This window comes from Podarcis bocagei, assembly GCF_964188305.1.
Source record: "Podarcis bocagei genome assembly, chromosome: 17".
Taxonomy (NCBI): Eukaryota; Metazoa; Chordata; class Lepidosauria; order Squamata; family Lacertidae; genus Podarcis; species Podarcis bocagei.
In genome coordinates, this window is record NC_138143.1 from 36,818,911 (window position 1) to 36,963,089 (window position 144,179).

At 45.8% G+C, this 144,179-nt stretch overlaps 3 long non-coding RNA genes across 5 annotated transcripts; 1 reads left to right on the forward strand and 2 right to left on the reverse strand.

The window, feature by feature from the left end:
• Positions 1 to 2,427: 2,427 nt before the first annotated feature.
• On the reverse strand, positions 2,428 to 10,396 carry LOC308577036. The gene is made up of 2 exons (XR_014003370.1): positions 10,264 to 10,396; positions 2,428 to 2,798 (listed from the first exon to the last, which is right to left on the reverse strand). It is a non-coding gene; the product is annotated as an uncharacterized lncRNA (long non-coding RNA).
• A 176-nt stretch (positions 10,397 to 10,572) lies between these two features.
• On the forward strand, positions 10,573 to 18,911 carry LOC308577069. Its single transcript, XR_014003408.1, has 3 exons — positions 10,573 to 10,667; positions 14,142 to 14,189; positions 18,504 to 18,911. It is a non-coding gene; the product is annotated as an uncharacterized lncRNA (long non-coding RNA).
• Positions 18,912 to 29,062: 10,151 nt separating this feature from the next.
• LOC308577020 lies at positions 29,063 to 60,076 on the reverse strand. Of its 3 annotated transcripts, none has more exons than XR_014003345.1 (5): positions 59,935 to 60,076; positions 56,749 to 56,964; positions 35,855 to 35,938; positions 34,081 to 34,237; positions 29,063 to 29,170 (listed from the first exon to the last, which is right to left on the reverse strand). It is a non-coding gene; the product is annotated as an uncharacterized lncRNA (long non-coding RNA). The 3 variants fall into 3 exon arrangements; XR_014003346.1 differs by having other exon boundaries at positions 56,714 to 56,964; XR_014003347.1 differs by lacking the exons at positions 34,081 to 34,237; positions 35,855 to 35,938 and having other exon boundaries at positions 29,064 to 29,170; positions 56,714 to 56,964.
• Positions 60,077 to 144,179: the final 84,103 nt, after the last annotated feature.

Sequence of the window (144,179 nt, forward strand, 5' to 3'; positions counted from 1 at the left end):
TCCCCTCAAAGTATCTGCTTTATATACATTATTTACACAATGGGCTGCACGTGATTGGCTAATTCTGGAATTCTCCTGTAGGCCAATCAGGTTGTGGATTCACTTCCATCAGGAGCTGGATTGGGTGGCTCCTGCAGACCAATCATACTGCATCATTGTTCTAGGACCAATCAGACTGCTGCATTCTGGATCCTATTGTTCTAGGACCAGTCAGACTGCTGCATTTTGGATCCTATTATTCTAGGACCAATCAGATTGCTGCATTTTGGATCCTATTCAACTCAATACATAACAAGGACTACTATTTGTTGTCATACACAGATTGGAAATTTCTATCCCTGCTTTCTGTCCACTGAGGTATAGAGCAAATCTTGGAAGGAAATTGGAATGGCAGAGGCTGACTCGGTCTGATTGTCAGATGCCATCATAGATATGAGATGCCATCATAGATATGTTTGGGCCATAAAAAAAGAGCTGTTGATGGAAGGAAGGGCCAATTCCATCATTGCCTATGGGCAGCAAACTGCAGAAAGAGAGAGTCTCCGCTTCAGCCATTGCGTTCTCTTCACCTCTCCTCCTGCTCCTTTAACTCATTTAATGAAGCTGTCACTCAATACAAGATCTTTCCTTCAGCAGAACAGCAGCCAAGGTCACTTCTTCATTTCACAGACTCCACAAAAAGATCAGGAGCTTGAAGCAAAGGTCAGATAAATCACCCCTTTCCCTGTGTAAGGAGAATTTAGTTGCCTGGACACTGTTTGCTGCTCTCTGTACTTTTGCGAAGTAAGTTCTATAGTGCAAACGTATTCAAGGGGTTCAGTTAGTGCCAGTTTATATAATACTTTATCAGTGAGAGAAGTTTTGATCCAAATGCTTGCAGATATGCACTCATGTGGGGAAACTTAAGTGTGGGAAGCACACAATCTTTCAGGGACTGGGCAGGGGAGGAGTGGTACCCTTCCAGGGAGGAGGAAGAGGAAAACAGTACAGTGGTACCTTGGGTTACAGACACTTCAGTTACAGATGCTTCAGGTAACAGACTCCGCTAACCTAGAAATAGTACCTTAGGTTAAGAACTTTACTTCAGGATGAGAACAGAAATCACGTGGCGGCAGCAGGAGGCCCCATTAGCTAAAGTGGGGCTTCATGTTATGAACAGTTTCAGGTTAAGAACGGACCTCCAGAACAAATTAAGTTCTTAACCCAAGGTACCACTGTATAAATTTACAACAGGGGTTTGAGGGAGGTAGCAGTTCAGAGGCAGATGAGGGGAAAAGCTCATAACATCACCTCCATTGCAATAGAACAACCCTGAAAGAAGCTGATGAGCAGGGGGCCTGTGTTGTGTTTTCAATTGTCCAACTAAATGCAATGTAGAAAAGATGCGGTTTGATGAGTGCATCTGGGGCAGGGTAGCAGACATTCCTCCATACTCACGATAGCAGTTTCTTTTTTGAAATATTTTTTATTTGGTTTTACAAATCTAAAATTACAGTAATACCGCATCACACATTCACAATTGAAAGATTCCTCTGAATCTCTGGACTTCCCACCTTTCCTTCCATGGGTTCTGTTGTTAAACTTCTTTTACTGCATCTTTTCCAGTAATCTATATTTCTTTATAACTCCATAGTTCTGGTTCCATTACAAGTGTTATCGCAATCCTGCTAGTGTTTTCAACTGCTTACAGTAGTCTCCTACCAAATATGGAGTCAAGCTGTACCAAAATGGAGGACTAATGACTCTACAAAAATCCACATCCCTGTTTAGGTTTGCATGGGCATAGGACGTTTTTAGTGAAAATCAGGACTTCCCAAATGGGTTGTTGAGGCTAATTTTCAAACGTACTGATACCCAGAGCAAGGCCATGAGGTCAACCAGGCATACTAGGGGGTGAGCTAGAATGAAACATGGCAGATTACGAGTGGAAGAGCTTGGCAGACTCTGGAGTTTGCTGGTCACCTGCGATAACTGGTTTTACTGGTCAGTTCAAGAAAACATTTGTTAATTGGCAACCTGCCACCATTCAGCTGATGCCTTTGCCTGAATTTTACTTTTAATGTAGGAGCAGTGGGTAATGGCAAATAAACAAACCCTACATTCTCCTGGTTATCCACGAGGGAATCTGCCTCTGAAAGCTAGGTTTCTGCTCTTGAACTTCCATACCGGCAATTTTTAGCCAGAAGGCATTTAGAGTAGAAAGGGCAGGAAGGTAACCACCCCCTCCCCACACGTCCATTCCTCCTAAAGCTCTTCTTCATAAATAAATGCATCTTAAATAATCCAATAAGTAAACACCACCACTGAAATGTAAGCAGATTTACTGAAAGATCCTGCCGGTTTGTTGGCAGAGTTGGAAGATACGATAGCCCAGAAAGAAATCAATAAGCACTCGGGTCTTAAGGAAGAAAAGAAAAGAAACTTGGCAAAGCTTGAAACTGTTTAATTATTTTGATGAGAGTGAGAAAGAAAGAAAGAGGGAGCAAGGGAGGGAGGGAGCTTTCGGTGGAACCTGCTGCATCAGCGAAATTTCCTTTTTAAGTGTGCGACAGGCACCGCCGTGCAGCGGACAGGACATTTTGCAATGCACAACGCGGGTGGGAGGGGGTGGGGAAAAGCACAGGAGGGGAGGAAGAACGATGCGGCCTCCCTTGGGTGCAGGCGGATCTGAACAGCGGGGTCTGCATCTCAAAGGTATCTCCGGACTGTCGCTATTCTGTAAGAGCGATTTGACTGCAGACCGGAACTCCAAGTCTGAACAATTCAAGTGTTCTTCTTGCCGCAGTGCAACAAATCCACTGTAAAAACAAAAAGAAGACATTTTGCAGTCGGGAAAGTGATGGGATATGCATCAAAAAGTGTGGGATGAATGAATGATTAATGGGGAAATGTGTTTTTTAAAAAACACCTCCTGAATGCAGGATGAATACTCATTGACCTATAAGCATATCAGATCAAATGCTCCATTCTCAGGCTTCGGGGAATTGCCCCCCCCCATGGCAGTCGATAAGAGATCAAACAAAAGGAACGCCTTACCAGTTAGAATCCTTAATAACCACAGCGAGAGAACAAAGAACACATCTCCTAGAAATGGTGGTGCTCCCAATTAAGGGACACCCCCCCTCTGTCCCTATTAATCTACGTCACTCTTGTAATCTGAGCTTGTACCCTCTGTGCTTTCTGTTCTGACACTTTCTGAGCTCTCTGTGACTTTGGAGAAGGGGGTTGGATGCTGTCCAGAGACTGTGAATCTGTTAACCCTCTCTCTCCCAGTGTTTCTTCTCCTAGCTGTTCCCTGTCCAGTATTTCCCAGCTTCTGCCTTCGGAACTATGCCCCTCTGCAAACCACTGTTCCTAATCTATACTGTCCTCCTGCTCCTGGGAAGATTCAGGATCAGGAGCTGGGGGAGGGAGTGGCTCCCACCATTCCTCCTCAGTGTAGCCCTCCTCAGCACGGTCTCGGACATCCATAGAGACCTGACATAGTCTAACCAGCATGTAAGCTTGGCGCAAGCAAATCAGGATGAATGCTGAATATGGGTGTCTGCAGGAGCCTACAAGTTTATTGAGTCTGGTCCTGTTCCTCAACATGTGTGTGTGCACATCTCTCAGTGCTGACACTTCTCCATCCACTCAGCTCCTTCCTTGAAAATGATGTCTTATAAGAACACAAGAATTACTGTGCTGGGTCAGGCCAATGGCATCCAATTCCCACCATCTGATGCCTAGGGGGATCCCACAAGGAGGACCTGAGTGCAACAGCAGCCCTCTCCCCTCTTCTGATTCCTCTGATGGTCCAAGTAGACCATGGCTGTTGTGACCCTGCTCAGTGCCCACTGTGGGGAAACTGATCAAACTCCCCTAAAACCACCTCTGGTCAAACTCCCCTAAAACTCCCCTAAAGGTACAGGTAAAGGGACCCCTGACCATTAGTTCCAGTCGTGACCGACTCTGGGGTTGCGGCACTCATCTCGCTTTATTGGCTGAGGGAGCCAGCGTACAGCTTCCGGGTCATGTGGCCAGCATGACTAAGCCACTTCTGGCAACCAGAGCAGCGCATGGAAACGCCGTTTACCTTCCCGCTGGAGTGGTACCTATTTATCTACTTGCACGTTGATGTGCTTTCGAACTGCTAGGTTGGCAGGATCTGGGACCAAGCAATGGGAGCTCACCCCGTCTCAGGGATTCGAACCGCCGACCTTCTGATCGGCAAGTCCTAGGCTCTGTGGTTTAACCCACAGCACCACCCAGGTCCCAAAACTCCCCTAAACTCCCCTTAAACCACCTCTGCAGTGGCCCTCCTCCCAGTGGGGCAACTTTTTCAACACTTGATCTTAGCCAAAAGGCTGAGAAGCAGCATTTTCAGTTTTTCTTAGAGCAGCAAAACGTCCTGGGCAACAGAGCATCTTCCAAATACAGTGGATGCTCGGGTTGCGAACGTGATCCGTGCGGGATGCACGTTCGCAACCCGGAGTGTTTGCAACCCGCAGCGGCGCGTCTGTGCACACGTGGGTTGCGATTCAGTGCTTCTGCACATGCGCAAAGCATGATTTAGCACTTCTGTGCATGCGTGACCACCAAAACCCAGAAGTAACACATTCCAGTACTTCCAGGTTTCGGTGGGTCCGTAACCTGAAAAAACGCAACCTGAAGCGCCTGTAACCCGAGGTATGACTGTACGGCCACATCAATCATGCCAGACTTCGTACTTCATTCCAGACTGGCATGGCTGGGTATCTATTTCTGCTGCATTCCTGAATGATTTTGGGAGCTTGCTCACGTGAGAAAAGCCATCTGCCTCGGATGCCCATCTGCGGAGGCGAGCCTGGGTTGCATAATGAGATTCAAAATACCAGAAAAGAAGAGAGCATTTTTTAGGCAGAAGTCAAACGGCTACAGAAATTTCCCCGAGTAGCTGCTGTCTCCTGCTTGTTCTTTGCACTGTGTTTTGAGCAATGTGCCAAATGATATGATGGGTGATCTTGGGGCATTTGGGCATGCTACAGTGCATTCCCCCAAGACTAATGGCTGCTGTGTTGCTGGCCTTAATTCTATATATATAAGGTTGTCTATTCATGTTAGACAGGCTTACTCTTAGTGGCTATATTTCTTGGCATCCAAAATCATGGCCCGATTTCCTAGGAAGTAAAGGGATTGGGAGTGCCATTAAAAGGCTGCTGCAGATCGCCAGTTACTATTCTTGTTGTTTGTGTTCTCTGCTTCCCCAAGTAGCAGACATTTCCAGGGCAGGTTTTCAAGGTCAAGTGCCTTGTGGGGACAGATTATCAGAGACCTACAGTATTTTAAAAGTCATATTTGATTACCTACAAATACGCAGGTTGAGCAGCCCAGAGGGTGGGAGGAGGAAGCAGGGACAGGCTTTGCTAGTGCTAAACCACCAAAATCTCACTACCACCTCAAAAGCAATGGCATGATCCCCCAATGCAGCATCTTGCCAGTTGTCTCCAAAACTCGCTGATTCTTTCTACTCGTTGTTCCCTTCTCAGCTCCTCTTAAAATCAAAGAGTCATATAATTGTAGAGTTGGAAGGGACCCTGAGGGTCATCTAGTCCAACCCCCTGAAATGCAGGTGTGCTGGTCCCGAGGGTTAACCGTGAGGCGAAGTCCGAGTCCAGTTGAGGGTGCAGTCTGTCAAAGCTGAAGCTGGGTCCAAGGCAGGGAGTCGGGTGAGGTCAGGAGCTCCGGCAGAGGCAGGACAGGGTGCAGGCAGGAACAGGCTAGCAACAACGTTGCTCCCGCAATCTGGGACTGGGGGGTGGCTGGCTTTTATCTGCCCCAGGTACAGGGAGGCCCTGGTCCACAGGTGACTCACCTCTCCTGGCCTGGAGGCAAGCACTCCTCCTGCGGGAACTTAGTTCCCTCCGCCTCTCTGCCCTGAGCCTCTGCAGCTCAGGAGAGGCTGGAGGGTTACCGGACCCAGAAGCAACCTCAGCTTCCTCTGACGGGGCTGAGAGTGGAGCACCTGCAGACAATGGGTCCTCCATCACCTCAGGAGCCAGAGCAGACTCAGCTGGTGCCTGCAGCTGAGGATCCAGCACAGGTGAGGACCCTTCAGGTTCTGGCTTGAGAGCAGTACATGTGAAAAGGATCTAGGAGTCTTGGTTGACCACAAACTTGACATGAGCCAACAGTGTGACGCGGCAGCTAAAAAAGCCAATGCAATTCTGGGCTGCATCAATAGGAGTATAGCATCTAGATCAAGGGAAGTAATAGTGCCACTGTATTCTGCTCTGGTCAGACCTCACCTGGAGTACTGTGTCCAGTTCTGGGCACCACAGTTCAAGAAGGACACTGACAAAGTGGAACATGTCCAGAGGAGGGCAACCAAAATGGTCAAAGGCCTGGAAATGATGCCTTATGAGGAACGGCTAAGGGAGCTGGGCATGTTTAGCCTGGAGAAGAGGAGGTTAAGGGGTGATATGATAGCCATGTTCAAATATATAAAAGGATGTCACATAGAGGAGGGAGAAAGGTTGTTTTCTGCTGCTCCAGAGAAGCGTACACGGAGCAATGGATCCAAACTACAAGAAAGAAGATTCCACCTAAACATTAGGAAGAACTTCCTGACAGTAAGAGCTGTTCGACAGTGGAATTTGCTGCCAAGGAGTGTGGTGGAGTCTCCTTCTTTGGAGGTCTTTAAGCAGAGGATTGACAACCATATGTCAGGAGTGCTCTGATGGTGTTTCCTGCTTGGCAGGGGGTTGGACTCGATGGCCCTTGTGGTCTATTCCAACTCTATGATTCTATGATTCTAAGCCCCAGCCTCAGCTCAGCAGGAATCTCAGCTAAAGCATCCCTGACAGATGGCCATCCAACCTCTGCTTAAAAACCTCCAAGGAAAGAGAGTCCATCACCTTCCAAGGGAGTCCGTTCCACAGCTCTTAGAGTCAGAAAGTTCTTCCTGGTGTTGAGTTGGAATCTCCTTTATGGTAACTTGAAGCCATTGGTTCGAGTCCTACTCTCCAGAGCAGGAGAAAACAAGCTAGCTCCGCCTTCCATGTGACAGCCCTTGAGATATTTGAAGATGGCTATCATATCTCCTCTTAGTCTTCTCTTTCCCCAGGCTAAACATATCCAGCTCCTTCAACCATTCCTTGGTTTCCAGACCCGTGACCATCTTAGTTGCCCCCCTCTGTATATATCACAGCTCCATGTGAAGTTGCCTTATCCTCGCCAAGGTGACCACTGGTGCTTCTGGGCCAGCCCCCCCATGAGGCAAGGTGAGGCAAGTGCCTCAGGTGGCAGGATCCATGGTGGCAGCAGATCCCAATGTTGATCATCCCTCCTTGTTCCTGATGTAGATCTTCCCTCATCCCTGCTTCCCTAGAGCCATTTTGAGGTCCGCAACAGGTGCCAAAATTTCTTGGGCTGGCCCTGTCTAGAGACCAGGATTGTTTAGACCCATAGCTGAGAGCTGCCAAGAATATAAAAGGCAGAATCTTGCCTTGAAACCATGAACTCCAGCATTGCTGTTGGACCTCCAGGTGAGACCTTTGCTGTGTGTTCTGACAGCTTACCTGGGAAATTAAGATCCCTTGAGTGGTTGGTGTGGTGGCTGAGGGAAGCATTCTGGTCCCTTCTTTAAAGAGTCTGAACCCTTGCCAGCTTGCAGACATAGAATCCTCTTCCCCGGCTGTCCTGCACAGTGATCTTCCTTGAGGTTTGCAGCATCTCTGGACAACCTGAATAAAGGGCGCATCTGTCTTGATGCAACTAATCGTTACACTGGTCTGGATTTATTCACTATCACCTCCTATACTACAGAAATGGGGACGCTGTGGTCTTCTAGAAGTTGGGCTCCAACTCCCATAATCCCTTTGGCCTTGTTGGCATGGGATGATGGGCAGTTGAAGTCCAATCATGTTTGGAGAGCCACACTTTCCCCTCCCTGGTCCTATTTACCTCCCAACTTTCTTCCCAGCTCGAAAGCAAACCAATTTATCTACAAGGAATCGGAAACTCGCCCTTCCTTGGTTGAGATCCTGATGGTGCCAGCTGTCATGATGCCGCTCTAACCATTTTGAGATCCAGGGGATTTTCCTCCCTGGCAGCCTTTCCAGTATACCAATGTGTCCAGACAAAATTACCGGAGTGATTCCACCATACTTAGCATGCGGGGGATTTTTGAAAGTCAGTTGGGAACGAGCTCATCTGAGTTTAAGTCTTTGTCTCAGACTTGGCTGCAGATCTAATTAAACGATGTTGGCTTGTTGTTAGTTGCTCATTTATCTGATCAGATTGCCCAGAGGCTTCATTCCCTTCTTTCTGTAAGATCTCCCAAGCCTTTGATTAAAAGACAGAAGACAAAATGGCGCCCCTCCCCCTTTCCCATTCATTCTTCACTTTGATGGAGCTTTCTCATTTACCTGCCCTGAGCTTTAAAGGAGGGATGGAGGAGACAGTTCAGAGGAGCAAGGAGCTCTGCCTCCCTGGTTATTATCTTTCAAACCAAGCTCATCCTCCCCACCGCCCCACACGTTGCTGCATGGATTGTAACCACGTGGTCCTAGGCTGCAAGCTCAGACCTTGAAATAAGCTCTGTGCGATGGAGCCCTTCATCCAGAACTAAGACTCTGTGATGGGCAGTGGCGAGATGGAGGTAGAGAGGCCTGAGTAGAGCTGGAATGGAGTGAGAAAGAGGGGGTCAGGCCTGAGCGATGCTGCCATACGGAGCCGAAACAAATTTGCTTCCTGAACTCCTGCGACTGTCCCCCACCCCCCAATCTGGATGTGCACATATTCGCCGTTCATCATCAGCATTCGACACGGAAAGATGCTGCAATCCCAGTCATTTGACACTATCTGACAGCTGGCATGCAGCAGCTGTCAGCGCTGAGCATTATCAGATAGGTAGCAGTTAGCATCTGAATGTATATATATATGGACACCACACTGTCTAGCCCTGGGTTAGGCGCATGTGCACTGCTTCTCTCCTTTCGAAAATAGCTTTGGAAGATGCATGTGTGTAAATTAGGTTTGAGTCATGGGGGGGGGGGGAGTTGCAGCTGACAAATGATAGCTGCCAGGATTTGACACCTGACTCTAGCAGCAGTGAACATTTGACAGTATCAGGCTGATGATGTAACCCATGCACTGACTCTCTACTGAGCACATGCAGCGATGTTGTTAAAGGTAAAGGACCCCTGGATGGTTAAGTCAAGACAAAGGTGACTATGGGGTTGTGGTGCTTATCTCGCTTTCAGGCTGAGGGAGCCGGCGTTTGTTCACAGACAGCTTTCCTGGTCATGTGGGCAGCATGGCTAAACCCCTTCTGGTGCAACAGGACACCGTGATGGAAACCAGAGCTCATGGAAGAGCCGTTTACCTTCCCGTCGCAGTGGTACCTATTTATCTACTTGCACTTGTGTGCTTTCAAACTACAAGGTTAGCAGGAGCTGGGACAGAGCAATGGGAACTCATCCCATTGTGGGGATTTGAACCGCTGTCCTTCTGATCAGCTAGGCCAAGAGGCTCAGTGGGACTTTCTTCATCATCATCACTTTTAATTTGGATACCGTCTTCCTATCTTACAACCCCCAGGGCAGTTTACAATTTGAAGAAACAAAGAATGTACATGCTATAACAATCTAATCCAATACAACATGATAATAAAACGTAATTTTAAAATAAGCAACGTACATCAAATAAAGCAACATTCAACAATAGTATAGAATAGTATTAAATATCAGCATATAAAAATTAAACAAAAATCCACTCTTAAGAATTACAATAAATAATTTCTAAACTACAATCAATAAAACAACAGCAAGCCACAGTGCATAAAATAATACAATACAAATTGAGAAGCAGAGACTGGAGGGTGAGGCAAGGCAGGTGGAAAGTTTTCAAAGGGTCGAGCCCTTTCTCTGCCCAGTTTGGAGGACAAATCTGCCTTTCCAAAGCCAGCCCCGGCCGTCTGCGAAGGACAGATTGTATTAACAGCAAGATCCCCATCCCAGGCCCTGCAAGCAGATTGCTGTTTGCCTCTTCATAAATTAGCTTTTATCAAAGGTGTCAGGATTTAAGTGAATTACTGTGCCTTTCAACAAATTACATGAGGTTTTCCCCCCATACTCTTCCTTATCTTGAATTGCTCTTGATAATGGCATCAACTGGACTGTTTCTCTTTGCCCAAATTGATGCGCGCCTCAGACATTCAATTAAATGCTGAGCCATAGATTGCATTATGTAAAGGTTAGATGGGTCCCTGTTTGCAAACGAAAAGACATGAACCCTGCTCACCTTTGAATCAAGGAGGTCAACATGCCATTCATCCTCTACTGAAAGCCGCGCTCAGCCCAACGCCAGTCGCCACTGTTTAAAGGCTTCTTGGAGACAAAGAGTCAATGACCTTTGCAGGGAAAGTTTCCATGAGCTCTTGGAAAAGTTACATTCGATTTACACTGAACCAGCAATTGCCAGTGGGCTTAAACAAACAAAGCTGATTTGAAGCAGGAGGTCACTTGGAGGAGGCTTGGAGGGCAAAGGTTGCAAGTAGCCCAGATTCTTTTGCTCCCGCCCTTCTAGTTCCCTTTCAGCTGCCGGCTTTGTGAATTTGGCATCTTGCAGATCTGTATGTTCCCTCCTGCCCTGCTGGTTGGGATTTTCCAGGCCTCTGCGAAGCTGCATGTTAGATGCTCAAACAGGTAAGGGATTTTGTGGCAGTGATGAAGCCCCAGGCAACAGCTGGATGGGCAGTGATGATGTCACAGAAGCTGGGGGGATGATGTCACAGTAAAGCTGAGCAGCAGAGGAGAGCTTAGGAGTTGCTCCCAGAAATGAAACATACCCCCCAATATTTCTCCATGAAAATAGGGACATCCTATTCAACAACAGCAGCAGCAGCAGCAATAATAATATTTATACCCTGCCCATCTGACTGAGTTGTCCCTGCCACTCTGGGTGGCTTCCAACATATTTAGAAACATGTTGTTGTTGTTTAGTCGTGTCCGACTCTTCGTGACCCCATGGAGCAGAGCACGCCAGGCATTCCTGTCTTCCACTGCCTCCTGCAGTTTGGTCAAACTCATGGTGGTAGCTTCAAGAACACTGTCCAACCATCTCATCCTCTGTTGTCCCCTTCTCCCTGTGCCCTCCATCTTTCTCAGCATCAGGGTCTTTCCCAGGGAGTCATGAGGTGGCCAAAGTCTTGGAGCCTCATCTTCAGGATCTGTCCTTCCAGTGAGCACTCAGGGCTGATTTCCTTCAGAATGGAGAGGTTTGATCTTCTTGCAGTCCCTGGGACTCTCAAGAGTCTCCTTCAGCACTATAATTCAAAAGCATCGATTCTTCAGCGATCAGCCTTCTTATGGTCCAGCTCTCACCTCCATACATCACTACTGGGAAAACCATAGCTTTAACATTTAACATAATAAAGCATTAAACATTTTTTTAAAACTTCCCTATACAGGGCTGCCTTCAGATGTCTTCTAAATGTTATATACTTATCTCCTTGGCACAGGGGTTGCCCCAACATTTCTCCGATGAAAATAGAGACGTCCTAAGGAAAAGCGGGACGTTCTGGGATCAAATCAGAAATTGGGACAGCTTCTGTAAATCCAGGACTGTCTCTGGAAAATAGGGATATTTGGATGGATGGAGTGACTGGGAGCTAATTAAAGAGAAAGTGAAAATGGATAAGGGGACGATGAAAAGCATAGCTGTCAATCTTTCCCTTTTCTTGCGAGGAATCCTATTCGGAATAAGGGAATTTCCCTTAAAAAAGGGAAACGTTGACAGCGATGATGAAAAGTGGGCATTCAAAGAAACTCTTTCAGAGAAGGCTGAGCCAAGGCAGCAGGAGGCAGAGAAGTTGGAGTTGAGGAATCTGTGGCTCTCTAGATTTTGCTGGACCACAGATCCCCTAATCCTTGATCGCTAGCCATGTTGACTGAGGCTGACAGATGCTGCAATCCAGCAACATCTGTCTTGAAGAAAGAGTTCTGCACATGGGCAGGGAAATAAGGAGAGAGACAGAGGAGCTTTGAAGCTGGCAGGAGCTACCAATATTTGGACCTCTAGATGTTGCTGGGTCATCTGATCATTGGCCGAGATGCACAATCCTGCAGTTTGTTAAGGGTGCTGAGCGGGGTAAACTGCAGTTCCAATGATTCTTTTGGTGTTGTTGTTGTTGTTTATTGAATTTATATACCACCCTATATCCATGGGGTCTCAGTGTTAAATGTATAGTCTTTACCTAGTCTGAGCCTCTTGAGAGCCAGTGTGGTGTTGAGAGCCAGTGTGGTGTAGTGGTTAAGAGCGGTGGACTCGTAATCTGGTGAACCGGGTTCGATTCCTCGCTCCTCCACCTGCAGCTGCTGGGTGACCTTGGGCCACTCACACTTCTTTGAAGTCTCTCAGCCTCACTCACCTCACAGAGTGTTTGTTGTGGGGGAGGAAGGGAAAGGAGATTGTTATCCACTTTGAGACTCCTTCAGGTAGTGATAAAGCGGGATATCAAATGCAAACTCTTCTTCTTCTTCTTAAAATATCTCATTCCATAGAGGGAAAAGATGGAGGTGGGGAAAGAGGGAGAAAGTGCATTCCGGTTTCAATCTGCGGACTCTGCATTCTGGTTTTTATGTGGTCCCAGCTCAGTTGCTTCACTCCAAAGCTTCTTATGGGTGACCCATCATTGCCAGATCAGAAGAGTAATTTATTCTGCACACTCTGTCTGCCTCCCTGCTGATGAATTGTTCCCAAATGGAACCTGATTGTCCCAGAGATTTATTCCACCCCGAAAACCCCTTGTGGAAATCTTACAAATAATTCTTGGTGTCTGGTGCCGTGAAAAGTTTGCAGAGAGCATTCAGGTCTGATCGGGTGAGATTTTTGATAGAGCGCTTAAGTCCTACAGGATATTTTCCATCTCTGTTTGGAGGAGACTTAATTACTGTTTTGAAATTTGATGCCAGTGTTTGCGAGGCAATGAGGGACACCGGCCCCTGTTTTATTTTATTTTGAAAAATGTGAATTATTCATGAACCAGCGGGCTGGCTCCTTTCACTCACTGTCAGAGCCGCTCCACACTTTACACAGCAATTCCGTTTGCTGCAGGTACACTGGCATCTCCTGCAAGGAATGAATGACAGACATGTATCCTTAAATTCCCATTAGGCACAATGGAGGTATGGGGTATTAGGGGAGGGGTGGGTGATATATCTGGCAGCCAAAAAGGTAAAGGTAAAGGGACCCCTGACCATTAGGTCCAGTCGTGACCGACTCTGGGGTTGTGGCACTCATCTCACTTTACTGGCTGAGGGAGCCGAAGTACAGCTTCCGGGTCATGTGGCCAGCATGACTAAGCCGCTTCTGGCGAACCAGAGCAGCGCACGGAAACACCATTTACCTTCCTGCCAGAGTGGTACCTATTTATCTACTTGCACTTTGATGTGCTTTCGAACTGCTAGGTTGGCAGGAGCTGGGACCGAGCAACGGGAGCTCACCCCGTCATGGGGATTCAAACCGCCGACCTTCTGATCGGCAAGTCCTAGGCTCTGTGGTTTAACCCACAGCGCCACCCGCATCCCTTATCTGGCAGCCAAGCAGATGCCAAACGTATTGCTCTGCTTTCCTTTGGACCACATCACCGAGACCAAGAGTGGGGAGTCTTGTTGTCTGGGCACCTCCACACACACTGCCCAGGCTTGCACCCAGGAGAGAAGGCACACTCCATTGTCTCTCGAGACAGATGGATGCCAACAAGTGCAGGAGTGCCCCTTCAGATGCCCAAAATGCAGTAATATTGGGGAAGCAATGCAGAACAACTGGAAAAGCAGAATTATATGTGGACAGTCCAGTAAAATTCTTCATGCGCACTGCCCAGGCTTGCACCCCGGGGAGGTTGGCTTCACCCTCAGAGCTACACTCCATTGTCTATTTTTCCCGTGTGGTGGAAATAGGCCCAGTCTACTGCGGCACCGAGGTTATGGGATGTCCTCCTGAACGAGTCTCAGCCAACTCCATTTCTGCTCACCATCTGGCATAATCCTTGAAGGGTGTTTTTGTGCTGCCTTTTAACTGCATTTTTCTTTCTTTCAAAAAATATGTTGAGGTGGTCTTTTAATCTCCACGGACTGATAACATTTTAAATTTCTGTTTTCTCCTTTCTGTTTTATTAGTTCATTTTGCTCTCTGATGGATTGCATTGTGCGGATTTTGTGAGCCGCGTGAGTATTGTTTAAAATGGAAAAGTAGGTTAAGAGTAGCATGTTATCAACTGTAGTCAATTAATGGCGCAGTGCTATCTCGTACCTCGGAGAATTGCATAGAACTTAATAGTACACAAAATGGAAATTGTTGGACTGGGCTTCGTATGCTCTTTTTCCGTGAGAAACCCATGCATTTGTCATTAAAAACGAAAACCCGCACCCAATTATCGTAAAAATCCATCCATTTACTCTTCACCCACTTGCACGGTATTAAAAGAAGATGCACATAAATCTACAAGATGCTATGAGTATCGGTGACAATAGGCAAAGGAGAAATATGGGGCAACCCCCCCCCCAATTCCCCTTAAAGGAACTATCACTGGTTATTGGTGAGTTTCTAATAGTAGGGAAATATTGGAGTATACTATGCATTCAGTGAGCCAACAGACCAGTTGTTGTTTAGTCGTGTCCGACTCTTCGTGACCCATGAAGTAGAGCACGCCAGGAACCCCTGTTTTCCACTGCCTCCTGCAGTTTGGTCAAACTCATGTTTGTAGCTTCGAGAACACTGTTCAACCATCTCATCCTCTGTCATCTCCTTCTCCTTGTGCCCTCCATCTTTCCCAACATCAGGGTCTTTTCCAGGGAGTCTTCTCTTCTCATGAAGTGTCCAAAGTACTGGAGCCTCAGCTTCAGGAGCTGTCCTTCCAGTGAGCACTCAGGGCTGATTTCCTGAAGAATGGATAGGCTTGATCTTTGCAGTCCATGGGACTCTCAAGAGTCTCCTCCAGCACCATAATTCAGACCAGTAATTCAGACCATAACAGACCAGTAGCAGCACACTTACTTTGCATTAGAGGCATAGTGTGTGGGGGGGCGGGGTGGTGGTGGGGTGGTGGCCCCTTTTCAGGCTGCTACCAGCGACTCCCAGCTGGATCCTGAGAGTGCTGAGTTCTCCCAGTGTGGGTGCCTGCCAGCATGCCCCCCACCCTCACGCCTCGCCACCGCCACCTGCATGCTGCCAGGCCTGGCCGAGGGGGAGGGGGAGGGCACTGCCAGTGCCACCCACCAAGGAGGGAGGAAGGCAAGAAAGTGTCCCAGGGTGGAAGCCCCCCACCCCCCAGCACATTCCTCCACCCAGCTGCCTAATCTACCGGGGGCGCAACACTTGCCCCACACCGGCAAACCATGCTACACCACTGCTTTGTATGCAGAAGGTCCTGTGTTCAATCCCTGGCATCTTCTGGCGGCACTGGCCAGTTCCTAATCTACCAGGGGGCACAACATTTGCCCCGCACCGGCAAACCATGCTACACCACTGCTTTGTATGCAGAAGGTCCTGTGTTCAATCCCTGGCATCTTCTGGCGGCACTGGCCAGTTCCTAATCTACCAGGGGGCACAACATTTGCCCCGCACCGGCAAACCATGCTACACCACTGCTTTGTATGCAGAAGGTCCTGTGTTCAATCCCTGGAATCTTCTGGTGGCACTGGATGAGAGCTCTGCCTGAAACCCTGGAGAGCTGCTGCCACTCACCAATTCTTTCTCCCCCCCCCCTTCTTTCTTACATTTAGATCTCACCTCTCCTCCAAGGAGCTGAGCTGGCATCCTCCCCATTTTATCGTCACAACCACCCTGTGAGGTTGGTTAGGCTGAGAGTGAGTGACTGGTCCAAGGTCACCTAGTGAACGTCATGGCTGAGTGGGGATTTGAACCCTGGTCTCCCAGGTCCCAGTCCAGCACTCTAACCACTGCACCACACTGTCTCTCTGTTGACAATACTGAGCGAGACGGACCAATGGTCTGTCTTGGTGTATGGCAACTTCTTTTGCCCTGAAATTCGGGGCTCCATGAACAGTTTTATGCACAAGCAGAAGCTGAGAGACGATATCTCCCCACCGCTCATTTCCTCACACGTGTCCCAGGCTTTTGCCCTGTCTATTCTGCATTCTTTTAATTTTTTTGCTTCCACTAATTATTTTATTACATTGTGGAGCTGTTCCAGGCATTCTGAGCATTCTTGGCAGCAAATTACTGGCGGTGTGAACGTCGTTGCCTCCAGCTCTTAAATTGGCAGGGTGCAAAAATCGGGTTGAGATCTGTGCCTTTAGATGCGTTTTGGCAAAAAAATTAATAAATGAGAAAGGCTTGCGAGAAGTTCTGTTGGGAGTGTTTAGCCAGAGGTCAGTGGAGCTTCTGACCAAAGTCCACTGAGAGAAAATAGAGCCAAATGAAGGAGAATCTTTTTCTTAAGTGCATTTCCTGCCCCAGCTTCACTCAGTGGCCTAGTATAGGAATGAATTATCAGACTATAAAGTGGCTGTGGCCATTGCTACCCCTCCCAATGCCCTCCCCATGTTGTACTGCAAGTTTAATATTCCTGTGAAATTAGCCATCACAGTCAAAAGGCTTTGGGTTATGCCAGCTATTTGCTGGGAGATTTGCATCGCCTCCCTCTTTGGCCCACGCTGAAGAGTAAATAAACTGACAGAGCTCAGCGCGGTGACTCAGACTTTTATCAAGAATTTAAGGAAATGAAGCAGATTCTAGTGTATGATTAACCTGGTACAGCAAATATCTCATGTCCTTGCCTATAACCTCCAGGCACCGAGAGTGCGTTACTGCACCAGGGCGGAAGCAAGGAAGTTAGCAATATTTTGCTGTGACCTCCATGGCAGCTCTCTGCTTCTCCCTTCCGTCCCAGGCTGCTCCTGTCTCTGCTTGGTGTAGCCTCCACCTGTTCATGTTTCCTGCTACACACACACACACACACACACACACACACACACACACACGGGAGCATTATCTTGCAAACGGCTCCTGAAGATCAGTTTTCCCCCTCTCTGTGTATGATTTGCATGTGCTCACCCACACCCTCCTGTTTCCCTCTGGTCGCAGTATTAATTACCGTATTTTTTGCTCTATAAGACTCACCTTTTCCCTCCTAAAAAGTAAGGGGAAATGTGTGTGCCTCTTATGGAGCGAATGCAGGCTGCGCAGCTATCCCAGGAGCCAGAACAGCAAGAGGGATTGCTGCTTACACTGCACAGTGATCCCTCTTGCTGTTCTGGCTTCTGAGATCCGGAATATTTTTTTTCTTGTTTTCCTCCTCCAAAAACTAGGTGCGTCTTGTGGTCTGGTGCGTCTTATAGAGGGGAAAATACGGTATTGTTCTGCCACTGGGCTTCAGCACCAGGAAGCACAGCTTGGTGGAATGTCTCGCCTGAATCACTCGTCCTCCACAACACATTTCTCATTTATGACATGGACACAAATACACAAATATGTATGTACCTGTGCACACACACACACACTTCAAAAATCCTAGGTAGTGTTATTTGAAGAGCAACTGTAATCAACAAATTACGCTAGTAGGACTACAAGACGTTTTGTAAGGAGAAATATACGAAATGTTACAAAGTAGAAAAAGATAGAGATATTGATTATGAGATTGAAATGTACTAGGGAAAATAAGAAATGCATACTAAGAGATTAGACTGGAAAATTTTCAGACAGGACTGATGGAAGTCAAAAAAATGAATAAGATGTAAAAGTATGTTTAATTACTGTTGAAAATGATATGTTAAAAAACTAATATATATATATCCTAGGTAGTGTGCAAGAGCACAAAAGCAAAACTTATTCAACCTTCATCATTATGTCTAACAAATGAGGAAATTGAAGTCTTGTGCTTTGGGGATGGGCGTGGGTCTGCCTATTAATACGTGTGTGTGTGTTTGTGTGTGTGTGTGTGTGTGTGTGTGTGTGTGTGTGTGTGTGTGGTGTTATGTACTGAAGTTCTCACCCTGGGCCAGCAGGGGGATACTGTAGATAGTTATGCAAATAAAGGATTGAAAGTGATGTTCAGTAATTGGATAGTTTTAGAAAGTTGTTACAGTAACGTTGTACTGGAGCTCTATATTAGCAGGCTGGCTGAACCCTTCAGTTCAGTTCTGTCCTGGCCTGTGAGTAAACAAGAGCTGTTTGAAGAATCGCTGTGTCGTCTGATATGTTCACCCACAATTTAACATATGGTAAAGGGGTAAAGGATCCCAGATGTTTACGTCCAGTCAAAGGTGACCCTGAATACATAACATTTGGCATTGACAGCACCACACTCTACCAACTGAGCTACCCAGCTAAAAGAGCTGCTCATAGATGGCTACATTTCCAATGCTGAGCTGAGGCTATGTTAAGATTTGAACCCAAGACTCTCACAGAGATGCTCACTGGGTAGATTTTAGCACTTATTGCTTAGATTCTATGCAAAATGCATAGATTCAGTATCTGGTAGAGTTACAAGAAAAATATTTTCTCTCTTTTTCTTATAGGAATACATCATAACCAACAATTTCTGCCCAAGAACTGATGTCCCTGTGGTGGGACTGCTCATGCTTGCAATTACCGTGCATCAAATTTCTACAGGCTGTTACTCAGTGTCACCTAAAATGGTTTCAACGCAGAGCTACCGCTGGGGACATGTGAACCCTGCCACGGAAAGGGCTCGTCCCTTGGTGGTTTGCTTGTTAAATCTGTTGTAGAAAGCGGACGTGCCGGGGCCTGTTGCGGAATGTGACAGTGTGGATGAGCCAAGCATTGCAGCTTCACGAGCCTGTAGCTGAGCTGTTGATGTTTCTGCCTTGAAATGAGTAGTTAATAACTCATTTGCTTGGTCTAGCTGACTGCATTCATTGTCTCACCTGTCATTTACAAATGCTGGGGGAGATACTGTTTCAGAATCAATAAAAAGCAGTGAAATGCCCAACAAGTCATGGATATCTATGGAAATTTGGTCCTGGAGATACACTGTGTGCCACCCTCAACTTCCTTTCCAAGTTGAATTTCCTCCTACCTTGCTTTTCCCTATGGCTTCCATTTCCTCTTTCTCTTCACCCCAAACTTGTGAACCTGTCCTGTGCCACTGGGATGCGGGTGATGCTGTGGTCTAAACCACTGAGCCTTGGGCTTGCCGATCAGAAGGTCAGCAGTTTGAATCACCACGATGGAGTGAGCTCCCATTACTCTGTCCCAGCTCCTGCCAACCTAGAAGTTTGAAAGCACACCAGTGCAAGTAGATAAATAGGTACCACTGCGGCAGTAAAGGGTGGTTCCATGCCCTCTGGTTTCTGTCACAATGTTCTGTTGCACCAGAAGTGGTTTATTCATGCTAGCCACATGACCCGGAAAGCTGTCTGTGGACAAATGCCAGCTCCCTCGGCCTGAAAGCGAGGTGAGTGCTGCAACCCCATAGACTCCTTTGACTGGACATAACCATGCGGGGGTCCTTTACCTTTACTTCTTTTTTATGCCACTGGGACACCCACCCGTTGTTGTTGTTGTTTAGTCGTGTCCGACTCTTTGTGACCCCATGGACCAGAGCACGCCAGGCACTCCTTCCTTCCACTGCCTCCCACAGTTTGGTCAAACTCATGCTGGTAGCTTCAAGAACACTGTCCCTCCATCTCGTCCTCCATAATCCCCTTCTCCTTGTGCCCTCCATCCTTCCCAACATCAGGGTCTTTTCCAGGGAGTCTTCCAGGTGGCCAAAGTATTGGAGCCTCAGCTTCAGGATCTGTCCTTCCAGTGAGCACTCAGGGCTGATTCCCTTAAGAATGGAGAGGTTTGATCTTCTTGCAGTCCATGGGACTATCAAGAGTCTCCTCCAGCACCATAATTCAAAAGCATCAATTCTTCAGCGATCAGCCTTCTTTATGGTGCAGCTCTCACTTCCATACATCACTACTGGGGACACCCACCCACTCACCCACCCACCCACAAATGGCTTACTTGATGCCAACCAAAATGGCATTCTTCTGATTGGCGATGCCAGGCCACAACATAGTTTCAAAGCTGAACACTGGAGAGGGAGATTAGAAGGGGCCAAGGGTAGGCAGTAGCAGTAGGTCCTTTCAAAGCGCTATGGCCCTAACTACTGCCAGAGGATTCTGTGTACTGATTCTGAGCCTGATCTATTAGAGCAGACTTTCTGAACCTCAGCCCTCCAGATGTTTCGAGACTACAATACCCATCATCCCTGACCACTGGTTCTGCTAGCTAGGGATCATGGGAGTTGTAGGCCAAAAACATCTGGAGGGCCGAGATTGAGGAAGCCTGCATTAGGGGGTAGGGGAGAAATTTGGTTTGCTTTACATCTTAAAGGGAACCAGCTGGATTCACACTTCTCCCCAAAACAGTACCCAAGCTGAAACACAGCTATTCTTCAAAATGTTCACCCTTAATTTGGGGGGGGGGGAATGTAGTCTTCCAACCAAACAATGGGTACAAAACTGACCCCTGGGGAAAGTGTGGATTAAAAATGCATCTATCATTAACTTACAGAAAACTGCTGCATCAGGGAAAATTAATTGATGAAATGTATGTCAAAGAAAGAGCGCAAGGAAATGCTGATGTATTTTTGACTTTAAAAAAAAAAGTGCGGAAATGTGGCAAACCGGGAAATGATTGAAAAATGAGAAACTGGGACAAATCAAAATTGACACATTCATTCATATTCATTGGTTCATTGACATATTCATTCATCCCTACATCACCTCTGCTTACTGACAGTTGCATCCTATCTTCAGCCCCTCACTCTTCCCAAGGTCCCCAGGGTCTGGGTTCAATGGGATCCTGACAGGTTCCTAGAGGGGGAGGGGACTGACTGCACAATGAGCAGAGTTTGTGTCTTTTGTTCACCTCAGACTCTGGAAAAGATGTTCCACTGTTGCCTTTTCAGGACAGGAATTATGCTGGCATTAGAGGACTGTCTTCAGACATCTTCTGAAGGTTGTATAGTTGGTTATCTTCTTGGCTCAGGTGTCGCATAACGCCAAACCCTCCAACATTTCTCCAATGACAATAACAACATCCTAAGGAAAAGGGGACATGGGTGGCGCTGTGGGTTAAACCACAGACCCTAGGACTTGCCAATCAGAAGGTTGGCGGTTCGAATCCCCGCGACGGGGTGAGCTCCCGTTGCTCAGTCCCTGCTCCTGCCAAACTAGCAGTTCAAAAGCACGCCAGTGCAAGTAGATAAATAGGTACTGCTCCGGCGGGAAGGTAAATGGCATTTCCGTGCGCTGCTCTGGTTTGCCAGAAGTGGCTTAGTCATGCTGGCCACATGACCCAGAAGCTGTACGCCGGCTCCCTCAGCCAATAAAGCGAGATGAGCGCCGCAACCCCAGAGTTGGCCACAACTAGACCTAATGGTCAGGGGTCCCTTTACCTTTACTAAGGAAAAGTGGGACATTCTGGGATCAAATAAGAAACTGGAACAGCTTCTGTAAATCCTAGACTGTCCTTGGAAAATAGGGAGACTTGGAGGGTCTACATTTCGAAGCTCCATAATAATAATAATAATAATAATAATAATAATAATAATAATAATAATAATAATATATTTATACCCTGCCCATATGGCAGCTCCCAAAAAACATGATAAAACATCAAACATTAAAAAACTTCCCTAAACAGGGTTGCCTTCAGATGTTGAATACAATATTGTAGTAAAAGCAATCATGAAATTTATGGCAAACATGCTATGTTGTGATAGTATGGAGCATACTGGTTTCTAAGCATGCATATGCGAATGAGATCAAGATGGGAATTGCTGTTATGTCAGCCTGTGCCACAGAAGTAACGGTGGCTCTCTAAAGCAGGAGAATGCAGTCCTGTTCTAAGGGGGAGGAGCCATGATTACTGAGTATTCTCTCCCAGGTGAGGTATTAATATAGAGCGCCATGGCATGCAGAAGAAGCAGCATGTTGGATCAGGTCAGAGGTCACCTCGCAGGTGGGCACCATTGCCATTATAAGTTGGATTGTGGGGAGGGGAGGTGCGGCCATCACCTGCCCCTCCAGGAACTGGGTATTCCGTAAAAGGAATCTGGGGGTCCTGGATCTCGTCCGAAGTCCGCTTGAGGGGCTAGGGCCATGTCAGGACCACAGGAACCCCGGGGTGAGCTTCAGTTGGTCCTCATCGACCTAGCTCCCTCGTTTGGTTTACCCCATTGGACGATCGCCCTGAGAGGTGGAGCCAGTTATAGTGGGGAGTCAATGCCTAAGCCAATACCGCTCACGTGATTGTATTTCAATAAAGTTGTGGCCAAAAATTTTGCCCAAACTAATATAAACTAATATAAGTGTCCGTGTGTATTTATTTTGGGGGTGGGTCTTGGGGCCTCGAGACGCATTTGTAGTTCAACAACATCTGCGGACCCGGAGGTTGAGAAAGGCTGCTCTAGAGTAGTCTTGTAATCTGGGGAACCGGGTTCGCATCCCCGCTCCTCCACATGCAGCTGCTGGGTGACCTTGGGCCAGTCACACTTCCTTGAAGTCTCTCAGCCCCACTCACCTAGAATCATAGAATCATAGAGTTGGAAGAGACCACAAGGGCCATTGAGACCAACCCCCTGCCAAGCAGACACAGAGTGTTTGTTGTGGGGGAGGAAGGGAAAGGAGAATGTTAGCTGCTTTGAGACTCCTTAAAGGGAGTGAAAGGCGGGATATCAAATCCAAACTCTTCTTCTTCTTCTTTTAGAAGAATAGAACTGGTCCTCACATATTCTGCCCAGTGTATGAAGCTGCTCCTTCCTTCTATCTCAAGCTCCATGCTGTTCATTTTTGCTTGGAGTGAGCCCAGAGTTTTAATATTATGAGTGAGAGAGGGAAGAAAGCCCCACTCTCCACTATTATATTCATAATTTGATAAACCCCTCTCCCCACTTTCCTCCCTCTCCATGCTCCCTCTGTTCTGTTATTGAACTGAGGGTAGCCTCAATCAGTCAGCAAACAAGCCATAGATGGAGGCGGCCATCGCAGTGCCTGCTGTGGCAGAGCCTGATCTTAAGGAACTATCAGGATTACAGATCATTGCCTGGCTGAATGATGTCTTTCCCGGAGGAAGCTTATTAACGATGCTGCACTCTGAGGCTTGGCTTCGAGTAATAATTCTTTTAGCCGCACAAGGGAGCTTGTCACTGCAATCATTCTTCTTCACCGCAGGAGCCGAGTAGGACCTTCCATGTGAATCGAAGAGCAAGCCACTTATCTCCTGTAACTAACTCTGTGTTGGCCGTTTCCATAAAGAAAGTTTTCATTTCCTTCCTTGCCTCTGGAAACCATATTTTTAAATGTTGCAACCTGTGACCCTCCAGACATTGTGGGGCTGGAGCTGATGGAAGGTGTAGTTTAATTTCTACTTTAAAAGATCAGTACATATTCCAATGGTCGGGGTTCCCTAGCCCTCCAGATATTTGGACTGAATATGAGGAAATATGAGGAAAGCTGAAGCACTCCTTAACAGCCGGGCCTCTGGTATTATTTACAATACCTCTATATCTGGCTGGGGCGGCAGGGATAGGACAACTTTTCTGAAAATTGACATGGCTTGTTGCAGGATGATGTTTTTATAGCGCCTTAAATTATTTCCATTCTGTTCTGTTGACGAAACAGCTGGCTTGCTAATGCAACGGATAGCTAAAGCTATGAAAGAAGCATTTCAACTTGTTTAGAAAACTTAATTTTAAGCATTTGTGATTTAAAAAATTGGGGGATTTTACTTCCTCAGAGTTAGGAACGGATGAATTTGTCAGTTTTGGTTTCTTTCAGTTCTAATTTTTCCAATCATAAATTCAGTCCTCTAGAGCGGTTTACAAATTTGTTTACATTTTAAAAATAATAATAATAATAAATCATCATGAAAACTCATTAGCATCTTTATTCTAATTTCTTCTAACCCAGACATTTTTGCACGCAGTCCCCCCATTACATTGCATTTTAATGTGCTATTTTCATTCATTTTAAGAGTGTTTTCTGTTTTTATGATGAATTTTAATTGCTCTTGTTCTCTGTGTGGTTCTTAAAAAACATTCTTTGCACACCACTTAGAAATTCTGAATATTATACGGTGCTGTTGTACCTCGGAAGTCGAATGTTTTGCGACTCAAACATTTTGGCTCCCAAATGCCACAAATCCAGAAGTGAATGTTCTGCTTTGTGAACATTTTTTGAAACCTGAATGTCTGACGTGGGTTCCGCCGGTTCTGATTGGCTGCAGGAGCTTCCTGCAGCCAATCAGAAACCACGCCTTGGTTTCCGAACATTTTGGAAGTCAAACAGACTTCCAGAACGGACTCCATTTGACTTCCGAGGTATGACTGTATAACTGTATGAACATCTGAAATGAAAATAAATTATTCACACTTTTCTGTAAAATATACATTTTAGCACACATTGTTTGGTTAGAGAACTATAGTGCAAAATCTGGAGAAATGGGAATTTGAAGGACAGCCGTGCGTTTGTTCATAAAGTGTGAATTTTCTCACCAAAAAGCAAACAAGCTAAAAATTTATCTTCCCCGTCCTCACACAATGTACAAGATAAGAAGCTGGGCTGCAGAGCAGGGAGAGGTAGCGCTCTGGCCCAGGACCAAACTATTTCATGCTGGGAATGGATCGGTCCAGATATGGGCGTGGCCAACCCTGCTGGTCAGATTCCTTTTTCTCATCCATCTTCTTCAGCCTCCTTGACACCCGCTCAGCTACCTTCTTCCAAAGATGTTATCTGTCAGCCACAGTTTGCCTGCTTGACTAAGCATCAGCTCAAACATGCCCCGGACTGACGGATCTTTCTGACTTGCTTCCCTCTGAGGCTTTTGTCGGTGGAGGCTGCCAAGGATGGCAGCCTTGGGAAATCAAAGCAAAGAAAGCTCACATTGAAAGGGGGAAACCCGTTTTTACATCTCCTTGCTTGTATTTTGCTTTCCAGCGAGCCGAGCCTTTGATTCCACCAACAGGTGGCAAAGGCGAGGGGGACAGAGGCTGCAGTCCTTGCGTACTGTTGGGTCATTGTCCTTATGTCATTGGCTGGAAGAGGGATCACAATGAATGTTCCGCACAGCAATTCTTATGGGAGCCAGAGCTGGCTTGCTGGGGGTGGAGAGCCAGTGTGGTGTAGTGGTTAAGAGCAGTAGACTCCTAATCTGGTGAACCGGGTTCGATTCCCCACTCCTCCACCTGCAGCTGCTGGGTGACCTTGGGCCAGTCACACTTCTCTCTGAAGTCTCTCAGCTTCACTCACCTCACAGAGTGTTTGTTGTGGGGGAGGAAGGGAAAAAGGAGAATGTTAGCTGCTTTGAGACTCCTTCGGGTAGCAATAAAGCGGGATATCAAATCCAAACACTTCTTCTTCTCTGCTGGTTGCCTGGCAGGTGGGTTGTGGTTGCTTATTGGGAGGGTGTCAGGGACTGGGCAGAGGAGGAATGGTGGAGACCGCCTCCCCAGCCCGACCTTTCCAGAGAAGAAGGAGACAGTTCAGAATTGCAACTGGGAGGGAGGTCACCAGCTCAGAGGCAAATGAGGGGGGAAACTGGGAAATAATGGGAGAGGAGGAGGAGGAGGAAGCACCAGGGCAGGGACAGCTGACGCAGTGTCTTTAGAAAGCATCCCAGACCGCCCCCCAGAACACAGTGGGCCTTGAAAGTAGGAGAGCAAAGAGCTCAAAGGCAGAAGCCACTTTCCATCACCCATAGTGATGATTCATGAGGAAGTGGGAGAGACAGAGCGGGTAGGGTTTCACTCGTAGCAACACCATTATTCCAAGAGGCCACATTCCCAAGCCTCTCTCTGTGAATATTGAATAAGCGCAGATGGTAAGGGCTTTTCCTTGTCGTGTCTGTTCCTAGCAACCTGCCGTCGGGGTTGGTTCCTCTGCCACCTGACAGAGGGGGACAAGCAAGCAGGCAGGAAGGTTGATGAAGTGCGAATGCGATGGCAGAGCCAATGCGGTGTTCCTGCAGTGTGACTGCACCGTGCTGACCTCACCACCATCTTGCTCCCTCCTGGTAAGTATCAGCAACCCACATGTCTGCTTTGCTGCAGCTCTGTTCCCCATGGCCAATATCTTCTTCTAATGTTTACTCAGAAGTTATTCCCATTCAGCAAGGGGTCTTCTGGGGTTAGGCGTGCCATCTGGGAGGGCGAAGGGCCAAGTCCTCTCCCCCAGTTTTCAAGGAGGGCGCCGGGCCCCCTCAGAATCCCCCAGTGGCCATCCCTCAGAAATTGATTTTAGCAGTCATAACTAGATTACTTTCAAGGCAGTGTTGGGAAAAGCTTGTAACTTTATTATTTGTCTTTCGGGGTCTAACAGTACTCCTTCGTCAGGGAATAAGGTGCCACAAGTCTGCATCCATGTTAGTTGACTGGAGGGCATGTTTTCCTCCCTACAGTTTGATGTGTTCCACTACAGTCATACCTTGGGTTACAGACGTTTCAGGTTGCGTGTTTTCGGGTTACCCCAGAAGTCACCCATTCTGGTACTTCCAGGTTCGGCGCGGGAGAATTTGCAACAGTTTGGCACCATTTTTGAGTGAAATGGAGAACTTCAGATTTTGCTGAAATTGTGATACTGCACGTTGAGGACTGATTTCTTGGCCTGATAAAAAGCCTTCTGTTTCCACTGCCAAACCTTTCAGGGGAGAATTTGCAACAGTTTGGCACCATTTTTGAGTGAATTGGAGAACTTCACCTGCGGAAAAACATTTTTTCTGAAAAAATCCCAAAGCCCTAAGCCACAGGGTCACAATTTCAGCAAAAACCTGAAGTTCTGGACGAAGACAGCGTTCCAGGAGATCCGAACTCACTTGAGGGCGTGTTTTCGGGTTTCGGGTTTTACGGGTTACTTCTGGGTTTCAGCACTGGTGCTTGCACATACGCAGAAACACTAAATCACGCTTTGTGCATACGCAGAAGCTCTGAATCGCGACCCGCTCATGCGCAGACGTGGCACTGCGGGTTGCGAATGTGCCTCCCACACGGATCCCGTTCGCAACCCGAGCATCCACTGTACATTGAAGTCATCCTTTTCTTTGATTTTATTTTTTGCTGAGATTTTAGCCATTTGTTATTTTTTAAAGCCCTAATAGAATGTACCAGGCAAATCCCGCAGTAGCTATATGAAAAGATTCAGAGGTGCCGGGTTGTCCGCAAGATTGTGGGGACCGTCATGCAGGTGCAATTTGCGCAGGGCTACCTGAAATGCGGGCCTTGCCCCCTTAAAACAAATTTCTAGGAGGCCGTGAAACCTTTGGCCCCCTAGAAGCACACCTGAAAAGACACCTCCCATGCCAAAAACCACACTCCTCCAGAACCCCTTTTGTAAAAGATGATGGCTACCTTGCAAGAGAGGATTTTCTGTAAGTTACAGATGTTTGCAGTATCAGTGGATTGAGGCAATCCAATATCTTATGGTATATTGTAGATGTCAACTTACAGATTTGAAAATAAGGGACCAGCAGCCTTGAAAATAAGGGATCAGTAGCTAAAATAAGGGATTTTCCAAGCACAGGTATGTTCAACTTCTGAGCCCCTCCAAGCCAAAGGCAGAAAGCCCAGCCAGCAGCCAAACGAAGCCTCAAGCGGTGGTTCCCACAGCGCAGCAACCCGGCAAAGGGGATGTAGGAAGGAAAACCACCGTCACCTCTCTGCTGGGAAGCGCTGAGCAAAAGAAAGTCCCCAGGCAACGCGGCTGATTTGATCAGCACAAGGCATGCAAGCTCCATCCCCCAGTCATTCTTAGACTCCTTATTGGGTGAGCAACGCAGCCAAGCAACACAGTGGGAGCCTCCCTCCTCCTTGGCCGGCAGGGAGGGAGGGAGAGGAGCTGCTTCCTTTGAAACCCAGGAAATTTAAGGGACATCATCAATAAGGGACAGCAGCAGGACACGGCGCTGGGATAAGAGACTTGCCCGCCAAATAAGGGACGGTTGACAGCTATGGGTATATCAACTGTTTTGCATTCAGAAAGTGTCCATAATAAGCTACGGCCCAGCAATCTGGCAGGATTTCTTCATTACAGCACTCCAAACATCCCATCACTTGAAAAGAAAATAACAAGCAGAGCAAGGAACTCAAGGAGCAGAATGAACCAGAAAAGTGACCTCATACAAATTACGATCATCCTAGTATGTAAATATGTTTCATATTCCTGAGCTCTGTCATACGCCAGAATGTTTTTTTTAAATATTCGCCAAGAAATAAACCATATTGGAGGAAACAAGTCCTTCCTTCCTTTCCCTCCCCTCCCTTTTTGCCATCTTTGCAAAAGTCAAAGCTGATGAGTTTATGTCTCCCTCCGGGCCATTTCTTAGATCCCATTGCATAATGGGAATGGACTCAGTAAGTGACTATACAACCTTCAGAAGACATCTGAAGGCAGTCCTACAAAAGGAAGCTTTTAAAATGTTAAATGTTTTATTAAGTTTTTATATATGTTGGAAGCTGTCCAGAATGGCTGAGGCAACCCAGTCAGATGGGTATTATTATTATTATTATTATTATTATTATTATTATTATTATTATTATTATTATATTTTATTGAATAAGTAAAGGTAAAGGGACCCCTGACCATTAGGTCCAGTCATGACCGACTCTGGGGTTGCGGTGCTCATCTCGATTTATTGGCGAAGGGAGCCGGCGTACAGCTTCCGGGTCATGTGGCCAGCATGACTAAGCCGCTTGTGGCGAACCAGAGCAGTGCACGGAAATGCCGTTTACCTTCCCGCCAGAGCGGTACCTATTTATCTACTTGCACTTTGTCGTGCTTTTGAACTGCTAGGTTGGCAGGAGCAGGGACCGAGCAACGGGAGCTCACGCCGTCGCGGGGATTCAAACCGCCGACCTTCTGATTGGCAAGTCCTAGGCTCTGTGGCTTAACCCACAGCGCTACCCGTGTCCCTATTTTATTCAATAAGATGTCCCAATTTTCATCAGGGAAATGTTGGAGGGTATGTTATGGTACATGCTTTGTTTCCCAGGATCACTTAAATAAGTATATGGTGTTTGTATATCATGAAAAGTTCACCCTCAGACAGAAAAAATCTTGAGCAAGTTTTTGGGGTGCTCTTTCAGATGAGGTTGTTGTTGTGTATTCGCATTGCCTTATTCACTGAATTTTTCACAGAGCCCGGTTCTTAAATTGCTGCTGTTCATAAAACAAGCTGTCTTTAAAAAAGAAAGAAAAAGCGGAGGCTGTAATTCATTGTTGTGTCACAAGTAAAAAATATATAATTTCCCCAAAAGAATCCTGGCAGGGCGAACAAAGAACAACTTGGGAGGGGGCGATGCCTCATTTCCCCCACCCTGGCCACAGTGCTAAATGGACTGCTTTCGTTCAGCCAAGTAACTTGAGATCTCATTTAGTATTTTTCTGTTGTGAACCGCCCTGTGACCTTCTGAGAAAGGGCGGCAAACAAATTGAATACACGAATAATAATAATAATAATAATAATAATAATAATAATAATAATAATAATTTATTTATACCCCGCCCATCTGGCTGAGTTTCCCCAGCCACTCTGGGTGGCTCCCAATCAAGTGTCAAAAACAGTACAACATTAAAAACTTCCCTGAACAGGGCTGCCTTAAGATGTCTTCTGAATGTCAGGTAGTTGTTTATCTCTTTGACATCTGATGGGAGGGCGTTCCACAGGGCGGGTGCCACTACTGAGAAGGCCCTCTGTCTGGTTCCCTGTAGCCTCACTTCTCACAATGAGGGAACCGCCAGAAGGCCCTTGGTGCTGGATCTCAGTGTCCGGGCTGAACGATGGGGTGGAGATGCTCCTTCAGGTATACAGGACCGAGGCCGTTTAGGACTTTAAATAAATACGTCACTCTTTATAATCTCAAATAACCAGAAAGTGAAGGAATATCTGTCAAGCCTTAAAGTGTGCACACGAATGAATTTTTATTTGCATTTCCTCCAGATTTCCATCTGCTCATTTCCATTCTCTCAAAACTAAGAAACACCTCCTGTTTAAGCATGTAGGTCATTGCTTGTGCCAAGCTGTGGCATAACAGAACGATGTGAATTCTGGAGATAAGACCCTTTATGGCAACAGAATGGTTCTCGACCAGACATGTCAGGTGGAATAAAGGGCTTGGAAACTAGATGAGACAAACTTTTGATTCTTCTGCAGAAAGCTGTGGCTCAGAAGTCCTCCAAGTACTGAAAACTATGACTCTTTACATTTCCCCTCAAGTTTGCTAGAACTGCCTTGCTGCTGTTAAATCTGCAAATCCTCTTACTTTTATCTCCTGGCCTCAGTGCTATTGATGACGGTACACGTGGCACCAGCGACTTGGAGTGCCTTTGACCAGCTTAGAATGGTTCTCTAGCTGTAGCCCTTTTTGGAGAAAGCAGACCTAGTCTCCTTTACACAAGCTGTATTCGCATCCAGGCAAGATTACTGAAACGTGTTATACTTTAAAAACCCTTTTCAGAAACTCCAGCTGGTACAGAATGCAGCCAGTTTCCCTTCCCGCCACAGCAGTACCTATTTATCTACTTGCACTGGTGTGTTTTCAAACTGCTAGGTTGGCAGGAGCTGGGACAGAGGAAAGGAAGCTCACCCCGTTGCGGGGATTCGAACTGCCAACCTTCTGATCGGCAAGCCCAAGTGGTTCAGTGGTTTAGACCACAGCGACACCTGCGTCCCGTATTCCCAGTATGAAATATGCACAAGCCAAGAGAGAAAAGGTGAGACCACCTTTACCCAATTTGCAGATCAAACTTTTCCTAGTTATGTTGGGAAGTTGTTTGTCCTATATAGAGCTCACCAACTTGCCATATCATTTCGCTAATTGCTTTAGGGGAACTGCAACCAGCAAACTAAAAAATTGTTTATTTATATATGTAGGGAACCCCGCCCTTCAATAAGTACCCAAGACCAAAAGATAAATTTTGGTGGTCGTTCTTAGTGAACAGTTTTACAATACCAGTTCAAATGACGATTTGACCAAGCAGCTAAATCTTTCTTTACAGTCCCAAAGGATCATAATTCTTCTAGCCTGGTTGGGATTCAGAAGTGATTATGTTAATGCATAGGTAGCTCAATGGCTTTGCCGTCTGTTGAAAAGCAAATTGTAGTTGCAAACATCCCTGTGTCTCAATCCGAGTTGTGACATTCAATATTTTCTGACTTGAAATGATTTATTTTGAGGCCAGAGACTGCACCATATTGATTAAGTCCCAACACAACTGCTGGTAATGATCTTTCAAGATGAGATAAATAGAAAATCATACCATCAGCATAAAGTGCAATTTTGTGGGATGTATTTTCAGTTGGTTGTCAGCTCTCATGGTCAAAACAACGTCTGCTTTTAAGGTGCACAGAACTGCTAAGAAGAGGAAAACCCCAATGGGTACCCCTATTCAGTGCTTTTTTAAAAAAAGAAAAATAGCTGCTGGTACAGTGGTACCTCAGGTTACAGAGCTTCAGGTTACAGACGCCTCAGGTTACAGACTCTGCTAACCCAGAAATAGTATCTCGGGTTAAGAACTTTGCTTCAGGATGAGAACAGAAATCGTGTGGTGGCAGCGGGAAGCCCCATTAGTGGTACCTCAGGTTAAGAACAGTTTCAGGTTAAGAACGGACCTCCAGAATGAATTACTGCATTTTTCGCTCCATAAGACGCACCAGACCATAAGGTGCACCTAGGTTTGGGAGGAGGAAAACAAGAAAAAAATATTCTGAATCCCAGAAGCCAGAACAGCAAGAAGGATCTGGCTTCTGGGATACCGTGTGGCTGTTCTGGCTCCCCCTGCCCGAAGGCTCCCCCTGCCCGAAGAGGCTGCGTGCAGCTAAGGCAGAAGCCAGGACAGGCGTGTTGCTGAAGGGGGGCTGCACAGTTCTCCTTCTCTGCACAGACCTCTCCTTTGCAGTCTCCTTCTGTTCCTCCTTCCGCTTCACTGAATGGGCATTGTGCAGCTCTCCCTCTCTGCACAGCGCCATTCGTGCCATAAGACGCACTCACATTTCCCCTTACCTTTTAGGAGGAAAAAAGTGCGTCTTATGGAGCGAAAAATACGGTAAGGTGGTGCTAGTACTGCGTACCCTTAAGCACTGCCCCATTTGAAAGAAACCTTTGGGATGTCCACCCATTGATAATTGATTGCTTTAAGACTGGTGATAGCAAAACCATACTAAAATCTAAGCATTGTATTCCACATGGAGTGCTGCAACAGCCTCTGCCAATCTGGTTCCCTCCAGATGTTTTGGACAACAACTCAGCATCTTCTGGCTGGGGCTTTCGGGAATTGTTGTCCAAAACATCTGGGAGGCACCAGGTTGGCCAAGGCTGTATGTCCAACTCGGCCGAATGCCTTGTCAGCATCTGTTGACAGGAAGGAATAAGGGAATTGAGTTTTGTTTCACTGAATAAATTATGGAAAGTGTCCTCCTGACAGAGTCCATCTGCTGCTGCTAAGAAGTAAGTCCACCTTGAGTTGTTATGCAACAACAAATGTATTAATTCAATTTGCAAGGATTGCGATAAATGTTTTTGCATCTTGATTCACTGAAGCAATATGTTTCTAGATGAGTCTCTAGACCTAAGATATTATTATTAAGATGAAGTATGATGGAGAGAGAGAGAGAGAGAGAGAGAGAGAGAGAGAGAGAGAGACGAAAGGCCTCTCCAGACTGGAGGGTGGGGTTTTTTTGCAAGTGTGTTCTGCAATGTATCATTGACACAACAAGAGTGCATTAGTGGTAAATTTTACTGGACTGTCCACATATAATTCTACTTTTTTCAGTTGTTCTGCTTTGCTTCCCCAAAATTACCACTGCGCTGGGCCCGGGGGTTAACCTGAGCAATGCGGTCCAGGTCTGGTCCCGAATCCAAGGGGTCTACGAGGAGTCAGTCCGACAGGGCCAAGGCAGGACACGAGGCAGGAAACCAGGCAAGGTCAGGCACAGGGCAGGTACTAGCAAACAGCAACGTTGCTCCTGCAACCTGGGGCAGGGTCTGACAGCCTTTTATCTTTGTCGGGGTAATGGACGGTCCTGATCCTCCGGTGACTCACCTCCCTGTCTCGCCCAAAGGCGAGCACTCCTCCTGCGAGTACTCAGGTCTCCCCTTCTCTCAGACCTTAGTCTCTGCAGTTCGGGAGATGTCGGTGGGTTACTAGACCCAGAGGCCACCTCAGCCTCTCCTGACCCAACTGGTGGTAGAGCAGCTGTAAGTGATTGCCCGGCTGAAGGCAACGAGGTAATCCCCGCATCTGGAGCCAGGGCAGGCTCAGGCCCCTGACTCGGCCCAGCTGGTGCTTGTTGCAGGGGAACCTGTGCAGACTGGGGCTCTTCAGAATCAGGCCCCAGACTCGGTTCAGATGCTGCCTGAGGCAAAGGATCCAGTGCGGACTGGGACTCCTCTGGTTCCGAGTCTGAACCCGAGTCCCAGGCCATCACAACTGCATTTTTGACATCTGAAGGGGCAATGTTGCACTTGCTGGTATCCATCTGTCATGAGAGACAATTAAGTGTGCCTGGCCCTGGGCATGGGGCCAAGCACCACCATTGGAATTATTCTTAACCTTGTTAAGGCTAGCAATTTAATTTGCTGACATTGTAAATGTTTGTATGCATCACTATGTTTTTAAATTTGATTGGTTGGCAACCGAATTCTAGGGACGCGGGTGGCGCTGTGGGTTAAACCACAGAGCTTAGGACTTGCCGATCAGAAGGTCGGTGATTCGAATCCCCACAATGGGGTGAGCTCCCGTTGCTCGGTCCCTGCTCCTGCCAACCTAGCAGTTCGAAAGCACATCAAAGTGCAAGTAGATAAATAGGTACCGCTCTGGTGGGAAGGTAAACAGCATTTCCGTGCGCTGCTCTGGTTCACCATAAGCGGCTTAGTCATGCTGGCCACATTACCTGGAAGCTGTACGCCGGCTCCTTCGGCCAATAAAGCGAGATGAGCGCCGCAACCCCAGAGTCGGTCACGACTGGACCTAGTGGTCAGGGGTCCCTTTACCTTTACCTTTAACTGAATTCTAGAGAGTTCTCTGGCAATTCTCATGTGATTGGTTAATGCTGGTCACATGGGAGGTATCTAGTGAAGGAGAGACTCACCCACTGTGAACACTGCTAAGTTGAATAGAGTGTTGGAGTGCTTCTCCTCTGCTTGAAAAAAAGAGAGCAAAGCTGCAGGAGACGGTAAAAGTGGAAATCTCTCACAGGAGCTGCAAGGCATGGCCTAACTGAGAAACGGAAGGGTGAGTGCTGAGCTCTGGAAAGAAAGGAAAATACAGTTGTTTGGAAGTTAGAAGAAGAGACTAAACCCATGCGTGGTGAAGCATGTGACTGTAAATATTATGGTTTAATTATTCTATAACTACAAGTTTCTGCAAGTAAAGTTTATGAATGTTCAATCTGGACATTGGTATAATTTCCAAAGAAGGATGTCAATCATATATATGATTTCAGCTTCTTAGCTGCATTTTCACTACTATCATTTCAACAAACCTGTGCATATCAGAATTTTGCATTAAAATGCTTATGAAATTTCATGAGGACTTGAAAAAAACATTGCAGACTGATGTCAAAATGTAAACTTGAGATGGGAAAATAAGAAACTGAAATTGTTGGACTTACCCATCCCTCCTCCTTGGTTCACACTCAGTGGCTGCCTAAGGACCCACACTGACAACAACAAATACTAGCATTTCAAAGGAAACCCCTCTATGCCTGACAAGGTGTTATTTTCCAGCTTTTTTACGGTAATTTGACTCTACCTGAGGTGCAATTTTCTTTGACGTTTTGCATGCGTTGTGTGTGGCTCTGTAACAGCAATTCGGAGCCTTGCCAGATCATTCTGTGTCTCTGTGATGGGTCAAGTTCAGGCATAGACAGTTGTGTCGTATTCAGCAAAAGCTTTTGTTAATGTCGTCTGACTCTGTGGCTGCCTGCCTGCCTGTTGTCTAATTTAATAGAAGCCACAAGTCTAGCCTGTTGTTGCTTATGCAGTCTACATGCCAATATTCTCAATTTATTTTAGAGGAACGACTTCACTCAAGTCAGCTGATGGTCAGGTTTTGTTCTAGATCCGTGCACAGTGAACTTTTTAAGTATGAGAAAGGAAGGTTGAGGGATGGGAGCTGGAATTTTCTCCAAAAGTTTCCTCACACTCCCCCCCCCCAACTTGTTCATTTGGTTCCACTTCCCACCACTTCCCATCTCACCACAAGAAAGATATATTTTTGCCGAATACATGAACCTGCCCTCATTCTGAATAGTCAAGCCTATTGACAACTAGTTTGCTATGACAGAAATGAACAGGTGGCCCCAATGAAGCAAAATGCATTGGTGTTGAAAGTCTTAAATGACTTGGGCCCCCAAAATCTGAAAGATCACTACCATCCTTAAAGGTCTTTTTCAGTGTTAAGATCAGCAGAGGGGTTTGTTCCGCCACCCCCAGAAGAAGAAGAAGAGTTTGGATTTGATATCCCACTTTATCACTACCCGAAGGAGTCTCAAAGCGGCTAACATTCTCCTTTCCCTTCTTCCTCCCCCACAACAAACACTCTGTGAGGTGAGTGGGGCTGAGAGACTTCAGAGAAGTGTGACTGGCCCAAGGTCACCCAGCAGCTGCATGTGGAGGAGCGGAGACGCGAACCCGGTTCACCAGATTACGAGTCCAGTGCTCTTAACCACTACACCACACTGGCTCTCAGAAGTAAAGGGAATACTGACTCTGACACACACATGTCTGTACTATGAGCCAAGTTTTCTCTTCCCCTTTGCTAGCCCAAAGACAGCACTCTTCCATACAATGAGACTGCAAAACTGCAGGACAGAGCTATATGAAGGTCCTGGATCATGCCCAATGGGCACAGAAAGCAGTCACCTTGCTGAAAACTCAGTGGGTCTGGATCAGGTCAGTGCCTGGATGAGAGACCAGCTGCGAACTCCATTCACAATCCCTTTTGCTCTATGAAGAAAAAAAAAGGAGGATATAAATCTACACAACAATAAACAAACAAACAAACAAATAAATAACAACTACTGATCATAATACTTAATGATTAAAAACAAATACATTTCCCGTGAAGCTGTGGCCCCAAAGGCTTATGCTTTGATTTCTAATCACCCCAGTAAGAAATTGGAAAGAAAGTCAGTTCAGCACCTTCTGTTATTTTCCTAATAAAGCAGAGATTCGATAGCAAAATCATTTCATGCTCATTCTTTGCACAATGGTCTTTTGTTGGCAGCTCTTTGTTAAATGAAAACAGCGATGCAGAATGCCAGTCTTAATTAAATTTAGAGAGCGAGGGTTCTTTGGTGAAATAACACAGAGAGACCACTGAGCCTCCTATGAAATAACTTGTGAACACAGCTTGTGTTCTGCAAGTGTAATCCTATCCCTGGTTGCCGTCGCAAAACCTCCCTCCAGCAGTCTGAGGCTGGTCCAAGTGCGTGATGGAGAAACTCCCAAGTCCTTCCATTACTATCGCATATGTGATTTGGCCAGATCTCTGTTGGAGCACAGCTGGCTGCTGCTATGAAGTGCTATTATGGGTGGTAAAAGGGAAAGGACCCCTGGACAGTTAAGTCCAGTTAAAGGTGACTATGGGGTTGTGGCGCTCATCTCACTTTCAGGCCAAGGGAGGTGGCGTTTGTCCACAGACATCTTTCCAGGTCATGTGGCCAGCATGACTAAACCGCTTCCGGCTCAATGGGACACGATGACAGAAACCAGAGCGCACGGAAACGCCGTTTACCTTCCCACCACAGCAGTACCTATTTTCTACTTGCACTGGTGTGCTTTCAAACTGGTAGGTTGGCAGGAGCTGGGACGGAGCAACTGGAGCTCACTCCGTCGTGGGGATTCGAACCGCCGACCTTCTGATCAGCAAGCCCAAGAGGCTCAGTGGTTTAGACCACAGTGCCACCCCCATCCCAGATGATGATGATGATACTTAAGCAGTTTGCCTTTGTGTCTAGCTTGATGTGTTTTCATTTTGTGGCTGAGTAGGTATTCAGAGCTGTGTCTCCCTGGCCCTAATCCAGCACTTCAACCATGAAACCACACAAATTCTCTGGCTGCAAACAAACAAATACAAGCTGCAGAACAACTCAGGGCACTCAAAACCAACAACTCAGGGTGGCAGAGTAGGAGATGGGTTGTTCTGTCTCCTTGAGAACAAGCCACCAAGCCAAACCTGTTGTGTCAGGATTTGCCGATCAGAAGGTCGGCAGTTCGAATCCCCACGATGGGGTGAGCTCCCTTTGCTCTCAGCTCCTGCAAACCTAGCAGTTCAAAAGCACACCCGTGCAAGTAGATAAATAGGTACCTCTGCGGCAGGAAGGTAAATGGCGTTTCCATGTGCTCTAGCTTCCATCATGGTGTTTTGTTGCACCAGAAGCGGTTTAGTCATGCTGGCCACATGACCCAGAAAGCTGTCTGTGGACAAATGCCAGCTCCCTCGGCCTGAAAGCGAGATGAGCGCTGCAACCCCATAGTCGCCTTTGTCTGGACTTAACCATCCAGGGGTCCTTTACCTTGTTTTTTTTATTGCCAAGTTTGGAAAACTTGGAACAGAGTTAGCCCATGGAGAGCTATGAAGACGCATGCAGTGGGCAGGGGGAACGGAGCAAGCGAAATTCCAAAGCAAGGAGTTGCCAGGAGGAAAAATAATTGAGGGTCTTGAAACAAATACCCACCACTATACTGCAGGGTCTGTGTATCACAAGGGCTGTCTTAACTGCTAAGTACTCCTATCAATTGGGTAAGTAGTTTGTCTAGACTAGAGTATGGATGAGAGCAAGCCTTCCTTTTGTCTTGGCCACAGATGACTTGCAGGGTTGGCCCAGGTTGAGCAAAAGAGCAGAATCTGCTCCTTTTATATAAATCTCACTAAATAGCATTGTGTTTCTAAATGTTTCTAAAGTCCCCCCCCCCTCGTGGGCCAACAGCAGCAATAACTGTCAAAACATGCCATAAAAATGCTGTTTTCTTCCTGCATTTTGGCATTCCTTGATCTGTAGTGCTTGGTGTTCGCTGAAAGCCCTCAGGGCTAATGTCTCTCTTGTTCTTTGTTTAAAAAGTAACACGAGCTTTCCTTTTCTTTTTTTAAAAAAAACCTCCTATCTGAACAAGAAACAATAAAAGGCTTGAAAACTCTATAATGCTGCCAGCGTCCCAAGGTGTAAAATATGCCAGCTTTCTACATACACGCAGCTCAGCCTCTTTATCCAAACTGGCAGGCAGACTTCAAAAACATTCAGATGGGGATTTTGATGAACAAGAAGGTTATTTATGTGAGACAGTCTTGCAGTTAAGCGCACATCCAAAAGTTAACTGTTTCTATGAAACAGTATAAAATATTAATTTTAAAAAAATACTGGTAAAACCAACAGACTTTTAATCAGGTGATATATGTTGTTGTTGTTTAGTCGTTTAGTCGTGTCCGACTCTTCATGACCCCATAGACCAGAGCACGCCAGGCCCTCCTGTCTTCCACTGCCTCCCACAGTTTGGTCAAACTCATGCTGGTAGCTTCGAGAACACTATCCATCTCGTCCTCTGTCGTCCCTTTCTCCTTGTGCCTTCCATCTTTCCCAGCATCAGGGTCTTTTCCAGGGAGTCTTCTCTTCTCATGTGGTGGCCAAAGTATTGGAGCCTCAGCTTCAGGATCTGTCCTTCCAGTGAGCACTCAGGGCTGATTTCCTTCAGAATGGATAGGTTTGATCTTCTTGCAGTCCATGGGACTCTCAAGAGTCTCCTCCAGCACCATAATTCAAAAGCATCAATTCTTCGGCAATCAGCCTTCTTTATGGTCCAGCTCTCACTTCCATACATCACTACTGGGAAGACCATGGCTTTAACTATACAGACCTTTGTTGGCAAGGTGATGTCTCTGCTTTTTAAGATGCTGAATATGGAATAATATGCAGTTGTAAATGTTGACAATAGGACCCGTGGAGGAGATGGGGGGAAGTTTTGAGATTCGGAGTAATCTCTCTATATGTGGATTTGGGTTGTTATAAACTTTTATTTGTAAAATCAAATAAAAATTATTTTTTAAAAAAGGAAAAAGAAGGTAATTAAGAATCCCCCCCCCCGACCCTTTTACAATTCCAGAATTGCATCCAGCCTCTGGCTCTGCTGTCCAGAGCCTCTCTCCATCCCAACCAGCTTGCTTGCTTGGCTTTTTCCATCCTCTTTCCATCTGCAGCTGCATTGTTCTCTTTGCAGGCTTCTTTCCTCCCTCAGCTCTGCCCTCCTGCACCACCCCTCTGCACCCACTGCATCCAGCCACCCTGCCTACAAAGGGGTCTGTTCTTGGCCAGTTGAGTGAACTGAGTCAACCCTCTATCGGAGGAGCTCCAGGTCACACGGCAGTAAAGCATTTTCTATCGCCGGTTTCTCCTGTGTGCCAGTTGAATTTTTCCCTCCTTCTTCTTTTTTTTTTAAAAAAAGCAGGAAGCAGCTGAATTCTGCGCTAGTGAGCACACACAGAACACCAGTCCTTTCTCGTGTTGATTTTCTTGCCCAATTAGACATGCCATTAAATTGCAAGACCTAAAGGACAGTAAATTCGAAGCGAGGTAAATAAATGCAAAGGCATTGCCACGCTCCTCCGAGTGTATTTAAATTGACACTGCCAAGGATAAACACATCTCACCTGCCAAGTTGCTAATAACTTCTCAGGGTGTCAAAATGAAGTTTTTTCCCCCAGCAGCGTATGATCTGGCCTATTTATGCCGTTTCTTCATTTTGCATTCCCGGTTCCTTCCAGGACCCATGCAAATCAATGTGTCTGTTCAAATGTTATTTCTTTTTCTCTCTCTCTCTCCCCTCCCCCCCCCGAGAGAGTGTTTATTTAATTTTTTTAACAGAAGAATCATAAAAATAAATGAACAATCCCCTTCGTAGAGAACATCGATAGTTGTTCTATAATTATATCGCAGCATGCAAACATTGATAACATTTATTAACTTCCCCCTGAGACCTAGATTTTTTAAAAAAGTCATTGCATGGCTCACAGATCAGAATCTGGCTCCTTGTGTTTGCATCAAATGAAAAGCACCCATGTATCTGTAAAGTAAGGTTACCAGATTTTTTTTCAATGACTCCGGGGACACATTAATTAATTAATTAATCAATTACTACACATTCGGGACGTTGATGCTGCAGCGATGGCAGTGGCAGAGGGGTGGCCACCGCCTTAACCTCAACCGCCACATTTCCACTTCCTCCGAGGCTTCTATCTCCTTTCTCCATGAGCCTGGGCAGTCCCTGAGGTGTTGGTTCTTCGGTGATGGTGGTGGTGGGGAAGCGTTGCCACGCTGCCTTTCGGAGCACCCCCATCCCAACTCCTACTTACGTGCAAGCAGGAGGGGGCAGGGATCTCTCAGGCAGCACGATGCCTCCCTTCCCATTGGAGCAGCCCCAATCCCATTCCTACTTGTGTGCAAGCAAGAGGGGGTGGGGATCCCTCAGTTGGGAAGGGAAGCTTCCCGTTGCGTAGCTGAGAGGTCCCTGCCCCCTCCTGCTTCCACACAAGCTCTGATAGGCAGCATGAAGCCTCCTTTCACAGCTTAGTTGCCGGGGTCAGGGAAGGTGGAGGCAGCCCGGAAGCTGCATCTGAGAGTCTCTGCACCACCATCATATGGGGACTTCTGAGCAGCTCCTGAAGCCAGCCAGAGCCAACTGCTCCGGGCTACTGAGACTGCCGCTGCCGCGTTTCCTGGGGACATTAGATGAAATCCGGGGACATTCCGGGGATGGAATTTGTCCAGGGGCTTCTTCACAAATCCGGGGACTGTCCCCGGGAAACGGGGACATCTGGTAACCCTACTATAAAGTGATCCTGGGCTATTATCCCTTGGCTAATTCTACCACACTGAGCAAGTTTCTCATGCAGTTCTCTTTGCCAAATCCTAGTCACCCAGCCTCTCAGCATAAAACCCTCCTGCAATTTCCAGTGTTGGGCCAGCTCCCTATGAGCCATGGCTAGCAAATAGTTGGCCCAGTCTGTATGCAGAACTCTTCTGAAGGATATGTGTAGACAAGATGGCCCATTCACCACCAGGGATGGATAACTCCAGGTCAGCTTTTGTTTTCCTTTCCATTGTGCCCACGGACAGTTTTAGTTATAGCTGCCACTTTTACATACAGGAGCGGGTGGCGCTGTGATCTAAACCACTGAGCCTCTTGGGCTTGCCAATCGGAAGGTTGGCAGTTCGAATCCCTGTGACCAAGTGAGCTCCTATTGTTCTGTCCCAGCTCCTGCCAACCTAGCAGTTTGAAAGCACGCCAGTGCAAGTAGATAAATAGGTACAGCTGCGATGGGAAGGTAAATGGCGTTTCCGTGCACACTAGTTTCTGTCATGGTGTCTCATTGTGCCAGAAGCGGTTAAGTCATTCTGCAACATGCCTGGAAAGCTGCCTGTGGACAAATGCCAGTTCCCTTGGCCTGAAAGCAAGAGGAGCGCCACAACCCCATAGTCGCCTTTGACTGGACTTAACTGTCCAGGGGTCCTTTAAAGGAAAAGGGACCCCTGACCATTAGGTCAAGTCATTACCAACTCTGGGGTTGTGGCGCTCATCTTGCTTTATTGGCCGAAGGAGCCAACGGCGTACAGCTTCCGAGTCACATGGCCAGCATGACTAAGCCGCTTCTGGTGAACCAGAGCAGCGCACGGAAACGCCGTTTACCTTCCCGCCGGAGTGGTATCTATTTATCTACTTGGACTTTGATGTGCTTTTGAACTGCTAGGTTGGCAGGAGCAGGGACCAAGCAACGGGAGCTCACTGGGATTCAAACCACCAACCTTCTGATCAGCAAGTCCTAGGCTCTGTGGTTTAACTCACAGCGCCACCCGTGTCCCTTTACCTTTGCCTTTACCTTTACTTTTACCACCAGGGGTCCTTTACCTTTACCTTTTTTGCCGGAGCACTTTCAAATTGGGCTGAAATACCAAATATATGATGCTTTCATTGAAGCCTGCTGGAATATTCAGTTTGGCACCTACCCAGTTTTGTTTCCCCAATGCCTTAATCCTGCGGTACTTAAATATGCATAGGCATTGGGCGAATGTGGGAATAGCACATACCAGCTTTTTAAAAAATGAAAAGAACAGAATTGACTTATTGCAGAAACCCCCATTGTGTTAAACCACTGCATGCTTCTCGCCCCCGTTTCTCAACTTCTCCTTTAGATTTATCCCCATCTTAGATTTGTTGCCTCTCAGGCAACTATTGCCCTGGGATAAAATAAATAAATGAAATATCAACTCTGCCAGGGCTTTCCCAAAGTGGATCTCAGAAAGGGGTAATGACAGATAGCGACGAACACTTCCCACAGATAAAAGCAAACAGAAGTAAATATTTTATCAGCCTAGTTGAAGGGATGGCTAGATTGGAGAACCTATAATTTGTAAGAAATCTCTGATTAATTGAATGGTGCATAAGCAATTGATTAATTAGATGAGTAAATACACTTTAAATTTGCATATGAATAAAGCTATTGTTCTTTAATTGTTCTTAGGTGCTTTTTGGATGTCGCAAACACTGGTACCATCCCAGAAGAGACATTCCAAGTTTTGTGACAGAGGAGGAATGCCACTTCTAAGGTGCCATCTTTCACCCATGGTTTTTGGAAGTGCCTGTTATCTCAAACTCTGTATGCCTACTTAAGCCAAAGTCTTATGTTTAGCACATGCACTAAAAATCCCTGTTGCCCAACTAATAGAAGGTTCGTATTCTCTGTTAGTTGACTAAATACGTTTCTGAGCACAATTCAAAGTGTTGGTGCTGACCTTTAAAGCCCTAAATGGCCTCGGTCCAGTATATCTGAAAGAGCGTGTCCACCCCCATCATCCACCCTGGACACTGAGGTCCAGCACCGAGGGCCTTCTGGTGGTTCCCTCACTGCGAGAAGCCAAGTTACAGGGAACCAGGCAGAGGGCCTTCTCGGTAGTGGCACCTTCCCTGTGGAATGCCCTCCCACCAGATGTCAAAGAGAACAACAACTACCAGACTTTTAGACGACATCTGAAGGCAGCCCTGTTTAGGGAAGCTTTTAATGTTTGATGCATTACTGTATTTTAATATTGTGTTGGAAGCTACCTAGAGTGGCTGGGGCAGCCAGATGGGCGGGATATAAATATATTATTATTATTATTATTATTATTATTATTATTATTATTATTATTAACGTACCCTCCAACATTTCTCCAATGAAAATAGGCCATCCCATTCCATATGGATAATTTTACTATTGATACACCACACATTTTACTGGGTTGCCACAGCCACTCTGAGCAGCTTCCAACATCTATAAAAACACCGTAGAATATTAAACATGAATTTTAACAGGGAGAAATGTAAAGTATTGCACTTGGGCAAAAAAATGAGAGGCACAAATACAAGATGGGTGACACCTGGCTTGAGAGCAGTACATGTGAAAAGGATCTAGGAGTCTTGGTTGACCACAAACTTGACATGAGCCAACAGAGTGACGCGGCAGCTAAAAAAGCCAATGCAATTCTGGGCTGCATCAATAGGAGTATAGCATCTAGATCAAGGGAAGTAATAGTGCCACTGTATTCTGCTCTGGTCAGACCTCACCTGGAGTACTGTGTCCAGTTCTGGGCACCACAGTTCAAGAAGGACACTGACAAACTGGAACGTGTCCAGAGGAGGGCAACCAAAATGGTCAAAGGCCTGGAAACGATGCCTTATGAGGAACGGCTAAGGGAGCTGGGCATGTTTAGCCTGGAGAAGAGGAGGTTAAGGGGTGATATGATAGCCATGTTCAAATATATAAAAGGATGTCACATAGAGAAGGGAGAAAGGTTGTTTTCTGCTGCTCCAGAGAAGCGGACACGGAGCAATGGATCCAAACTACAAGAAAGAAGATTCCACCTAAACATTAGGAAGAACTTCCTGACAGTAAGAGCTGTTTGACAGTGGAATTTGCTGCCAAGGAGTGTGGTGGAGTCTCCTACTTTGGAGGTCTTTAAGCAGAGGCTTGACAACCATACGTCAGGAGTGCTCTGATGGTGTTTCCTGCTTGGCAGGGGGTTGGACTCGATGGCCCTTGTGGTCTCTTCCAACTATGATTCTATGATTCTATGATTCTATGATTCTATGATTCTATGATTCTATGAAACATTTTTAAAACTTCCCTATACAGGATTGCCTTCTGACAGCTTTGGGGGGTTGGATAACTCCATACCCTGCAACATTACTCTGAAGGAAAAGTGGGACATTCCAGGATCAAATCAGAAACCGGGACGGCTTCTCTAAATCAGGTACATCCCTGGAAAATAGGGACAGTTGGATGGTCTGTAAATATTGCAGCCTTGAAAACTTGCATCCTGGAATAGCAGCCATTGAATCTGAGGAGCAAGAAATTGTAAACTTGTACTCTGAGAATATAGATGGAAAGCAAAAATGTAACGTTGTGCCTTGGCTTGCCTCATTACATAGCTGGTAGGCAGAATTTAGTTTCCAGGGCCGTAAATTGTGCAGGCCTAAATGGTTGGAAAAGCTTCTCCATATATATATATATATATGTGTGTGTGTGTGTGTGTGTGTGTGTGTGTGTGTTTTAAACATACCATTTTCAACAGTAATTAAACATCTTTTTACATCTTTTTCAATATTTTGACTTCCATCAGTCCAGTCTGAAAATTTCCCCATCTAATCTCTTAGTATACATTTCTTATTTTCCCTGTTCCATTTAAAACTCATAACCCATATCTCTATTCTTTATCTACTTTGTAGCACTTCATATATTTCTCCCTACAAAACTTCTTGTAGTCCTAATGGCGCAATTTGTTGATTACAATTGCTCTTCAAATAGTTCGTATACTTCTTCCAATCTTCTGTAAATCTCTGGTCCCGCAGGTTTCGAATCCTTCCTGCCATTTTGTCCAATTCTGCAGAGTCCATTATTTCCGTCTGCCATTCTTCTTTCGTCGGAATTTATTCTCGCTTCCATTTCTGGGCTATGGAAAAGCTTCTCCTGTTCCATTTCTCTTAAAGGCACAGGAACAGATCCAGTTAAAAAGAAGGAGTGGCACCTCTGTACTACCATGAGAGAGCTGGTTTCGCTGCACCCGAAATCCAGTGGCGTAGCGTGGGGGGTGCAGGGGGGGCCGGCCGCACCGGGCACAACATCTGGGGGTTAGGGTTAGGGGGCGCAAATCCACGGGTTAGGGGGCGCAAATTACTTGCCTTGCCCCGGGTGCTGACAACCCACGCTACGCCACTGCCGAAATCCATCACATACCTGATGTAGGATCTGAATGTGTTGGACGTGCTCAGAACAGGTCCATGCAATCTGTTGCATTGCTCAGTCCCGGATACTTCTGAGGTATGCAAAACCCTCCTAGCTCCTTTTGCAATACTGTCCAAGGGGAGAAATTCCTTTCGCCCAAACTGTCACCTCATATCCTGCAGCAGGAGGTCTCGGTCCTTCTTATCGCTCCTGTTGCATGCCCAAACTGCATTGACTTGTCTGAAAATGATCCAGCCCTGCTTATTTTAAAGCCACTTGAAAAATAATTTAACTCACGGACTGACATAGCAAATCACATACGGACGGTGGTGATAATATGTTCTTAGGTAGCAGAGGGGATTGCAGATGGGAGAAATCGTTTCTGAACGCTCTCCCACGTTAGGAAAATTCCCTGTAAGTTGAAAATGAATGGAATCTAACAGGGAAGAACGTTCTCCCTGCTGTGCTAATGGTCTCTGTTTAAGTAGGGCTTATCTGGCTTTTAAGCAAGCCATGGTTAATAAAAAGGAAAAGTGGGACTGGAAGCTTCAAATCTTCTCAGCAGAGAATGTAATCTTGAGGTTGCTGCTACTAGTTCACGATGCCCCAAACCATGGTTTACCAAGGCACTCATTATCGTATCTCAGGTTGCTCCCTCATGCAAAAACATTCCAACAACACAACTCACTACAGGTTTATTTTTATTTTATTTTTATTAAATATATATATTCAATTTTACACTATACAGTCATACCTTGTGTTGCATTTGCTTCATGATAGGGATATGGGTGGCGCAGGGACGCGGGTGGTGCTGTGGGTTAAACCACAGAGCCTAGGACTTGCTGATCAGATGGTCGGCGGTTCGAATCCCCGCAATGGGGTGAGCTCCCATTCTTCGGTCCCTGCTCCTGCCAACCTAGCAGTTCGAAAGCACATCAAAGTGTAAGTAGATAAATAGGTACCGCTCTGGTGGGAAGGTAAACAGCGTTTCCATGTGCTGCTCTGGTTCATCAGAAGCGGCTTAGTCATGCTGGCCACATGACCCAGAAGCTGTACACCGGCTCCCTCAGCCAATAAAGCGAGATGAGCGCCACAACCCCAGAGTCGGCCACAACTGGACCTAATGGTCAGGGGTCCCTTTACCTTTACCTTTATGTTTTTTCAGGTTGCGTCCCGTGGCAACCTGGAAGTACCAGAAAGGGTTACTTCCGGGTTTTGCTACTCGCGCATGCACAGACGTGCAAAATGACGTCACATGCATGTGCAGAAGCGGCGAATCATGACCCGTGCACGCACAGACGTGGGTTGCATTCTATTCATGTTGGAACAGGCCTCCAGAATGGATCCTGTTCACAACCAGAGGTACCACTGTACATTTGAATTCAAACATTAATCATAATCATCAACATTTAGGATTCCCCGAATCCTTAGACTTCCCTCCACACCTCCATGGTTACCATTATCAAACACTTTCTACTGCATCATATAATTTCTCCATTTTTCTTAAAATAGTCCATTTTTACCTTAGTTTTTAATACATTACAATTGTTACTCAAATCCCGCCAAAGTTTTTAGTTGTTTACAGTGTTCTCCTAAGTAACTTATAATTCCCCCCATTCCTTATTAAAGTTTCTATCTTCATGATTTCTGATTTTCCTGGTCATTTTCGCCATTTCAGCGTAGTCCATCATCTTCATCAACCATTCATCTCTGGTTGGGACTTTGTCTTCTTTCCAAACTCAGTGCAGGTTTAAAACTTTGTGGGCTGTGTTTTCTGGGTTTAAAGCTGTTTATAAATGTATTTATAAAAACATTTCTATACTGCCGCTCAGGTAAAAAAAAATCTTTTACTCGTTGTCTGAAGCTGTCAACCCTGGAGCTGTTTCACCTTGTTATTCTGGAGTCAGAGCTAAACTCTCCATTGGACAAGGGTTCTCAATGATGTATCCATCGTCTTCAGAAATGAGGGTAGAATAATTGCCCGGTGAGTGTGCAGTTGAGCTTCTGAAGCTCAACATCAAAAAAGAAGAAGATCATGGCCACTGGTCCCATCACCTCCTGGGAAATAGAAGCGGAAGAAATGGAGGCAGTGAGAGATTTTACTTTCTTGGGCTCCATGATCACTGCAGATGGTGACAGCAGTCACAAAATTAAAAGACGCCTGCTTCTTGGGAGAAATGCAGTGAAAAACCTAGACAGCATCTTAAAAAGCAGAGACATCACCTTGCCAACAAAGGTCCGTATAGTTAAAGCCATGGTTTTCCCAGTAGTGATGTATGGAAGTGAGAGCTGGACCATAAAGAAGGCTGATCGCCGAAGAATTTATGCTTTTGAATTGTGGTACTGGAGGAGACTCTTGAGAGTCCCATGGACTGCAAGAAGATCCAACCTCTCCATTCTGAAGGAAATCAGCCCTGAGTGCTCACGGGAAGGACAGATCATGAAGCTGAGGCTCCAATGCTTTGGCCACCTCATGAGAAGAGAAGACTCCCTGGAAAAGACCCTGATGTTGGGAAAGATGGAGGGCACAAGGAGAAGGGGACAACAGAGGATGAGATGGTTGGACAGTGTTCTTGAAGCTACAAACATGAGTCTGACCAAACTGCGAGAGGCAGTGGAAGACAGAAGTGCCTGGCGTGTTCTGGTCCATGGGGTCACGAAGAGTCGGACACGACTAAACGACTAAACAAAAACAGAGTGTGCAGTTGCAGCAGTGTGGGTTTGTGTGTGGATCTTTAAAAACAGCAGCATACTGACTTTGAGAAACTATGAAGCATAATTTGTAAAAGCGAGGCAAGGATTGCAGCTCAGATAAGGACCCTGCCTTGGCGTAACCCGGGTTTGGCAACAGCTGATGATTCATTCTTTCAATCCCCTAATATTTATCTCTCAGCAACCAGGCATGAGTCAGAACAAGACACTGCCTTTCTGAGGACAGCTGGGAATGTTTATTTCTGCCTTGTCCAGTGCACTGTTTCCAACAGAGGCCAGCCTATGGGAAACCCCCAAGTAGGGACTGAAGGCCACAGCTCACCCTTGTCTGCAACTGAAGCTCAGAGGTTTTCTGCCTCTGAAAATGAAGGCTCCATTTAAATATCACGGCTTACCTCTCCATTAATTTACCTCATCCCTTTCAACCATCTAAGCTTATGACCGTCTCCACAATTTGTGGTGGTGTGTTCCATAAGTTCATTAAGTGTTTAGTGAATGTGTACATATTTTCTTTGGCCCCTCTGTCCTAACCTACTGCCAACTGATTTTATTGGGTTACTGGGAATATTTGAGAGATGGGGAAGAATGTCACTGTTTCTACAATCTGTATACTCCCTCTCCCAAAATTGCAAAGCCCCAGATGTTTCACCCTTTCCTCATGGGATAGGCTTTTCACCCCCTTCATAACTTTGTGAAGGCACATAAAAAGCAAAGGTAGCTGTGTTGGTCCATAAGCGGGTGGAAAATCCTCCAAACTCCACACCTGGACAATAATTTTACTGGCGCCAACCAAAATGTCACAAAATAGTTGCAAGCTTTTGAATTTTGCAGAAATATCCATTAAGCAAGATGTTACATGAAGCAGGAGATGGGGATAAGGATGCTTTTTAATTTTCTCCTCCTTTTCCTCCTCTCTCCTCTCTTTTCTGCTTCATGTAATGTTTTGTCTGATGGGGAACTCGAAAGCTTGCCACTATTTTGCCACATTCTGGCTGGTTCTAATAAAGCTTTTGGATTTTTCTACTGACTGTATCCTCTTTCGAGAAGAGTTGAGTAACTAAACATTAGCACCACATTTGCCAATGTGGTGCCCATGGGCGTAGGGGCACTCTTGAGATCTTCTGTTGACACCCATGAATCTTCTGAGCCCCTCCACTCACTGCCCTCTTGGTCACAATGCAGTGAACGTGGTTACCTTTTTCTCCCTTGAAAAGTAAGTAGAGCGGAAAGAAGTTGGAAAAGTGACACTCTTTGTCAACAACAAATTGTCACTGTTTTTTGTGTTGAATATACAGTGGTACCTTGGGTTACAGACTCTTCAGGTTACATACGCTTCAGGTTACATACTGTCAGGGAACTGCCACCAGAGGCACGGGAGAAGGAGAGGGTCTCTGATTCTGCAGGAGAAGGTCCCAGCGCTAGGGGGAGACTCAGCCGGGAAGAAGGGGAAGAGAATGAGTGTAACACCAGGGATCCAGGAGAGCAACGGGACAGGGAGGTGCAGGGGCTCCAGGACTCTTCGTTGGAAGTTAGCGAGGAGAGCCCAAGCACCCCGCTGCCCACGCCCACCCTGCGCAGGAGACTCCCGCGCAGTGAGAGGCGGCGACGATTGGGCGTCAAACAACTCTTATGTTGGCAACGCTTTAAGAAACGCCCACAGACAGATTCTACGAGTGACTAAGGGCAGCCACGCTGAGATGGGCTGTGCAGTCCGGAGGGTTTAACCAGGCAATCTAATGCTCAAACGGAGCAGGATTACGCACGAGTAACTCCCAACCACTACACATACGCTTCAGGTTACAGACTCTGCTAACCCAGAAATAGTGCTTTAGGTTAAGAACTTTGCTTCAGGATGAGAACAGAAATCGTGTTCTGGCAGCAGCAGGAAGCCCCATTCGCTAAAGTGGTGCTTCAGGTTAAGAACAGTTTCAGGTTAAGTACGGACCTCCGGAACGAATGAAATACTTAACCCGAGGTACCACTGTATGCTATATGGGCCTAATAACTCCATACACAACACTGTTGCTGTATGTAGATTTTATTTTGTTTCTTTTTTTTATCTTATATTTTGGAAATTTACATCCAGCTTTTTTCCCCTTTGCATTTTTTGGGGGGCCCCAAGAGAGTGGGGCCGTAAGCTATAGCTTGTTTAGCTTATACGTAAATCCGGCAGTGTGTGTGTGGTGTGTTCTCTCTTTTTATCTCTTTGTGAAAGTGGGAGAGAAGTGATCCAAGGGGAAAAACCCAAATGGGAATAAAATGTTGGCAAACCCTGCAATCTTTCAAGATCCCCCCTCTGATATTGCACTCTTTGTTTCCTTTAACTGAAAACTCATAACATGCTGTTTACATGCATGCAATTCTTTTTTCTGGGGGCACGCAGGGGTACGCATACCCCTAAACATTTTGTGAATCTAAGTTTGGCCTCATTGAGGGGCAGTATTTCAATATGAGTAAGAAAATGAGAGTACCCCTAAACATTATTTTTTTTTAGAAAAAAAGCACTAGAGGTCAGTATTTGGTGTGCTGCTCCAGCAAAGCTTTGGAAGCTTGTGGATTTGGTAGAAAATCTCAGGAACTGTGAGATTAACAGCCCTGTGTACCCAGGACACTATTCTTACAAGTTTCCCTGAGACACTAAAATGGGAGTCATTGTCTGAAACCCCTCTATAAGAAACAGCATCTGTCTCTTCATCCTTTATCCTCCCCCCCTTTTTTTTACATTCTCACTGCTTAATTTCACATCCTATTGCTAGCAATCCCTTGCCTTCCATTTATGGCTGCAATGTACATCTGTTTTATGAGCCAGTTTTGCATAAGAAAAGGGAGCCTGGGCAGTTAAACCTCCAGGACTTGGGGGCATTGCTTTTTAGGGTTTTCAAATGCAAATAGACCCTGTTGGGTAAAATTCCTCGAGAATTTTGCTCATTGTAAAACTATAATCCCCCCCCACTGCCCCAGGATGCTTTTCATGCCTTTTTTTATTGAAGGTGGTGGCACAACTCTAGAGAAAGTGGCTGGAGAGAGGCCATAGCTCAGCAGTCCAGCGCATACTTGGCATTCAGAAAGTTAAATCAATGGCATCTCCAGTCAAAGGACCTCAGATAATAAGGCTGGGAGCGACCCCAAACCAGAGACTCAATCTGGAAACAAGGCTGAATGGGTCATTGCTTTCATGTACTACGAGGCAGCTGCATTATATATCAGACATTCTGAGTTCCTTAAGCCTAACTTGTTCCTAATTTTGTGCACAAAATTTAAGAGAAAAAAATACATTAGGAAGTATGGCAAAGAGTCTTGTGACACCTAACTAATTTATGGTGATACGGCTTCTTCTTTGGCAATCACTTGTTGCTGGGTAAGATTGTCTTCCATGAACACGGTTTTAACAGTGAGTGACTGTGGAGGCCAATTCTGGATCCACACGTTCTTCCACAGTGGGGACATAGGTTTCCAGGTGGGACTTGATCACGGTGAGGGTTTGCCAAGCATGCCTTCCTCTTAGCACGTTTCTCCCTTTCATCCTGAGTTCAAGCGTCTTCAAAACCCATGACACCTTTGGTAAAGGCTGTTCTCCAACTGGAGCTCTCACATGCCAGGGTCTCCCAGTTGTCGGTGTTTATGCTACATTTTTTAAAAATTTGCCTTGGGAGAGTCTTTGAACCTCTTTTGTTGACTACCAGCATTACGCTTCCCGTTTTTAAGTTAGTTGCATTGGAAGATGATAATCAGGCATCCGCAAAACATGACCAGTCCAACGAAGTTGATGTTGAAGAAGAATCATTGCTTTGACACTGGTGATATGTATCAAGTATGGGGAACCCTTGACCTTCCAGATGTTCCAAAACTACAACTTCCATCATCCCTTTGGCCATGCTTGCTGAGGCTGATGGGAGATGCAGCAACATCTGAAGGGCCAAAGGTCCCCCAACCCTGGTATACATGGTATTTCATGGGCTAGAGCAGGAATGAGAACCCGTGCCCCTCTAGACATTGTTTGGTTTCAGCACCTATCATCTCTGAACATAGGCTACTCTGGTTGGAACTGATGAAATCCAATAATATCTGGGAGGGGGTACAGGTCCCCCATGCCTGGACTGATGAAGTGAACCTTAGTCCACAGAATCTCATGCCACAATACATTTGTTAGTATTTAAGGTGCCACAAAGGTCAACAAAGGTCCGTATAGTTAAAGCCATGGTTTTCCCAGTAGTGATGTATGGAAGTGAGAGCTGGACCATAAAGAAGGCTGATTGCCGAAGAATTGATGCTTTTGAATTCTGGTGCTGGAGGAGACTCTTGAGAGTCCCATGGACTGCAAGAAGATCCAACCTATCCATTCTGAAGGAAATCAGCCCTGAGTGCTCATTGGAAGGACAGATCGTGAAGCTGAGGCTCCAATACTTTGGCCACCTCATGAGAAGAGAAGACTCCCTGGAAAAGACCCTGGTGCTGGGAAAGATGGAGGGCACAAGGAGAAGGGGACAACAGAGGACGAGATGGTTGGACAGTGATCTCGAAGCTACAAACATGAGTCTGACCAAACTGTGGGAGGCAGTGGAAGACAGGAGTGCCTGGTGTGTTCTGGTTCATGGGGTCATGAAGAGTCGGACACGACTAAACGACTAAACAACAACAACAAGGTGCCACAAGACTCTTGTTGCTTTTGCTGAAACACAGACACTGAGAATGGTTACATTAGCAAAGGGACATTTCACTTGTATGTGTCAGGTGTGCGTGAAGGAGCCAGGCCCTGTGACCAGGACTGGGGCCTTCCTAAGTTTGTTCTGAAGAGGCAAGGTGTGGCCCGACAGGTGAGGCTGATTGGTAACTCACAGCACCTGGTGGCAAGAGCCGGGAAGGGATATAAGGTCAGCATTTCCCTTCGTCTCTTTGCCACAGCAACATGCTTCCTGCCTTGCTGAGTTTGGCTCCTTGCTTCCTAGTCCTTGAACCTCGGCTTCTTGATTCCTTGCTTCTTGATCCTTGGACCCTTGACTTCATGACTCCTTGCTTCCTGACCCTTGGACCCTTGGCTTCTTGACTCCTGGCTTCTGGACCCCCGTTCCTGCTCCCACCCCGCCATCTTGCCCCCAGTCCTGACATCCCCAGCTGGGACTTCAATCTCCCGTGAACCAGACCGTGACAGTATGGGATAAAAACATCTTAGAATCTTGTTACTTGGCATGACTCCAGAGGAGTGAATTCAGCCTTGTGGACCTTAAAACAGCCTTAAGGGACGTGGGTGGCGCTGTGGTCTAAACCACTAGGCTTGCCGACCGAAAGGTCAGCAGTTCGAATCCATGTGATGGAGTGAGCTCTGTCCCAGCTCCTGCCAACCTAGCAGTTTGAAAGCACGCCAGTGCAAGTAGACAAATAGGTACTGCTGTAGCAGGAAGGTAAACAACGTTTCCGTGCACTCTGCTTTACATCACGGTGTCCCCTTGAGCCAGAAGCGGTTTAGTCATGCTGGCCGCATGAACTGGAATGCTGTTTGTGGACAAACGCCAGTTCCCTTGGCCTGAAAGTGAGATGAGCGCTGAAACCTCATAGTTACCTTTGACTGGGGTCCTCTACCTTTACCTTTACTCTTAAGCATTTGCCTGGGAGCCATCAGTGACAAGGAATTCACATGGAAGTCCATGCAGGCAAGGGAGCAGGCTGGCTTAAGAGAGATGGGGCACCATGTCCTCCTCTGCACCCACCATAGAAACCAGGTGGGCTGCCAGAAAAGGGAAAACCACCCCCTCCCAACCAATAGAGAAATGCAACAGGCCCATTGCAGGAGAGAACTCATGAAGACTCAGCTGATGGAAACTATTTTCCATAGCTCAGTCCAGGAATATGCATGGTTTGGATGCCGTGGTTTTAACTGTGGGTCGCATGGGCTAATACAGAGAAAACAGTCACATTGAACATTCAGAGAGTGGGGAAGGGCCGTGGTTCAGTTTTGCAGCATCTGTTTGGTACGGAAAAGGTCCCAGCTGTAATCCTGGCATCTCTAGGTGGGACTAGGAATGTCTCCTGCCAGAAATCCTGCTGCCAGTCACATATAGACAATTTCTTGTCTTCTTTCCCTTCTGCTTCCTGCTCCAGCATTTGATAAGGCGGAAAAGGCACCGCTTCCATATAGATGAGAATTTCCTTTTTCAAAATTAAGCACCAAGTCGTTTGCATTTATTTCTCTGCCGATTCAGGAATTATTCCAAGAAATGGTTTACTTTTGAGATCACATTTTGAAGGTTACTTTCTCAGCCCAAAGGATTAATCCTTTTTCTTTCCTCTGAAAGCCTGTCTTGTTAAAGAGCACAATTATAAAGCGGCAAAATCAAAAAGGACAATTATGTGGCTAATCCGGCAGCCATGTAATCGCATTATATACGGTCATGTATGGTGGTGGCAGACAGTTGCACCCACTCACAGAGCTTCGAGCAAATCCCAGCCGTGTCTCATTTGACTTTGTGAATTCAGAGTTTCCTAAGTCTGAAGAGTTCCTTTTTCACTGGTCTACTTAAGTCTTTCATCATGCATTCAGACCTTAGGCGAAAAGGGGATCTGACCAAATTGTGAAAACAGATGTAATTTTTAAGAGAAGGAGACACAGTCCAGTACAAACATGCCTTTTTCAGTCTCCTGTTGAGAGCTTTTTTAAAAAAATAAAAAATCCTGCAATTTTACAGTGTGGTTAGCTGTACTGTGCAGGGTGTGTGAATTGGCTAGCACCCATGTCATCACCAACTTGCCTTACAGGGTCATTGTCAGGGCAGTGGAACTGTTCTTTTAAATGTTCTTGATTTGTGGGAAGGGTAAGGATGGCAGAAAATGAGCAGCCAATAGAATTGATTGAAGAATTCAGTTTCCTGAGAACCACAGTTTTTTGGTGCGTGTGGTTTTTTTAAAAGTGTCTAACCCTTATGGATAGAAAGATATGCAGAGCAGTGTTCGGACAATGTCTGGTGAAATCTCAGAAGCCAAAGAAGGTGGTGGATAAAATTGACACTAGTTTAAGTCTTAGCATCAGAATATCTGGCAGCACGTGTTCTCATTGTGGTGTCTAGCATATATACTTCTCAGTAGGCTACACTGAACACTTGTGGAGTTTTGGAAAAGTGCTTGGTCTTCATAGACAGACTGAGCCAGACTATTCCCCAGGAAAGTATATTATCCGTTGCCCTTTGGGAAGAATTATCAGTTTGTTTCTTTGTTTTTGTTTTGTCATGCGGAAGATTCCTCATTTACCATTCCATGCTTGCATCATGACTGCTGGTTGGTTCTGTTTGTCTGGCCTACGTTTCCACCTCAATATATTTCTTCAGTAGTTCCCCTCGGCTCCATCATGCATAAGGTTATAGAGAGAGGACTCTGCTTCCAGGACTTGGAGGTGCACAAAGGTGGTCTTTGATTGATGAGAGGCAGGTAGGGTTTTCATTATGGAGAGTAGCTGTTGGATAATTTCATTAACCTGATGTGCACTTTTCATATTTCATCTTAATGCAGCCCTTAATCTTAATGGGTATTTGGCATTGCTAGAGTCTGTCTTGCAGGCTACCTATCCCTCAGAACCTTAGTTAGCATTTTAATAGCGTGGGATAAAGCTCTTCTGTGGGGGTTTTTTAATGCCTGGTAAGCATGGATCTCTCTCTCTCCTCCTCCTCTTCCTCCTCCTCCTCCTCCTGTCTATCTCTGTGTCTCTGATTTCCCATGGGCATGTTTCACTTGATTTCAGTTGTAGAATTGTCACCTGTTGGAAGTTCAGTTTTCGATTGTTCGGGAGCCAAAACATTTGACACCCAAGGTGTTCGGGATCCAAGGTACGACTGTACCAGAGTAGATATAGGGACAGAATTGGCATCTAGGTCTACCAGAGGGCCTAATCCCATACCCCCCAACATTTCTCTGATGAAAATAGGGCCCCCCAAAGTTTATGGGTATTTCCATTCAAATGGGATCGATTATGAAGGGTGGGACCTACCTGCCCCCCATATTTTATTCAAGTTGACACCCCTGCAGCCAGCCAAATGTATAGGTTGTTGCACAGGAGGAAATTCCACAACCTTGGAGCTGTGAAACCCCTAAAGGAGCATGCCTGGGGAAGCAGTGCAGGTTTTAGAAGCAGAAACTCTTGTGCATCTATGCTCACCCCAAGGGAAGTTGTCCATGCCCTGTGAGAAGGAGGCAATCCTTTCTAGTTGAGGGCTTCTCTGTTGCCTGCCTTCGAGTGTAGTGACAAAAGAAGATGCCTCCTGGAAACAATCTGGCGGTCCCAATTCTTCCAGTCTACAAATCTCAACATGTTCAGGGTGGCATGACATAACTGTTCTGAAAGCAATTTCTTCTTCTTCTTCTTCTTTTGACAAGACTGACAAAGACATCCAAAATCTGGGCCAGACTTTCCCTCAGGATGTTTCAGGAGAGCCAGAAGCCTTCTCTATCAGCTGCACTCCTGCCTGGGACCATAGATGTCTTCTCTCCTTTCATCTGAGGAAGGATTAAAGGCTGGCAAATGGAGGCGTCCGCTGAGATTAGCCCTGTCAGGTGAAGTTATACTCTTATCTCTTCAGCGCTGCTAGCAATTACTTCCAGAACATTTCAACTCATTTTACCTCAGCTGATGAAGGCTTGAGGTATGAGCTGAAATGTCCTGGAAGTAATTCTTAACAGTAATATAATTCTACTTGACATATTTATCCAACCATCCTTCTGCTAAAGACTATATACACTTTACTATATACACTTTATATCTATTGGTGAAATTGCACCTATCGTTTCCTTCTCTTACGGCAAGTGAAAGGACCTTGCAGTTCCATGCCTGCCAGTAACTGGTGTTATGAAGTGGAATGGAGGTTCTGGAGAAATTCTACACTGGTGCTTCTTCCCTGAGGGCCAAAGTAGGCATGGGTGAGGCAGCCATATTGGTTCTTGACCACTGGTTTTTGGTCCTTTGCCTTACATCCCTATCTCTTCAGACAATTTTCTCTCCGCCTGGTTCTCATCTGATATCAGAACACACCTGGGGGAAAAGGGAAGGTAATTGAGTGTGGTATGTGAGGACGGGGAGGGTTAAGTTCCCCTCACCCATGTATATCATTTCCACCTGTACAAGAAACAAAAAAAAGGAAATCTTTTTTTCAGGCTGAGGGCCTTGTGTAACCTTCTAGGAGGGCTGTTACATGCCAGTGGTGGATATTGTGATTTTATCTTGTGAACTGCCCTGAGACCTGTGGGTACCAACATCCCACAGAAGCAAAAAAGACTCTTTATGTATGCGACAACAGCAGCACGGATGTTACTAGCCCAGAGATAGAAAGAATAAAGAGTCCCCATACCATGCCGAAATGGCAAAATTGTCCGGAAAACTCAGAAACCAAGACGACAAAAGCTTTAAGAAAGAATTTTTATTTATTTAGGAGACCACTGTAAGCAGATGAAAACATTAGCAGGATTTTAACTTCACTTGTAATGTAACAAATGCTATGGGCAATATGCATAGATACAAAATATAGACTATGAAATAATATGCAGTTGGAAATGTTGACAATAGGACCCACGGAGGGGATGGGGGGAAGTCTCAAGATTCAGAGAAATCTCTTTTTATGGATATGTACTTGGTATTGCCTAGGGCTTGCCGAACAGAAGGTTGGCGGTTCGAATCCCCGCAACAGGGTGAGCTCCCGTTGTTTGGTCCCAGCTCCTGCCAACCTAGCAGTTCGAAAGCACGTCAAAGTGCAAGTAGATAAATAGGTACCACTCCGGCGGGAAGGCAAATGGCGTTTCCGTGCGCTGCTCTGGTTCACCAGAAGTGGCTTAGTCATGCTGGCCACATGACCCAGAAGCTGTACACCGGCTCCCTCGACCAATAAAGCAAGATGAGCACTGCAACCCCAGAGTCATCCGCGACTGGACCTGACGGACAGGGCTCCCTTTACCTTTGGTAATCTCAATAAATTTACATTTGTAAAATCAAATAATTTTTTTTTTTAAAAAAAGACGCGTAACAAATAAACATTTCAGCCGAGAGAGAGAAAGGCAGAGACCTGTGGGTATAGGTCTATCTATCTATCTATCTATCATCTATCTGTCTGTCTGTCTGTCTATCTATCTATCTATCTATCTATCTATCTATCTATCTATCTATCTAACATCTATCTATTATAATAACTTGTCCTGTTAGGGAAAACCTACATGTACAGACTGGGTACATGCATGCCAGCTTGGATAATATGAAAGTTTCCCCCAACAAAGCAAATGTGGTCTCTGACATGGCATCTTGGTCTTTCTGGCTACTCCTGAATGGCCAATCATTTTCCATTCTCAATGAGCCTTTTTCTGTTGCTTTGTTTTCTGTTCCTCTGCTTCCACCTTGATTTGTTTTATTCTTTTATTTCCTTCTAGGTGTGCTCTGACAAATCTAATAATTCTGTCCCTCAAAATAAGCCTCCCCCCCCTTTTGCCTTCAAAGTAAGATTTATAGTTCTGCAAAAGACATCAGCGGCAAACATAAATTTACTGGATGTATTGCTTACAGCCAAATAATACTTTTGTGCAGTTTGATTTTCTTTTGAGTCCTTAAGGTATAGTCATTCAGGGGTTTTCTGAACAATGCTATAAAGGGCTTGTGGTCTGTTTCAACCTGAAAAGTCTGGCCTTAGATATATGTTGATGAAAGCATTCACAAGTAAACAAGATTCCCATCTATTCTTTCTCAATATGTGTATCTTGTTTCTGTGTCAGTAATTGATTTAGATGAATACCCCACTGGCAGAAGGCATCATGTTTCTGTAGACATACTGTTCCCATCCTAGACGGTGACACATCAGTTGAAGTTTTGATGGGCCTATCTGGAGAAGAAAACTAATACCAGTTCTTGTACATTGTTGTTTGACAGTAATTCATGATTTCTCCCCTTGCTCATCCTGGCATTGTTCATTTTTATATTCCAAAGGTTTCCTTAGAGATGTTGCGTTTGTGGATAAGTTAATTTCCCCAGGTAATTTAGCATTCCCAGAAAGCTCTGAACATCTTTCTTTGATTAGAGTTGTGGCGACATTTCACTCATCTGAACTCTCCTCTGTCTGCTTAATTCCGTCACCAAATGGAACGGTGTAAGCCCTTCTTCAACTGGAGATTGTGCCTCCCCCAAATAATTCAGAAACCTCCCACACTTTCATCTGAGCTCTGTTTTTCTCTGCTCAGTTTTAGATTTGCAGCTTCCGTTGCTTCTCCTGACAAGTCCTAGTCTGTGATCGTGTGTCAGGGACCGTGCTGAGGAGGACTGCACTGAGGAGGAATGGTAGGAGCCACCCCCTGCTCCTGATCCTGAATCTTCCGATGATCAGGAGGATGGTATAGATTTGGAACAGTGGTTTGCAGAGGGGCATAGTTCAGAAGGCAGAAGCTGGGAAATACTAGATAGGGAACAGCTAGAAGAAGAAACACTGGAAGAGAGAGGGTTAACAGATTCACAGTCTCTGGACAGCATTCATCCCCCTTCTCCAAAGTCACAGAGAGCTCAGAAAGTGTCAAAACAGAAAAAAACCAGAGGGTACAAGCTCAGTTTACAAGACATAGGAGTGACGTAGATTAATAGGGACGGAGAGGGGGAGTGACCCTTAATTGGGAGCACCACCATTTCTAGGAGATGGGTTCTTTGTTCTCTCACTGTGATTATTAAAGATTCTAATTGGTATGATGTTTCTTTCTTTGATCTTCTTATCTACTGCCACGAGGGGAGAAAGCCGATTCCCTGAAGCCCGACAGCATCCCAGCAGACCCCATTGCTGATAATGGTCCCTGGCTACCATCCCCCTTTAAAATAACATGTCTTTGTCTGACAGCCTGATTTTAGCAGCCATTTTAATTTCCCACAATGCTCCTTACATCATTTTGGGCACTGCTCTGAGTGCTGCTGCCTACCGCCCCCATCACCAGGTGAGCCTTCCAGGGGCCACCAATGGACCACTAAACTCAAGCCTCTTCATACCCGGAGCTGTTCCTGTACTTCCCCGAAGCACCACCTTTCTCAGCCACCCAATTGCACCCTCTTTCTGCCAATTCTGAGGTTTATGATTGCATCCTCACATCCTGCCCATTGAGGTCTGTTGTACAGTTGCTGTCTCCATCACATTTGCTGCTTCCTCTGTCACAAACACCTTACCCAACACTCATGGTTTGTGACATCAACAGTAATATGGCCAATACCCACCCTCTGCTCAGAAAACTCTGCATACCTAGCAACCAGCGCACTTAAGACATGGGACAAAAAGAGATTAGAGTCAGATTGGTGTAGTGATGGCTGATGTCACAAAGATTTTGCTTTTACCCTAACTCTCACATGGACAGATTCACAGTCTCTAGACAGCATTCACTCCCACCTTCCCCAAAGATACGGAGTGCTCAGAAAGTGCTGCTTTTACAAAAAGGTTTAAGAACCTAAATGGCACAAATTCAAAGAAAGGAATACAAGATAAGCTGTTTTAGATTTTAAACAAACTTAAGAACAGGGCTGAAACGCTCCCATGGTCTAGATGTTACTGCTGATGTTAAAAACTCTTAACCTTTTTGTAAAAGCAGCACTAGAATTTTCACAGTTGAGTCTTCAACCCTTTATTACTGTGCTTTACTTTCTTCAAGTTGGGCTTTGTTTAAAACTTGCCATTTAGGTTTTCAAACCTTTTTTGTAAATTCGGTATTAGAAACTGTACTTTTGAGTCCTCAATCCTTTATTACTGCGATTTGCTTTACCTAGGTTGAGCTAGGATTATAATACTTCAGAATTTTTGGGTGTTCCACCCCCCTTTTTTTGAATTTTGGTCATTTAAAGTTTATGATTTTTCTATTTCCTTCTGAAGAAACTGAATAGTTCAGTGAAATGAGGTTTGTAGCCGGCATCTCGTTAAGGCTTTGTTCTATTTTAGGTTTTTCTAATTTTTTCCCTGAAGCTTTTTGATTTTTATTATTTAGTTTATTTCCACAAGATAATAAGCTCTGGAGCCAAATGAGGATTCCCTCTATTGTGTGGGCAGGTAATCCCTCCCCTACCTGGCCTGGTCTCCTTGGCAACGCTTCCCCCAGGTGGGATTGGACAACTGACTGAGGTAGGCGGAGACCTCCAGGTATCTCACCTGAGGGAAGGCAAAGCCAAGCCTATGCTGATGGAGCGGCTCCAGATCCAGGGGCTGCACGCGTCCACGCAAAGGGCGGCCCCCATTTTAAGCGGGGAGCGGTCATTTCCAGTCAATTACTTCTCGTTTCAGGGATTTTCATGGTATTTCACTTGGTTTGTGACGGTAAGAGGAGGCTAGTACGAATGTCTCTATACTAAAGACACTGGAGAAGCACGTGCTCTGTTGTTTCTGTTTGTCCAGAGTCACAGGGGCATTGCCTCTCCACATAAGCAATCTTCCTACATCAGCCTTCAAGGACAGCTGGGACTTCAAGTTTAGCTAGATATGCCATAGGGGAGGCAGAATACATGGGGGATTCATTGGCAATAAAAGTTGGGGGTCCTGGCTAGATCCAACTGGCGCTCAATGTCTGCAGTTTCCTGCCCAAATTTCATATCCTCCCATTTCTATCTCCCCAGCACAAGGCTCTGCAAGAAAAGTCTCTCTCTTCATCCTAACAATGATCACAACAATATTTTTAGCCTCTATGAACAAGCCGTGCCAACAAAGGTCCGTATAGTTATAGCTATGGTTTCCCCAGTAGCGATGTATGGAAGTGAGAGCTGGACCATAAAGAAGGCTGATCGCCGAAGAATGGATGCTTTTGAATTATGGCTCTGGAGGAGACTCTTGAGAGTCCCATGGACTGCAAGAAGATCAAACCTATCCATTCTTAAGGAAATCAGCCCTGAGTGCTCACTGGAAGGACAGATCCTGAAGCTGAGGCTCCAATACTTTGGCCACCTCATGAGAAGAGAAGACTCCCTGGAAAAGACCCTGATGTTGGGAAAGATGGAGGGCACAAGGAGAAAGGGATGACAGAGGATGAGATGATTGGATAGTGTTCTTGAAGCTACCAGCATGAGTTTGACTAAACTGCGGGAGGCAGTGGAAGACAGGAGTGCCTGGCATGCTCTGGTCCAGGGGATCGCAAAGAGTTGGACATGACTAAACGACTAAACAACAAAATGAACAAGCCAGCTCTTGGATCTTTCCTGACGTGGTAAACAGAGCTCTAAGGGAAAGCGCTTACGCTATGGAAGGCCTGCAAAGCCATTCTCATTCCCATACAGCTTCATTCCTCTTCCGAAGGAAGTATGATTCATCGTCGAGACTAAGAGGAGCCACACATGCGGACGATGTATAAGGTCACCTACGGTAACAGATGATGCTGGATGTTTGGGGAGCAATAGAAATCCGTCTTCTTGTGTAAACCCTTCCTCTAAGTGGTCATATATCTTTTGTTATATCGCCGAGGATATGTCGGTGCTGCAGCTGAAGGATGCTGCTGGGAATAATGGTGACTTTGGAAGATGGAAAGTTTTGAAGGCCCCTTAAATGCTGCAGCTGAGATTAGGAGAGTGGTGTGCGTTTCTCCCAATGACATCATTCAGGAAATGCAATCAGCATGCAGTCAAGGTAGCCAGACACAGAGGCCCAGAGATTTCATTTTCATTATTGGATTTTGTAAAATGGCAGAGAAATCCACAGCCACTGCTGAGGACTATATGAAGATTCTCTGGTGTTTGCATCTGCTTATTATGCCGTTGTGGACACAGCCATGGCAGGAATGTGGAATTTGGCAATCAACACAAAGAGTGCACATGCTATAAATAAGGTTGTCATATGTCCGGAATACTGCAGTGTGCGGGCAGAAATCACCAAAACAACTTTTCTTTTATATATAATTTTTATTAAATTTTCTCATTTGACATTAATAAGATCTCAAGGACTTCCCTTCTTCTCTGTCCATGGTTCATTTTACATACCGCAAATCTCTGCATATTTTGCAAAAACTATACCATTCAGTATTCCATTATTGCATCCATCAAAACTTATTTACACTGTTGAATTTATCTTAATGCTGCCGGCGTTTTCAGCTGCACACAATTATTTCCCATATATTCAATCAACGTTTTCCAGTCTTCTTTAAACGTATGTTCTTCTTGTTCTCTTATTCTATATGTTAAGTCTGCAAGTTGTGCATATTCCGTCAACTTAAGTTGCCATTCTTCTTTGATTGTGTTGCCACCCTCCGGACCTCTCAAGGAGGAGGAACACGAAGGAGGGCCTCAGAAGATGATCTCAGGGTCCAGGTAGGTTCATATGGAAAGAGGCGGTCAAGAATACTGATAGCCAGAAGTTGGAAATGTGAAACTACACCTACAATAATAGATTGGCAATCACTCCTGCTAGAGTACTTCCAATTAGCAAAGCTGACCTGAAAAGTCAGAGGAGCCCCAAATAAAATGTTTTTCAGAGAATGGGGACTATTCAAAGAATATATAAGATTATATTGTAATAAGAAGAAGAAGAGTTTGGATTTGATATCCCGCCTTTCACTCCCCTTCAGGAGTCTCAAAGCGGCTAACATTCTCCTTTCCCTTCCTCCCCCACAACAAACACTCTGTGAGGTGAGTGGGGCTGAGAGACTTCAGAGAAGTGTGACTGGCCCAAGGTCACCCAGCAGCTGCAGGTGGAGGAGCGGAGACGCGAACCCGGTTCCCCAGATTACGAGACTACCGCTCTTAACCACTACCCCACACTGGCTCTCTATAATGATGCTATCCTAGCAGAACTGAATGATACTAGTATATAATAAACAAATGGAATAAATATACTAGATGAATATACAGGAAAAGTTATAAAACAAACTGTGCAATAAAATTAAGACAATAGAAAAAGTACAACGAGAACGATTGGGAGTTTCTTTCAGAAGGCTTTATTAGAAAAGATAGGATGTTAGAACCAATATTCATTTCTTACTGTTAACTCTTTTTTGCTTTTTAATTTCTTTATCTTCTTTCTATTATATTTTTGTGTTTAATTTTGATGTAAGTTTGTAATATATATATAAGATGATATTTTAAATCAATAAGGACAATTTTTTTAAAAAAGAGAGAGGAAAGAGGCAGTCCCTGAGGTATTACTGTCCTGAGAAGGAAGTTTCTGCCTGGCTTAGGAAGGGAGGCGCAATGCCAGGATGTCAGGATGTTGCCGCCCCCACATTCGCCCTTGCAATCTGGCACCTCTGGCCATAAATGTTCTCCTACAAAACATTTCACCGTATGCCACTGGGGGGAGGTGGTTGCTGGGGGGGGGGGAGCAGCAGGTGGAGGAAGGGTTAAGCAGCTGAGTTCTGCTACACATCGCACCTTCCTCTACTTGCAACTGTTTGGTAGTTGCGCGGGATCCCACCCCAGACACAGTTCTGCCATTAAAGAAAGATATTTGAATCAAACTTTGTATGCATATATGCACTAGGAGTCGTATTTCATTATTCCTCGGCAGTTTGGAAAGCTCTTATGCATGCTGGATGCTGCAAAAAGGAATATTTTCTTTAAAAAAATTAAAAGCAGAAGCTGATGCAGTAAAAAAAGGACGGGAAAATTAATTGGCACTGCAGGCAGGGTTAAAATCTTGTAATGATAGGGACCAAGCTTGTAAATATAAACATTCACCATTAAAATGTCTTTTCAGATTTATAGCTTAAATTGAAAAGGCTGCAGCTGGTGGTAATGAACTGCCAAAATTTCTAGTAGACTACACAGAAACCAAGAAGACCATGTCTAAAACCAGCCAGCCTTCCTCAAGTTCTCAATAAAGACCTAGTTCTCACTGAGGTGGTAATGCTTTGTTTGAGCTATGCCACCTAACCTGCCCATTGCTAGAAGCATTCTGGCAGGGATGGAACACGGGTGGCGCTGTGGGTTAAACCACAGAGCCTAGGACTTGCTGATCAGAAGGTCGGCGGTTTGAATCCCAGCGACGGAGTGAGCTCCCGTTGCTCGGTCCCTGCTCCTGCCAACCTAGGAGTTCGAAAGCACGTCAAAGTGCAAGTAGATAAATAGGTACTGCTCCGTCGGGAAGGTAAATGGTGTTTCCATGCGCTGCTCTGGTTCGCCAGAAGCGGCTTAGTCATGTACGCCAGCTCCCTCGGCCAATAAAGCGAGATGACTGGACCTGATGGTCGGGGTCCCTTTAGTCAATGTGTTCCTGTTTTCCAGGGGCTGTCCCAGATTTACAGAAGTCATCCCAGTTTCCATTTGATCGCAGAATATCCCACCTTTCCTAAGACGTCCTTATTTTCACCAGAGAAACATTGGAGGGTATAGAGTTATGCGACGTCCAGGCCAAGGAGATAAGTAACCATTCAACCTTTAGAGGACATCTGAAGGCAGCCTTGTATAGGGAAGTTTTTTAATGTTTGATGTCTATTATGGTTCTATATATGTTGGAAGCCGCCCAGAGTGGCTGGGGAAACCCAGTGGATATAAATAATAAAATTAATCTTATTCTTATGTGGGTTACATTTGAAGGTGACCCAGAAACTACAATTAATCCAGAATGAGGCAGCTAGACTGGTGACTGGTGACTGGGAGTGGCCACTGAGACCATATAACACCAGTCCTGAAAGACCTACATTGGCTCCCAGTATGTTTCCAAGAACAATGCAAAGGGTTGATGCTGACTTTTAAAGTCCTAAACGGCCTTGGCCCAGTATACCTGAAGGAGCGTCTCCACTCCCATCATTCAGCCCAGACACTGAGGTCCAGCTCCAAGGGCCTTCTGGCAGTTCCCTCACTGCAAGAAGTGAGGTTACAGGGAACCAGGCAGAGGGCCTTCTCAGTAGTGGGGCCCGCCCTGTGGAACACCCTCCTGTGAGATGTCAAGGAAGTAAACAACCATCTGACTTTTAGAAGACATCTGAAGGCAACCCTGTTTAGAGAAATTTTTAATGTTTGATGTTTTATTGTGTTTTTAATATTCTGTTGGGAGCTGCCCAGAGCAGCTGGGGAAACCCAGCCAGATGGGTGGGATACAATTATCATCATCATCATCTGCAGGAGGCAGTAGAAGACAGGAGTGCCTGGTGTGATCTGGTCCATGGGGTCACAAAGAGTCGGACATGACTAAATGACTAAACAACAACATTATCATTATCATCATTATCATCATCATCCCAGAATGTCCCACTTTTCCTAAGGCGTTCCTATTTTCATCGGAGAAACATTGGAGGGTATGGAGTTATGCGACACCTGGGCCAAGGAGATAAGTAACCATAGAACCTTTAGAAGAGACCTGAAGGCAGCCCTGTATAGGGAAGTTTTTAAATGTTTATTATGTTTTTATATATGTTGGAAGATGCCCAGAATAACTGGGGCAACCCAGTGGGTATAAGTAATGGAATTATTCTTATTCTGGAATAGGATGTCCCTATTTTCGTCAGAGAGGCACGCGGGTGGTGCTGTGGTCTAAACTACAGAGCCTAGGACTTGCCGATCAGAAGGTCGGCAGTTTGAATCCCCGTGACGGGGTGAGCTCCCATTGCTCGGTCCCAGCTCCTGCCAACCTAACAGTTCGAAAGCACGTCAAAGTGCAAGTAGATAAATAGGTACCGCTCTGGTGGGAAGGTAAACGGCATTTCCATGTGCTGCTCTGGTTCACCAGAAGCAGCTTAGTCATGCTGGCCACATAACCCGGAAGCTGTCCGCTGACAAATGCCTGCTCCCTTGGCCTATAGAGCGAGATGAGCACCGCAACCCCAGAGTCGGCCACGACTGGACCTAAAGGTCAGGGGTCCCTTTACCTTTATTTTCATCAGAGAAATGTTGGAGGCTATGTTTAGCTCAGGCACCCTCCCTCAGCTTTAACCTCTCTCCCCAAATACTTCACACCATGGCTGAGATGCATGTGTATATGTGTGTGCAGGCAACATTTCCCAAGGAGTGGAGCTAGTTGTGAAATGCCCCCCTCCTGCTCGAGCGGGAGTTATGAATGAGTCACTCAGCATGAGCGCAGTCAAGCAGCCCTCCCCACCTCAGCCTCCCAACGGCACGGAGCTTTCAGTACATCTCGGCAAGGCGAGCAATAAAAGCTTTTATTAGTTTGTAGTACTAATTTATTTCAGATTGATTGTTCCATTAAAACATCACTTTCAATATTCTTGCTGGGAAAGCATCGTAAAAACACGCGCGTGCAGCTCGCCTACGTCCCGGCTGGGCCGGAGCCTTCACCTTCGCCGGCTTCTGGGAGAAATGCCTGACATCAACAGCAAGCGTTGCATACCGATCAGGCCAGGTACTGTTTACACAATGGCATTTGCCTGTGCGGCCATCCAAAATGGCGCCATAATTACAGCCGCAGCTGCATTGTCCCAAAGTAGGACACGTGAAGCAGGCAGAGGGAAGTGAGGGTTTCAGTGGGGGTGGCAGAAAAGCAATGGGGGGGGGAGAGAAAGGAAATAGGATGTGGAGGCTGGTTGGGGAAGCCTGAATGGCCAGAACAGAAGGTTGGGAAGGTTTGGCAGATGCTGGTGTTGTAAACAAAAATTGCCCTTTTCCCTTATGGGGTATCCAAGAGCCCATATAGAGTCCTTACACAGGTTCCCTATTGGTAGGAGAAAATAACAGAGGCCAACCAGAGAATATTGAGAAGCAAAGCAGCTAGTAAGCCTGATCGTTATTGATCTGTTGCAACAGGGTGCTCCCCTCACCCGCAGAAGGAGGACCCAGAAAAATGGTGTGCAAGGCCTTATAAAGATTTTTGAAATTGCCACCCTGTAGATCAAGACCACCCCCCAGAAACATCATACATACATCACAGAAGGGCTGTAACCTAAGACCACCCCTCAGATACATCACACCTACATCACAAAAAGGCGGTCTAGAACAGAATTTTGAATGTTGTTTCTCCTGTTTGCCAGGTTATCTGATTGTCTTTCCTCATAGTCCAGTTCCTAATGGTCCAGTTTACCTTTTAAGCTACCTTTAAGCTACTTTACCTTTTAAGCTACTGAAGGCAATGGGGCCCTTTACATGTCCAGCTGTCCTTTGTCAAGTACAAATTGTAGCTTTTTTGTGTTGAATATATGATATATGATAATTTATGGACCTAATAGGTATCTAAAGCCATTTGCACTTAACAAATAGGAGCCTATGTTGTAAACAAAAATCTGCCCTTTTCCCCTTATGGGGTATCCAAGAGCCCATACAGAGTCCTTACGTAGGTTCCCTATTGGTAGGAGAAAATAACAGAGGCCAACCAGAGAATATTGAGAAGCAAAGCAGCTAGTAAGCCTGATCGTTATTGATCTGTTGCAACAGGGTGCTCCCCTCACCCGTAGGAAAGGAGGAGGAACCCAGAACAATGGCACGCAAGGCCTTATATAGACTTTTGAAATTGCCCACTCTGTACCTCAAGATCACCCCCAGAAACATCATACCTACATCACAGAAAGGGCGGTCTACAGTAGAAATCTGAGTGCTTTGTTTACCTCCTGTTTTGCCAGGTTACCTGTTTAATGGTCAGGATTGGATAGCCTGGGGAGCCTGGCCTGTCTTTTGTAATAATAAATACTTAGTAATTATAAATACTTAGTTTTTGAGTCAGGTCACAGGCTCACACCCTATTCAAACACAGACATACCCTTAAGACAGGATTTGTGAAGGAAAAGACAATGGGGAGGCTTTTCCATTTTCCTTTGACCTTGCAGAGAAAACATTTGCTTAGTTTGGGAATCAAAATGGTTTCAGGTCAGTCTTCCTGTGCTGATCTATGTACGTGTTTGGTTGGTACACTTATGAACATTGAACATATATCTAAGACCTCAAAATTCCTATCACACTGGGGCCTGTCAACCAAGCAGTGGTGGCCTGGCTTGTTTCACCACCTGAGAAAAAATAGTGTTATAAGAATTTTCAGGTCTCAAATAAAGGAAAAATATTCATAAATGCACACATATCTAAATATAGGAACCATGTGTCTGAAATAGTATGGGAGAGCAATCCTGAAGCCATTTCGTCTCTCCCCATGATCTCAAATGTTTCTCTGCAGTAAGGGAGGCAAATGGGGAAAGCCTTCCCATTGTCTTTTTGCTTGCAAATCCTGTCTTAAGGGCGTGTTTGCAAAGGAATAGGGTGAACCTGTGACCTGGACTCAGGAACTAAAATATTAACCATCACAAAAGAATGGCCAGGCTGCCCAGGTAAGGCAATCAGTGCCCATTATCAAGTATCCTGGCAGGCAGGATTTCTGCTGACCGCCTCCTTCTGTGATGTGGGCTTTTTTTTGTGGGGAGGGGGGTCTTGGGCTACAAGGTGGACAATTTCAAAAGTCTATATAAGGGCTTGCACACCATTTTTCAGGGTTCTCCTCGCACCTGTGTGTGGTGAGTGGGGACCCTGTTGCAACAGTTCCTTTAATAAATATCAGGCTTACTAGCCGCTTTGCTTCTCAGTATACTCTGTTTGGCCTCTGTTATTTTCTCCTGCTTACAGGGTAACCCATTTAAGGACTCTATACAGGCTCCGGAATACCCCATAAGGGAAAGGGAGCAGTTTTCCTCATAGCAATAGTGTTATGTACTGAAGTTCTCACCCTGGGCCAGCAGGGGGATACGGTAGATAGTTTTCACTCAGGTCCACATATGCAAATAAGGGACTGATAGTGACTTTCAGTGATTGGATAGTTACAGAAAATGGTTACTTTTGCGTTCTAGTGGAGCTCTATATAAGCAGGCTGGCTGAACCCTTCAGTTCAGTTCAGTTCTGGCCTGTGAATAAACAAGAGCTGTTTGAAGAATTGCTGTGTCGTCTGATATGTTCACCCACAACTTAACAAATAGAAAGGTGCTGCCGCCCCCCGCTCCATGAAAGCCTCATTTACATGGGTTCATTAAGCTGTTGCAGCAGGAACTGGCTATGGGGGGGGGGGTCCCACCCATTGGGATTCTGCCACTCAAGGTGACTGCTTTGCCTGGCCTCCTGGTCAGGCCAGTCCTGTGATTGCGACCACCTTTTCAGGTGCCTCTTGGGGTAGAATCCAGCCATAAAGCATGTTCGCTCCTTCCAGCGCTGCACAAAGTGAGGGTGTACAGTGGTACCTCAGGTTAAGTACTTAATTTGTTCCGGAGGTCCGTTCTTAACCTGAAACTGTTCTTAACCTGAAGCACCACTTTAGCTAAGGGGGCCTCCTGCTGCTGCCACGCCACCAGAGCACGATTTCTGTTCTCATTCTGAAGCAAAGTTCTTAACCTGAAGCACTATTTCTGGGTTAGCGGAGTCTGTAACCTGAAGCGTATGTAACCCGAGGTACCACTGTACTGCTATGCTGTCCCAGCCTAGGGCATTCTAAGTGTTCTCTCGGGTCATATGATCTGCTCTCTTTCTGCCCCCTTCCCAAAACTAGTCAGCAATGTCTAGGGCACTGCCTCAAACTTGGTTCATCTAGCCCATCTTAACCGGCAGCAACACTCCAGGGTCCCAGGCAGGCATTTTCCTGGAGATATCAGGGATTGAACCTGCGTTCCTTTGCATGCAGAGTGTTTGGTCTACCACTGAGCTGTGCAAATTCGACACGGGATCCAGTCTAATTCTCCTGGATCCAACTTTTATCCTGTTCCCTTGGAAAAACAACAGCAACAAGAAGGTGTGCATGTACCTGCATGGCTGCGCATGTGCATTCTGTCTGAGTATAATAGGACGCACCGGACCATAGGAGGGGGAGAACAGGGGGGGATTTTTTTCTTGTTCTCCCCCTCTAAAACAAGGTGCATTGTGTGCATTCAAGGTGCGTTCACCCAAAGCCTCCCGCTGGGCTCCGGAGGCTTTGGGTTCCTTTCGACCTGCTCTTTGGGGCTGGCGGGGTGGGGGAGCGCTGCTTTCCCCCACCGCCAGCCCCAAAGACAAGGTCGGGGAGCAGCAGGAAGGCAGCACTCCGCCTTCCCTCTGTCCCCCGAGCTTGTGGGGCTGGCATGGGGGGAAGCATTGCAGCCTTCCCCCCACCTTTGTAGCCTCCGCAGGGCAGCCCCGCAATGCTCCGTCTCGCTGTTCTGGCTGCAGGAACAGCCTTTGTAGCCTCCGCAGGGCAGCGGGGTGAAGGCACCCCACTGCCCTGGGGAGGCTTTGCGCAGCTAACCCCAAGCTAGAAGAGCGAGAAAGAGCGCTGCGCAGCACTCCGTCTCCCTGTTCTGGCTTTGGGCTTAGCCGCGCAGCCTGCACTCACTCTATAGGACACACACACATTTCCCCTTAATTTTTGGAGGGGGAAAAGTGCGTCCTATAGAGTGAAAAATACGGTACCTAGGGAAGGGGAGAAAGATGCACCCAGAGGGGGTGGTGTCCCATTGTACACTTGCAAAATTCCCAATGTTCCTACCAGACAATTGAAGTTGGTGAGCCTTGGTCTAGCTACTTATAAGCAGAGGGCTTTGCCTGTAAAAAAAACTACATGGAGGTCCAACACTTTAATGTCACAGAGGAGAAGGTGTTGAAAATACCAGCTCCAGGTGCTTCTGCAGTGAAAAGGGGCAAAAAAACAACAACCCCACCCCCACAATTGCAATTTATTCCAGAAAAGGGTTGAAAATTGAGCTGAAATATTTGCTGAGATTCAATATTTACTAGACTCCCACCATTTGCCATTCCCAATTTGAACACTAAATTTCAAATTCGTTCACATCTCGAACCGTCTGTTTCACCTTCAGATTGGAAAGCTGGGTGCTTTGGATTTATTGGCTTCACTTAATTTGTTTTCCTTTCCAATTCTCGTCAGGCTGTAAATTTCATCCTAAACCGTCGGTGCGGCTGCATATCATTACAATCTTGCCTTCAAATGGCAGTCAGATTTCAAATATTGAAAGAATCGAATGCACCGGATGTCAAATACAGATGTGAAATATCCAGCACACTTTCAAATATTTGAAGAAGGGCCTGGCCATATTTGAGATCAACATTCAGACAGAAGTATTTTGAGGGGAACAAATTAAATGTCGGCTCTGCAAAGTGGAACAGGATAGCAATGTCACTGGCGCTGCGGGCCTTACAGGCAATTTCTGTGGGTGGCAGGTGAAGGCATGTACAGCTGTTCTCTACTTGTAGCACGTCAAGATCTCAGTTATGTGGGACTGCTGATCTGTTGTTGGGGCATTGGTGGAATGATTCTGCTTTGCAGTACGGAGTTGGGCAGGTTGTATGGCTTTTCCCAGTCAGTGGAGACAAGCAAAACCTAATACAGTCGGGTTACACACGCTTCAGGTTACATACGCTTTAGGTTACAGACTCCGCTAACCCAGAATTTTGGAAGCCGAACATCCGATGGGCCTTCCACGGCTTCCGCAGTCAATCAGAAGCCACGCTTTGGTTTCTGAATGTTTTGGAAGTTGAACGGACTTCCGGAATGGATTCAAGGTATGTACCCTAATCTCTGAGTGGTGAGAGATTTCATAGGTACAATCAAGTACTTTGGGTTTGGTCTCCTCCAAACTAGAGGTGGAGATTAGATAGATAGATAGATGATAGATAGATAGATGATAGATGATAGATAGATAGATAGATAGATATAGATAGATAGATAGATAGATAGATAGATGATAGATAGATAGATGATAGAGATGTAAATAGATCTTATAACAAAGAAAATGGAGACTGGTGTCATTTTCTTTGATGTAAGATTTATTTACATCTATATCTCTTCTTCTTCTCCTCCTCCTCCTCCTCCTTCGGTTATCACTCATAGCAGAGTAAGATTGTCCTCCATGAACACAGTTTTAACAGTGAGTCCGTAGGTGACTGTGGAGGCCATTTCTGGATCCACACGTCCTTCCACAGTTGGGGACATAGGTTTCCGGGCAGGAGATGATCACCTTGAGGGTTTGCCAAGCGTGCCTTCCTCTTAGCAAAATTTTTCCCTTTCATCCTGAGTTTGAGCGTCTTCAAAGCCCATTAATAATAATAATAATAATAATAATAATAATAATAATAATAATAATAATTTTCCCTTTCATCCTGAGTTTGAGCGTCTTCAAAGCCCAATAATAATAATAATAATAATAATAATAATAATAATAATAATAATTAATGAACTACCTTACTGCAGCACCGTGTCTCATTGAACCACACTCCTGGGAAATGTGGTCCCCATACCTCTCTGCCGCTTTGAGACTCTTGCAGAGCTTCCACATGGGGTCTAGCCAAAGACCACTGAAGCAGACCACCCAACATGCTCCCCCATCTGTTGCATAGCTTGTCATTCCTTATATATCTTGCACGGTTTGCAGATTATTCCTTTTGGGTAGGGCGAAAAGAAATTGAATGTTGACAGCCGAAACGCAGATGACACTGCTGTGCCAATTGCTTCTAAACAACATTGAGTCCAGAAGGCAGAAGCACCCCTGTGGTCACTCAGTTTCCTGGCCACTTGTCACACGCCTCTTGAGGCCTGGAGATTGATGGCTGTGATTTCACTTGACGGGGCTCTAAAATGTCTAAGATTGATTGGTTATCTCCTGTCCGAGTTTTGTTTATACTTTGGGGCCTTGTTTGGCCTGGAGGAAGCTGACAAGTTTTTATTTTTACAAGGAGCTGGTACAGAAGAGTCATCATTGCACAGAAAGACTATATGAATTGAGGATAAGAGAGAGAGGAAAGGTTACTTAACTTCAGGCGAGTAGAATGCAACTGGAAATAGGTTTATGCATAAATCTGTGTTCGGAGCGTATCTCCTGATTTGAAGAAGGAAAGCCAAGAACAGTGACGCATGCAGAGTACCAATGGCCAGCCTCCTTTGATGGCAAAATGCTCTGCAACTGAAAGATCTAGTCATGCTCCAGATTCCTAGATATGTCAAAATTACTTACCTCCAGCAGTAGATGATTAGAAGGAGGCAAAGCCACCCCTTTATACTGTACACATCTCTCCCTTTATTTCATGTTTTAAAATTATCACTGTGAGGTTCAGATGCCTATTTTCCTGAAAATGTTAATATGTGAAGTGTCTTAGGCTGCAATCCTAGGGCTGCCATACATCTGGAAATTGGAGAGATGTCTGGGAAAATCTGGACTTTTGGCAGCTCATGTTGGCAGTCCTGAGGAAAAGCTCCAAAATGTCCAATTCCTTCCTTCCTTCCTTCCTTCCTTCCTTCCTTCCTTCCTTCCTTCCTTCCTTCCTTCCTTCCTTCCTTTCTCTCTCTCTCTCTCTCTCTCTCACACACACACACACACACACACATTCTGTTTTACAATTTAGAATACTCATTTAAACATCCTTAAAATATCAATGGCTTCCCATTGGTTCCATGGTTCATTCTGCATATCATAAATCCCTGCATATTTTGCATAAACTAAAGCATTCAGTATTCCATTATTACATCCATCAAAACTTATTTACACTGCTGAATTTATCTTAGTGCTGCCAACGTTTTCAAGTGTACACAATTTCCCCCCATATATTCAATAAACGTTTTCCAATCTTCTCTAAACGTATGTTCTTCTGCTCTTCTTCTGTTTGCAAACTGTGCATATTCCATCAGCTTAAGTTGTCATTCTTCTTTAGTTGAGACCTCGCTCATTTTCTATTTTTGAGCTAACAAAACAAGGGGCTGCAGTAGTGGCATACACAAATAACGTCCGAATTCTTTGTGAATTTCAGTAACTTTTCTGTCTGGATTTTCACTTTTTGAAATACGGCAACCCTACAATCCTAAACATGTCTACGTAGAAGCAAGACCTACTGAATTCAGTGGAGTTAAGCAGGGTTTGGATTGCAACCTTGGTCTACTCCATATTCTTAGCCGCTGACTCATATTATTGCTAATGCTTTGATTCTAGCGTTTTATTGGAATCTTATTGGAGGAAGGGCAATATGCAAGTGTCATAACAAACAAACAAACAAACAAACAAACAAACAAACGTGTATCCTGTAATTAGCTGAATAATAACAAGCAAATTCCTGCTTTTCTCATATTCCATCTAAACAGTTCTTACTGTTTTAGTTTAATTTACACAGAAACCAGCAGAGACCGGGGAACCCTTCCTTGCTGTCGCCGCTGAGAGATTCTTCCCACTCGCCAACGTTTAAGGCTGCATAATATTTCGCTTTGTATTTTTCCCCCCTTCAAAGATCTAAGAGCCCAGCGCAGGAGTGTCATGTTCTCTTTGTTTTTTTGCTGCTTCGCTGGGATAAAAAGCAGATCGCGCAACGCAGAAGGTCAATTGCAACAGCTGTTTACCAAACAAAGGGCACAAGATGCCACATGGACCGGAATGCCGAATGAATCGGCAGGGCTCGTATCTGTGCTGTAACACCTGGCCCTGGCTCCCACCGGAGGCTCCAGCAATTTCGCAGGGCAGACATCTTTGCAACATCCAATTTTGATGCAAGTCCTCGTCTCTTTAAAAAGGATGCCGTCGGAAAGCCATCAAGCCGATGGGTCAATGCCCCATTCATATGTGGATTTTTTTTATTTATTCCTTTTTATATATATTTTGCAAATATTTTCTAACAAAAGACTCTTAACCCCTCAATGCGGAATTGCAAATGAGCTCTGCATTAATGAAATATTAATTGATTGTGGCAATTACGAAGGTTTAAGAACCGTGAGACATGATCCCCTCGTGACTCCCAACTTACAAAAGCATTAACGGGTCTAATTAATAATGAATGTGCTAAGGAAGGCCTAATTAAACAAAGGTGCAATTATAAATATATAAGAGGATGCAAGGGAACCAAAGTGCACATTTAATACCATCATAATTTTTTATTTCGAAACTTTAAATCATAGATGATGGTGTGTCCCCCTTTTTTTAAAAAAAGCATCAATTAATTAATATTTCATCCTGCGTGCTATCAAATGGATCCCGTGGAGCCGAGCAAACCACTGGCAAGGGAAATTGTGGGTTGTACTTCAGGATATTTCTTCACGAGTAACAAGATTTATCTGTGTTCTGGATGTTTTCTATCTCATTGGAGACATGAGCGTGTTGTGCTGCATGTGTTTCCAAGAACGCTTTCATAAATTGCCGGCATCACCCTGTTGAGTTTGGCAGCTTTGGCTTGCAGAGAGATGAGGTCAGGCAATGCCCTGACAGCTCAGCACAGCCAGCCACTTCTGGGTAGTGTCTAGCAGCCCACAAAGTCTCACAAAATGTGTGCAAGGCTTGTTTGGAAGGCCCACGAAGGGATAATTCTGTGTGAGGGCTGATTGTGTTAGTGATTAAGACAGCCAAGAGGATGGCGAGTGGAGGTGTCGCTTAGCAACCAGACAGAGTGGCATTTGTTTGCTGAAGTAAGAGGGGCTGTGTAGATATGAGGGAGTTTCTCCTCTGTGTGTTTGGTTGAATGTCTCTCTGATATGCAGGGGCGACCCATCCCATTTCCCCCCTTGAGGTGAAATGAGAAGCTGTCTCCCCACAGCTGTTACATACCCCAAAGTCTCATTTTCTGGGGTCATACAGTGGCAACTTCTGGGTTCCGGCAAGATCTTGTGAGAGGTCTGAGAGGTCTCACTGGAACCCCACATGACCCCAATGGTCTTCCCTGACTATTAGCCATGTTGGCTGGGGCTGATGAGAGTTTGAATCCTTTACCTGGGATAGCCCTCCAAAGAGAAGACTATCCTCTGTAAAGGAGGACTGTGGCCACCCTACATGGCTCACCTTCTCTTCTTGAACGGAGGAAGCTCCTTCACTCTAACGAGCATGAGGAGCTGGTGGGCTGAAGTGAAGGACATGAGACTGGAGTTGATAATGCAGGTGAGCTGTGCACAAGCAAGCTGCCAGCTAGCTGTGCGGAGGCTCTTTTTATTAGCACAATATGCAAAACCAGTCAGATACATTTTGGACTGTGCCCTTTACACATCTTCCAATCACGCGATTATGGGGTGGTACAAAGTTATTTTGGCACCTGTTTCCACCACGTCACTAAACGAAGGAGACAAAGGTCACAGACAGGGCATGGCAGATCACTGAGAAAGCCAAAGGTTAGATAGAGGACATGGTGTTCAGACAGCTGGGGCTTGTCTGTGGGTGGAAGTGTTCTTCACACCTGGCGGACATTCCTTCAGTGGGCCATTATGGGTTAGGGCAGGGCAGCATGGAGAGGCAATGGTTTTTGGGTCTTTGGGCCCTGAGAGTAATCTGAGAAGGCGAGGTCTTTCCTTTCTTTTCTTTTCTTTTTTTGAAATAATTTTTATTTGGTTTTACATATACAGTGGTACCTCAGGTTAAGTACTTAATTCATTCCGGAGGTCCGTACTTAACCTGAAACTGTTCTTAATCTGAAGCACCACTTTAGTTAATGGGGCCTCCTGCTGCTGCCGCACCGCCGGAGCACAAATTCTGTTCTCATCCTGAAGCAAAGTTCTTAACCTGAAGCACTATTTCTGGGTTAGCGGAGTCTGTAACCTGAAGCGTGTGTAACCTGAAGCGTATGTAACCCGAGGTACCACTGTATAAAATTATAACAGTACACCCATACACATTAACAGTTAAAAGATTCCTCTGAATCTCTGGACTTCCCCCCCTCCCCCTCCATGGGTCCTATAGTTAAACTCTTTCTACTGAATCTTTTTCAATGGTCCATGTTTTATATAACTCTGTTATCTCCCTAGTTCTTGCTACATGACAAGTGTTATTGCAATCCTGCTAGTGTTTTCATCTGCTTACGGTGGTCTCCAAGATAAATTATAGATTTCCCCCATTCTTTGTTGAAGTTTTGGTCTTCTTGGTTCCTGAACTTTCCGGTAAATTTTGCCATTTTGGCACAGTCCAACAGTTTAATTTGCCATTCTTCTCTGGTAGGGACTTCATCTTATTTCCCGAGAAGGCAAGGCCTTAAGCAACATTGTGAAAGCCAATAGGAAAGTCCCGGCCTGAGCAATGCCTGAGAGACTGCATGGGAGTCCCATGGAAGCTGCTCTGAGCTTTGTGAAAGAACAAGCAGGAGGGACGTGTAAACAAGCAAGCAATTCTTGGCGGCCTTTTGACACTCCTCCAATTAATTTCAAGTGTTTGCAAAGCAATGGGCATGTATTCAAGCAGCACAGGGCTGACAAAGCAGCTTAGCCTGGAATGGCTGTCTGAGGCGCCTAATTGGGAGGAACGCAAATCCACAGTTTTGATCGCAGGAGTTGGGCAACCACATCTAAGAGTACTTTGCAAGAACCTCTGAACCAAGCTTGGACCTGGTATTATTATGACAGGGCTACGCATGAAAGTTGGGGTTGAGTTACTAACTAGTCTCCCCATCCCTCCAGCATCCCATTAGACTCAGAGTAGACCTTCCTGATGAGAAATCTACCCCTGCTTTCTGTGCTGCTGTCGCTTCAAAAAAGTGGTCAGAGAGAGAGAGATGGTCTTTCTCTACTTTTTTCTGATGAAAGTAGTTGGCAGTAGGTTCAGGACAGTTGACTTCACAGAGCAAATAATTAACTTACGGAATTCACTACCACAATGTATGGTGAAAATTGTTTAATTCTTCATGGCTTTAAAAGCTAACTGAACTGGAGGCTATTAGCCAGGAAAATCCAATGGAATCTCCATCTTCATATACGGTATATCTCTAGTTCTGTTCTCCTATTTCCACATTGGTTTGAGATTTATTTTTTAAGAAGTCCTTATGAAAATTCATCAGCATTTTAGTGCAACTCTCTCATAATGTTTGTATAAAAAATGTCCTAGTATACATATTTTTGCAAAGCAATCTCCCGTAATATAACGCATTCCTGTATGTTATTTTCAGTAATATATGCATTCTAATGGACTGTTTACCCCCAAAATATACCACAGTATACATTTTTTTTGTACACACTACTTGGCAAAAGAACTGCAGTGCAAAATTTGGAGAAGTGTGAATCTCAAAAGATGGCTAACTTTCGAATCTCATTGTTTTGGAAAGTCGGGGTTAGGGAGGTTCACCCTTAAACGAGAACTACGGTAAGTCAAATTCCCCATCCCTACTCTCAATACAATATGTTGGTGACAAATAATGGAGATGAGCTGCTTGCCTTTGTAGCCTCCATGTGAGCTTCCAGAGTCATTGGTTGACCACCGTTGGAAACAGGATGCTGGGTTAGATAGCCTAATTAAGGAGGACAGTAAAGGTAAAGGGAACCCTGACCATTAGGTCCAGTCGTGACCGACTCTGGGGTTGCGGCGCTCATCTTGCTTTATTGGCCGAGGGAGCCGGCGTACAGCTTCTGGGTCATGTGGCCAGCATGACTAAGCCGCTTCTGGTGAACCAGAGCAGTGCATGGAAAAGCCATTTACCTTCCCGCCGGAGCAGTATCTATTTATCTACTTGCACTTTGATGTGCTTTCAAACTGCTAGGTTGGCAGGAGCAGGGACCGAGCAACAGGAGCTCACCCCGTCGCAGGGATTCGAACCGCCAACCTTCTGATCGGCAAGTCCTAGGCTCTGTGGTTTAACCCACAGCACCACCCGCATACTTATAGGTTATTATGGAAAAGGCCTCCAAGTACCAGTAGTGACTGGTACTAGCAGTGGTACCAGCAGCAGGAGGCTGTTCCTAGCCCCTTACACCAATCTCCTGACAGCAATCTCCTGTAACAGCAAATGAGTGCCTGCTATCAGCCAATTGGCTCTCTCTATTTCCTGGCTGATATACTTAAAACAGGCACCCCCAAACTCGGCCCTGTTTTGGGACTATAACTCCCATCACCCCCAGCTAACAAGACCAGTGGTCAGGAATGATGGGAACTGTAGTCCCAAAACATCTGGAGGGCTGAGTTTGTGGGTGCCTGGTCTAAAATGTACTTCTTTTTTAAACTGCATGCTGAGGAAGAACCCCAGAGTGGAATTTTAATGGCGGAGACTGGACATCTTGTCTGGGAGTTATTTATAGCTACAGCCACAAGTTGGTGAACAGCGGAAGGAATTATCTCAAAGCAATGAAATGTGACTTTGTAAACATTGAAGAGAACCGAACCAAGGGGGAGGCAATTAACTCTCTCAACACACCAGGTCTGGGAACAACATTTATGAAGGACTGCACATGTGAAATGGATTTTATATTTATGAAAAGCAACAGAGGCGCTGTATGTAAGGAAATTATAAAGGTCAGCTGTGAGAATGGACTAACAACAAGAGAAGGATGAAGAGGAGGTTAAAGAAGAATGAAGTGGTGACATCAGGAAATAATGGACATATGTTTGCAACTGGAGCGGGAAACCAGATTTTTTAAAGAAACTGTATTAAATTTAAATAATTTGGACTGATTTGTAATAATTTGGAAAACCAATAAAAATAATATTTTTTAAAAAAACCTATACATTAATAAACTATAATAATAATAATGTCCTGAGTCACCTTGTTGGCATTCCGTTTCCCAGAAGGACCTTGTCCGTGCTACATTGTTTAGGAATGTTTTGCTTGAAATTCACTGCAGCCAATGTTAAGATCTCTGCTGGAGAACCTATGTCCTCTTTTGCTCTGTTGCTTCTCTCAGCCTAACATTTTGTTTTACTAATGCTCCAAATCCCTGCCTCTCCTTTTATGTGTACACACACACACGCACACGCACAGAGAGAGAGAGAGAGAGAGAGAGAGAGAGAGAGAGAGAGAGAGAGTTTTCTCCTTTCTGGTACTTTCTGTTTCGTTAATCTCCCAAAGGTCGCCCAGTCATCCATACACCTATGAATTATTGAGAGGAACTAGCAACGCCTGCTGCGATTTGCTGTCACCCCACCCTGTCCAGAGCAAATGTCCCGGGAGCACCAATTTCAATGGCAGAGAGGCATGTTCTCTTGCTTCCGTCCTGTATTTCAGAGCCTCAGAGCTTATTGAGAAAAGACAGATGTGCCAACCGGGCTTTGACAATGGCTGTTAATCAATTATTGACACAAGGGCCACCATTTTCTCAGCAGTGGCCGGTTATTCTTAGTGCTGTACATTCTCAAGCCCATCAGGGGGGCACTGAACTCCCTCACACAATCTCAGTTTTCCTCTGCTCTTCCTTTGTGATGGCTGCAGAACTCTTCCTCCCCACTCAGTATGGTTAAAAAAAAAAATTATTTCAGCTTCTATGAAGATGAAACAGCCAGCACAGGGACCCGGAGGCTATTTGATTTGATTTTACAATATAGCCCTTGAAGTGGATTTTTAAATATATATCTTCCTGTAATAGTTGGTGCAGTGGTGGAAAATCCCCAGGAGGTACAATGAGGGAGGGGAGTGCAGGGCGGGTGGCATAACAGAACTTTTGCTGGACTTGCAGAATGCGTATGCGGGTGCTTTATTTTTATTTTAAAGGAGTTCTCCTGGAACTTTAGCAAAGTTGTTGCAAATGTGGTTAACGGAAAAAGTGGGTCAGACTATTGTACCAACTTAGCCCAGTATCTTAAGGTGGGATTAGCTGACACAATGGAAACACTGTTTTCTCAACTCCATGTTTTGCTTATGCAGAGGCTGATGTAGGGGCATTTGTAAGGAGGAGCTGGTGGGTGAGAGGGACAGGGTCTTGAAACTTTTCCTGCCTACCTATTGCTCCTTCCTGGCTGGGAAAATAGGTAAAGCCTCTCCACCTTCCGGAGGGGAGGGATTGTGAGCGGGAGCCAATTGTTGGTGTATGGAAGGGCAGGGTGTGGCCATTTCCTACCCCTTCACTTATGGGTATTCCGTTAAAGGAATCCGGCAGTCGTGGATCCTGTCCGATGCCCTGTGTGGCTGGGGGCCATGGCACGACCCCCAGGTGACATCAGGGGAGAGTTTATAGTTGTATTTGCATCAACAGGCTCCCCCTACTGGTGCTTAACCCTCGTCAGACTCACCCCTCTTCGAGTGGGTGGAGTCAAAATTTGCTGTTGTCCAATGCCTAAGCCAATACCTTCTCACCTGCTGTAATCAATAAAGTTGTGGCCTTTTCTAGCCCATTAACCTAATATACTGTGTCCACGTGCCTTTATTATTCCCAAGCGGGGGACGGGTCCTCGAATCACAAGTCTTTGCCTGGTAACATGGTAGGTTCTGGGCAAGCTTTTCTGAGGAGGTCTTTCTATAGCTGAGGTGCCACCACTGAGAAGGTCCTTCCTCCAGTAGCCACCTACTGCACACTTCACCCAGGTGGGCTACCTGCAGAAGGGCCTCTGAAACGGATCTTAAGGTGTGAGCAGCTACATATGGAGATAGGGAATCCTTCATTCATAAGGAGATGCAGCTCAAGGAAGTTCTTGCTGGCAACCTGTTTGGGGCAGAAACTTGCTTGATCCCCATGAGTTCCTTCTACCACCTCTTCAGCCACTGCTTCTCCATTCCCCTCCTAAAGCTCTTCGACTTGCCAATTGGAAAGTCGGCGGTTCGAATCCGTGTGACAGTGGTGAGCTCCCATTGCTAAGTCCCAGCTTCTGCCAAGCTAGCCGTTTGAAAGCACTCCAGTGCAAGTAGATAAATAGGTACCACTGCAGCGGGAAGGATAACGGCATTTCCGTGCGCTCTGGTTTCCATCACGGTGTCCCATTGTGCCAGAAGCAGTTTAGTCATGCTGGCCACATGACACGGAAAGCTGTCTATGGACAAACACCGGCTCCCTCGGCCTGAAAGCGAGATGAGCGCCGCAACCCTGTAGTCGCCTTTGACTGGACTTAATCATCCAGGGGTCCTTTACCTTTACTTTACCTTATTTGTTATTTTGATGAATTTTCATTCATCAAAATGAACACTCAGCAATCAACAGAGATATGAAAACAGTGATAACTCAGTGAATGGTAAGCAAACTACCAGCTCTTCCATTGACTTGTGGGGAAAGTATGGGAGGAAGAAAAGAAAAGGGAGCAACTGATTGAAGACCCAAAGGCATGACAGGCATTGCAAGCTATTTGTATGTAAAGACATAGGTAGATGGCATGATAGTTCCATAGATACTTGGCAGGTACAATATTGAAATGGGGATAACAGTTCATATATGTAATGCAAGTCCACCAAACAGCTGCAAAGTCCTCAGGTTCTGTGATTCCACTTCATACTGCCCCACACTGGGATTCTATGCCCAAGGGTCACCAGTGGGAAAGTGACACTAATCACATTAATTATCTCTCCTTATTGCTCTTAGACCCTTTTATTAGTCAATGGATGAAAGAGATGGAGAAGATTATACTCAGGTTAGACTTTTCTCCTGAGGTTTTGGGCAATTACAGGCAGAAGAAGGCCTAATTTTTTGCTGCCCAAAGATTAGTAGACTTTGGGAGGGATTCGACATTAGCGCTATGGCATTTGTTGCACCAGTGTCAGCTTTTCTGCTTCCCAGACAGAATGAATCCCTCTCTCCTCCTGCTGTGCACTGTTTTAGGGATTCTCCTGACTCCCCAAGAACCAATTTTGGGGGACTGTGGGAGACACATAGGGGAAGAGGAAAGCCTCATTGCTCTAGCAGAAGTCCTTGCAGGGGCTTCCATTAGTAGAATCCTGCCCTTAGTATTTGAGAATTGCAGCTAACAAATCCCTTTCTCCATTGCTCCTTAATAGCCCCTTAAACAATGGAAACATCACGGCCTCTTGCTTGTATATATTAATTGTTTCCAAGCGTATTTATCCTTCCTTGTTTTCGTGTGCTGCCTTCTGCATTGTTAAGTGGACAATTCAGCAAGACTTTGGATAATGAGCAGTTGTGTTTGCATGGAGCCAGAGCTATAGTATCTGTGGACCATGCTGTGGTCTGAACCACTGAGCCACTTGGGCTTGCTGATCAGAAGGTCGGCGGTTCAAATCCATGCATCAGGGTGAGCTCACATTGCTCTGTCCCAGCTCTCGCCAACCTAGCAGTTTGAAAACACAGTCAATGTGTCCCATTGCACCAGAAGCAGTTTAGTCATGCTGGCTACATCACCCAGAAAGCTGTCTGTGGACAAACGCCGGCTCCCTCCGCCTGAGAGCAAGATGAGCGCTGCAACCCCATAGTCGTCTTTGACTGGACTTAACCATCCAGGGTCCTTTACTTTTACCTTTTACCTATCTTCTGTACCCATATAGTGAGCAGAGAAAGAGGTTGATTCATCCTTTACTAAGAACTCTCCTGGAAAGATCTTCTCCTGTTTGCTGAGATATATACCGTATTTTTCGCTCTATAACACGCACATGACCATAACACGCACATAGTTTTTAGAGGAGGAAAGTCCGTAGGCATGCAACCCGTAGGCATTCCCTCCATAACACGCACAGACATTTCCCCTTACTTTTTAGAAGGAAAAAAGTGAGTGTTATGGTGCAAAAAATACGGTATATTTATTGCAGATCAGGAGAGATTTTGTGTTGGGGAGGAGAGAGAGAGATTGTTATGAGTTGTGGGTCCCAGATTCCTCTAAATCCCTGGGTCTGATAAGTGTTCTAATTTAATCAATGCTTGGAGTATTTAAAAGACTGCCAGGCACTGAATTTAGCAAAGTATAGCCCAAACCAGCTTTCCGTGCTCAGGAAATCACCTGGGAGATCAGCCATTAACAAAATGGCCCATTACCTACCCTTTATATTTTGTTAACGGCTGATCTCCCAGGTGATTTCCTGAGCACGGAAAGCTGGTTTGGGCTATACTTTGCTAAATTCAGTGTCTGGCAATCTTTTTAATACTCCAAGCATTGATTAAATTAGAACACTTATCAGGTAATGGGCCATTAGAAAAAAACAGGGGTGGGGGGACTCTGTGCCAGGTGGAAAATGGGAGAGGCCCGTTCCTCTTAGGTCTAATATTTGTCTCCAATAATTTTGTACCAACTGACACTCTCACTATGCATGAGAAAGTTCAGCCCAAAGGGCCTCACATTTCCAGTATTTGAACCTTATTACAGAGGGGGGGGGACACCCTGTTGTCAGGCTAGTTTTAAATACTCATGGAATACCAGCTTCTGTTGTATTTCCCTCATGGAAAGACTCAGCAACATTGACTTAACAGAATGACCTATGTAGAAATATGTTTTCTTTGAACTCCTTTCCCATTGAAATTCTTAAATATTTGCCTTTCCATCTGAAGCTATTTTGTAATGCATAAAGCTTTGCCAAATTTCCTTTAAGATTCCCTGCTTGTGATTAATAATGAATAATTATTGGCTTGTTGTTCATTTTTAAAGTGGGTATGATGGGCCCAATTATGTTTCCATGTTTGTAGATAATTAGAACGTGTATGTGTGTGAGAGAGAGAGAGAGAGAGAAGAGAAGAGAAGAGAAGAGAAGAGAAGAGAAGAGAAGAGAAGAGAAGAGTTTGGATTTGATATCCCGCTTTATCACTACCCTAAAAGGTAAAGGTAAAGGTACCCCTGCCCGTACGGGCCAGTCGTGTCCAACTCTAGGGTTGTGTGCTCATCTCACTTAAGAGGCCGGGAGCCAGCGCTGTCTGGAGACACTTCCGGGTCACATGGCCAGCGTGACGAAGCTGCTCTGGCGAACCGGCACCGGCGCAGCACACGGAAACACCGTTTACCTTCCCGCTTTTAAAGCGGTACCTATTTATCTACTTGCACTTAATAGTGCTTTCGAATTGCTAGGTGGGCAGGAGCTGGGACTGAAAGACGGGAGCTCACCTGGCCCCCTCACTACCCGAAGGAGTCTCAAAGCAGCTAACATTCTCCTTTCCCTTCCTCCCCCACAACAAACACTCTGTGAGGTGAGTGGGGCTGAGAGACTTCAAAGAAGTGTGACTGGCCCAAGGTCACCCAGCAGCTGCATGTGGAGGAGCGGGGAATCGAACCCGGTTCACCAGATTACGAGTCCACCGCTCTTAACCACTACACCTGTTGTTCCACTAGACCTGTTGTTCAAACATGTGTCTGATCTAGATAGTAGTTGTCAGGGACTGGCTGGATGAGAAAGAGTAGAGGAATCTGCCCAACCAAGAACCCCCAAGGGAAGGACAAGAGGAAGAGGATTTTGAACCCGGGGACTGGTGGTGGAACACACCTCAGAGGAGACGATGAGCTGGGAAGCGCTAGAACCAGGGCACTTGAAGAATAGCAAAGAGAAAGGGCAGAGGATGTTTCCAGTTTGGATGCAGGTGCCGCAGCAATGACAGAGGGGAGGTAGACACTGCAGTTCTCCCTCAGAGCCACTCTGACAGCTTCACTGCTGACAGCTTGCTGCCTCCTCTCTACTCCTAGAATGAGGCCTTTGTTGCATGTTGCCAAGCAGAGAGGCAGACATAGAGAGGGTGCCTTGGAGATCACTGTAAACAGAAGGAGGGACTTGTTACAGAGGGCCAGGGAGTGAAGGAGGGCCAGTTTGAACAACTTCTTCATTAAGACAGGTTTACCCTTTAGAAGTCTCCCTGTGTCCTTTGTTTTGCTTTTCATAATAAAGAAACTAACTGCAAGTTGTCAGGCATCTCTCTCTCTCTCTCTCTCTCTCTCTCTCTCTCTCTCTCTCACCTGCGAATGATCTGCTCTGCCTGTCTGCTTCCTGACAGTATTGGTTCATTTTCTGACATTGCTCCTAATCTATCCAGCTTCCATCTCCTTTGAATCGCTTCCAATGCCCTCTCTCTAGGAACACAAGAAGTGGCTTAGGACCAGCTTTGGTCTGTCTAGCTCAGTATGGCTAACACAGATTGGCAGTGGGACTCCAGGGTTTGAGGATGGAGTCTATTCCAGAGCTACTTGGAGTCATCAGAAATTGAACCTAAGACTGCATGCAAAACATGTGCTATAACACTGAGCTACAGCTCAGCCAATCTATCACAAGCTGCCTGCTAGTGTTTTGCCTTGTGGATTGTGGCTAAAAATCATTTTCTATTCTAATAACAGGGCTGACCCGTGGACTTTTGCTGCCCTAGGCAAATTGAAATATTACCACTTCTCTCCCCTGGTATCCTAGCATGTGCCGAGCTGCTTAACAATAGCATAGAAAATGATCACAAGCTTAAATTTATGGCATGTTGTACTTTGAAAGAAAATTATATGAAAATGAGGTACTGGTGGTATTTGACTCCTGCTAAGTTGGCAAAAATGTATAAGAGAAGTACAGTGGTACCTCGGGTTAAGTACTTAATTCGTTCTGGAGGTCCGTTCTTAACCTGAAACTGTTCTTAACCTGAAGCACCACTTTAGCTAATGAGGCCTCCTGCTGCCGCCGCACCGCCGGAGCACGATTTCTGTTCTCATCCTGAAGCAAAGTTCTTAACCTGAAGCACTATTTCTGGGTTAGCGGAGTCTGTAACCTGAAGCGAATGTAACCTGAAGCGTATGTAACCTGAGGTACCACTGCACAAATACCTGCTGGAAATGCAAAGAAAAAGAAGATATATTTTATCATATGTGGTGGACTTGTAAGGCGAGAAAAGCTTTCTGGCAGATGGTATATAATGAAATAGAAAAAAATGTTTAAAATAACATTGTTTAAAAAAAAAAACAGAAGCCTTTTTATTAGGAATTACAGGTACCAATATCCCAAAGGACCAGGAAAGACTCTTAATGTATGGAACAACCGCTACCTGGGTGCTACTAGCCCAGAGATGGAAAGAAGACAGGAGAGGAATGGCAAACCAGGCTGATGGACTACGCTGAAATGGCAAAGCTGACTGGAAAATTCAGGAACCAAGAGGACAAAAACTTTATAAAAGAGTGGGAAAATTTTATAAGTTATCTAAGAGACCACTGTAAACAAATGGCAGGATTTTGATTTCACTTGTAGTGTAATAATTACCATAGATAATATGGACTGACATAAAAGTTAGAGATTAGAACATGATGCAGTTTTAAATGTTTAAAATGGGACTCCAAGGGCGGGGGGGGGGGTAGTCCTGAGATTTGGAGAAATCTCTGTATATGGATATATATTTGGTATTTTTTATAGTTTTGTATTGGTAAAAACAGGGACGTGGGTGGTGCTGTGGGTTAAACCACAGAGCCTAGGACTTGCCAATCAGAAGGTCGGTGGTTCGAATCCCTGTGACGGGGTGAGCTCCCATTGTTCAGTCCCAGCTCCTGCGAACCTAGCAGTTGGAAAGCACCTCAAAGTGCAAGTAGATAAATAGGTACCACTCCGGCGGGAAGGTAAACGGCGTTTCTGTGCGCTGCTCTGGTTCACCAGAAGCGGCTTAGTCATTCTGGCCACATGACCCGGAAGCTGTACGCCAGCTCCTTCGGCCAATAAAGTGAGATGAGCGCCGCAACCCCAGAGTCGGTCATGACTGGACCTAATGGTCAGGGGTTCCTTTACCTTAATTGGTAAAATCACAAGCTGAAAGGCTCTTTACTTTTGCAAAGTTGATAAGCTTTGAAGCTGCCCCTGTGACCTCCCTCCAAAGGTCCTGTCGTTTTCCAAGACGCACAATTGAGGGCCAGGTCCCCTCGTCATATTGGCTTCCCAGGAGATGGGCTCATTTCCTCCTGCACCGGGACCAGCAAGTAAGCAACAAGTCGGATGGCAATCGCCGAGGCCTGCACGCCTTGCAGTTTATGAAACATATGTCGGGGTTTTTGAGTGGCGACTGCTTGTCAACATTGATGGACAGGGCCGAGCCTTGGCCTGTCAGCGTGTGTTCATGTGCCACTTTGCATTCGCATGCTGAGTGATGGATTTTTCTCCCAGGCCCTTTTTCTCCCGTGGACCTCACTTGTCCACAGAAAATGAAAGGTTACCATCTGATCAAGACGCTGCCTTGTCACCTGTCTGAAGCAGTCGCCCAAAACCGCTCTTGAAAAATGTCACTCTGTCACTTTGAACATTTGGGTTGATTCTTCAATACGCTAACCAGCCCCGTGCGCACTCCTCACTCAACAACGCTCATTACTTCATGTCATTTTTTTCATTATCAAATATTTTGTTCTCCCGATTAAGCTACCAAAGGCTGCATTAGATTTATAAACCTTCTTGACAAGCGGCCCACAAAGATGGAGCTGAACAAGGGAGAATGATATCCATTGACATAGACAGAAATATTTCGAAAGGTCAGGATTCCTGCTGGGTTTTCCTGCTAGGACTTAAAAAAGAAGACGTTAACAGTAGGACACTGTGGAGCTAGAGGGAGAATAAAGTTCTGTATCTTTGTTGATAGGCCTTCTGGAGTGTCTTAAGAAGCCTTCATAAGCTGGGGGGGGGCATCATTCTGATGTTATCCTGCGTGCGTTTCTGCTCAGCACAGAACTGCGTCCCACTGACTGCTACCTGGATCCGTTAAATCTAGTTCTCTCTGTTTTCAGTTTGCCAGTCTTAAATTTGGTTCTCCCCATTTTGTAGTAATTTGCAATTAAAAAAAAACAACCACTCATGAAAATTCATCAGCATTCTAGTGCGAATTTCTCCTAAGAGGCACATTTTAATATCCAGTTTTGACTAATGTACCCATTTCCCCAATTAGAATGCAGATTTGTGTGCTACTCTCACAAACACCTTCCTTTTTATCCCTAATATATTCATATATCTCACCATTACTTGCCTGGCGAACTGGATCGCAAAATTCAGATAAGTGTGAATTTTGAAAGATAACTGTGCTCCATTTTGTAGATAGTTTTGGAATTTGATTGATTTGGCTTCAAATGCAGACTGAATTGAAGTGCTCCAGCATCCTTTCCATTTTATGACTTTTCTGGCCCACTTCCTACAATTCCTGTGTCACTGGTGCAGAACACTCCCACCCACTTGCCTGGTCCTTCCCTTGGATCCAGATTTCCATTTCCTGGAATACTGGCTTCAGACACTTCTCGGGGTCCTGATTTCACCCCTCCCACCACCACCACCATTCTGCTAGGACCTTCCCCTTGGTTGTCCAGGTCCAACTCCTTGAGCTCCTCCCATTCTTCCTCCAGATCCAGGCATCCCCTCCAAAACACTTCCATGGAACTCGTAGCAGCAACTACCACCACCGGGAACTGTATTGGCAGCCCTTTCACCATTCTGGTTCCTCTTAAACACCGTTGTCATTCTGAGGCATTGCAGGGAGGAATGGTGGCCACCACAAAAACAGTTGTTGAGAATATTTAGAGAAAATTCTGTAAAATGGGCTTATTTTCTTGGCAGGTGGCATGTGTGGGAGACAAAGGAGGGACCTCAGAAATGTAAGCTCGGCTCTCAATAGGTTCTGAAAGCATTTTCTCCATGGTACAGTCTCTTAGAGCACTTACTCTGCATTTTAGGGTTGTATCCAACTACATCTTTGCATGCAAGCACAACAGAACTTGCCCTACCTCTCCCTGCAACCCCCTGCACCCCCTACCTCACTCCAAACTCTGCCCCAGAGGGATAGAAGAATCCGAAAAGCAGATTTGGGGAGGCACAGGGGCTTTTGCTGTTGTGCTCATGGAAGTCGTTTTCTGTGTGCAATTATTTAGTTGGATACAAACTTCAGACTCCAACAGCCCTTACTTGATAGAACACAGCTGTATTGTTTGGCCTGCTAACACACTGGCTGATTTGTAATCACAGATCTGATTACTACTGTAATTCACCCTCTTATATGTTATGTGAACTGCTTAGAATTTATGGATGATCAAGCCATATGTAAATTCTTACAAACACACACATACACACTTAATTATCTCAGGAGGTGAGGTAAAGCTGTCAGTGCATGCACACGAGAAGGTTGCTTATCATGCCAACATTTCTGAATTTGCTAATTTGCCAACCCTTCTCGGATCAACCATCACATAAGCAAGTCCTGTGATGGGGAACTCAATTCCTAGGCTAAATGCCTTTCCCTATGCCTGTGACTTCTCAGTCTCCCTTTGCTCTCATTTCCCCTGTGAAGGACATGATTATTTCAGTTGCTGTCTTCCTACCCCAGCCATAAATGTACTCAGTCCTGTGGTCAAGGCAGCTAAAACAACCTTTCATTGTTAACCATTGCAGCTGGGAAAGTTCAGCTTGAGGCCACAATGAAGACACTCTCTGCTTCTGCAGAATGAATCGGCATCGGGCATCCTGGTACTGTTGGCAGGGCAAGATTGTGGTGCTCAAAGGCCAAGAGCTCACAGCATCCTGGAGATTAGAGGACTCTCCAGCTGTTCCGGTGCTTCCATTATGCCTTGATAGCCCATCAGAATCCATTCTGAAAATGGCCATTGTCAGGAGCAGATTGAGATCCATTAGCAGAATAATCATAGGAAAACAGAGTTGCCACAGCAGGACGACCTTTTTCAGTGAGTGCTAGTATTTATTTGGTTTTTTTACTCTGTTCTATTCACCAAATCTTGATTGCTTGGAAGAAACCAGGGAGAATTCTCTCAGATTAATTCCATTAGCAATGACAAAAGAGAGAGAGAAATTAAAAATGAAACCAGACATATAAAAGCATTTATGCACCTGTAGCACAATGACATTTGTCTTAATGAACCCCACTCATCACGCCAATATTAATAATTTGAAAAGTGGCAGCTCCTTTTTATTATCCGGGTGACATGATTGAAAAGCAGATAGTTATCGTTTGAAAGAGGGAGCATTTAACACATATTTTTCTCCTGCACCCCCTGTCAGTGGGCAATCAAATAAGTAATGAGGGGGATCCTCCACTCCACTAGTCCCACAATAGCAAGAGAGATGAGTTAAATGGAGTCGAGGGCTAAAACTGCAGATGGCATCGATTGAAATCTAGCAAGAGTGAATTCCCTCCTCAAATTATGCTTATCGATTTTGCATAAATAGTCTTTCCAAACCTGGCTTGCCCTTAAGTAGGTTATGTCAGAGAGTGAGTTTTACAGCCCTAAGAGAAAAAGAAATCTATGGGCAGGGATATATCATAGGCTCTAAGTTTAAACTGTTTGTTTGTTCCTATGGGGAAGGGCCATAGCTGAGTGGTTGAGGCTCTGCTTTTCGTACAGAAGGTCCCTGGTTAATTTCCCAGCCTTTCCAGGTAGGACTAGGAAAGACTTCCTGAAACCCTGGAGAGCTGCTAAAATCATTTAGAAGGTTGCCAGCACATTTTGTTTTATAACTTTTCATCTAGTAGGGCTAAAGACTTACTTTCCTTTTTAATGAGTCTGGGTCCCCTTCCAGTTACAGGCCTTGATGTAAGTGCCCCATTTGTACTATTATAAATCCAACCACTGCTGATAATATGATAGGACCTTGCACAAAGGGATGACTACTTTCATAACCAGGCGCAGCCTACGAATTGATCATACCCCAGGAATCCTAAGTATCCATTCCTGTTCCTTCCCAAGTGAGAAATCACCAGACCTTGTTTGAAGTATGTTTCTTGGGCATAAATCCTACACAGATTTCGGCTGATATTGATGCCGAAATCCAACATCGCCTGAGCTCTGCAAGTGCAGCTTTCTCCTGATTGAAGTGTAGAGTGTATGAGGACGCTTGCAGGGAAACAAAAATGCTTGTTTACAAAGCTGTTGTACTGCCAACCTTACTGTTTGCTTGTGAAACATGGACCACTTATAAATGCCATCTCCAACTCCTTGAAAGATTCCATCAATGGTGTCTCTGAAAAAATTTACGCATTATTTGGGAAGACAGTGAACTAATGCCAGTGTACTGGAAGAAGCAAAGATCACCAGTGTCAAAGCCATGATTCTTCAACATCAACTTTGTTGGACTGGTCATGTTGTACAGATGCCTGATGATCGTCTTCCAAAGCAACTACTCTATTCTGAACTTAAAAATGGAAAGTGTAATGCTAGTGGTCAACAAAAGAGGTTTAAAGACTCTCCCCCCCCAAAAAAAAATGTAGTGTAAACACCAACAATTGGGAAACCCTGGCCTGTGAGCATTCTAATTAGAGAACAGCCTTTACCAAAGGTGCAATGGATTTTGAAGATGCACAAACTCAGGACAAACGGGAGAAACATGCTAAGAAGAAGGCATGTTTGGCAAACCCTCACCATGATCAACTCCCACCCGGAAACTATGATGTCCCCACTGTGGAAGGATGTGTGGATCCAGAATTGTCCTCCACAGTCACTTATGGACTGGACTCACTGTTAAGACCATGTTCATGGAAGACAATCGTACTCGGCTACAAGTGATCGCCAAAGAAGAAGACGACATGGGGCTAAGTTCCATGCAACTTTCTCCCATAAGTTAGTGATTATTATTATTATTGTGCCACACTTCATATGTTGGCTGCTATTCTGAGCACGGTGCCAATATGAGTGTGGCAGCTGGTTCCCCATATCCCTTTCCAGTGCTGAGTCTGCTGTGAAAAACAGCTTGGCTCAACTCGATCGATTCTTTGGATCCAGAACAACCTTCCAGGCATGTTAACCGATGTTTATTCAGAGAATACCCGGCAAGGGTCAGTCTAGGGTAAGTGCTGCCCAGCACAGAAACAGAAACAGCTCTTTAAGTAAATCCCACTGATTCACCACAGCCTCTTTCTGTGCAGCCCAAGGCCATCATTAGGTTTCAGTTGAAATGCCAACTTGGCTTGTGGTTATCCTGTTTGTTTGTTTTGCAGTCCAACATACGAAGCCAGCAAGCCCAGCCATACTGTGAGGCACTTAAAACCTTCCCTTCGTTTGGCAGATTGAAAGAGATGGCTTTTTGAGGTGAACTAGCTGCACTCTTCATAGCACCTGCTGACCGGGAAAGAAAGAAATGGGGTAAGTGGCTTCTACAACCCTTGTGAGAACACTGTTTCTGCTCTCCACAATTGAGTGTAATTCTCTTGAGTGGCATAGTGTATGTAGCTCTGATCTTCTCTCGGAAATATAATAATAATAATAATAATAATAATAATAATAATAATAATTATTATTATTATTATTATTATTATTATTATTATTATTATTATTATTATTATATTTCTACCCTGCCCATTTGGCTGGGTTTCCCCAACCACTCTGGGCTGCTCCCAACAAAATATTAAAAACACGATGAAACATTAAACATTAAAACTTCCCTAAACAGGACTGCCTTCAGATGTCTTTTGGGAAGACAGGTGGAGTAGTACCTTGGTTGTTGAACTTTACCTGTTCTGGAAGACTGTTCAACTTCCGAAACATTTGACAACCAAGGCACAATGGGTGGTTGGCAAATTCCATTGATGAAATGGAGAAACACACCTCGGAAGCCGTTCTGAGGCTTCTGAGGCGCGTTTGAAAACGGAAGCATTCACTTCCGGGTTTTCGGCATTCGGGTTCTGAATCATTCACATTCCGAGATGCTCGAAAACGGAGGTTCCACTGTAGTTGTTTATTTCCTTGACATCTGATGGGAGGGCGTTCCATGGGGGCGGGGAGGTGCCACTACCAAGAAGACCCTCTGCCTGGTTCCCTCTAACTTCACTTATTGCAAAAATAAAAAAAATGTCCAGTAGCACCTTACAGTCCAACTAAATTTGTTCTTGGTAGAGTGGTACCTTGGGTTACAGATGCTTCAGGTTACATACACTTCAGGTTACAGACTCCGCTAACCCAGAAATAGTACCTTGGGTTAAGAACTTTGCTTCAGGATGAGAACAGAAATCGTGTGGCGGTGGCACAGCAGCAGTGGGAGGCCCCATTAGCTAAAGTGGTAACTCAGGTTAAGAAAAGTTTCAGGTTAAGAACAGGCCTCCAGAACGAATTAACTTCTTAACCCGAGGTACCACTGTATAAGCTTACATGCGCATGCACACTTCTTGCATGCAAACGTAAGCTTATACCAAGAACAAACTTTTTTGGTCTCTAAGGTGCTACTGGACATTTTATATATATTTTTATATATTTTGACTGCATCAGACCAACACGGCTACCTACCTGAATCTAGTCTCATTTATTGCAGTGAGGGAACCGCCAGAAGACCCTCGGAGCTGGTCCTCAGTGTCCGAGCTGAATGATGGGGGTGGAGATGCTCCTTCAGGTATACTACAAGTTGCACAAGCCACTTCCATCCTAATTTATAGGATGGTGAGGCCCCCTAGATTTAGAGGCCCAAGTTGTCCTGCCCTCACATGAAGTATTGGGTTTGCAATTTTGGGGAGAGGGGAGACTGCGGCACTGGGGAGCGGGCAGGCTGGCGAGGCCCCCTAGATTTAGAAGCCCTAGGCTTTGGCCTACTTAGCCTATACTTAAATCCAGCACTGCATAACGGAAACCAGAGCACACGGAAACGCCATTTACCTTTCCGCCGCAGCGGTACCTGTTTATGTACTTGCACTGGTGTGCCTTTGAACTGCTAGATTGGCAGGAGCTGGGACAGAGCAACGGGTACTCACCCCGTCACAGGGATTCAAACCACCAACCTTCTGATTGGCAAGCCCACCAGGCTCAGTCCTTTAGACCACAACGCCACATCTTCTCCCCAGGAGGGGTGTGGCACTTGTTGGGACAGCTTCATCACTTCAGTTCTGCATCTCTTACCTTGACCCTGTGTTTGCTGCTATACTGTTATTAGCATGGCTTTTTTCAGCTGGAATGCACCAGAACTCAGTTCTGGCACATCTCAGCAGGGTGTCTGAGATGGCCTGGGATATGGACTCAGAGGCTGAACCTGATGAATCCCAGCCTGCACAGGAGTCCCCGCCTCCAGGACCAGCTGAGCTGGGGCTGGGGCCTGAGCCTGAAGGGTCCTCACCTGTTCTGGATCCTTGGGTGCAGGCACCAGCTGAGTCTGCTCTGACCCCTGAAGTGATGGAGGACCCATTGCCTGCAGGTGCTCCACTCTCAGCCCTGTCAGGGGAAGAGGAGGTTGCCTCTGGGTCCGGTAACCCTCCAGCCTCTCCTGAGCTGCAGAGGCTCAGGGCAGACAGGCGGAGGGAACTAAGTTCCCGCAGGAGGAGTGCTCGCCTCCAGGCCAGGAGAGGCGAGTCACCTGTGGACCGGGGCCGCCCTATACCTCAGGGCAGATAAACGCCAGTCAGCCCCAGTCCGAGGTTGCGGGAGCAACGTTGCTGCTAGCCTGTTCCTGCCTGCACCCTGTCCTGCTCTTCTGCCAGAGTTCCTGACCTCACCCAACTCCCTGCCTTGGACCCAGCTACAGCTTTGACGGACAGCCTCCATACTGCACCCTTGAACTCGGACTGGACTCGGACCTCGCCTCTCAGTTAGCCCCCGGGACCAGCACAATGCCATTGCCATTATAAGAGAACAAGGGAAACAATCGTGGTGAGTTCTTGCACCTCTTTTTTCTAGAAAAATAGCACTGGTTATCAGTCTGAATTAGGATATCTTCCTTACTTTCAACTATTTTCATGCTGTGGGACAGATGTGGGACAGTAACCTCCATAGTAGGAAGCAGTGTACCTTAGAATACCAGATTTTTGAGACAAACAGCAGGCGACGGCTGTTGTCTCCTTGCCCCTGCTTGTTTAGCTTTCTAGAAACCTCTGGACCCCCAGCTCTCCTTATAGCTCCTGTTCTGCCCCCACCTCTTGAAGCACCATGTGTGCTGAAAGGGGAGAATCAGACCCTCAGGCCTAATGAAACCAGTAGAGGGTTTAAAAGTGGGCAATGGACTGAACGCAAAAGAGTGAGCCATAAAGATTAAATCCTCTCCTTCCCCCCATTCATGGCGAGCGCTTCGAAGAAGGCAAGCAGCTGTGGCTGATCTCACCAGGAAATCCTTTTTTTGCTTTAGGAAACATGGTATTCTGGGCCCCTCCAGGATATGGCTGCTGTCAGATGGCGACGGGGAACCTTGTGTGGTCAGGAACGACAGGGTTGTGCTAACTCTTCAGCAAGGCTGCAACAGCGAGGAATAAATAGGAAGCATTTCCCAGCGAAACTGAAGCAGCAAAAGGTCAAATTTTGCCTGTAGGAGGGACAGGGATGGCAGCCGCCGCAGCCGGCTTTCTCATCCAGCACTAACAAATGGTACATTGTGCAGCAGGTTTCCGTTTCGCTGAGACAACCCGCCTTTGCCCTGACCATGGGAGTCCAGTTGCACACAAGCTGGCTTGCTTAGCGCACTGCAGAGAAGCCTCCTACAATTAGGGTTGAGGGGCCCTGCTAAGCCCATTCTTCCTGAAGTGTCACGAGAGGCAAAGGTATTGTCTGGGATTGTGAAGGGCCATGGCTGGAACAAAAACTAGGTCCACTTTTCCACCTGGGAGTAAGCCCCATTGAATTGGATTGAATGGATGTGGCTTTTGCAAGATTGCAATAACACTTGTAATGTAGCAAGTACTATGGAGATAATGGAGTGATATTAAAATGGACTATTGAATAATATGCAGTTGAAAAGGTTAACAATAGGTCCCATGAAGGGGGAGGTGGGAAGTCCAGAGATTCGGAGGAATCTACAAAAGTGGATATGTATGGTTGTAGTGTTATAATTTCAGACTTGTAAAATCAAATAAAAATTACAGTGGTACCACAGGTTACATATGCTTCAGGTTACATACGCTTCAGGTTACAGACTCTGCTAACCCAGAAATAGTGCTTCAGGTTAAGAACTTTACCTCAGGATGAGAACAGAAATCGCACAGCGGCAGTGAGAGACCCCATTAGCTAAAGTGGTGCTTCAGGTTAAGAACAGTTTCACGTTAAGAACGGACCTCCAGAACAAATTAAGTTCTTAACCCGAGGTACCACTGTACAGTAGCTTTATCTGCCACTGCACCTCCATGCCAAGAAAAAGTCCAGCTGTTGTATCTGCACCAACTCCCCCTTGCTGCATTGCTTTTCACATGCATTGCACATAGAATCACAGAACTGTTGAGTTTTAAGGGACCATGAGGGTCATCTAGTCCAACGCCTGCAATGCAGGAATCTTTTGCCCAATGTGGGACTCGAATCCATGAACCTGAGACTAAGAGTTTCATGCTCTACATGCACCCATAGATATTTAACTCATCTTATCAAAAAGATGGGGAGAAGGTGCAATAGAAAAAGACCGAGGATTGTGAACGACAAGTTACATCTGTCAAAATCTCCTCTTCTGTGCATTTCCCCTTAAACAGTAATGCCCCCTTATCCCACCAGTGTGTATAGTGTTATTACACAACAACAACAACAACAACAACAACAACAACAACAACAACAACAACAACAACAACAACAACAACAACAACAACACAGTACATATCAAGAGTGCAGGTCACAGGTCCCCACCACAAGGCGTTTACAGTCTAAAATTTGACTTGGGAGACAACACAGGAAAGGAAGGGAAAGGGAAGCAGAGGTTACTTGGGAAAAGATTACTTCAGTTAGTCTTATTTATTTTTGGTTACAGGGTAAACTGTTGTAACGGCTGGAAATAGAAAAAAATGTGGGGTTTCAGGAAAGATTGGAAGAAAATCGCCTTATCTCGGTTGTCTCCATTCCTAACTTTCCCCAACTTAAGTTCAGTTTGTGACATTTCCACATTCGTTTGTGCCGTGTATACATATATATTTAAAGTCCTTATAAAAATTTACCCGCATTTTACTGTGCCCTTCCGACATACACATTTTGTAAAGCACCTTTTTGTCAGCAGTTTCCCCAAATATAGTGCGCTTTTTAATGTTAGATAGATAGGTCTATGGCTGAGAGGCACATCTCAAAGGTAAATGACCCTTTGCTTAAGTGTGTGTGTGTGTGTGTGTGTGTGTGTGTGTGTGTGTGTGTGTGAGAGAGAGAGAGAGAGAGAGAGAGAGAGAGAGAGAGAGAGAGAGAGAGGTGGGAATACGTGTATAAGGTTGCTATAGTTATGCAAGGTATAAAAGGTGTAGGAATCTTTTGTATATGGTCCCCGCAATCAGCAGTCACAACAAACGCCCAAGCCAGATTTGGCTGCCTCTGACGCAAAGCATCCACAGCTGGCAATGCCTGCGACGTCTTGCATGTTGTACAGGCACTTTTGCGCAGTGCCAATATTTGCCCACTTGAGCGTTAACAGCCTGAACAGTAGCAGCCCTGTCCAAATGGGTCTCCCGTCTCCAGGTGCAAAGGCAAGGCACAGCGAGGCTTGGGACTTTCCCAGCCTCTTTGGCAAGCGGTCGCTGACACAAGTTGCTCTTTGTGCCTTTTGTGTGCCAGGTTGAAAAGCTCCCACGTATTCCCAAGCACAAAGAAGAAAGGCAGCGTGGCTGAATGGCTGCTGCTCTGGGATGCCCGCCAAGTGCGCTTTTTAATGCCAGAGTACAGGGCTGGCAGTTTTATTTCTGCTGAGATCACCCCTTCCACACTCGGGACACTTACCTGCACAATGTGAAAATGGTTGGTTCTGCCGGATGCCTCAATGGCTTGCAATACCGTTATAGGTTATGAGGGGATCCTCCCCTAAACCAGGCATAGGCAAAAATTATGGAAAGAAGGTTTAAAATGTACTGCATGCAAAGCCTTAAAAGAAAATGTGATGAAAATGTTTTATAGATGGTATATTACACCCGTTAAATTGGCTAAAATGTATAAGGTAAGCAATAAATGTTGGAAATGTAAAGAAAAAGAAGGAACATTTTACCATATGTGGTGGGAATGCAAAAGGGTGAAAAATTTCTGGGAAATAATATATAATGAGATGAAAAAAATGTTGAAATATACATTTATTAAAAAACCAGAAGCATTTTTACTAGGCATTGTAGGGGATGATATAAACAGAAATGATTGTAAGTTGTTTTTGTATGCAATGACGGCAGCAAGAATATTATTGGCACAAAGATTGGCGTAAATTTACAGACTATTTGAAAAGTAACTGTGATGATCCGATTACATTTGTAGGTTTGCAGGAAGTTTTGTAAGGGGAATAATTTGAATTATTGCATTATTGGACGAAAAGGATGATGTTAGTTACATTAATTAAAGGCAATATGAATTTAAGAAATGCAGGAGAAATTATAAAAATGGGAGATCATCAGAGGTGCTGATGGAAGTCCAAAAGATTGTATAACAGGTGAAATTTTGTGGAATGTATGACAATTTATATGTTTTTAAATGAATAAAAATTATTTTTAAAAAAACCCCAGGCATAGGCAAACTTGGACCTCCAGATGTCTTGAAACTACAGTTCCCATCATCCCTGACCACTGGTCCTGTTAGCCAGGGATGATGGGAGTTGTAGTCCCAAAACATCTGGAGGGCCAAGTTTGCCTATGCCTGCCCTAAACCACAGCCCTCCAACTTTCCCCAGATGAAAATAGGGAAATTTCTCACTCCCCTTCCTCAAATGACCCTCCACAACCCCCCATTTTTGGTCATCCTCCCCTCACACAGAGCATTTCCTATCAGAAAAGGGGTGAGTGCCACTAAAGGTAAAAGGTAAAGGACCCCTGGACAGTTAACTCCAGTCAAAGGTGGCTATGGGGTTGTGGTGCTCATCTTGCTTTCCAGCCGAGGGAGCCGGCGTTTGTCCACAGACAGCTTTCTGGGTCATGTGGCCAGCAGGACTAAACCACTTCTGGTGCAGCGGAACACTGTAATGGAAGCCAGAGCACACAGAAATGCTGTTTACCTTCTCGCCACAGTGGTACCTATTTATCTACTTGTGCTGGTGTGCTTTAGAACTGCTAGGTTGGCAGGAGCTGGGACAGAGCAATCCCCCGTGGGGATTCGAACCGCTGACCTTCCGATCGACAAGCCCAAGAGGCTCGGTGGTTTAGACACAGCGTCACCCACGTCCTGGTTTGAGTGCCACTACACCAATGGGACTGAGCACATATGCCCTCCCCTGTCCTGAGAAAAACCCCTAATCCCAATTTTATTTTATATTGTGGTAGATTTGCAAAAAGAAAAGCACATAACAATAAGGAAGTTTCTGAAAGGGGCAAGATTAGACTTGAAACATAGAACTGCAGAGTTGGAAATAACATTTGTGGAAAAACCAGAGGCTTTTTTGTTAGGCATTGTAGGTACAGAGATTCTGAGACAGCAGAAAACATTATTCATGTATGCAATGACAGCAGTGAGAATATTACTGGCCCAGAGATGGAAAGAAGACAAAGTTCCAGCCAGAGAGGAATGCCTGGTGAAGATGATGGACTATGCCGAAATGGCGAAACTAACTGGGAAAATCAGAAACTAGGAAGAGGAAATTTTGTAAGAAGGAATGGGAAAAAATTATAATGAACTTAAGAGAACACTGCAAACAACTAAAAGCTCTGGCAGGATTTGTGCAATGCTTGTAATGTACAAAAAATAATGGACAAAATGGAAAAATGGACAATATACTTTTAATAACTTAGAGAAAATAAGATAATCAGATAGAAAATTGGATTGTTAATGATAACCATGGAAGGGCAGAGGGAAGTCATGGGATTCAGAGAATCCTAAATGAGGAGGTGATGGATGGATGTGAATTTAAATTTGTTATGTAAAAACCAATAAAAATATTATTTTAAAAAAGAAGGTACCCTGAGGGTCATCTAGTCCAACCCTTTGCAATGGAGTAATATTTTGCTCAAGGTGGGGCTCGAACCCACAACCTTGAGATTAAGAGAAGCATTAAGGGGGGAAAACCAAGACCCCTGCCGCTTAAACTCTGCTCCGTCTTTCTTCTTGCCCACGGAGACCCTGCCCTCTGTCCGCCCCTCAGAGCTGGCACTTCACAGAGGGCGGGGTCTTGGTGATGGCAGCCTATCCTCCTCCTCACTCACCCTCCAGCAGCTGCTACAAGCTGCCCAGGTGAATAGGCTGGCAGCAGCAGGCATGGAGAGGCAATGAGGTGGTCCCTCACAGCCACCGTTTTCATCTCAGCTATGGCAGCCTCCTCTGAATCTTCGACTCTCCAAAGGAGCTCAGATCCTGGTTGAGGACCAAGACCCCTGGAATCCTGTGCATGGCTCAGCAGGGATTTGGGGCACATGCTTGTAACAATACCATGGAATGGTAGGGTTGCCATATGTCTTCTTTTTCTAGGACATGTCCTCTTTTCCATGAGAGTTATCATAGAAATCCATAGTTACCAAAACTTTAACAAAGAATGGGGGGGAAATTATAATTTATCTTGGAGACCACAGTAAGCAGATGAAAACATTAGCAGGATTGCAATAACACTTGAGATAATGAGATAATGGAGTCATATAAAATATTGGGAAAGATGCAGTAGAAAAGGTTTAATAAGAGGACCCACGGAGGGGAGGGGAGAAGTCCAGAGATTTGGAGGAATCTGTCAATATGGATGTGTATGGTTCTTTTGTTATAATTTGACACTTGTGAAATCAAATAAAGATTATTTCATTAAAAAGAAAAGAACAGAAATCCATAGTTAAAAGTAGAAGTTGGCAAATGTGTCCTCTTTTTTTTGCTCTTCAAAATATGGCAGCCCTACCATTGACCATGCTATCCTTGTGGACTGCCTTGCTGGGTTGGGTCTGGAGTTAGCATGGATAGAAATTCATTTCGGTCGCCTTCGTTGCTCTCCTGTCTTCCCAATGCCAGGCATTACTACTGCTTACTGAGCATGGGAGGGGCAAGGCATTCTGACACACCCACTGACGTGCCCATACTGAGGTCCTACTGCATTTTCCCTCCCTCTCTCAGTGATGGGCAGTGACAGAGCCAGTGTGGTGTAGTGGTTAGGAGCAGTAGACTCGTAATCTGGTGAACCGGGTTCGCGTCTCTGCTCCTCCACATGCAGCTGCTGGGTGACCTTGGGCCAGTCACACTTCTCTGAAGTCTCTCGGCCCCACTCACCTCAGAGTGTTCGTTGTGGGGGAGGAAGGGAAAAAGGAGAATGTTAGCTGCTTTGAGACTCCTTAAAGGTAAAGGGATCCCTGAACATTAGGTCCAGTTGTGACCGATTCTGGAGTTGCGGCGCTCATCTCGCTTTATTGGCTGAGGGAGCCGGTGTACAGCTTCTGGGTCATGTGGCCAGCATGACTAAGCCGCTTCTGGTGAACCAGAGCAGCGCACAGAAACGCCATTTACCTTCCCGCTGGAGTGGTACCTATTTATCTACTTGCACTTTGACGTGCTTTCGAACTGCCAGGTTGGCAGGAGCAGGGACCGAGCAACGGGAGCTCACCCCGTAGTGGGGATTTGAACCGCCGACCTTCTGATCAGCAAGTCCTAGGCTCTGTGGTTTAACCCACAGCGCCACCCGTGTCCCTTGAGACTCCTTAGGGTAGTGATAAAGCAGGGTATCAAATCCAAACTCTTCTTCATTGGGAAGATGGGAAAGCAACATAGCCCCACCAGGGCAACCCCATTGGCCCTACTGCTCATGCCCCAAAGAGCTTCTGATCTGAATTTTGCTGCTATGGGAAGACACTGGAGAGGATATTGGATGAAGGTAACAAAAACTGAGAGAGGTGAATGAACAGGAGAGGCAAGAAAGGACCATTGTAAGATAGTTCAGTTTCTTGCATTCAAGGAAGGATGTGTGGATATTATCCATGCAAAACACTGCACAAAGACCCAGATGCAAGGCAGTGCCATTCTTTGGGGTGGGTTGCGGGCAACTGGTGCAAAGGAACCCAAAGTGATTCAGGAAATTAGAAAGGATGGGGAGACAGATGGGCAGATAAGGGATGCAGCTTTGCTAATAATAAGGACCATTTCTCAAGTCATCGCTAAAAGTCATAATTTCTGTTAAAAATGGAGCCTTGGTGCCAGTCAAAAAACATACACACAAAACAAAACACCAAATTGCTATTCATGGCTTGGAAAGACAAGATTCTCCCATCTGTTAGCCAAAGCAGCCTTAATTAATGCATTTGTACAGAATGTACTCTGCCTGCTCCGCACAGACAAAGGAAGGCGTGCTAGCCACACAAATCAACCTGTGAATGGGCCGCAGAGAGGGACATGGATTTTATTGTGTCTCGCTAATGAATTTAGATTGCATCTGGTAGCACCAAGTAATAGGTACAAGGCAGCATGGCCAAAGGACTTTTTTGTGTGCTCAGAAGTGGTTAGCAAACACATGTTCCGAGGCTGGGGTAGAGTAGGGAGGGGAGGGGAGGTAAAATGGGTCGCAGGAAAAGCAGCAGCGACAACAAGCAGTTGAGAAAGGCTTGATGCAACTGCCAAGGTTGTTTGACACTTCAATAAGAGTGGCTGGGAATACTCTGCCTAGGACATGGGTAGGCAAACTAAGGCACGGGGGCCGGATCCAGCCCAATCGCCTTCTCAATCCGGCCTGCAGATGGTCCAGGAATCAGCGTGTTTTTACATGAGTAGAATGTCCTTTTATTTCAAATGCATCTCTGGGTTATTTGTGGGGCCTGCCTGGTGTTTTTACATGAGCAGAATGTGTGCTTTTATTTAAAACACATCTCTGGGTTATTTGTGGGGCTTGGGAATTCGATCATTTTTTTTTTCTTTTCAAAATATAGTCCAGCCCCCCACAAGGACTGAGGGACAGTGGACCAGCCCACTGCTAGAAAAGTTTGCTGACCCCTGGCCTGGGATTTCGAAAAGGCCCACCACTGCATGATGGAGGGAAGGCTGCCCTATATATTTATTAAGGCAGCAGTGGGGAATCTCAGGCCCAGTGGTAAAATGTGGTCATCGGAATTCTCCCCTCTCTGCCTCTGTTTTGTACCCCAACTATTTTTGCCTGGCTGGAATTGAACTCGGACCCTGTTTCCTGTCCGCCTGAGTGGAGGATACAGAGGGGTGTAGGAGTGTGTACAGAAACTAGCCTACTGTACTAAAGTAGCAGTTACATCCCTGGCTCCACCCACTTTTGCCTCTGGCTCCACCCACCACTGGCATTTGGCCCCCAGAAGGCTGCTTAGAAGAGATGTGGCCCTTAGGTTGAAAAATGTTGCACACTCCTGATGTATTGAGGAGCGCAGGGTCATCAGTGCATTTCCATATGTTCCAAACTGGGCTGTTTAATGGGCCCTGAGATAAAAGGAAGCATTAAGAGAGCCAGTGTGGTGTAGTGGTTAAGAGCGATAGACTTGTAATCTGGTGAACTGGGTTTGCTTCCCCACTCCTCCACATGCAGCTGCTGGGTGACCTTGGGCCAGTCACACTTCTCTGAAGTCTCTCAGCCTCACTCACTTCACAGAGTGTTTGTTGTGGGGGAGAAAGGGAAAGGAGAATGTTAACCGCTTTGAGACTCCTTAGGGTAGTGATAAAGCAGGTTATCAAATCCAAACTCTTCTTCATTAGCCTAAATGGGAGAAAATAAAGGGGATGGGTGTTGAAAGTGCTATGGTGAGCCAGAATGAGAGATGCATTTAGCAGCCCTCCCAACTGTCCCAAATTGAATTCCCATTCTTTTAATGGTCAGATGGAGAAAGGCAATTCTCAGTGCAATAAACAGCCATTGCCCATTGACAAAGCATAGCTCATTGATTGGCTGGAACCTCATTGGCAAGCCTGTCAGTCCTCTATTGTTTCAAATTTAACTAAGGAACGAATCTGCCTAGTCCGGCCGCATCTTCTGTTTCATACATACAAGACCCATTCCTCTAAGATGAGGGTCAGTCGCTTCCACTCAACCAAACGTACCTCACAGGGTTGTTGCAAGGGCCACCTTGAGTTTATTAGAGGAAGGGGGAAATAAAAATGAAATAGCTAAAAATAAGCATTTGGATGCAAAAGCCATGATACAGGTGTGGGCCTAAGAGAGAGTTTCTTCCCTCCCCTCCTGACAAGGCAGAAATACTGTTTTGGAGGACAGGGGGCGGGCAGGTGTGGAGGGCTCCCTCGTCCTGAATGGGGTAACTGGGCACTGAAGGACCAGACCCCCAGCCTAGGAGTCATTTTGGACTCACAGCTGTCCATGGACGTGCAGGTCAATTCTGTGTCCATGGCAGCTGTCTACTAGCTCCATCTGGTATGCGGGCTGAGACCCTCCCTGCCCGCAGATGGTCTTGCCAGAGTGGTGCATGCTCTGGTCATCTCCCGCTTGGACTACTGCAATGCACTCTACGTGGGGCTACCTTTGAAAGTGACCTGGAAACTGCAGTTAATCCAGAATGCAGCAGCTAGACTGGTGACTGAGAGTGGCCGCCAAGACCATATAATACTGGTCCTGAAAGACCTACATTGGCTCCCAGTATGTTTCCAAGCACAATTCAAAGTGTTGGTGCTGACCTTTAAAGCCCTAAGTGGCTTTGGCCCAGTATACCTGAAGGAGCGTCTCCACCCCCATCATTCAGCCTGGACACTGAGGTCCAACTCTGAGGGCCTTCTGGAGGTTCCCTCCCTGCGAGAAGTGAAGCTACAGGGAACCAAGCAGAGGGCCTTCTCAGTAGTGGCGCCCGCCCTGTGGAACACCCTCCCATCAGACATCAAGGAAATAAACAACTATCTGACTTTTAGAAGACATCTGAAGGCAGCCCTGCTTAGGGACATTTTTAATTTTTGATGTTTTATCGTGTTTTTAGTGTTCTGTTGGGAGCCACCCAGAGTCGCTAGGGAAACCCAACCAGATGGGCAGGGTATAAATAATAAATTAGTATTACTATTAGTAGTAGCAGCAGCAGTAGTAGTAGAGTAACAATTAACATATACACTTGGCCCTTAGTGATGTTATAGTGCAGCATTTTTCAAACGGAGACCAGGGACTCCTTGGAAGCTTATCAGGGGATCCTCAGTGATTGGTAATGGCAAGCAAGTTCCCCCATATTCCTTCAGGCTCTGTTCAGATTGGGACTGGCATGTACCTTACATATGTCACCAAATAATTCTTGGGGAGAGGAGTGCTTTTTGACAGTTCTAAATATGCTCACAATCATTGGCTGTCATGACCCTGGGTCAGTCTTTATTTCTTTGGCGGGCAAGTCCAAGGACTCAAAGTGGGTAATGGAATTGTCTTCACAACCAGCCCCAGATGTCTATACAGATCGAGAGGCACTGGAGACAGAGGAGTCATTAGAGCAGAGGCTCTCCAGTTCAAAGAGGTTGCCCTGATCTGCTCAGAAACTCAAATGTAACAATAGGCGCCCCCCCCCCTATTCTGTTGGAGTCTCTGGACCGGATTCAACTATCTGGTTCCATTAGCAGAAACCAGTACAAAGGCTTCCACTAGAGGAGTGAGACTTTCCCACTATCCTCCCTCCCTTGTTCCACATTCTGGAAAAACCGCCTAGATTAGAAGAGCAGGAAGCAGGAGGAGAGGGAAGATCATTCTGTTGAGCAAGCATTTCTGCTTGCAGTGATGGGTGATCTCCATAGCTCTACATTGAATTCCACCCCATGACTGTTAAAGCAGACTGGGCCACTTTAAACATAGCTTTTCCTCTTACAGTCTACTGCAATGCACTCTACGTGGGGCTACCTTTGAAGGTGACCCGGAAACTACAATTTATCCAGAATGCAGCAGCTAGACTTGTGACTGGGAGTGTCCGCCAAGACCATATAGCACCTGTCCTGAAAGACCTACATTGGCTCCCAGTACGTTTTCGAGCACAGTTCAAAGTGTTGGTGCTGATCTTTAAAGCCTTAAACAGCCTTGGCCCAGTATACCTGAAGGAGCATCTCCACCCCCATTGTTCTGCCCGGACACTGAGGTCCAGCTCTGAGGCCCTTCTGGTGGTTCCCTCACTGTGAGAAGTGAGGTTACAGGGAACCAAGCAGAGGGCCTTCTCGGTAGTGGCGCCCACCCTGTGGAACACCCTCCCATCAGATGTCAAGGAAATAAACAACTATCTGAATTTTAGAAGACATCTGAAGACAACCCTGTTTAGGGAAGTTTTTAATGTTTGAAGTTTTATTGTGTTTTTAGTGTTCTGTTGGGAGCCACCCAGAGTGGCTGGGAAAACCCAACCAGATAGGCAGGGTATAAATAATAAAATTATGATATTATTATTAAGACAGGGCTAGAACTTCAGCTCCTGTTTCAGGCTCCATCTGAGGATACACAGAGATTTATTGTGGTCCATAGACCCAAAATACACATTGCAGCAATGGTATATACTAAGAGTTATTAAGGGGTAAATATATTTTATTGTGTTTTTAGTGTTCTGTTGGGAGCCACCCAGAGTGGCTGGGAAAAAGAGTTATTAAGGTGTAAATATATAAAAGGATGTCACATAGAGGAGGGAGAAAGGTTGTTTTCTGCTGCTCCAGAGAAGCGGACACGGAGCAATGGATCCAAACTACAAGAAAGAAGATTCCACCAGCAGCAATTTCTTTATTCGACCGATAGTCAGAATTAAAACATTACACAATAATTATAAACTATAACATCATAGGAGATACATAGGTAAGGTAGGGCCACAGAAATAGACCTCTCACAGATAACCCACATCAAAGCATTCAGTTATACGTTTCCGACGCTTGAGTGCCAGGAAAAGAAATTTAGCCACTGACAAGGTTGTTTTCCCAGAAGACTTATTTAGCAGATATGCTGTCTGGATTCCTCTTTGTCGGGAACTGAGCTGGGGTAAGTATGGAGTTATAAGATACTGTCTTAAATCGTTGTAGAAGGGACAGCTCAATAAAATGTGCTCTGTGGATTCTACCTCACCCAATGCACAGTGGCATAATCTCTGGTCATATGGAACTCCTCCATATCTTCCCTTCAGGACCGCCGAGTCAAGAACATTCAGCCTAGCCGCAGTAAATAGTCTGCGGTATTCCACGTAGTGGATATCCGCCAGGTAGCAAGCTGGGGCAGCCCGATACAACTGCTCCCCCAGAAACAACCCAGGTTTCACACGGGCTATGTCCTCCTGTCTGGCAATATCCCTTAATCTTTGCGCGATCACCGCCTTTGCGTGGCTATACGTCATGGACTCTATATAAAGGGAGGACAACCCACACTTCTGCACTTCCTCCACTATCTCCCCTTCCCATGGAGATTTAAAGTTATCCCTCAGAATCAAGGGGGCCAAACCCACCGGTCTGAAACAGAGCTTGAGCCATAGCCATAGCTTCGCTTTCAGGGCCACATACCTAAAGGCTTGGCAACCGGTTTCCAATCTCATGATCGCGCCTGCCACGGAGGGGGGGATCCTGAGTATGGCCCTGAGGAATTGGGTTTGGATAGATTCCAATTTTTCAAAATCCCTACGTGAGCCCAAGGCAATGCCCACCAGCAGAAGAGGGAGGACTTTCATTTTAAAGAGACGTAAGGCAACATTGACAGTCTGTGCCTGTTTCTTGGAGTACAGGGTTCTAATCGCCAGGGCTGCTTTGGATGCGTTCGAGGCTATGTATTCTCTGTGCGCCAGGAAGGACCTATTTGATCTTACAACCTGACCCAGGTATTTGAAGCAACTGACCTGCTCTAAAGGAATACCATTAATTGACCATAAATTAGGTTTCGGTCGAGCAGCAAAGACCATTATTTTGGTCTTGGCATAATTTAATTGGAGCTCGTGTTGGGTCTCATATTCATGAAGAGCTCGAAGCATCCTCCTTAATCCGATGGGGGAGGTAGCTAATAGGGCGGCATCGTCCGCATACAGTAGGACATTTAAGGCTCGTCCTGCCAGTTTTGGTGGATGGAAATCAGCATTTGCCATATGCACCACTAGCGAATTAATATAGAAGTTAAACAGAGCAGGGGCAAGCAAACAGCCCTGTCTTACCCCCCTAGTGGTGGCAACCGGATTGGAGACTAGCCCCTTACTATCTATCCTAATCCTCAAGAGGGTATTTGTATGCAAATTAATAATCAGCAAGAGAAGGCGGCGGTCGATAGATGTCGCTGCCAATTTTGTCCATAGCTGGTTCCTGGGAATTAGATCAAAGGCCTGCTTAAAGTCTATAAAGGCGACGTGGAGGGCTTTTAGGCCATTGCCAGCGTACTTGGTGGCCAAGTGATTTAGGATTAAGATTTGGTCTGTTGTTGATCTTCCGGGGCGGAAACCCGCCTGCTCCTCTGCGATGATATTGTTGCTTTCCATCCAGGTCGTTAATTTGTTAAGTAGAAATCTTGAATAGATCTTCCCAATAACATTTAGCAGGCTAATTGGTCTGAAATTGGCCGGGTCTGTGCGCGGCCCTTTCTTGTGAATTAACACAATCAGTGCAGAGTTCCAGCTTGGAGGAAATTGTGCTGTTTTGTTTATATAAGTAAAAAGAGCTGCTAGAGGTGGACACCACCAATCCTTATTGGCTTTAATAACATCTATGGAAATAAGATCGTCTCCGGGTGCCTTGCCCGCCTCAAATTGGCCTATAAGTGTTTCCACTTCAGAGCAGGTAACAGGATCCCACTCTGGCAAGGGGGCCAAATCTAACCTTCCTCCGCTGGGTGCGTGAGCTGCATATAAATCGGAGAAGAAGCTTTCCCAGGTGTCAGCTGAAATTTGAGGTTCTATCCTTGACAACGGTCTACCCAGGTATTTGGAAATTTGGTGCCAAAAGGAGGAGGGATTTCTATTTTCTGCAGCTTTTAGAAGGTTCTTCCAATCATTTCTTTCTGCCGCAAGCTTCTTTTCCTTTAATAGTGCTTTATACCTTCTCTTGAGGTTCATAAGGTGACTGCTAGGTGCGGGGTCATTTGATGCCCTATATGCCAAGAATTCGTTATATAGGTTGTTCTTGAAGAGTCTACATTCCTCGTCAAACCACTTTTTATGAGAGAAATGGTTACTATTCATTACCGGGGTCTTAGCCAACGAAGGTTTTAGCAGTTCTACTAAATTGTCATATATTGGCAGTGGCTCAACTGCCTGGATAAGGGAGTCCCTTGTCTCTTGCAGTTGGTCAGACCAAAGGAGTTCATTTATCCGTTGAGCCATATTGTCGGTCCATTTTAGGGCAGTGGGCCTCATCTGAAGCTGGTTATTTGTAATAGGCACACAGGAATAGGTAGCCAATTCTCCATCCAGGGTCAGAGAAAGTTCTAATGGAAAATGGTCACTTTCCAGCCTCGTTACCACCCTAAAGTTGGAAATTTTGGGAATTAGGTCTACTGATGTCCAAATAAAGTCTATGGTAGAGGCTCGGGAGCCTGACCAGAAAGTAAATTCGGCAGGGTAATCAGAACTGAGAGCTCCGTTTAAAAGGTGAAAATTAAGAGCCATCAAGGTTTGTCTACATTTAAAACCTGCATAAGTAGCAACACTGTCTTTAAAATTCCTAGGTAAAAGGTCTGAGGTTAAAATGGGTAGTGAGGGATATTTATTATACTTAGCAAATAATGATTTATCAGAGTGAGACAATCGGCCATTGAAATCTCCTGCAACTAGGAAGGTGGCTTCAGGATATTTCTCTAGGAGAGTTTCAAGAGTCTGTTGAATTTCCCTCCATCTTTGGTCCACCAGGTTTTTCTTATAGATTGGGGGCAAATAAACATTAATCACCACAAACACTTCCTCCGCTGTTTGTAGCTTTACACCCAGCATGGATGACGACTGGATGTCGATTTGTTCCACCTGCAGGTTTAAGGCCAAAGAAACTAGGGTAGCCAACCCACCTTGTGGTCTGCCAGATGATAGTAAATTCTGTTGTGCATTCAGGTAGAAGCCCTTATACCCTGATAGGGAGAAGCCCTCGCAAGCCCAGGTCTCTTGCAGCAAAAGAATATGACTGCCTTTTATGTAGGCGACAAAGGATGGATCCATCAGCTTAGGTTTAATGCCAGCTACATTCCAGGATAAGAAAGTAAGTAATCTCCTGGTCACCCCTTCGAGTCATGCTGGGCCTTGCGGAACCAGCACGGCAGAATCCACCTGGGAATGCACGCGGCGAGGGGGGACAATAGGCTGGAAGAAGGAAGTAATTGTAGCTTGCTTACCAGGCAATTTCCGAGCACCACTTACCGCAGCAGCAGCCATGGTTTGAGGCTTAATTATTGGTAGCTGCAGGGATGAATTCTGGTGCACAGGAGTATCACTTAACGACAGGTCCATAGACTCTACATTTAAAGTATGCTCTAAGATTGAGGGGGGTGGGCCTTTTGGATCTGCGGATGCTGTAGGGAACATGCAGTGTAAGGCAGGTGGAAGGCATCCTTTTCGGTTTGCCTCCAAAAGAGCATCCAGTCTTGCCACAGCTTCCGAGTTTGACCAGAGGGTTGTCAAATCTTCCACTGTATCCTGCCCGGGCTTGACATCCCGAGGCCGTGTACAGCCAGGTTGCAGATCAAAGGTCGTTAAAGCAGGTACCACTTGGGCTTGTGTAGACTGATCTACAATTGGTGAGGAATTCATCTTATTTACATGAGCATGATCTTCTGAGTTACGGAGACAGAGTAGCAACTCGTCCAATCTGTCTGTTATCTCTGTCCACTCCAGTTTTGGCAATTGGGAGAAGGATAGAAGTAACTCACGCTCTGTAGAATTCTCCAGATGTATAGCCTTTGTCAGAGGAGGCAGGGGGGCGTCAATCCAGCTGATTAGATCTGCGGCCAGGGGAGTTGGGGTCGTGGCAATTGGCGGACCCTCAGACTTATCTGCTTTCTTTTTGAACAAGCAGTTTGGTAAGAGGGGGCAGATCTTGGTATTGGTAAAGACTCTTGTAGCAAGGATTCCATAGTTAATTAGAAGGCTTCTTGAGGACATAATAAGTGCAGGGAGCTTTTTGGTTTTAAAGGAGAGCAGCACTCTCTGCCTCTGAGGTCTGCTGCTAATATGATCAATATGCCTCAGGTCAATAGAGCTAGGGATTACCCTCAGAAGCTCCGCTAGGTGTCTCCTTATATCACTCTTATAATGCCAGTTTATTACCTTGCCTCTAAAGGGGCAAACCGTTAGGCAGATTTTGGTAGCTTGCAGCAGCAGTTTGTGAGGAGGTGCAGACTGTTGTTCCTTCTTATTTTGCTCACCTTGCTCACTTTTCTGATTGCCAGCAGCTTGAGGAATTATACAGGAGGTATGAGGTAAAACGGGTGCTCTGGGCATTTGTAAGGGCTTCATCTCAGGTGGTACATCAGGGGAACTGTCTTTACCTGTTAGGGATACAAGCGAGATAATCTTCTCCAAGGATCCTCGGATGTCTTTTATGTATTTAAAGATATAGTCCACTGTTCTGGCAACCAGGTCTAAAGTAGATGAGTGTTCAAATAGTATCTCATCAATGCAGCCCCCACGGGCTCCAGTGCAAACACTCGAGTGGATGCCAGCATCACCACCGCTTGAAGGTCTAGTAGGCAGGTCATCAAAAGGTTCCTTCACACTGGTTTCCCCGTCATTCATCTCCGCCAGCAGTGCGAAAGAGTTTGAAACCGGGACATTAAAAACATCCTTTGTACCTTCAGATTCGCTAATTTTTGATTGTTTAGCAAGAGGCAGGCATCTCAGTTCCTCTGTGTCGTCTATATCTCTGGAATCTCTGGTACGTTTCCCAGTTCCTCTCCCACAAGCAGGGCTGTATAGTTGCTTAGTCATTTCTCTCTTCATGCAACCGCCCCAGTTTCAAGGTTAATGGTTGTCTCCCCGATAGAAAAAGGCGTCCTCCTACTCACTAATTTAAAACTAAGACTAAAAACTAAAAACTAAAAACTAAAGTTAAAAGTTAAAAGGTTAAAAGGTTTCTATGCTCATTAAAACAATGTTAAAAGATAAATCAGGGAGCTCACACTCACGCTGACTAAGTGCCGTTCGCCATCTTGGAATCCACCTAAACATTAGGAAGAACTTCCTGACAGTAAGAGCTGTTCGATAGTGGAATTTGCTGCCAAGGAGTGTGGTGGAGTCTCCTTCTTTGGAGGTCTTTAAGCAGAGGCTTGACATCCATATGTCAGGAGTGCTCTGATGGTGTTTCCTGCTTGGCAGGGGGTTGGACTCGATGGCCCTTGTGGTCTCTTCCAACTCTATGATTCTATGATTCTATGAATGGCTGCTGCTGAACCAACATTTGAGCTCTGCTTCTATGGAGTCTCTAACCTAGAGCCTTCCATGGAGATGTCCAAGGTGCTACTGAAACTTTGCTACATCTCTATTTATTGCTGAAACCATTGTTCACAGCAGAATGCTAAAGAACTGTTCCCAGTCAGAGGAGATAGGACCATGTATGTCTGAATCAATGTACAGTGGTACCTCGGGGCAAACCACCCGGTGGCACATGTGCAAGCGTCGTACGCACAGTGCATGCATGGCACCGCCACGTAGGCCGCATGCACATGCACTGCCATACGTAGCACTGCTACGCATGCACCGCTGCGTGGTTTGCCAACGGCGCTGCTCAAGTGCCATACAGACAGCAGCAGAGGGTGCAGCTACAAGCAGAGGCTCCTCCACACACGGCTGTGGTGGGGCGATGGTGGCGGCTTCTGCCGCCGTGCCTGGGAGCGGTGGGGCGAGCCCCCCACGGGTGCCTTCTTGTCACCCCCCCCCTCAGAGATGGCACCCGGGGCGAGCCGCCCCCCCTTCCTCTGCCACTGCCTGTGCCTGTAACAACTACAGGCCTGGAAGGATTAGGTTTACAGTGGTACCTCGGGTTACAGACGCTTCAGGTTACAGAAGCTTCAGGTTACAGACTCAGCTAACCCAGAAATAGTACCTTGGGTTAAGAACTTTGCTTCAGGATGAGAACAGAAATCGCACTGCGGCGGCAGCGGGAGGCCCCATTAGCTAAAGTGGTACCTCAGGTTAAGAACAGTTTCAGGTTAAGAACGGACCTCCGGAACAAATTAAGTTCTTAACCAGAGGTATCACAGTAAGGCATAGTCTGCCCTGCTCCAAAATCCTTTGCCACAGGAACAGTGACTCACGGGCTTATTGCATTTAATCCGCTGCTGGTTTCTGAAGGATGTGTGGCTTTTTTCCCCATGCATGGAGGAATAATTGAGCGCAGCCTCCCTAGCCTCTGCTTCCAATCACTTTTTCACACATTATGATTGATAATTGGTTCTCTCTCTTCCAGAGCAGGTGTGGCTTAGCATATTAATTGCTTTCATTCACACTTTTAGAAAGGTGTTAATTACCTCAAATGAAGACAGGGGTCCTAGTGTCGTTCTTTGCCTGCTGTTGGGCAGCTAAGAATACAGCAGTAAGGCGTGAAGCGCGGCCCTTAGGGACATTTGAAAGAGACAGATGGAAAAGCATCTTTATGTTTCAGGCGGGGGGCGGGCAGTGTCAATGGTCACTGCAGAGGGAGCGAACAGTTGCTGCATCCAGTCTTAGCACTCCTGAGCGCTAAGCAGACATCAACTTGACATTGAGGCACAGACACATTCAGGCGCATGACAATGTCATGCCCACAGGGTGTTATAGGTGGAAACTCTCGCCTGCACATTTTTGCTGCAGCATTATATATTAAAAAAACAAAAACCCTTCTCCAAGGAATCCATTTGCCCACAAGGAGAAGATGATGGAGATCTGTTCTGAAAACTTTCACTCCTTTCCTGTCACTCGCTAAATGTGTAACTTGCCATATGTTGGGGGTAACCATTTGTCTCACCCGAGGCCTAAGAATAAGATTGTGGCTTAGAAATGGGCCAGTGAGAATATTGGTCCCTGAAGTAATGCTAATTCTGCTAGCCCATGGGAGAGGGGTGTGCCAAAATCCCAACTAGGGCAATACCTTTAAAGGTAAAAGGTAAAGGGACCCCTGACCATTAGGTCCAGTCGTGACCGACTCTGGGGTTGCGGCGTTCATCTCACTTTACTGGCTGAGGGAGCTGGCGTACAGCTTCCGGGTCATGTGGCCAGCATGACTAAGCCACTTCTGGCAAACCAGAGCAGCGCAAGGAAATGCCATTTACCTTCCCACCGGAATGGTACCTATTTATCTACTTGCACTTTGATGTGCTTTTGAACTGCTAGGTTGGCAGGAGCAGGGACTGAGCAGCGGGAGCTCACCCCATCGCAGGGATTCGAACCGCCGACTTTCTGGTCGGCAAGTCCTAGGCTCTGTGGTTTAACCCACAGCCCCACCCGCGTCCCCGGGCAATACCTTTATTAGGTCACAAAATAGCATGCAAGCTTGCAAACTTCCCAGTACTCTTCATCAGGCAAGATAGTAAACCAAGTGAGTGAGGGGAAACTCGGCAAGTGGTAGATGCAGACCACATGGCTTCACCACTAGCTCAGTCCCCCCTCCCCCCCTCACTTTTTATACCCTCTACTTGGATGAAGAGTTATGGAGAGCTTGAAAGCTTGTTCATTACCTTGTGGCATTTTGCTTGAACTAACCAAGATATTGCCCAACTGTGGATTTAAGCTCCCATTAAGGAAATCAGCCCTGAGTGCTCACTGGAAGGACAGATCCTGAAGCTGAGGCTCATGAGAAGAGAAGACTCCCTGGAAAAGACCCTGGTGTTGGGAAAGATGGAGGGCACAAGGAGAAGGGGACGACAGAGGACGAGATGGTTGGACAGTGTTCTCGAAGAGACCAGCATGAGTTTGACCAAACTGCGGGAGGCAGTGGAAGACAGGAGTGCCTGGCGTGCTCTGGTCCATGGGGTCACGAAGAGTCGGACAAGACTAAACGACTAAACAACAAACAACAAAAGGGAGCTTGTTTCTTCATGGGCCTGCCTATCAGCTCTGGCTGCCAAGGGCCAACAAGGGTCGCTACCTGTCAGGGACTGGGTAGAGGAGGAATGGCGGAGACTCCCCAACCTGACCCTTCCAGAGAAGACGACAGTTCAGAATTGCAACAGGGGGTTTAGGGAGATCACAGCTCAGAGGCAGATGAGGGGGGAAGCTGGGAAATAACGGGAGAGTGGGAGGAAGAAGAAGAGACAGCTGATGGACACAGTGTGTTTAGAAAGCATTCCAGACCACCCCTCCTCCCAGAACCGGTGAGCGTTGAAAGTAGGAGAGCAGAGAGCTCAAAGACAGAGGGCACTTTGCAGCACCCGTATCTGTGACGCATGAAAGAGGAAGGGGGTGGAAACTCACTTGGGGCAATGCCATTATTCCAAGATGCTGCATTTCCAAGCCTCTCTCTGTGACTATTGAATAAAATGCAATTGGTAAGAACTTTTCCTTGTCTTCTCTGTTCCTGCCATCCTGCAGTGGGGGTTAGATCCTCTGCAGCCTGACACTACCCATTTTTCTCTAGCTCTACATTTATGCTTTTAACAGTAACTGGACACTCAGCTATAGAGGCAGCATATACAAGAGCAGTCAAAAATATCTACTGAATATCTGTGTCCCACGGAGTCATTGGGTTGTTCTTGTTTTGAGTATGCATTTCTGTTGTGATTTTATCCTGTGAACTGCCCTGAGACCTGCATGTACAGGGCGGTATACAAATTTAATAAATACCGTATTTTCCCCTCTATAACACACAGATCTTTTCTCCTAACAAGGAAGTGGAAATGTTTGTGCGTGTTATTGAGCGAATGTGTGGTCCCTGGAGCCGAAAAATCAGGCAAAAATCAAATCGCGCTTCATGGAGAAGGGAAACCTGAAAAGAGGAAGCGGCTGCTTTCCTGCATTCTGCCTCAGGGTCTTACTGCCCACCCTCCTCTGTTTCCTTGCTGTGTTTGCTGAAACGGAACAAAGAGCAGGGAAAGCCCCTCCCCTCCAGGCAAGCAGAGGGGAAAGCAGAGCGTCCTTCCTTCTAATTCTTCTCTGTGCTCCGGTGCTACTGGGGGAGAGGGAGAGAGGGGGGGGAGGGAGGGAGAGAGAGGGGGAGAGAGAGAGAGAGAGAGAGAGAGAGAGAGAGAGAGAGAGAGATGGCTGGCTTGGGTGGGGAGAAACTTTTGCCTTTCTTTCCTCCCTCCCGTTATACCCCTCTCCTGCATTCTTAGCCAGCTGCTTCTCTGCACACCCCTCTCATGTCCCTTCTTTGTTTTTCCTTCACTCCCCACTTAAAATGTGGTTACAAAGCATAGATCCATATGGATCCTCAGGATCTTTGCATTGGGTCACCCCAAATTCACCATCAGATCACATAGCATGTCCATGGCTACAGCCTGCACCAAAAAAATCACGCACCCACTGTTGCCTGGGGCTGCAATGGTGCAAAATCATGGTTACAAAGCATGGATCCACAGGAATTCTCAGGATTTTTGCATTGGGTCACCCCAAATTCACCATCAGATCACATGTCTGTGGCCACAGCATGAAGCACAAAAATGATACATCCACTGTTTCATTCAGAATGTTTTTTCCCTTGTTTTCCTCCTCTAAAAACGATGTGCGTGTTATGGTCAGGTGCGTGTTATAGAGCGAAAAATACGGTAATAATAATATCTTAAAAAGCAAAGACATCACCTTGCCAACAAAGGTCCGTATAGTAAAAGCTATGTGATGTATGGAAGTGAGAGCTGGACCATAAAGAAGGCTGATCGCAAAAGAATTGATGTTTTTGAATTATGGTGCTGGAGGAGACTCTTGAGAATCCCATGGACTGCAAGAAGATCAAACCGATCCATTCTGAAGGAAATCAGCCCTGAGTGCTCACTGGAAGGACAGATCCTGAAGCTGATGTTCCAATACTTTGGCCACCTCATGAGTAGAGAAGACACCCTGGAAAAGACCCTGATGCTGGGAAAGATGGAGGGCACAAGGAGAAGGGGACGACAGAGGACAAGATGGTTGGACGGTGTTCTTGAAGCTACCAGCATGAGTATGACCAAACTGCGGGAGGCAGTGGAAGACAGGAGTGCCTGGTGTGCTCTGGTCCATGGGGTCATGAAGAGTCGGACACGACTAAATGACTAAACAACAACAATAATATCTGTCTATCAGGTAATAGGCATAGAAGTAGCATGGGGAAAGATGGAAAGCCTGCTCCTGTAAGCCCTATTCACCCTCATATATGCCACAAGGTCTAGAAACTTTAAACATGAAATATGGAATTCTGAATAATTTTGTAATTTTGTAGATTACTGAATATTGCACAGGAAGCCAGCCATTACCATTCAGGAAACACAAATAGCAATACAGTAAACCAAGATCCCTGTTATGCTCCAGGGTCCCCATAAACTAGGGCTGATATAAACCTACTTGTTATCTTTTTTGCTATCAGGAAAGATTACTCACAGCATCCGTGTGTTGGCTCATCATCATTCTCAGTAATGATGGCTGCAGCTTGTTGTGGGCATTTAATGTAGCCTTTACTGGCAACATAAAAATGATTCGCAGGAGGCTTTGACAATACAGTGCAAGAAGCTGTGACAAAAATGTTTCATTTTGTTGCTGTAGGTCTGGTTGTGTGTGTGTGTGTGTGTGTTTATGTGTGGGTTGTTGAGAGAGAAAGTATGTGTTTCTGTGTACAGTGGTATCTCAGGTTAAGTACTTAATTCGTTCCAGAGGTCTGTATTTAACCAGAAACTATTCTTAACCTGAAGCACCACTTTAGCTAATGGGGCCTCCTGCTGCCGCCGCACCGCTGGAGCACAATTTCTGTTCTCATCCTGAAGCGAAGTTCTTAACCTGAAGCACTATTTCTGGGTTAGCAAAGTCCGTAACCTGAAGGGTATGAAACCTGAAGTGTATGTAACCTGAGGTACCACTGTAATAAATTCCTTTGGCACAAAAAATGGTAAGAGTAGAACAGGGAGCAAAATTAGCAGAGTTACCAAACAACCTCTTGTGTCCTTTTTAGCAGCTTGATGTGCAAAAACCAGCAGGCAACACTTTTCACACCATGGAAATAAGCATTAGTATATGCTCTGTCTGAAGATCAAGCTGCTATTAAAGTTACAGGAGCACTAGTCACTACAGTGTTGGAAACCACGTCAAATCAACTAGACTGGTGACTGGGAGTGGCCACCGAGACCATATAATCCCGGTCCTGAAAGATCTACATTGGCTCCCAGTACTTTTCCGAGCACAATTCAAAGTGTTGGTGCTGACCTTTAAAGCCCTAAACGGCCTCAGCCCAGTATACCTGAAGGAGTGTCTCCACCCCCATCGTTCAGCCCAGACACTGAGGTCCAGCTCCGAGGGCCTTCTGGCAGTTCCCTCCGTGCGAGAAGTGAAGCTACAGGGAACTAGGCAGAGGGCTTTCTCATTAGTGGCACCCACCCTGTGGAACACCCTTCCTTCAGATGTCAAGGAAAGAAACAACTATCTGACTTTTAGAAGACATCTGAAGGCAGCCCTGTTTAGGAGAATTTTTAATGTTTGAAGTTTTATTCTGTTTTTAGTGTTCTGTTGGGAGCCAGCCAGATAGATGCTTCAGGTTGCATTTTTTTGGGTTGTGGACAACCAAAACCAGGAAGTACTGGAATGGGTTACTTCTGGGTTTCGGTGGTTGCACATGCGCAGAAGCACTAAATCATGCATTGCGGATGTGCAGAGGCACCGAATCGCAACCCGCGTGTGTGTAGATGCGCCGCTGCGGGTTGCAGATTCTGCGGGTTGTGAACACGCTTCCTGCATGGATCACGTTTGCAACCCGAGCGTCCACTGTAATGCTCTTCTTGTTGTTGTTGTTTAGTCATGTCCAACTCTTCGTGACCCCATGGACCAGAGCACACCAGGCACTCCTGTCTTCCACTGCCTCCTGCAGTTTGATCAAACTCATGCTGGTAGCTTCGAGAACACTATCCAACCATCTCGTCCTCTGTCGTCCCCTTCTCCTTATGCCCTCCATCTTTCCCAACATCAGGGTCTTTCCCAGGGAGTCTTCTCTTCTCACGAGTATTGGAGCCTCAGCTTCACAATCTGTCCTTCCAGTGAGCACTCAGGGCTGATTTCCTTCAGAATGGATAGGTTTGATCTTCCTGCAGTCCATGGGACTCTCAAGAGTCTCTTCCAGCACCAGAATTCAAAAGCATCAATTCTTCAGCGATCAGCCTTCTTTATGGTCCAGCTCTCACTCCCATACATCACTACTGGGAAAACCATGGCTTTAACTATACTGACCTTTCTTGGCAAGGTGATGTCTCTGCTTTTTAAGATGCTGTCTAGGTCTGTCATTGCTTTTCTCCCAAGAAGCAGGCGTTTATATGCTGTTGTCTTTGTCCATGGAGTTTTCTTGGCAGGGATACTGGAGTGTCTTGCCGGTTCCTGCTCCAGGTGGATCATGTTTGGTCAAAACTCTCCACTATGACCTGTCCATCTTGGGTGCCCTGCATGGCATAGTTCATAGCTTCTCTCAGTTATTCAAGCCCCTTCGCCATGGCAGGGCAGTGATCCATGAAGGGGGGTAATGCTCTTACTCAGTGCTATTTTTTCCAGAGAAAGAGGTGCTGGAACTCACTTATTCTCTTATAATGGCAATGTTGCCCAGTTGAGAGGTGCTGGAACAGAGTTCCAATGAGTTCCAGTTGGGGGGGGAGCCCTGCTCTTACTGCATCTTACAGCATGCAACATACCGTATTTTTCGCTCTATAAGATGCACCAGACCATAAGACGCACCTAGTTTTTGGAGGAGGAAAACAAGAAAAAAAATATTCTGAATCTCAGAAGCCAGAACAACAAGAGGGATCGCTGCGCAGTGAAAGCAGCAATCCCTCTCGCTGTTCTGGCTTCTGGGATAGCTGTGCAGCCTGTATTCGCTCCATAAGACGCACACACAGTTCCCCTTACTTTTTAGGAGGGAAAAAGTGAGTCTTATAGAGCAAAAAATACGGTATGTTTTGCCCCGAGTGTTTCACTTTTTGCCTTCCCATAAACCCCTACTTCCTTGCATTTTGCATAACTCAGCAGAAGGCCTAGAGAGCAATCTTAACTCCCACCTGGGAGCAGAGCAGCAGGGTTGCACAGAGCGTCAGAGCCACTGCCAGATTTAAGTCCTGCCGTTTAAACTGATCAGGGCAGAAGGTGGTTTGGGGGCTGTTTTCTCCCCATTTTTGTGCAACCAGCTCCAGTGAAATAAAGAGACCCAGATCAAGCTCATTGTCAGGAGTTGGACTGCTTTATGAACCAGCTGATTCTCAACCATCTCAGCTCCACCTCAAAAATGTCACAGGGGAGAGAACATCACCAGCAATAGCTTCTGTCTGCCCGTGCTTTTGGTGAATGCAGCAAGGACCTCCGTGGTGGTCAATGTTCCCTGCTGGCAGAGCCAGACAAAGGGACACCCCCACCACATCCAAACCCCCTTCAGTGCAGCAGACTGGAGGTTTCAATATCTCTGCCAGTTTCTCATTCCAAACTCAGACTCATGCCATATGTATTTATCATCCCAATGGAATTATTGAAGTAACGAGATTTGCACTATTGAAATTGAGCTGCAATGCCTCAACTGATTGCGTCAGGATGACCCTTCCTAATTTAGCTTTCACTGTTTTGCTGCCACTCCAAAGTTGAGGATTAAAACAAACACACACACTTGATTATTTGCTGAGCTTACCTGACCTTTCGTATAGGGTCTGCTTCTTGACCTCCAGAGATTTTAAGACCCCTAAAACTTTAAGATCTAGGCGCCTGCTTAGTCTGCTTCCTGGGAAAGCAAGCTTTGACTTTACCATATAATAGAGCAGGGGCCCGCAAACTTTTTCAGCAGGGGGCCAGTCCACTATCCCTCAGACCTTGTGGGGGGCCGGACCATATTTTGAAAGGGAAAAAATGAATGAGGGATGTTGAGTGGTGTGTGAAAGGGCTCCGGGGGGGGGGCTGCTTTAAATGGCGGCTGCTCAAGAGGGGCGCTCAGCCAACCGCGGCTCCTGTGTCTTGTGAGTGGCAGGGACTGGCGGTGGCGGCAGGACGATGAGCAGCATGCGAAAGGGCTCCGGAGAGGGGCTGGCACCAACAAAGCCCAGCCCCCTTCCTCCTCTAGGCAGGGCGGGGAGAAGCCAGGAGGAGGGAGGGAGGGAGGGAGGAGGTGCCACCGCCACCGCTGTGTGAGAGAGAGAGGGAGAGGGAAAAAATGCACACATTGGAGAGCCATGCGCTGGAGATCCATGCGGCGATTCCTGGACCATCCGTGGGCCGGATTTAGAAGGCAATTGGGCCTGATACAGCCTGCAGGCCTTAGTTTGCTGACCCATGTAATAGAGGGACAGTCTGCTCAGAGATGACCAGCCAAACAAGTTTCCTCTCCATTGAAAGGAAATGGAATAACAGCTGACTTTAATAGACACCAGACATTAAGCCATCTGTGTTTTGCATTTACAGTGGAGGACTAAGATTGGAAGAGTAAATACATGGCAGAAAAAAGATTCTCTTAGAAGACTCTCTGCTGAACATTATACAGATTTGTGTGTGTGTGTGTGTGTGTGTGTGTGCATGCACGCACATGCACATGCACACACAGCAGAATTAAAGGAAGCAATAAAAACAATATAACTCGAATAGATTTGCAAGGTCAGATGGACTGCTAGCCAACAACCCTTATAAAACAATGAGCAGATATCCCGAACCCATTCACTCAGGCAATTTTCCAAGGGGATATGAAGCCCATTCTGATGAATGACATTAAAAAAAGAAAAAGAAATGATAAAACACCAAAAGAAAATGAGAAATTGCAGACCCATGCTTCTGCCTATTGTATTGCAGGAGAAAGACAGCCGTTACCAACGACTTAAAGAAACAACCACCAATATTTTGAACAATTAGTGCATCCAGCATTTATAAACACGAGAAAGGAATCGATATAAAACTGGGGGGGGGGATTCCTCCCCACTAATGACCACTTTGGAGAAAGAATGGAGGGCTCAGTCCCTTTACCTCCAGGACAATTGGGGAGGGGGGAGAGATTTGTGGCTCTGAGACAACATCCCAAAGGGCTCCCAATTTCACCTTCCTCATGTGATTATTCCCCACTCAGTCCCCTCTGCCACTGGCCAAGCTAGTGTTTGCACACTAATGCCAGGAGGGTTCAGTGGTGACAAAGCCATGAGCCATTCTTTGCTGGAGAGAGCCAGTGTGGTGTAGTGGTTAAGAGCGGTAGTCTCGTAATCTGGGGAACCGGGTTCGCATCTCCTCTCCTCCGCATGCAGCTGCTGGGTGACCTTGGGCCAGTCACACTTCTCTGAAGTCTCTCAGCCTCACTCACCTCAGAGTGTTTGTTGTGGGGGAGGAAGGGAAAGGAGAATGTTAGCCGCTTTCAGACTCCTGAAGGGGAGTGAAAGGTGGGATATCAAATCCAAACAACAACTCCTCCTCCTCTTCTTCTTCTTCTTCTTCTTCTTCTTCGAGTTGGGTGATGCTTTCCAAAATTCGTGAATCTGCAAGTGAGGCTACTCATGAGGAGTAGGTGTAAACACAGGCTTTGATCAGGCCTGCTAATAGCCAGGAAGGGGCGGAACCTCCAGTTCATATATAAACTCTCAATCTGAGCTGCTTAACTGCTGAAGCAACATCTTCCTCCAAGCCTCAAGCTCCATGACAATGATTGGACAAATGGACAAGGAGCTACTAGTGGGGATCCAACATAACTCTCTTGCCCAGTGTGTCTGCACTCCAGGGTTCCACTTTATTAAACAGAGTAGTTTATAAAGGCCAGACCTTTATAAACGACTTGACAACAGCAAGCAAAATCACCCTAATTTCCTTGTCACGGGAGATCATCGTTCCCATCTTGTCTTCCTCCATCTTGGCACTGCCAGGCATGTTAAGCATCAAAATTGCTGATGAGCTTAGATCTATTAAAAAAAAAGAACAGAGTTGGGTATCCTCTACATACTGACAGTATCCTTCAGGCAATCCCCATGCAGCTCTGTCTTCAACAGAGGGAAATAGCTGGGAGCTCAGGAGGAATAGCTGGAGCAGGGCTGCCACCAGCCCTCCCTTGCTGTCAAGGTTCAGGGAATCCTTTCCCTCCCCTGGTGGCAGAAAAAAAAAGCAGGTAACAAGAAGAAGTCTTTACCACTGTATTTATTCAGTATTCACAGAGAGAGAGAATGTAGTCCCTATTAAATAATGGCATCAGGGCCATCTTTACACGGGGGTGCAAGGGGTGTGGGGTACCTGGGCACTGAATTCTGGGGGGCACCAAATGTATACCTACTGTATACCGGTCCCTCTCGATCGGCGGAAGTGAAAAGCAATGGAGCGAAAGTCCCTGCCCCCCTCTTCTGTTGTTAAAAGCAGTTCAGTTATTTCTGCTGCATTGTAGTTACAAGTGAGCAATTTTCTTCCCCCAGAAAAGGTCAACAACTTTAAGTTCACCCCCCTAAAAAATTGGGGGTGGCTAAACTAAATTTGGGGGCACTGGGCGGATCTTTGCACCCTGGCAGCACATATGCTAAAGACGGCCCTGAATGGCGTTGCTCCGAGTAAGCCCAACCTCCTCCATCTCTCTTATCCTACGTCATTCCTGTGCCGGCTAATCTGGGCTTTCTGCCTTTGAGCTTTCTGTTCTTCTACTCTCAATGCGCGCCTAGTCCTTGGAGAGGGGGGCTCAGGAATGCTCTCCAAAGACATAGAGTCTGTCAGCTGTCTCTCCGCTGGTGCTTCTTCTTCCTGTTGTTCCTCTCCCAATATTTCTCAGCTTCTCCCCTCTGCAGACTCTGAATTATGTCCTTCTGCAAACCACTGTTCTAAAACTATTGTCCTCCTGTTCTCGGGAAGGTTCAGGAGAAGGGGGGTGGCCCCCACCATTCCTCCCCAGCAACTGGCCACTGTCCCCCTATGCCTAATGGAGGGGCTGGTGAATGGCCCTGCAACTCCACTGGAGCTACTGCTGTCTCATAGAGAGAGAGAGTCCCAGTCAAAAAGGTTCCTCATGGTGATGTAGTTTGCCCTTTCACCTTTACAGACAGAATGAAATCTGGAGGATCGTTTTGCCAACAAAAAACAAAGAGTTGGTTGTGATCCATATCCTAAGGAAATGCAAATGTTATGTGAATTATTACATATCCAATGTGTGGACATCTCTGTTTACTCCGCAATGCATCATTTTCTCTGGTTGCTATATTCATGCAATCCTTGGCTGGCCAAGAGGCAGAAGCAACCCTAAAGAAAACTGCTGGGCTGGTGAGGAGAGATTGGTGGCTTTCTGACACCTTTCTGGTGCCTTAGGTGGGCTGGCTCACACTGTTGTTTAAGAGGCGGCATAAGGTGATGTGTGGATTTGCTAGGTCATTGGAGGAAGGGAAGAAACTGTACAGTGGAACAGGGAAATAGGAAGAACACTGAGGTCCTCGTCTATTAGAACTCCTGTTCAATGTCTCCTAAGTCACAGGCAGCAAGTCCTGAGATTCTCAAGGCAAAGTTTTGATGTGTCTGATTCCTTACATGACTATAGCCTGAGTGTTACATGAGTTTTCACCCCCAGAATCCTCCTTTGTGCTACTAGTCCCATATGCCTGAGAGATGCTAGATTATAATCATGGATCTCTGGCATCTTGGGGAAGATAAAGGAATGACTCTGAACATTGCAATGTACACACATCAAAACTTTGACCTGGAAATCTCAGGACTTGCTGCCTTTTATTTTAGAGGACCCCAGTGCACTGGGACATAGGCTAGGCCAAGGATGGGGGAACTTTATGTCCTTCAGATGTTATTGGAATCCCATCAGTTCCAGCCAACATGGTCAATGGTCAGGAATGCTGGGAGGAAGAGTCCAGCAACCTATGGAGGGCCACACAGGTTCCCTGGCATAAAGTGCCACTACAGAAGTTCACTTTCAGTCTTGTTACTCATGAATAGTAGTGATGAGCTTCCCTCAGAATTGGACTCTGCAAACTCAATCTGCCAGCAAAGCAGAATAGAACCTAGTGGATCTTCGGTGGAGCATGGATAACTGAGAGTTGATTGACTTTCCAAACTGCCTATCAGACAAAGAAAGAGAGAGAAATATAAAGTACTGGCTGGTGGCCATCCCTATTCAGATGACCTCTTTGGACTGGACCACTCCCACTCTCCATTCCAGGCTGTGTTAGGCTCTGCTTCCAGATGAACCCTCATGTGCTACATTTATGTGATTGCACTGACTAGCAGGGGTGGCCAACTCCCAAGAGACTGTGATCTACTTAAGAATTAAAAACTGGCAGTGATCTACCTTTTGGTAGGGGGTTCAGGTCAAAGTTGTTGAGCATTTTTTAGGGAAGAGGCAAACCCCATTTTTAAGGGTATTGGGGGAGGAAGAAAAACAGCCTATCACCAACAAATCACTGAGGAAAAACAGCCTCACTGAGTAAACTCTGTCTTCTGTTCTGCCCCTCGTTGGAGGGCAGGGCCAGATTTGATTTTTACCAACGATCAAGAAAGGGACCCAGCAATCGACCACGATCTACCAAAACCTCGTGGGGATCTACCAGTAGATTGCGATCGACCTGTTGGACATCCCTGGACTAAGGTATGCCTCAAGCCTCCTTTGGGATTCAGTTTCCCAGCATTCAGTTTTAACACTTGTCTGGTCCCAATAGTGCCAAAAGCTGTTCTTGCAGCCAGTTGTCAACGTGTGAAGAAAGTCAGGTCCACGTTTCTAACTATAATTCTGCTGTTTCATACTTCCCTGTGCAACCTGAGAGCTAAATGAGAAAATAAGTAAAACTCTGAACTAGCCAGGAAGCCAAATTTTGTACCAGATCCCCAGGAAAAAAAAATATCTGCAGCACTCCAGCATTCTTCTTAGGATCCCTTCCAAGTCAGAAATCTGAAACTGGTGCCGACTCCAAAATTAGCTTAGAGTCAATTTACTTTACGGGAAAATATCCAAAAGGACATGGTTACATATTGACATTGCCTCCCATTTGCAGCTTATAATGCAGTAATTTAGATGGGAATTAAATTACAGGCCAATATAAATGAGGCTGCCAAATCTAGTAGAGTGCTCCTTGCAAAATGAACTTTGAAAGACCGCACTGGGCCCATGTATATACAAATATCGTCTGATGAGCAGGGCAGATGTAGGAAAGCATCCCTTCCAGATTTTATGATGACAAAATTGAGTGCTTGGACATTTGGCCTTCTCAGTATTAGTGCCTTCAGTCCCTTGGACTGTTTGGTTGATGCTGCCCATCCTTTGCTGGTTTCTGCCTTAAAAATTACACACCCCTGTTCTTAACTTGCTACACCATGATTGGCTGCCTAAATTATACAGTAAGCCTACTTGGCTTTCCCAGATACTCTCTGTATCAGGGGTTGAAAAAAACAGGTTAGGAGAGCTGGAATGCAGTTACTCTTAATAATAATAAATAATAATAATAATAATAATAATAATAATAATAATAATAATAATAATAATAATTATTATTATTATTATTATTATTATTATTTATTTATTTATACCCTGCCCTCCCCGGCCAGAGCCGGGCTCAGGGCGGCTAACACGAGTAAAATTACAATAAAAACAAAATGGGGGGGGGACCAATTTAAAATACAGCCTCATTTTAATAGTAGCCCATAGATCAAAACCATAAGGGGAGGGAAACATAAGGGTCAGACTGAGTCCAAACCAAAGGCCAGGCGGAACAGCTCTGTCTTGCAGGCCCTGCGGAAAGATGTCAAGTCCCGCAGGGCCCTAGTCTCTTGTGGCAGAGCGTTCCACCAAGTTGGGGCCAGTACTGAAAATACCCTGGCCCTAGTTGAGACCAATCTAGCCACCTTGTGACTTGGGACCTCCAAAGTGTTGTCATTTGTAGACCTTAAGGTCCTTCGCGGGGCATACCAGGAGAGGCGGTCCTGTAGGTACGTGGGTCCTAGGCCGCATAGGGCTTTGAAGCTCAAAACCAGCACCTTAAACCTGACCCTGTACTCCACCGGGAGCCAGTGCAGTTATTAAGACACAAGCAGAGTCCTGGCAGATCAGGCCCAAAACCCGTAGTGGCAAACACCAATAATGCATGAACCAGTCACACTACAGCGGGTGACACTGTGGTCTAAACCACTGAGCCTCTTGGGCTTGCCGATCGGAAGGTCAGCAGTTTGAATCCCTGCGATGGGGTGAGCTTCCATTGCTCTGTCCCAGCTCCTGCCAACCTAGCAGTTCGAAAGCACACCAGTGCAAGTAGATAAGTAGGTGCCACTGCGGCAGGAAGGTGAATGGCGTTTCCGTGCGCTCTGGTTTCCATCACTGTGTCCCATTGCACCAGAAGTGGTTTGTCATGTTGGCCACATGACACTGAAAGCTGTCCAGCTCCCTTGGCCTGAAAGCAAGATGAGTGCAGCAACCCCATAGTTGCCTTTGACTGGACTTAACCGTCCAGGGGTCCTTTTACCTTTTACCACCTCATAGATCTCACTTCTTTTGGCAGCGGAGAGCATTGTTGAATTTTGCTAAGCTTCACTGCACCTGAGTCAAAGAAGACAGCCTTGAGATGAAGGGCAAAGTGTTAAGGCTAGCGTTGGGAACAGATACAGATTAGGGACTAATTGCATTGTCTAGAACTGTGCATGAAATAAACATACTTCAGATTGAATCCAACATATTTTAATGATGTTTGCCAGACACTGTTATGCTGCCAAAGCCCTTGAATATGTCATTTAAAATATTTCTTTATTTCGCGTTTGAAGGACTCCTTTGATTATGTTACTGGGGGAAGAGTTTACATGCACAAAAATACAATTAGGAGTAATTTCTGTTTTATCTCAGCATGACTAGTTTATCATAATGTTTGCAATTTGCTGAGCAATGTCTCTCTTTCATAAGCTCTGGGGCTATTTGCAGCTGATCAAAATATTTTAGAGAAGATTTCATAAACTGGCCCTGCTGTGCCGGCAAACACACACTCACTCACCACCGTTTAAATGAGGATGTACTATAAAGAAACTCTAAATGCTCTCATAAACCCGTTGAGAATGCTCTTGCAATAAAGTTCGCATTTTAAAAGATGACTTTGTTAGAAGCGGGGAAAGTCAGCAAGGTTGAACACAACAAAAAGCCTTCCCAACAGTGTGCTATTGTCAGCGGGACAGAGGACACCCCCATACTCTCACTTTTGCATAACCCCACACACACACACACACTCTTTTGACTAAATTCTGGTTTGTGCTCTTTTGTCAGGCGCTATGGTAGGTTGACAGGAATGAATAATACAAGGAAAGTTCTTACCAATGTTGTTTATTCAATATTCACAGAGAGAGGCTTAGATATGCAGCCTGTTGGAGTAATGGCGTTGCTCCAAGTAATTCTCCACACACACCCTTCTCTCCTACTTCCTCATTCTTCAATGGCATAACCCCCCTTATGGTTGCCGCTTAGGGCTATCTGTCTCCAAGCCCTTTGCTCTCCTACTTTCAATGCTCGCTGGGTTCTGGGAAGGGGAGGTCTGGAAGGCTTTCCAGAGATAATGTGTCAGCCAGCTGCTCTGGCTCCTCCTCCTCCTCTCTCATTAATTCCCAACTTTCCCCCTCACCACTGCTGCAAATCTATACTGTTTCCCTCTTCTCTGGAGGGATCCGGCTGGGGAGGCAGTCTCCACCATTGCTCCTCTGTCCAGTCTCTGACATCTTTCCACAATAAGAGTGCATCTTAATAACCCATCACAAATAAAGCATGCACCCTACAATAAATTGTTGTTGTTGTTTAGTCGTGTCCGACTCTTCGTGACCCCCTGGACCAGAGCACACCAGGCACTCCTGTCTTCCACTGCCTCCCGCAGTTTGGTCAAACTCATGCTGGTAGCTTCAAGAACACTGTCCAATCATCTCGTCCTCTGTCGTCCCCTTCTCCTTGTGCCCTCCATCTTTCCCAACATCAGGGTCTTTTCCAGGGAGTCTTCTCTTCTCATGAGGTGGCCAGAGTATTGGAGTCTCAGCTTCAGGATCTCTCCTTCCAGTGAGCGCTCAGGGCTGATTTCCTTAAGAATGGATCGGTTTGATCTTCTTGCAGTCCACAGGACTCTCAAGAGTCTCCTCCAGCACCATAATTCAAAAGCATCAATTCTTTGGCGATCAGCCTTCTTTATGGTCCACCTCTCACTTCCCTGCAATAAATAGGGCTCTGTTTATGTACTCGGAAAAGCATGGGTGAGGAACTCCCAGCCTGTGGCTAGATTCAGCCCTTGGTGCCTTTGGATCTTAGAATCACAGAATTGTAGAGTTGGAAGGGAACCTGAGGATCATCTCGACCAACCCTCTGCAATGTAGGAATATGCAGCTATCCCATACAGGAATCGAACCTGCAACCTTGGCATTATCAGCACCACGCTCCAACCAACTGAGCTACCTGCCTGGGGCCTCTTCACGCCTGCCTTCACTCCATGTGGCAATTAGGCTTAGTAATAAAGGTCCCATTGCTTCTGGGGCAACTGAACACCGTGACGGAAACCAGAGCGCACGGAAACGCTGTTTACCTTCCTGCCACAGCGGTACCTATTTATCTACTTGCACTGGCATGCTTTCGAACTGCTAGGTTGGCAGCAGCTGGGACAGAACAATGGGAGCTCACTCCATTGCAGGGATTCATACCACTGACCTTTCGATCGGCAAGCGCAAGAGGCTCGGTGGTTTAGACCACAGCTCCACCTGCCACCCAAAGAGGCCAACCCTCACCCTATTCCTCTCAGAGCAATCAACCTTAGCAAAAAGAGACTCATTTGTAGGAATGGGACCTTTATTTTAAGTCTAAATGCCAGGGGGCAGAGCTGACATGTGCATCCTGCAAGGTTGTCCCAAAGGTACCGTATTTTTCGCTCTATAGGATGCACCCAACCATAGGAGACACCTTGTTTTAGAGGGGGAGAACAAGAAAAAAAAATCTCCCCCTCTCTGCTCAGCGCCCCTTCAGCGAAGCAGCAGGAGAAACGGAGCCCCTTCCATTTCTCCTCCCGCTTCGCTGAAGGGGTTCTGTGAAGCTCTCCCTCTCTGCTGAAACCAGGAGAGTCTTGCTCTCCCGGCTTCTGCGAAAGGAACCCAAAGCCTCCGTAGCGCAGCGGGAGCTCCTGCTGCGCTCCGGAGGCTTCAGGCGGCTATCCCTGAAGCCTGGAGAGTGAGAGGGGTCGGTGCGCACTGACCCCTCTCACTCTACAGGCTTCAGGGATAGCCGCCTGAAGCCTCCGGAGCACGGAGGGAGCGCTCCCTCTGCACTTCGGAGGCTTCGCGTTGCTATCGCTGAAGCCAAGGAGCCTGCATTCACTCCATAGGACGCACACACATTTCCCCTTAATTTTTGGAGGGGGAAAAGTGCGTCCTATAGAGCGAAAAATACGCTTAGTTGTCGGCCTTTGGAAAGCATTCCAAAATTTTATCCAGTACAAAATTCAGCTGGGTCAATTTTGACCAGGATTGACTTTATGGAGCATTTGACTCCTCTCTTATATCAATTCCACTTACTTCCAGTCCACTTCCCAACTCAGGTCTATTAATTTCAATGCGTCTATTATGAGTAAATTTTAGTTGAGTACAACCCTATGTACCAATACTCCTATGTTTTGAGTTACAACTCCCATCAGCCCCACATAGCACCAGGTTGAAGAAGGCTTGGCTTAGGCAAACATATCATGTTTCCAATAAACACCCCCTTTCCCGAACAATGGTTAAATATAGATTTGAGAAATACCATAACTATGAGTTACTGGACAGTAAAGAATGCAATATTTTTTCCTCAGGTCTCCAGTTGCCCCTGATTACTTTTCCAAGCAATGTCCTTTGACTCTGTACCCTCAGGAACACAGTGACTCCTTTGACCTTAAACCAATTAAATTTTATTTGGCACCCTTGAGCAGATCTGTAGTCACAACAGGAACAATTATTCAGCGGCAGGGGACCTGGAATGTTTTTCTTTGCTTGTTGGCTAAGATCCTACTTAATAACTAAAATACAGCAACGCTATGGAAGAGGACAGCCTTCTTCATCTTCTGATAGGAGGGTGGCAAGACTTCAAAGAGGATCACGAATGTCTGTTGAGGTATTAAGAAAAAGAGGTAAGGCAATTATAGCCTGCCATTCAGTGCTATTCAGGCGAGTTTTCTGTTTCCTTTATTGAGGAAACAAAAGGTGCAGGCTTTTTTTCCTATTGGGTGAGCGATTGCGTGGCTAATCCCTCCCCCCCCATGGTGGAATAAATAAAAGACAACGGACACAGAATTTAGGTTAATGGGCGTAAAAGGCCACAACTTTATTGATTACAGGTAAGAAGGGTATTGGCTTTAGGCATTGGCCCCTAACCGACTATCCGGTCTGACCGGGAAGGGTTAAACACCAGCAGGGGGAGCCACCCGAGATGCGTATCCCTAGGCGCTCCCCAAGGGGTTACCGCTCGGGGGCGCGCTTTAGGCCCTAGCCTCCATAGGTTTCGGACGAGGCGTCGCCCCTCGGAGTCCTTTAACGAACTACCCTTCAAGCATTGGGGGAGGTGATGGCGTTCCTCCCCCCCAACCTCATTTGCATGACAATACCTTACAATACCCCGGCCAATGCCTACCGCCAAAACCAAGGGAGTTGTGACGATTTGCTACGAGGTAGGCGAAAAAACCAAGTGGCACCGAAAACCAGCCAATTTGCCAAATGGAAAAACTCCTACCAGGCCCCATGCGGCGACCAGCCGAAGCCCATAGCAAGGTCAATGGCGAAACCTAGAGGGCGGGTGGGTGGGAAACCGGGTCAGCTGCAAGGGAAAAAGGGGCGAGCCAGGGCTTCCCCGACCTTAAGTGGCCTCTGGGAGGCCCGCCCCCGCCGCCAGCCGATTGGCTAGCGCTGCGGGGGATGCAAATTAAGGGGAATTCCCTGACCACGCGAGGCTGGCGCCAGCCTCGCGAGAGTGAGAGTGGGCGGGGTCGTGAGCCCGCAACCCCCCCTCCTCCTGAGTTCGGAATGGGCAATGGGGAATGCTAAAGCATTTCATTTGAGTTACAAATCAGTGAGGTAACAGTTGAAGATGGTGACATATTTTGTGTTCCCTTACAGTTTGCACACAAAGTGAGCCTCTGTAACACACCTCTGGGTGCACTTTCATTCTCGCAACCTTGGATACAACCTTCATACAACACACACACACACATTCTTTTTCTACTCAGCTGACCCCAGATCATTGTTGTTGTTTTTCTGAAATCATTTTTATTTCATTTTACAAATATACATTTATAACAATCCAAATGCATATCCATATATGGAGATTATTCTGAATCTCAAGACTTCCCCCCATCTCCTCCGTGGTTCCTATTCTCAACATTTACAACTGCATATTGAGGCTCCAATACTTTGGCCACCTCATGAGAAGAGAAGACTCCCTGGAAAAGACCCTGATGTTGGGAAAGATGGAGGGCACAAGGAGAAGGGGACGACAGAAGACGAGATGGTTGGACAGCGTTCTCGAAGCTACCAGCATGAGTTTGACCAAACTGGGGGAGGCAGTGGAAGACCGGAGTGCCTGGCGTGCTCTGGTCCATGGGGGTCACGAAGAGTCGGACACGACTAAACAACTAAACAACAACAACAACATTATTCCATAATCTATATTTTGTATCCATCCATATTATCCATAGTATTTGTTACATTACAAATGGGATTAAAACCCTGCTAATGTTTTCATCTTCTTACAGCGGTCTCTTAAATTTTTCCCGATTCTTTTTTAAAGTTTTTGTCCTCTTGGTTCCTGAGCTTTCCAGTCAGCTTTGCCATTTTGGCATAGTCCATCAGTTTGTTTGCCATTCCTCCCTAGTAGCGTCTCTTCTTTCCATCCCTGGGCTGGTAGCATCCAAATGGCTGTTGTCACACACACAAAAATTCTGTTCTGCTCCTTTGGAATGTTGGTACCTACAATTCCTAATAGAAAAGCTTCTGGGGTTTTTAAACAAAAGTTATTTTAAACTTATTTTTTCATTTCACTATATATCATCTCCCAGAAAGCTTTTATTACCTTACACAAGCACCACATATGATAAAAAGTACCTTCTTTTTCTTCACATTTCCTGCAGGTATTTGTATACTGGTACCTTGGGTTAAGTACTTAATTCATTCCGGAGGTCCGTTCTTAACCTGAAACTGTTCTTAACCTGAAGCACCACTTTAGCTAATGGGGCCTCCCGCTGCCGCCATGCTGCCTGAGCACGATTTCTGTTCTCATCCTGAAGCAAAGTTCTTAACCTGAAGCACTAGTTCTGGGTTAGCAGAGTCTGTAACCTGAAGCGTATGTAACCTGAAGTGTATGTAACCCGAGGTACCACTGTACTTGTTTTGAGCCCAGACCATCGTTGAAGCAAAACCTTTCCATCTAGAGCTGTGGGATGAGTTAAGTCATTCTAACTACGGAAAGTGTCTTCCAGTGCCTGAATAACTGCACCTTATCTACCTAGACTCTGCATCCCTGAATACAGAATGATTAATTTGCTTGTAGACTTTCCCTATCAGGGCTCATCACTGCATTATCAGAGTACCTGAACAAAGGTTGATGGATTTATCTCTGCAGCTCCTCCAGGAAGCTATATCATCCTGTTTCAAAGTGTTGTGATTAAGGTCAAAACACTTCACTCGGTTGTTTGGATTGTGGGCCTTTCCTTGCTGTCAGCGTTTTATTCCTTTGCAAAATACTCCACAGAAAAATGCAACAGGGCATGCTGTTGCTAACGGTGCCATGGGGATCTGGGTTCAAATCCCAACTCTGCCATGAAGCTCACAGAGTACCCCTGAATGAGTCGTTCTCAGCCTAAAAGGGGTCACTGTAAAGACAGAATGGGGGGAAACCAAGGAAGTTGTCGTCAGATGAGATGTGCCTCCTTGTCCTAAGACCTATCAGATTCAGTTCTTACCATAGTTCTTGTTACATTACAAGTGTTGTTAAAATCCCGCCAATGTTTTTAATTTTTTACAGTGCTCTCCAAGGTAACTTATAAAATTCCCCCATTCTTTATTAAATCTATTGTCTTCTTGATTCCTAATCTTCCCAGTCATTTTCACCATTTAGGCATAGTCCATCATCTTTATCAAACGTTCGTCTCTGACCGGGACTTTATCTTCCTTCTTATTTCTGGGCAAAAGTATTCGCGCAGCTGTCATCATGCATATGAATACAGTGGTACCTCGGGTTAAGTACTTAATTCGTTCCGGAGGTCCGTTCTTAACCTGAAACTGTTCTTAACCTAAAGCACCACCTTAGCTAATGGGGCCTCCCGCTGCTGCCGCACCGCCGGAGCACGATTTCTGTTCTCATCCTGAAGCAAAGTTCTTAACATGAAGCACTATTTCTCGGTTAGCAGAGTCTAACCTGAAGTGTATGTAACCTGAAGCGTATGTAACCCGAGGTACCACTGTGGTCTTTTCTGCTCCTTTGGTATTTCTGCACCTAAAATTCCTTAAAAATTAAAAAAAGCTTCTGCTTTTTTCACAAAAGATATTTTAAAAAAAATTTTCAACTTCTGGGAAATGGAGGCCCGTAATTTCCTATACATCCCACTAAAAACACTTATGAGTGGTCAGGTTTTATTGTAATATAAAGCTGACACTAGCTAGCAACAAGGGCGTCATTGTTATGGACTATCTAACGTTCAGGCACTGCATGATATTCGGACAGCTACATCAAAATATCGCACATACAAGACCCACAGGAAATGAAAATGACTTGGGGGCCAAAGCAAGTTGGCCATCCCTGCTCAAGGCATTACAATACAGATTTTAAGGAAGAGTCAAAGAAAGAGTGTCATAGATTCTGGTTCCCAAATCTATTAAAAAGCATTCTTCTGTCCTGTAAGAAAGAAACAGGTGTTTATCTGCATTTATTTAATGCATTTGTTTTAGACTGTCTGAAATATTGTTTGTATGTGTGCATTTGTTTAGATCCCGCACGCTGTAAGACATACAGGTATTATGAATTCTGCAGGCACTTGGCTCCGATATCAACAAGGGAGAATCCATTTGCAAGTTATCATTATTCCCTGAAATTGTCTAGCAGGGCTAACAGTTGCCCATCTGTCACCCTTCTCACATTCAAAAAAAAGAAGTTCACTTTAAGATATTATTCCTGCACCACACACCACCCAGAAAAAAACATTAGATACTAGAGACTAACCATAGCTCATTGAAAAGCTGAAGGTGCTTTGAAAGGGAGATTTCTCTTGGTAAACAGGCTTAGTAAGTTTGATGCATTGCTTCAATGTACCCAAAGACTTATGTTGCTGGAGAGGACAGTGGGAGAAAATTGAAGTGTGTGTACCTCATTTCCTGGGAAGCAAGGCTGGCACCAAATACAAGGGAACCCTGGGCAAGGCCCCTCTTGCCTCCCATACCAACCTGTAAGCCAGCAGCAGCTCTGGCCAAAAGTGGATGTAGCTATCCCACATTCCTACATGTGGACACACAAAACAGACACACAAGTGGACAAGTCCCATGCAGGACCAATGAGGAGGACTCCTTTTGGCCGGTTTTACCTCATCCAATGATTGAATTGTTGACTCGAAAGGAGGTAATTTGCATCCATAGGATGTTATTCCTGGAAGGAGAACTATCTGAACATGATTTATAGATGGTATCTAACTCTGAGTAGACTTGCTAAGATGTATAAGATTGAATCAGATAAGTGTTGGAGATGCAGTGTTCTATCACATGTGGTGGACCTGTAAAAGGGTAAAAGAGTAAAGTGGTACCTCTGGTTACATACTTAATTCGTTCCAGAGGTCCGTTCTTAACCTGAAACTGTTCTTAACCTGAAGCAACACTTTAGCTATGAGGCCTCCCACTGCTGCCGTGCCGTCAAGAGATTTCTGTTCTCATCCTGAAGCAAAGTTCTTAACCCGAGGTACTATTTCTGGGTTAGCAGAGTCTGTAACCTGAAGCGTATGTAACCCGAGGTACCACTGTATTGGGAAATGATTCATAATGAATTGAAAAAAATGTTTAAGAGTACTTTTTTTAAAAAAAAGGAATCCTTTTGGGGGAAATTCCCAGGTGTCAATAAAGGTTATTTATGTATGGCACTACTACAGCTCATGTTTTGTTAGCCCCAAAATGGCAAACCAGTGAAGTCCCAACTAAAGAAGAATGGCAACTTAAACCCATGGAGCATTCCACAGATGGGGAGCCACTGCAGAGAAGGCCCCGTTCTCATGTGGCCACTCTCCGAACCTCTCGAGGAGGAGGCACATGAAGGAGGGCCTCAGAAGTAGATCTCAGGGTCTGGGTAGGTTCATATGGAAAGAGGCGGTCCTTGAGGTATTGCGGTCCTGAGCCATTTAAGGCTTTATAGGTCACAACCATCATCTCCCCTAGTATCAACCATTCAGGATTTTATGGTCCGTAAGGGAGACCCTGTTGTTGGTGCCACTCAGTCGATGGGGACCCAACTCAGCCTTATTCCTTCCCCACTGAGGTGTACCTGTCCTATTCATTATGTCCAGGTGTAATTTTGGCATGTAAGTAGTAGGGGGGTAGATAGATTTGAAACATTGTTCATTAACAAGACCCTTCCTTGCTTCCCTGATGGTTTGTTGTGTTTCAGTTCACCCAAGAAGCACCCTTCACATTTCACTGATCAAAGAAAGAAGGGAAAAGATAGAGAGCCAAGGATATGCATCAGGCTTCTAATTAAAGAACAAGCCGTGTCCTTGCGTTTTTCAGTTCCTTCCTTTGCTTGGCTCCAAGAGAGTTGGCTTCTGCTCGCGATTTGGGCCTCTGAGCCAGCTTTCCATTTACCTGGGTTATATCTGCTTAGTTAATCAGCTTTGCACATTTGCCTAGATGGGTGAATGAAGCCGAGCAGGAATTTGAATATCGGAGTTTGTTTTATCTGCTGATTTACTGCATTAGCCTATCTCTCCCAGCAGTTGGAGATGGATAAGCCTGCTTGCAAGACAAAGACTTTTGCAGAACAGAAAGTTTCATTGCCACTTTATTATACGCGATAACAGTGGCGTTCTATCACCAGCTGTCACTGTAAGCCTTGCCCTCGTCGGAAACCGTGAGATCTTTGAGTTTGAGAGGAGAAGATGAGCTGTGTAATCAAATGGCTTCTCTTGTCAATTGTCACCGAATACTGGAGGGGAAAGCAAATTGTACCCAGCACATTGGCTAGAGAATGGGATAATTCCCACAGGCAGAGGGATAAAGGTCAATAGAATTACAGATTTGCAGAGCCCATCTCCAATACAATCATCATTCCCTTTGATTACTGTTTCTATCTCTCCAGTAATACCATGATCCTGGGCAGACCTAGAGAAGCACTGGGTTTGTTAACAGATGGCCAGCGGTATAAGATCCTCTCCTAATCATTGGGTCCTTGCAGCTTGCAAACATCCCTGTGGAGCTAAGATCTGTCTGTGTTACACAAAGGAGCCAACCCTTCACTAGAGGGTCTCAATCAGACTGCAAATAAATGTTATTTCTTCCTCCACAACAGTGGGATTAAAGGGGGGGGGATTATTTGGAAGCTATCAGCAACTGAATTTTTTATTCTTCTGCACATTTTCAACATTTAGTCTTAGTAATAGCACGTTTCAAGTGTTCAAAACACTTTGCATGATGTATTTTACCATTAATCCATACAGGAGACTTGTATGGAGATGGAGGCAAGTATTTTCTCCATGTTGCAGGTGAAAGGGAGAGGCTGAGCTTGTGTAAACAGGACAGCAAAATAGCTTGAAACAGCACCATGGTAGGGATGGATCAGTCAGTTGCGGTTCTCTCAGTTTCTCATTTTCTAAATCTTAAATGCAATTTTACACATTGTGGGTTAAACCACAGAGCCTAGGATCAGAAGGTCAGCAGTTCAAATCCCCGTGACGGGGTGAGCTCCTGTTGCTCGGTCCCTGCTCCTGCCAACCTAGCAGTTCTAAAGTAGATAAATAGGTACCACTCCAGCGGGAAGGTAAACGGCATTTCCGTGAGCTGCTCTGGTTCGCCAGAAGTGGCTTAGTCATGCTGGCCACATGACACCGGCTCCCTCGGCCAATAAAGCGAGATGAGCACGGCAACCCCAGAGTCGGTCACGACTAGACCTAATGGTCAGGGGTCCCTTTACCTTTACAGCAATCTACCATTTAAAAAGAAAACCCTTGTCAAAATTCATCAGTCCTGTGGCCGTTGGATTGGTTTAATAGAATGGGATCTAATTCTTTGGGCTCTTTCTAGAAGTGACACACCACCATCTATTAGCTGCAGAGTTTCAACTAACCAGATGATAAGAGGTGACTCTGGGTTCCAGAACTTCTCCCTGAAACAAGGTCCAAGCATCATTGACTGAGGGGTAGGGCAGGTACAGTATCTGATTTCCTCCTCTGATGTTTATAGGACTAGGGTTTCATTGTGTTGGGTCAGAGTTAAGGTGCTGCTTTTGACCTTTAAAGCCCTTCACGGCCTAGGACCCTCGTACCTACGGGACCGCCTCGCCTGGTATGCCCCACGGAGAGCCTCAAGGTCCATAAATAACAACACCCTAGTGGTCCCAGGCCCTAAGGAGGTTAGATTGGCTTCAACCAGAGCCAGGGCCTTTTCAGCACTGGCCTCAACTTGGTGGAACGCTCTGTCTCATCCCTGCAGGATCTGATTTCTTTCTGCAGGGCCTGTAAGACAGAGTTGTTCCGCCTGGCCTTTGGATTGGAGCCAATTTGATTCCCCCCCCCCTTTTCTTTTTTCTTTTCCTTCTCCTGCAATGAGGCTACATTTTAATATTTTAATGTTCCATTATTTTAATGTTGTATTTTATTTTTGTTTTTAAGTTGTAATCATTCATCTTGTTTTTATTATTGCTTGTAAGCCGCTCTGAGCCCGGCCTTGGCTGGGGAGGGCGGGGTATAAATAAAAAATTATTATTATTATATATAGCACTGTCTGCCTCTTTGCAGCTCTAATCCTATACCACTTAAGCACAGCAGAACTCAACAGGGTTTGTCTCTGAGTAGACATGTATAGCACTGTTATGTACTAAGCTTGGATCCTAGAGCAATAGGCAAGTAGGATCCTATAATGCAACAACTGATTGGCTTGCAGGAAAAGACCAATCAGGCTCCAGGAAGAAGTTAATCAGCCTATTAGGCTGGTAGGGTCGTAGAATGCAACAACTGATTGGCCTGCAGGAAAAGACCAATCAGGCTCCAGGAGGGAAGCAGAGTCAGCCAATCAGATGGGACTCATTGTGTAAATAATGTATATAAAGGCCGGAGGTTTGGGGGGCAATTCAGTCACTGTTTTACAAGCTGCAATAATGAGCATGAAATCACTACAGGACTCCAAGTATATTTCAGCACTGTACTTTTAAGGTGGCCTTTATCCCTGCCAACTTGGTGCTCAATGGCTCAAGGAACTCTATTAAATTAGAAAGCGTACTGTGATTTTTTTCAAAGGGGAACAGTTAGGTAAAAGGTAAAGGACCCCTGGACGGTTAAGTCCTGTCAAAGGTGACTATGGGGTTGTGGCGCTCATCTCTCTTTCAGGCTGAGGGAGCCGGTGTTTGTCCACAGACAACTTTTTGGATCACGTGTCCAGCATGACTAAACCGCTTCTGGTGCAACGGGACACCATGACAGAAACCAGAGTACATGGAAACACCATTTACCTTCCCAACATAGCGGTACCTATTTATCTACTTGTGCTGGTGTGCTTTCGAACTGCTAGGTTGGCAGAAGCTGGGACATAGCAACAGGAGCTCACTCCATCTCTGGGATTCGAACTGCTGACCTTCTGATTGGCAACCCCAAGAGGCTCAGTGGTTTAGACCACAGCGCCACCTGCGCCTCAAAATTAGAAAGCTATCCTGGTATTGACTAAACTCACCCAGAAGCTGCTGGAAGTCCTGTTTAGCTACTGCAACTTTTGGGAGCAGAGAGGGGAATTTGCAAACTTCTCTGCTTTCAGCAGCACTGACCATACCTTGTAGCCTTAACTTCTGCATCCAATGACAGGAAGAAATCTCTTAGGTTTTTGGCTGGAGCAGAGCAGCCCCCAGGTTTACTATGCTCATATTCATAGAATCATAGAATTGTAGAGTTGGAAGGGACCACGAGGGTCATCTAGTCCAACCCCCTGCAATGCATAATTTTTTTACCCAATGCTGGGCTCAAACCCATGACCCTGAGATTAGGAGTCTCAGGCTCTACTGACTGAGCTATCTAAGGTAGGATCTGTAGTCCAACAATGTGAAGCTTTTGTTTTGCAAATTATTATTTTTTCCAAAATAAATTATTGGTTTTCACATTTATCACATAAAAAAAACAAGAAAAAAGAACATTACAATACACAAAAACAAAGAAAAACACATAAAAAAGAATTTCCAAATCCTAATTTCATTGCATTGATAACTGACTTCCTCGAATCCCCTCTAACTGAATTTCATTATATCACCTCTTTAGCAGTTCTCCAAATTCATATTTCTAATAATATTAACTACTTCCCCTTTATTAATATTCTAACTCTCAATATTAATTAACAACATATTCTTATTCTACCTGTAAGCCTAATTATTACTTCCAATAAATTTCTCATTATCTTATGTTACAATATTTAGTCAAATATTCTTTAAAATTCTTCCAGTCCTTTTGTGTCTCCTCTTCTTTCTGGTCACGGATTCTTCCAGTCAGGTCGGCCAGCTCCAAAAAGTCCATCATCTTCATCTGCCATTCTTCTGTTGTTGGTATCTCTTGCGATTTCCAATTTTTGGCTAATAAAAGTCTCACCGCTGTAGTGGCATACAAAAACAGTCTAACATCTTTCTGGGGCAATTCCAATCCTGTTATTCCCAATAGAAAGGCTTCCGGCTTTTTAAATAAATGTATTTTCCAACATTTTTTTCAACTCATTATATATCTTTTCCCAGACGTCTTTCACCTTAGGACACTGTTTTGCAAATTATTAGCCTTTTATTTTTTTATAAAAAAAATGGGTGGGCCAAGATAAATTTGGTGAACAAATTTGGGTACAGCAAGTGCTTTTTTCTTTAAAAAAATGTTTAGTGTTACTCTCATTCCGTCTGAGACTCAGGAAACAGCATGAGAGGAAATGAGGCCGCCATCGGGGAGAGCAATGGAACTGGCGATTCACCATGCTAGAGAAGAAACTAATTTTTTAAAATTAGATTCACAAAATTTTTAAGGGTATACATACCCCTGTGTCTCCCCCCCCCCCCCAGAAAAAAGCACTGGGTACAGCAAAGACCGGGACACGGGTGGCGCTGTGGGTTAAACCACAGAGCCTAGGACTTGCCGATCAGAAGGTCGGTGGTTCGAATCCTCACAACGGGGTGAGCTCCCGTTGCTCGGTCCCTGCTCCTGCCTACCTAGCAGTTCGAAAGCATGTCAAAGTGCAAGTAGATAAATAGGTACCGCTCCGGCAGGAAGGTAAACGGCGTTTCCGTGCGCTGCTCTGGTTTGCCAGAAGCGGCTTAGTCATGCTGGCCACATGACCCGGAAGCTGCATGCCGGCTCCCTCAGCCAATAAAGCGAGATGAGCGCCGCAACCCCAGAGTCGGCCACGACTGGACCTAGTGGTCAGGGGTCCCTTTACCTTTACCTTTACATCAAAGACCTATTTGTTTGGCAACGGGCAACAATGTCCAGTTGCTATTTACTTTGATGGTTTGCTTTTGAAGCCGGAGCGAATGACACACATACCCCCATCTCCATCCCAGAGTCCTTTGCTTGCGACCTTCTACATGAAAATTAATAGCTTCCCTGTTGTGATTTCGCCCACACCCACAATTACCCCTTTAGTTACTGGTGACCATGAGCTAAATTGGAAATGCTTACAGGAAGCAATCCTCAAATCATATTCTGCGTAGCTGAGATGTGATCCATGTCCCACAGGAAACATTTATCTCATCTCCACTGCATTAATATGTTAATTTTTATTTCTGATGCTGATAGGAAATAGCAGCCTGGCAAAGGCCTTGGGAGGGCCAGCAAGAGTCTGGGTTTCACCCAGCGTGATCTGATAAAAGCTTGTGGTCAGAACCGTCAGCAACACTTTGAAATTAACGAGTTTCAGCGTGGGCTCCCTGGGGGCTCTGGGCTGGATGACTTGTTGCTGACCAACAAGAATAATCTCCCTGCCGCAGCTTTCCTGCTCCTGCTATGCATAAGAAATCTCTCTCTGACCCCCAACCCAAATAGCACGCCCCCCTTCCCAGAAAGAAACAGACATTTACATTTGCTTCTTATATATTACGCTCATTTGTCCCCAAGGGGGAATATTTCCTGCATGATACCAGCATAATCTGCTGAATCCGCACACAGGGCAGTGAAGGCGCTTGCATGGAAATTGAAATATTTCACAAACGTCGCCGGGTTCTCTTCTCTTTGCATCTAGAGAGGTCATTATTCCTCTTTAATGTGGGGGCATCATGCGCCCCATTTCGGTTCCATATTTATGAATGGTAAGAAAAGTAAAAACTCAGCATGGAGTGAGAAGGGAGGGGAAAGGCTTTGCGTGACAAAGCACTTGAACGGAAAGGGAAGGGCTTTATGTGTAATAGATCAAGCACATAGCCGTCGGGGGGGGGGAGCCAAGCTGGGAAACAAAAAGTCTGGGAAGTGGGAGACGCCATGAGAGAGCAACTCAGTCGAGAGGCGATGAGTTCTGCCCAACATTGAGGAGGCCCATGGCGCACATGTGATGTCATGCACGCTCGTGAGTCGTGTGTGTGTGACGTCATGCAAGTCACACACGCGGCTGGTTCTAGGATAGAAACAAACAGATAGTTTTAGATTCAATAATAATAATTATTAAGTAGTGGGTTGACATAGCAGCCGGCACAGCGATTTCTTCAAGTAGCTCTTTATTAAGACAAGCTGGAATAGAACTGACTGTGAACAGCTCAGCCGGCCTGTATTTATAGGCAGCCGGCTGTCAACATTGTAACCACAACAGCTCAGAGTTCCCGCCTAAACTAACTGCCGCGGACCTGAGTGAAAACTATCTACAGACCTGAGTGAAAACTATATACAGTATCCCCCTGTTGGCCCAGGGTGAAACTACACTACATAACACCCCTCCCCACCGAGATAAGGCGTTAGTTACAATCGTAATGGTTTCCTTATATACAGCACTACGCGTAATGGTTCAATTAGGCACAAAAGCATATCGGTTACATTTCCCATACTTAGACCAACAGTGATAC